Source organism: Thermobia domestica, chromosome 8 (assembly GCF_964235325.1).
Source record: "Thermobia domestica chromosome 8, izTheDome1.hap1.1, whole genome shotgun sequence".
Lineage (NCBI taxonomy): Eukaryota > Metazoa > Arthropoda > Insecta > Zygentoma > Lepismatidae > Thermobia > Thermobia domestica.
The window spans coordinates 54,756,455-54,900,633 of NC_137461.1; the positions used below are offsets into that span (position 1 = coordinate 54,756,455).

Below are 144,179 nucleotides of genomic sequence, written 5' to 3' on the forward strand. Positions count from 1 at the left end.
AGTTCACCACCAACGGAAAACTATGGTTGTTATCAGTCAAGAATAGTTGAAGTAAAAGAAAGAACGGAACATACTTCCGGTGTTAAAAAAAAATCTCTAGCTCAACCATAGCTTTGTTGTGGTTAACTTTTGTGGTGTGGTTAACTAATCTTATAAAACAACAGGAACCACCAACATGATGGAACATGATGTAACCACAAAGAAATCCCTCTCGATTTCGTTTGTATTAAAAAAAAAGATAAAATACGAATGCTAATACCAATACATTTTTTTAGTAATAATAAGAATAGGAATACTAACAATACTAACCTATAAACCCCCCTAACATTCCCCCCTAATTATAAAGAAACGTTATGTAGTCCCCTGCAAAAACATGTACTCTGGTATAGCAAATGTAACTGCATCCCTGATTATTAGAATTTGTATCTGTTATTACCATAGGCCATTAGGGCATAAACTAACACACTAACCATAGGGTCAGTTTTTCAACCACTCAGTCTCCCCCCTTGCTAACAGAACCTCCCATGGAAATGAAATCTAGAGTGATTGTATGTAATCCCTAGGTGCGCTAAAATGCGCTAATCAGTTGGTAATGTCTGTATATTGCCAGTATACGTAAAATGTCAATGTGTCTAGCGTAATGCATACCACACAGGATGTGAAAAACCAAATGGAGGTCGCAATAGCAAACAGACTGAGTAGAAGTGTATAAAAACACATATACATACTATGATCACTTGTATAGGACAGAGCTATACAGTAAGTTTGTAATATATTACACTTAGAGCAACCAATGTAAAGAGCAATAGCTAATAATGTGAGATTTATTCTTCAATACATTAGGATGAGTTTTAGTATAAAATGTGTATAGACGCACTTGAAACATTTATCAAGCATTGTATTTTAATCGCTAGTGTCTCATTATTCAAGTTATGTTACATACGCGATTTAAGCATTCAGGATGCAATCGCTTCTATATTACAATAAATATATTACAGGATATGTAATGTTGTACTCAAATACTTTCCAAGTTATATTTTCCTTACATGCCATAAATATTCAATATTCATTTGATTCTGGAAAGTAGAGTATAGCCTATGCTTTATGAAGTATAAATGGTATATTGAAACAACATAAGGAATTTTGTTCACAAACTGTAAGGCACAACCCCGCAATAATTTAAGAATTAAGGCAACACAATCGAGTGTACTATTCTATATCATTGCATGTTTTCCCATTTGGCTCATACTATAACCAATGAAAACTGCTATTGTAATTTTATCGTCTATCTCAGTCAAACTTTAAAGCACTTCACGCTAATTTTTTTTGAGTGTATTTAATGTTAACGTCCTTCATGTTTAGTTAAATCATATTAGTAACCTGAGACAATCACATATATAATTGTACTCAGTACAGTAAATATAATTATACTTAGCAAATCAGTAAACTCACAACCTCTTAATTTTCTTTATGATACCCGAAGTTGTACAAATAATCGGTTCAAAGTCATGCTTAATACTATGGTTAGGAATTGGTTTAAAAAAATCTACTATTGTGAGTTCACACGAAACCTCCTGATAATTATAAGCTAGAAGGACACCATGATTGTAAGGTTTCATCCTACAAATGTTAAATCATAAAGCTTCGTACTAAACATGGTAAGACTAAACATGGTTCTTTTATCTACTATTTTTTTAGTAGAACTATTGTAGCATTTAAATGTAGTATAGTCAAAACACATGAAATCTTACAATCCCGCTCTCTTGCAATCTATTCGTTCATAATCTCCAAAATTCTCAAGAAAGTTTGTTTTTAGTTCCTTAGCGCCTTACGTAAGGCCAGTTCTATATTAACCCTTTAAATCCCAGCAACTTGCCTTGGACAACCGTTTCTGTATTTGGTTATAAATATCAGGAAAATAACTTTCAACATTTTATTTTTATTTTTTTTTTTACCGAGGTCGGCGGATAACTGTTACACAGTTATGCCTCGAAGTCCTAAGCCGGACTCAAATTATGGGGCGAGACGCCCGCGCTTTTCAAATTGTGTGTGCAGCAAGGAAAAGAGAGAAAGGGAGAACGGAGTCAGGTGAGGTTCTGATTGTATTAGCAACCTGATGCCTCATTGACACCAACCCACACGCATGTAATAGTGGTATGACCCTGGCTTTGATTTACTCAGATCACAGCGCCGGGTCCCGGATGCAAATTTAGGTAATACCACGCAAGCGATAAGTACATGAAAAACATTATGTATTTGGAGCTATGCGTGAATTAAATGTAAAAGTAAATGTAAAATAGAAATTTCCACCCCGGCGTGATAGGGAAAGATCATAGAAGAACTAGATGTCTTAGCCACTATTGAGCATGCGCGTGAAGAAACTTCTCCAAGCTCGTCGAGGCTCGTGACGTAGCGTTCGAGCGACGTCAGAACTGGCAGAAATGCGTGGGACGAAGCGCCTATAAAGCGAGGCCTGTTCTCCGGCTCGGGTGATTCTGCAGCCTACCGTCTACGAGAGTGTGTCTCCCCTTGTTACGGCCGCTCTGCATAAAATCAGGTATGTGATTATTTTTCCCCCTCAAGTTCCCCCCTCAACTCGAGATGAGCACCTTGAGAATGTTTAGAGACCAATATGAGTTTTATTTTCAAGTCGAGACCAAATTCCCTCTTCGAGAATTAACACTTTGCCTCATGGGCCAATGGAAGTTGCGAGGTACGAAGTTTCAATTTCACTATTCTCAATAATTCGCGGTTTAGCATAAAAACCTTCTAGCACCCATTGGGTTACGAAGGGGTTGTGCCCTTATTACGTGATGTAGTAAGAATTTCAAGTTCTAATTCCAAGTAACCGATTTGTGAAATTCATCTGTATTCTCATTTTTATTTTTTTTATTTTTATAAATAAAATGTAAAATGGAATGGTCTCTTTAATTTAGTGAAGCTATCCCTCCCTATCTAGATTCAGCTCACAGTCTTCATATGTTACCTGGGTTTCGATTTCCAGTACAAGCTCTACCACTGAAATACGAGTCTCCCCCCATTATTGAGACTTCTAGTGCACTTTCTCATCATCTTCGAACCAGTAGGCCAAAGACGTTTTCAAGACCGAGGCTTAAAGGGAGTTGGACTCAGAACCAACTTTGTAATACTGGGTGGAGAGTAGAGGAGTGATCTCAAATACGATTTCACAAAGAAAGTGTATACAATTATAAATGTCAACCTCAGAACAACACAATAACATATAACAATAGCTAACCTCGAATCGAAATCCTCTTTACTACAGAAAAACTTTTAGTTCCTGTAATAACATTTCTGTCAAATAAAAAGAAGCTAAATGTATCAACAACTTAATATAGCACGCCTATGGAAGCAAGAGGCTAATTGTCGCGTTTACAAAAGCTCCCCATTGATTTCTGTCCGTACAAAACTGAACCCAGTTTCTATTTTATATTTCAATCTCTACGAGAACCATTTTAATATTGTCCTCCCATCTGCGCCTCGGTCTTCCTAACGGTCATTTTCCTATTTCGATTTCCAGTTACAACTTCGAAAGCGTTTCTAATTTCTTCCATTCTGGCTACATAACCTGACCATTTGAGCCTCCTAGACTTGATGGCCCTAACAATGTTTAGTAAACGGTTTAAAATTATGTAGTTCCTCCTTATGAAGTTTCCGCCTTTCCCATTCCCGTTCTTTTTGGAGTTCGAATATTGGTTTAAGAATCTTGTTTTCAAATACTTTCAGTCTGCGATTTTCCCTCAGAGTCAGTGACCATGTTTCGCAACCATACAGTACTAGGGATGCGCACGAGACAAGATTTGAGAATGTGTCGTCTCGAAAATGTGCTGTAAAAGTGATGTCTCGACTCGAAAAATATATATTTTTCTATTAGAAGTGCTGTGTCTCGACTCGAATTTTGTCAGGAAAATTCTGTCTCGACTCGACTCGAGCGCATCCCCATACAGCACAACAGGGATGATTATCGTTTTATATTTTGAGCTACAAATTCCTCAACAGAATTAGCGACAACAAAAGATTTTTAACTGAATAATAGCACGAAATTTCTGCATTCAGTTGACATCAAATCTTTTAGTGATTATGATTTTGGTCTGTTAATAATGATCCTAGATATTTGAAAGTATCCACTTTGTCAAAAGAAAATATTATTTGGTATTTTAACGCACCTATAAAGTGCAGTATTACGATCCCGGCAAACTTCCACTTATTTAGTTTTCTCTGCATTTACTGTTAAGCCTATATCCCTGCAAGCGTTAATTAAGATTTCTGCATTCCTTTCTATTATTCTATCATTACCTATTAAATTTACATCATCAGCATACGCCATAACCTGGCAAATACAATTCAGCTCTAGGACCTGATTGCTGTCTTTGATTTTCCTTATCGTGTTCTCCAGAACAATGTTAAATAATAATGACAATGCATCTCCTTGTTTCAGGTCATTCTCAACGTGACAGCTCTTGAAAAAGAATTTATATACTCAAACCTTACTTTGGGATTCGTTTAAACATATCTTAATTAATCTACCTTTTCGGTATTGCAAATTATGTAAGCATGTTGTAGAATGTTTCTCTCCTACCAGAGTCTAAAATCAATAATTGATGTTGTATTCTCTCATTTCTTTTCAATTATTAGTCGAATAGTAAATATTTGGTCGACAGTTGAACGATTTTACCTGAATCCGTTCTGATAATCTCCAATAATTTCATCTGCGTATGGAGTCAATCTTGATAATACAATGTTTAAGAGGATTTATTGGATGTTGACAGAAGAGAAATGCCTCGATAATTATTAAATCTGTTTTGTTGCTTTTCTTCTGAACTGGAACAATGATTGATTCTCTTCACTCTTGTGGTAATTCCTCCTTGTTTCAGATAATGAGAATGAGTTTGTGTATCTTGCTCTACAATTTTTCCCCTCCACCTAAAATTAAGTCAACCAGAATTTCTTCTACACCCGGAGATGTGTGTTTAAGTTTTTTAAAATAGCGATTTCTATTTCTGTCTGGTTAGGTTCTGAAATATACGATTATGTTACATGCATCTCACTTTCTCCACGCGCATTAGTTTTTGGCTATGTGTTAAGCAAATCGTCAAAGAAATATTTCCACCTATTTAAGATGCTATCCTTTAGGTTTCTTTAATACGTATATAAGCACGAAGTTGATAGCCTTTCTTAAGTTCGGTGATGCATTTATACATGTCCCGAATGTTTTTGTTTTCACCATTATCTTCAAGTTAATTAATTTTAACTTTCAAAAGTCGCGTTTCTTTGTTCTAAACGTTTTAGAAGTTTTCTGCCAGATGACAATGAACTTTATGTAGTTATTTCGTTCGGATTTTGTAGCCAACGCAATTTCTTCTGTTTTCTCTTCTCTGCTACTTTAGTATATTCCTGGTTGAACCATGGTTTGTTCCTACGTATTTCTGCCTGTCCCAATATTTCTTTTGCTGAAATCTCAATGTTTTCTCTAATTTCAACCAAGTATCCTGAACACTAGTGCACTCCGAACCTTCTAAACCCGAGAATCTATTCGACACTTCAATCTGGCTTCCCCCTCACCTGACTCTCCTTTACTAAACCGCTCCGTTTTCAGATACTGAATATTTCCTTTATTCCACGATAGTCTCTCTCTTACAATCGCAATCAACTCCTCTGAACCACCGAATATTAGTTGTGCTAGACTGTTCTTTTCTGTCTACTAAAACATGATCAGTTTGAATATGTGTTTTTCCATCTGATGAAGTCCAAGTATATTTATGAATGTCGCGATGTTGGAATTTTGTAATCTTCACGGCAAGATTTCTGGATATTGCACAGTTCACGAGTAATCCGCCGTTGTAACAACCTTCCTTATGCAAGCATTTATTCCCTATAATCAATTTGAAAATACCCTCTGGTCTTACCTTCGCATTGAAACAGCCCAACAAAATTTTCATATGGTATTGAAGGAGATGATCAAATACCCATTCTATTCTTTCGTAAAAACTAAATTTTTTAAATCGCCGTCCTTATTTTCTGGTGGTGCATGTGCATTTAAAACAATAATATTACACCCCCGACCCTTAAGAGAAGTAAAAGAAAATCTATCATTAACAAATTTAACCTATGTAATTGTTGATATTACGTATTCGTTTGTGAACGGAAAGCCTTGTTTCTAGTTGGTAATTTTTAATTTGTTCCCCATAAAAGAACGTAAAATTTCCCGACTTGACTCCTCCATTTCCTTCTCATCTGTACAATCTTTTTTTATTTTTTATTTTATTTTATTTTTATTTATTTATTTATTTTTATTTTTATTATTATTATTATTATTATTATTATTATTATCATTATTATTATTATTATTATTATATTTTTTTTACAGGATGAGGTTGTTAGCCTTACACCAAATTCTCAAACTGGATTATCACCCCTTGTCTGTCCGCGACTGCTTACTCAGTATATTCGCAGCTAACCTCTATATCCCAGAGGCCTTCTCCTCGATCCACAACCTGAGGACGCGCCGTGCCGTGGTGACAGGAAGACCACATTTTACTTAAATTAATATAGCTATATTTTAGAATTACAATAGATACTGATTATCCGAACACTGATTTAAAACACACAGGAACAATCAATATGCTCGGATATATGGATGCATATTAAGACTGTGAAAACTTCGATGCTGAAAAAATCGTAAATTAGAGACTAGTGTCAGTGTAGTATTACACAAATGCATAGCACATTTGACTATCCGAACTATTCTTGATGTATGACATTGTTTCGTTTTATAGCTATGTAACTTTATAATATTTTTGTAAGTGATTAGACTCTTTACCTGTTCTCTGTCAATAGCAATTGTATGAATTTATAATACAAAACTGAAATACAGATGAATAAAATAAAAAATAATGTGATATTTCGCAGGGCATCTTATGTAAAGGGCGCCTTGTATTCTTCACAGGTTCTGTACTACCAGTCAGGATTTGAATTTATTAAACAAAGCTGGTATACAGGATAACTAAAACCACTTATCTATAATGTGATGTTTCGTAGGGCGCCTTATGTAAAGGGCGCACTGTACCTTTCACGGGTTCTTCGCCAAAAGTAACTGTGTGTATTTATTGTACAGAACTGTGCTATACAGAAGAGTAAATAAAATAGTTCATCTTTGATGTGGTCTCGGAAGGGCGCCTAATGTAAAGGACGCACTGCACCTTTCACGGGTTATTTACCACTAAGACTGTAAGAATTTATTACTAAAAACTTGTACCTTTATTTATACTGTGATATTTCGGAGGGCGCACCGGGCCTGGCCTGACGGAAAAATTACCACTTAATGGTGACTGCGTTGAAAGCAAGTGCAAAATATGAGCATTAAATTTGTCATATCTGTAGTTTCGTGTGTAGAAGAAACAAACTTGTGAACCATAGGTTTAAGAAAACTCAAGTTATTAATATAAACTTTGCCGAAGATTATTCACTTACATCATCATAAAATAAATACGAAGGCGTTCTGAAACGAAGAAATGCAACATACAACTTTGCAAGCGGAGACAAAGAAACCTACCGTAACAAGACTAAAGACGATTTATTTACGGCGTGGTGATCGTGGTTGAGTGGTCAGGAGTCGTGTTGTAGCAGCGGTGGCGAGCAGACCTGCGGAATGCGCTGTTGCTTGTTTATACGGCATACCTTCATACTTCAAGCTAGAATTCTGATCGTCTAAATGTTAGTGAAACGAGTTAATACTTTGCGTGTAAACTTTAGTAATGTGCCTACTCGCCCAATTACTTATGGAATACATGAATTCATATTTGACAATTTCAAGTTAAGCAATGACCAAGTTATGAGTATTGAATTATACAATTACCGACGTTGTGTGTTCGTTAAGTTAATATCCAAGCTTTTGTGTGAACAAATAATTCGAGATAATAGTGCTAGATTACGATATATTGGTGAAGATGGAGTGTATGATGTGAGTGTTGAAGTTGCAGATAAGCCTTTACCGCAGATAAGTTGCAGATACTTTAGTAAAATTATCTTTAGTGTCAAGTGAATTAGACGATGAAGAAATACTAAAAGTGTTGACACCATATGGTAGTGTTAAAAATATCAAGGACGAGTTTTATGATAGTAGTCATCGATACCGAGTGCGTACTGGGCGGAAATTAGTGTACATACAGTTAGATAAGGCGATTCTTTCGTCTATTGAAATCCAAGGTCAACGATACTTAGTATCTTATTTTGGTCAGGAACATACCTGTTTTGCTTCTAATAGCCCTAATCATCGATATGACCTATATGATAGACGTAATGTAAAGCTCTAGTGCAACCTTCAACCGAAGTTAACCTAGTCCGGACACTTAATTCGGTTACGAGTGTACAACCTGTTGTTTCATTACCGTCGTCTTTTAGTGACAAGGATTTTCCCCATTAACTAGTGACAGTGATAAAGCTGTGTTACCTTCTTGTGCGGAGATAGTGAATGCTGACACTGCTACTGTTCCATCGGTAGCTTCGGCTACTTCTGAATGCAGATCTAATCCAGTGCTTGAGCATACTCCGGATATTCAGCCACCTGTCGAGATTTCTTTACCTGCCGCAACAGGTTATGTTTCATCTCCAGTTATAATTAGTGTATCCGACTCGATACCTCCAGCGGTTTCTATTGCTGACGCTCCTGACTGTGTGCCTGACGATATAAGTAATGTGGCAGATGTTCCTATTACTATTGACAGTGGTCCATCTGAGAGTGAGAGTGCCATTTCATCTTATAATCATACTTTCCTTTTAGCCTCAGTTCCCTCGCAAATTAGTTCTAAAGAGCGCTCCTCTCAAGATAAGAAGAGACGGAAAACGGTGAAAGACTGTAAAGTTTCTTTATCTGCTCGAAAACCTGATAAACAAGCTAGTGATGCTATGTACAGGATAACTAGTGCTAATGTTTCCAAACAATTGCAGCTTGCTGTAACAACTTCGGTAGAAGACAGTGCTTCTGGATCTGTAGTGTCTCCACTTTCTGCTGTCACTGTCACCTAGTGATTCTTGTGTGTGTGCCATAATATGTTTTCTAGTGTGGTTCCGAGTCTAGTGTCCTTCGTATCTACGTCATCTCATCATGTTCTATCAAGTCTGTCATCTTCCCTACCTTTTCATGGCAATTGTTCTTACCATTGCTAGTATTAATCCTAATGGAATATATTTACCCACACAGTATCACGCTCTGTCTGATTTTTTCTTAAAATCTGAAATTGAGGTGGCTTTTTTGCAAAAGGTAGGTCCGGAAGTGGTGAATGTACATGATTCATATCACGTTTATAACAATTCAACGTATAATCTTCTTGGTACTGGAATTTTGGTTAAAGATGAATTACCGTTTACGAATGTACAATGTCACCCCAGTGGTAGAATTATACGAGGTGATTTGTTTGGTATGACTATGGTCAATGTGTATTCGCCATCTGGAAGTCATAATCGTTGTGCGCGCAACAAATTTATTGCGAGTGATGTTTCGACATCGTTTAGTTGTGCCTCAGACAATATCATTTCGGGGGGTGATATGAATTGCGTATTGAATAGAGCAGATATGGGCCCAGGGTTTAATTATTGTGCTTCTCTTGATGAACTCATCTCTGACTATCCCTTGTATGATGCCTGGCAACTAAGGAACAGTGATCTGTTGGGGTACACCCTGATTCGCCAGAATAGTGCCTCGAGAACCGATAGATTCTTTTTAACGGAATCTCTTAAATCTCAGCTTTTTGATATATACCGTTATCCTGTTTGTTTTAATGATCATCTGTCTTTAGTGATGAAAGTTAAGGTTCCATATGGTTACTATCATATGAATGAAACACTATTAACAGATGAGGGTTTTCTTACATTGTTTCAGAGTAAATGGGACTATTGGAGACAGCAAGCAAAACGATATCCAAATATCCTCATATGGTGGACTACCTATTGTAAACCTAACCTAATACGCTTCTGTAAATGGTATTCTGGTGAACGCTCTCGTGATCGCCTGAAATTGTATAATTTTTATTACGGATGTCTATTAGAGGATCAACGAGATGCTCTTTCCGACAGAACTTTGTTGCCCCTTGTTAAATATATAAAGCAAAACTCTTAGATTTTCATAGGACTCAAGTTCAAGGTGTAAAAATTAGGACTAAGGCTCTTATGTTTGTTGTAACTGAACAGTGTTCTCTTACTCACGTTTTGCAAGAAAACCGGCGTGGCAAGCGCCGCCTGATCAAGACGTTTCTTACTCCAGATGGAGATCCCTGCAAGAATGTTTTTGCAATTCAAAAGGTATTTTGTGATCATTATTTAAAACTTTTTGGTGAATCACGAGGACTGGATCTTGAGAATTTTATTTTGGAAGTTATTCCTAACGTCATAACAGATGATGATAATATGTCTTTGACGACGCCTTTTACACTTGAAGAAACAAAGTTGGCAATATTTGCAGCAAATCCAGGAAAATCACCCGGACAAGATGGAATATCAGGTATATTGTATCAGAAACTTTGGCACGTCATCGGTCAGACACTTACTGATGTGGTCAATACTTGGTTTCTTGCTTCCGAACATATCTGTCGACCCAATCCTGCTTTCACTATTATTATACCCAAAGTGCCTCAACCAAGAATGGTTGAACATTTCAGACCTATTTCCCTTTTAAATACTAATGTTAAAATTAATAGTCGTTGTTTGGCTTCTAGATTAGCTCCACATATGAATAAGTTGCTGGGTGATTTGCAATATGCTGCAGTTAAGGGTAAGACTATATATCAGATTTTAATGAATGTAAGAGATTGTATTGCCATACGTCAAGATTGTGAGATTACCGCAGCTATTGTTAATTTAGATTTTCAGAATGCCTTTGATAACATTGAGCATTCCTATTTGTGGAGAGTTTTGACTGGTTTGGTTTTAATACTCGCATTATACAATGGTTTAAATTCTTATATAAAGACGCTGCGACTAAATTAAATATTAATGGTCATCTTACCCTTCCCATCAAAGTAGTTCGTAGCATTCGACAAGTAGATCCTATAAGTTTACAATTATTTACCTTGGCTATTGCACCCTTTTTGTATGATGTAAACCGCAAGATTCAGGGTTTTGATGTTATTGCACGTCCTCTACATGTGTGTGGATATGCTGATGATGTCAACGTTTTCCTGCATTCTGTTCATGACTATAACCGTTTGATGCAAAGTGTTGCAAATTATCAACAAGTGTCTGGAGCTCTATTGAATATAACAAAAATCAACCGGTCTTATATAATTCTGAGGAATTTAGAAAATTAAGGACATTGCATTTCAATCTAGGATTAAAATACTAGGAATAGCATTTATGAGTAATCTTGTTGAAACAGTAATAATTATGACCTTGTCATTAATAAAATTAGGCATTGAAGTTTCTTGAATAAATGTAGGTCACTATGTTTGTTCTCTCGTGCTCGACTTCTCAACGTTTATATTTTGAGTAAACTGTGGTATGTTGCTAACGTCTTTGCCCTGCCTTCTACAGCAGGCAAAAAGCTACAAAGTGTTTGTGGTTGGTTATTGTGGAACAATTGTGTGTTTCGTGTTCGTTATAATGACATCTGTTTATCGGTAGCGAAGAGGGCATTAACATGACTCACGTGCAGTTCAAGGCTGAGAGTTTGTTTATACGACGTAACTTGACTGCCTTAGTTGAAGATGTACCTTCTCCCACTAGACACTTGCTGCAATATTTATTGGATACGATCGATCCAACACTGCCGTTGGCGATCACTTCCCTCCCCTCAAGTTGCTCTTACTTAACTAATGTCTTGTGTGCCTATGTCTATCAGTGTCATCGCACTCCCTATATTTTGACTTTAACAAGTAAACAATGATACATGCACCACCTACAACTGTTATCACCATCCAAATTAATAGAAAGAGAACCAGAATACAATTGGCATATAATATTTCGTAATATACACTCAAAATATTTAACAGCAGAAAATAAATCCTTTTGGTACATAGTAGTGAATAACATTGTTGATACGAAAGTAAAACGAAATAAATGTGGGTTTAGTGCCGATATAATATGTTCCTTCTGTGGTGTCGCTGGCTCCTTGAGTCATAGACTAACAACTTGTGAGAACAGCAAACAAATCTGGTACCAATTGCAGCGATTTTTGGGTCTTATTATGCGCCAACTTAGTCGCTCAATCGAGGTCAATCTCTTGTTGGGACCGGAATATTCTCTGTATCCCAAAACGAAACACAATTCCGTTACCTGGCTTATAGCGCCAACAATTACGTATGTACTCTCAGTGGAAACTGCAGGTAATTCTTCGTTTTATATTGAATATCGTAAAACTAATTATGACAAAATGAGCTCCCTTATAAAAACTTGTACTTTAGCTCGTTTTCTCGACAATACAATATATGCGTAATTAACTTGTACTCCTTTGTTATTCCAATGAGTTTTTAGTAATTTGTAAAACTTGTGTATATGCTACATAAGTTCTTAAAAAAAAGACACACAAAATGTACAACTTGTATATATGCTCCATAAGCAGTTCTTTTCTTTTCTTTTTTTCTCTTCCCTTGACTTATATTGTGAATTATTAGCTGTATATATTTATATTGTTCTGCAGTTGTTTAATGATCGTATCCAGCTCTATTAGTTAATAAAAATGTTGTTACAAAAGTGGTCAAAGCACTCGATTACTAATTTTGAGGTTGGTGGTTCGAATCCGCATCGGGCACTTGTTTTACTTAAAGATTTTTGATGGCGATTGATCGACGATGACACACGTTTATATATATATATATATATATATATATATATATATATATATATATATATATATATATATATTCAGTTATTTGAATACTCGGATGTTTCAACACTTGAACTATCAAATCTTCAGGGCGTAGAAGATTAAAAGCTAGGAGCTAATTATCGCTCCGGTCATACCGTTATAAGCAGAAACGTGACATTTGGCAAAAATATTTGTGTTTTGTTTAACGTTGCCCACGAGAAGAGAAATTTCTCATCTTGTTTCTAAAACAAACAAAAAATAACATGAGAAATAACAGTTTACATTCGAAACGGAATAAGGGTAACTCAAATTATCAAGTCGCTTTAGAGGTGAAAATCGAGACGAGATGAAAAGTATAGTAAACATTTTTCGTCTTGTTGCGATTCTCGAAATAGTACATGTCCATTGTTTAAGTAACAATTGCCCTGTAGACGGAACGTTATAAGCTTTTTGTTACTTTGAATCTTACAGCTCATTGAATTATGATCTGTGTAGGTGTTTTCTTTAGCAAAGCTTTTATACTTACCTCTGCATATCTTAAAAATTATTATATTATATGCCTTACTGTTGAGTGATATTCAATTATTTCTATTACAGTTATTTTTCTTAAAATGTACAGTAGAACACTTTCTACATGAAAAGTGGAAAGTTTTTGTTTAAAATGTGGGTAGTTGCAGAAGTGTATCTTGAAGGTACGGAAACCCTTCTCCGATATTCCTACGTTTAAGTAAGTTTTTCCAAATTTTAGACCTACTGTAAAACATTTAATACCATTATTATTATTATTATTATTATTATTATTATTATTATTATTATTATTATTATTATTATTATTATTATTATTATTACTGTTACTGAATAATCGAGACCTAAATATTACATCTTATTCCAATGTAAATAAGCATACCGAAGTTAAGAAAAATCAAAAGAAATTTGTTGTACCCTCTATAAGGATGAGTTGCCTTATAAGTGATATTTTGGAAGGAAAAGAGGGGAGGGAAAGAAGCTCTCAGCTACTGAACAATATGAAAATCGAACTTCGGATACCTTAACAGAACCTAAGTAGGATTTATGTCCATCACGATACATAGTAACCGCCCTTTCTTTGGGTAAAATACATTGGATTATGTTTGCGTTATATTGATATTTTAACAAAATATATATACAAAAAATAGTTCGTATTTACGAATTTTGGTTGAACGAATATATGGAACGTGTTTGAAAGTGACGAACGGAAAGGTTATTATTATTGTTATTAGTAAGAGTGGAAGAACGTAAAACAATTTCACAATGTCGTTTCAGACAAATTTATGACTCATACTAGACCTTAAGGATGACGGTTTTATATTCAGGAATTGGTTGCGAAACATGCCGTTTTCAGACAGTAGGAATCGAGAGTGTAGACTGTGACGTCATGTTAGTTTCCCTTCTGTGAAGGAAGTCGTTCCAACTCTAACTTGTAAGAAACAGAGAAATTGACTATGTTTTATGTTATTTTACATCAGAAATATCAACTTTGTAAATTATAAAATACTTAATAATTTCGTCGGGACTCGAACCGCGGACACCTGAATCACGAAACGACTGCTCATCCACTACCCTAAGACTGCTCTTCTAACAAGGGACATCACCCAATTGTTCGGCTCCGATTTCAATGAAATTTTTCTAGCTGATAGAGGACATATATGTATTATTTGTGATGACAGAAATTTTTGCCATGGTGCATATTTTCTATTTTTTAATAATTTTTAAGAGTTGTGATATGAATATTAGAGAGTAGTGCACAAGTCCCTTACTAACCTTTGTAAATGGAGCATTAATGAAAGAACAACCTTGTAGATGCATATAAGGCCTAGGGGGAAGGTGTATGGCAGGTAAGACCTTGACGGCAGCCATTTTGAAATCCGCCATTTTGAATTAAGGTCAAGTTTTGTAAATGGGAATAGGGTAATATGATACATAATTTCGGGCTAGAATTTAATCAGGAAGACAATGGTGAGGCTAGTTTTGAGATACACCTATTTGGAGAAAAGTTACAGGCATTTAATTGTTCGCTTACTACGTGCGAAAATCCCTTACCTCTGCTTCTAACCCGCGTATTAATGATAATAACTGGATAAAAGCATTGGTAATACATATTATGGCTAGAGGCCTTGACGGCAGCCATCTTGAAATCCGCCATTTTAATTAAAGTGAAGTTTGAAAAATGAAAACCATAGCGTGTAACACCTCATTTTAATAGCAAATTTTCCCAAATAGCCAATGGTATGCTTCTTTTTGTTCTATAGTTAACCAGCATGAATTTAGAACTGCTTCTAATGTGCACCAAACGTCCATTATTTGATCTTTCAAATTGGCAACACTTTTAATTTTCACTGCATTTTTTAAGATTCCAACTGGCACTTTGCAATTGTTCCCATCATGGCTCATGTTTTCTAAATTTATCACATTTCTTTAAGAGTTGAAATTTGTCAGTTCATGAGTGTAAGAAGAATTCAACTCTTAAAAAATGTAAGGGACTTTCGCACGTAGTAAGCGAACAATTAAATGCCTGTAACTTTTCCCCAAATAGATGTATCTCAAAACTAGCTTCACCATTGTCTTCCTGATTAAATTCTTGCCCGAAATTATGTATCATATTACCCTATTTCCATTTACAAAACTTGACCTTAATTCAAAATGGCGGATTTGAAGATGGCTGCCGTCAAGGTCATACCTACTATACAACTTCCCCCTAGGCTTTATATGCATCTACATGGTTGTTCTTTCATTAACGGTCCGTTTACAAAGGTTAGTAAGGGAATTCTCCAGTAATCTCTAATAACAACATCACAACTCTTAAAAGTTATTAAAAAATAGAAAACATGCACCATGGCAAAAATTTGTGTCATCACAAATAATACATATATGTCCTCTATCAGCTAGAAAAATTTCATTAAAATCGGAGACGGACAATTGGGTGATGTCCCTTGTAAGTAAGAGTCAAGAAACACTCGTGTATATAACAAATTGCAAACGTTTACAATTGCAATATTTTATTAACGATGAAACACTGATTTTGGTCATGATAAAATATTATAGTCCAGAGAATTGAAGTTTAATTTTTTTTTAAAAAAAAAGAAGGCCGAATGTATTTCCGTAACTTATTTCTATTATATTCGGTTATTCTCCTTTTACATTTATTGGAAGTAATGTTGAACGACAGGGACACGAACACAAATACATCGAGGACATCCAATATTTCAAAGTTTCTCCCATCGGCAATCGAAACTGAGACCCCGCTAACTGTACTATCTGATGGGTAGGGTGCCTGGTTTTTTCCCAACGCAAGTAAGCTTGAGACGGACAACATCGTGCTCGTGGGTCTTCTCGGGACACTCTTACTTTCTCATTCTACCAATTTGTCCATCATAGTTCACTTGCTTTAATCATAGTCTTCCTCAGCCTAGCATGCATCATAATCGTGGGACATTAAACGTAAGGATTACATTTTTTAGCTATTAATCCAAACCAATCCGAATCAAAAAGCAGTTGCATATTATTGCTCATTAAAATGTTTTCACAAAAAATATGTAGAAAAAACGGGGAATCGTAATCGTATTTTGTTTTAGGTGAAGGTATTATGAGTCTGCTGTTTCACTTTTGAATGGAATTACGACTCCCGGTTTCTTTTCTACATACTTTTTATGAAAACACGTTAATGAGCAATAATATGCAATTGTTTCTCGATTCGGATTGGTTTTGGTTAACACCATGAAAATATAATCTTTACGTTTAATGTCCCACGATTATGCCTGTTAGGTTGAGGAAGACTATGATTAAAGCAAGTGAATTATGATGGACGAATTAATGAAATGAAAAAGTGGGAGTGTCCCGAGAAAACCCACGAGCACAATGTTGCCCGTCTCAATCTTACTAGTCTTGGGAACGAAGTAGGGACTTCACCCATCAGATAGTTCGGAAGGGGGGTCTCAGTTACGATTACCGATGGGAGAGCCTTTGATATATTAAATGTCCTATATGCATCAGTGTTTGTGTCCCTCTCGTTCAAGGTTACTGGAAATAAATGTAAAACGTGAATAACCGAATATAATAAAGATAAGTTACGGTGATTCTTTGGGTCTTTTCTTAAAATTTAAACTTGAATTCTCTGGACTATAATATTTTATCATGACGGAAATCAGTGTTTCATCGTTAATAAAATATTACAATCGTAAACGTTTGCAATGTGTTATATACACGAGTGTTTCTTGACTTACTTAAAAGAGCAGTCTTACGATAGTGGTTTGAGCAGACGTCTCGTGAGTCAGGGGTGCGCAGTTCGGGTCCTTCCGACGTAATTCAGAAATATTTTATAATTTACAAAGTTGATATTTCTGATGTATAATAACATAAAACATAATCAATTTCTCTCGTTCTTACACGTTAGAATTGAAACGACTTCCTTCACAGGGGGAAAACTAACATGACGCCACAGTCTACACTTTCGATTCCTACTGTCTGAAAACTTGGCGTTTCGCAAACAATTCATGAATACAAAACGGTCATCCTTAAGGTCTAGTATGAGTCATAAATTTGTTTGAAACGACTTTGTGGACTTGTTTCTACGTTCTTCCACTCTTTCTGAAAGTAATAATAATATTTCCGTTCGTCATTTTCAACACGTTCCATATATACGTTCAACCAAAATTCGTAAATACGAACTATTTTTTGTATATATATGTATATTGTTAAAATATCAATATAACGCAAACATAATCCAATTTCTTTTACCCAAAGAAAGGGCGTTACTATGTATCGTGATGAAGACAAATCCTACTTAGTTTCTGTTAAGGCAATTGAAGGTTCGATTTTCGTGTTAGATTTGCTTCAAGGCTGAAGACCTGGAATGCACAAACTCAGTGTAGCTAGAAGAAAAAACGCAACAAGAATGGACGAGATTCGAACGTAAGACTACCAGCAGAAATCCCGTTTACTAAGGCCTCATCTTTCATGCCAACAGGTTTTATAAGTTATAAAAATGCATGCAAAAGATACCATTATACGTTTGTGCAATCAATGTTTAGCTCTTTTTCTCTTCAAAAACGTAACATGTATACGACGATTCGTTTCGTTTTCCATTAGAGCTTTAAAAGACATGATTTGTGCTTGAGTATGGGATCTTACTTAAAAAGAGGCAATACGGTTATATCGAAAAAGTAGTTAACGAATTTCTCTCCCACAAAGATCACCTGTACACTTATTTTTCAAATGGTAATTTATAATTATACTTACGTTGGTTGAAATTTTTCCATAGTTATGGGGGCGACACACTGAAACCACCCCTACCAAGAGGTGAAGATGACGTAAAAAATGTCTAATACGAGCGATATTAGTGCCGAATTCATGTGCAAAGATGAATAGTGACACTTTGGATGCTGCGTAAGTCCCAATTAAGCCTTGGTTGGCATGAAGTTGACAATGGGAGAGGCAAAAAGAATCGAAAATATCCTATATTTGTGTCGAATTGATAGTTTTCGTGATCTCTGACATAAAAGGTGATATTTTAGATGTGGATATGTCCAAGGTTGACGCTATTGGCATGAGGTCATAGGGGGAACCAGTGAAGAATTCAGAACAGTTTCTTTTTAGTACGTCTCAATACACTGCGGGTGAAAAGTGCTAATGCACAAATATTGACATCACACTCGGAAAAATCGGAGATATAACTTCCGGGGAAACATTACTAACGGCTCACTTTTAAAACTTTCACTGCTTTGCAGGGGCGTAGACAAGGCTTTTTGAGGGCAAGATTACTAAAATGTCAATCATCATCTCTAAAATTACATATAATTTACAGAAAAGTAGTGATTTCGAGTAATGAATGCAAGAGCTCTGAATTGCCAAGGCCTGCATTCTCTGTATGTCCCTGCTGCTCTGAATTGTCATAAGCTCCTCTTCAACTGTAAGGCGTAAAATGTAATTAAGAAACATATAACATAGAATACAGCATATATAGAAGAGATGTTATTATAAATAAGAAATACAGTAGAAAATAATTATAAAACATAATGTTGAAGGAGAAGCTTCAACAATATACTTTCAAAACAATTTTCCATTTATGCAAGGCTACAAACAAGTGAGGAGTGCCATCTGGTAGCCACTATTAATCTCTTCGAACCAGAAAACTATAAATTTGATACCAATATTTTTTGTATTCTATTACTTCTTTTTTTACTTATAACCCTTTTCCCTCACTGGAATGGTTTCAGTGTCTTAGCCCCTACAGTAGATTGTTGAGATGATAAAATTATTCGTATAACAAATTCGTTTGAAATTCCTTCTAGAGTCAATGTTGCACTGTACGTTTTTTCTGAGGCAAACGTTCTAAATATATATGCATACTTTCCAGTAAGAACTGAATTTTGTATTAACGTCTGCCTGTCGTCGTTGTGCAAACATTCATGATGATATGCCGTAGGGAAATGAGTTACATTAAGGTTGTAAGATTTAATTTCAAGTTTGAAACATCGCAAGTTAAAGAAACGCATGTAATTACAAATATCATATTTGAAAATAATTTCGAATTAAACTAGCTGACTACATTACTTCAAAATTGAATTTGTGGAATGCACAGTGTGAGCGAAGCTCAAAGAAAATAATCAATAAGAATGATCTTGATTCGAAGCTCGGACCATACACGAAGGAGAAACTTACACTAACCATTCACATAACAGGCGATAACGCACAGGCTTTGGCACTACTTTATCAGATGGTTCTATCAAATGTAACCTAACTAACACAATAGTAACAAATTTTACTGCCCAAAAAGTGTTCTGAACAAGGAGAAGTTCATTATGCACATTGTAACTAAGTTACAAGAGGTTTATATCCTATCCGAACGGCGCATCCACGAAGTCAACTATTGGAATATTCCATTAAGTTAGCTTTCAACATAGCTAAAGGAAACGTATGTGCATGCGTACAAGAGTTCTCCGTAGCAGAGTGGATAAAGTCATAGTTCGATAACTACAAGCTTCGCAGTTCGAAACCCATCTCGAAAGCTGCAGGTTTTTTAAATTCTTAATTCCTCAGTTCTCAAGATCTTTCTCTCCATTCGTAATCCTCTGATGGTTTCAAAAGTGTTCACCTTCCTTCGAGAACTGCCTAATGTGATCCTCGCAGTTCGAAAACTTCCGTTCTTCTGTATCACAAAATCACAATTTTCATCATAATACGAATGCTGTCCGATGATTTTCCCCAGTTCTAAATCTGTGTATATAAATCACTCCTCTCTGTCCCCATATTTCAATCTCTCACTCACTCTCTCTCTCTCTCTCTCTCTCTCTCTCTCTCTCTCTCTGTCTGTCTGTCTGTCTCTTTGAATGTCGCCCAAGAACTCATATGACTTGAGATCAAACCTTTGACTCTTGAAACCAAATGTAAGCTCTCTAGCAATGTGCTATCGTAACTCTATAGGTTTGTTGCTAAAAGCAGTGTTATTTTAGATTTTATTCGGGGGGAGAGCCTCCGCCGACAATTTTTTTTACTTTTTTTAATGTATTTCCTCCTGTCCTGCCCAAATGACGCTCTTGAAACATTTGCTTGCAATTACTGGAAAGAAATGAAATGAATCATTGAATAACACTCATTTCTGTCAGTAGATATTCTCGAGCTCTGTGTGTGCATTACAGACTTTAGGAAGCACAAAATTTACTGCCGTTATTGGCAATTTCCATAGATGTCTTAGGAAGCATCTTACTAGCTTGCAGTCTTTAAAGAAGGGAAGGAACGAAACTAAAGGTATTAATGAAGCTATGGGAAGATTGTGTGACTTTTTTTTTAATGGGCTTTTAAAATATATTTCAGAAAAAACGTATTTAAACTTGATTCCTGTTTTTTTTCGTCTGAGTAGGAAGACCGTATTACGTCGCACACGCTGCTTTAGACAAGAAGAGGTGTAGGAGGGAGGGAATTGGATTGAAAAGAAGAAATAACTAATCGATTGAGACATGTATTTCTGGATTACATAAGAAAACGGATCAAGAGTTTATTAATTTGGACTTAGAATTTTTGTAACAATTTCTAAGTCGCGGACTGTACATAAAATTGGCGATTTGAGTTGGCTGTGAACACCTACATCTTGTGTCTGTCCCTGCTGCTGTGAATTGTTCTAAGCTTCTCTTCAAATATAAGACATAGTATGTAAATACTAGAAACATAAATTCTCTAAAATCGTAACTGCTTTGCAGGAATGTATGGAGGAATTTATTTTAAGGATCGAAACCTTTTAAGGGATTCACATTCAATATGAGGCACAGTGTACTAAAATGACTAATGTTATCTCTAAAATTTACAGAAAAGTAGTGATTTCAGCGGCTCTGGACCACCAAGTCCTACATATTGTGTATGTTTCTGCTTCTCACAATTGTTGTAAGCTTATCTTCAAATGTATATGACGTAAAATGTATATAATAAATATATAACATAGAATAACATATAAGTAAAAATTATATGTAATTATAACTAATAAGTTTAAAGTAACTGAAGAGAAAGTTTTTTTTAACAAGTCATACTTGAAAGGAAAACCTTAACATTAAAAGAATTCAATTTATACAGAGCAAAAAACAAGTGAGGAGCGCTCGTCTAGAGTACCACTATTCATCTGTTCGAACCCAAACACTACGAATTCAATACCAATATCTCTAGTATTCTTTACTTTTACATATCACCCTTTCCCCTCTTAGGAATAATTTCAATGTCTTATGCCTCACCAACAGTATATATTTCAGATGGTATTTTATACGTATACTATCGTCGGCAATTCAAAACCTGCTATGTGCATTTTGCAGGAGAAGCGAAAACAGTATCCTGGTTAGATTTTTCGCTTTATAAAAGTGATGTTATAAGTAATATTTGATGCTGCACGTAACTTGATATCTTCTCAAGTTACTTGAGAAGGTATCAAGTTACGTGCAGCATCAAAAATATTACTTATAACATCACTTTTATAAAGCGAAAAATCTAACCAGGATACTGTTTTCGCTTCTCCTGCAAAATGCACATAGCAGGTTTTGAATTGCCGACGACGAAATCCGTTTCAAATTCTACCAGGAGTCTATGTTGAATCACACGGTTCACCATGCGTTGCTTTCTGAATCTAAAATATCTATAGATAGCAGATATATAAATATATTACAGTAACAATGGAGTAGTGTATTACCACTTGACTGTCGTTATTGTACGAAACCTCACGATATGATGTAGGGAAATGTGTTAAACTTAGGTTGTAAATGCAATATGGAAGTTGAAATATCGCTTGTTAAAGGAAAGCGTGTAATAATAACAAATCTCATATGTAAAAATAGGTTCGACGTAAAATCACTACGACTTCTGAAATGCCCAGCATGAGCATAGCTACAAGAGAAGAAATCAATACGAACGGTCTGGACACTAATCTAGGACCCCACACAGATTCATACCGGTCACTAAAAACATTCATTAACAGACAATGACGTAAACAAGCTATTCAGAAAGTTACGTTTTCGCATCCAAGTGATACTCTTATACGGATTTCAATGACCTTTTTAAAAAAGATATGTTTTTATTTTCTGTTTATCCAAACAACGTTTTTTATGTTTTAACATACATAAAAACACTGTAAAAACGTGTGTTGATAATTATTTAATATTAACACATAGTAAGAAGTATACAACTAATGGGCTGTATTTAGTACACAAAGCTTGATAGTTACTACAGTTCAAAACGAACGAAATTTGGTACTCCAAGCACGATATCGGTAGCGCGTTACACACAAAAAATGCTCACTCCCATACTGACAAAAAGATGCTTGGACGCTGCCGAACTGTAAGTTAGGGGGAGGAAAGGAACGAGTATGCGAAACTTTAGAGTAGAGAAAAAGCCACCCCAAAAGCAATCTGTACACAAAAATTGGCACTCCATAATGAATGTCACTGTCAAAAAGTGAATATAAGGCTGTCAGACAAAATTAATAATAATTAATTGACAGAGGACAGAATGGCCCAAACATGGCCCCCACCTTGAAACGCTCAAGTTTCAAAGAAAAAAGTAACTTCACAAGCCTTGAATCACACAAATCACATACACCGAATAAGAATAATGAATATTAATAAACTGAAACATGAGAACACTATTTACAAATTATAGTACAGAAGATACTGGACTTATAACGTCACCACTGCCAAGACTTATTTATTCTCGGAATTGAACGCGATCAAAGACAGTTTCACAATAGGACGTTTCAGTTCACCCTGGACTGTTTTAATTGTAACGACCGCACTGCTCCATCGCGGCCTGAGTGAATTTCCTTGACTCACCCAAGCTTCCATTGTAGTGGGAGAATGTTGGACTACTTTAGTATCATCATGTCGCCCACCTTCAGGTTATCGTGTAGCATAAACCACTTTGCCGTTTGGTGCAGGCAGAAAACATACTCTAATGCCCAACTACACCAGAAATGCCTTACAAGCTGTTGTACAAACTGCCATCTTTTAAGGTGAGAGATGTTAGAGGACGAGCAGTCTTTCTCTGGGAGGGCCAAGAGAGATTCCCCAACTAAAAAGTGAGCAGGGGTAAGACAGGAGAGATCATTAGGATGCTCTGACAACGGTGTGAGAGATCGCAAGTTCAGAATTTCTTCTATTTGGGCCAGCACGATGCACATCTCTTCGTAGCACAATGTTACATTTCCTATTATTACTTTTAAATGGTGCTTCACACTCTTCACGCCAGCCTCCCATAAACCACCAAAGTGAGGAGAAGAAGGGGTATTAAAATGCCAAGTTATATCTCTTTCGGAGAGGAATGTTGTGGTCAGGTTATTTTCCTTGGGATGCGGACTGGTCTTCAACAGCTGATTTAATTCTTTACTAGCGCCCACAACATTTCGACCACAGTCACTATACAAATGACTTGAAACACCCGTGCGGGTATAAATCGCTTCAAAGTGGCTAGAAATGAATTGTTGCTGGCTTCAGATACCAATTCAAGGTATACTGCCTTGGTAGTGAGACATACAAATAGAACAATATAGCCCTTAGAACAATAGAACAATAGAACAATATACGACTTCTTCAATAGCTTTTTTTTTTAAAACATATGGCCAAGCGTAATCGACACCACTTTTGGAAAAGCACTTGCCGGGATTAACCCGGGATACTGGCAGTGAAATCATATTTTGAGTTTGAGTTCTTGTATTGAAACGCTAACACCTTACACATTTGTGAATAATATCACGCACTAAACCTTTGGCCCCCAGCACCCAAAACTTTTTTCGCAGGGTAGCCAGCACTAATTGAGGCCCATCATGAAAGGTATTTGCATGCTCACATTCCACCAATAGACGAGTAAGTTTATGTCTTTTGGGCATCAAAATAGGATGTTTCCTATCCACGGACAATTCGACATTTTGCAACCTTCCACCAACACGCAAAATTCCATCACTGTCAATAAGGGTAGTCAAATGTGACAACCTGCTTTTACGGGGGAGAGACTGTTCATTCTTCAGACACTTCAGCTCTGTAGAAAAAACAACGTATAGCACTTCTTTGACCAGGCACAAAATACTTTCTTCTAATTCTGTCGCGGTCACTGAACCACGAAGCTTGTGTTTTGTGCTTCTGCAATTGTAAATAAACAACCGACACCAGCTCACAACTCTTTTCAACTCTGACAGGGAGGAGTAACGGTTCACAAGGTCATGACTGTGGCACATTTTCTTCTTTCTTCCTCAACTACACTTGAGGCAGCCAGAGTTCAAAATGACGCTGGCAACACTGCTTTGCGCAACCACGAAGGACCCTCCCACTACAGAGAGTGACTTAAGAGCTCCTGAGACATGACCTCCCGCGTTGCAAAGTCCGCTGGATTGTCTTTGCTCTCCACATGCCACCACTGGGCAGGCAGAATATTCTGTATTTTTGCTACGCTGTTAGCAACGAAGGTTCACCATTTGTCCGGTGACTGAGATAACCACGGTAGCACGACCATAGAATCCGTAAAGGCTCTACCTTCTTTCACATTGAGATTAATTGCATTAGCAATTGTTTTTAGTAGCTTAGGCATCAATAATGCCGCACACAGCTCCAACCAGGGGAGGGACACAGCTTTGATGGACGCAACCTTAGTCTTAGCCGCAATGAGGCTTACGCCCACACCCCCGCCTGCACGTTCTGATCGTAAGTAAGCCCCTACACCGTAAGCTCGTTCACTAGCATCACAATGGCATATTAGCTGACAGCTGACAGCGTCAGATGGCATGATACATCGCGCTACCTTCACCTCACGTAACAAAAATAGTGAGTCACAGTATGCTTGCCACACTGCACTGGTTTCAAGAGAAAGGGGTTCATCCCAACCTAAGTTTTCCTTCCATAAGGATTGTAATAATGTCTTAGCCTTGATAGTCACTGGGAAAAGAAGACCAAGAGGACCGAAGATTTTGGCTACTTCCGACAGGGTCTTCCGTTTTGCCTAAACAGCGGGAGGAGGGATGATGGATACACTGAAACCAAAAGTACTAACAAACTTTTACTGTCTTAAAAAGTGTTCCAGTTCAATGGAAACTTCAGACAAAAGTAAGAAACTTATGCTGTCTTAAAAGGTGTTCCTGAACAATCGACAATTCATTATGCACCCTGTGAACTACAATAGCTGTAAATCTAAAGTGCAAAATTTTTGGAGTATTCCCTTTTATTATTTTATCAACGTAGCTAAAGGAAAAGTATAATCATAACTCTGTAGAGTTATGAATCAATAAAATCATGGTCCGATAGGCAAGAGGCTCGTAGTTCGAAACTAGTCTCTGAAGCTGAAGATATTTTTAATCCTTAGTTGGCCAAATTAAGAGATCCTGCTCTCTCTTCGTAATCATCTGATGGTTAAAAGCTCTCCCTACCTTAATTCGACAATTACGTGATGTGATGTTCGCAGTTTGGGAACTATACAACTTCTGCTTCAGAAACCACAATTTTCGTCGTAATATGTATGCTGTACAAAATCACTTTGTCTTCCGATTCTACACTTGCATATGTAGGTCATCCCTCTCTATCCCTCTCTCTCTCTATGAAAGCACATGACTTGGGATCAAAACTTCTACTCTTGGAACAAAGTGTAAAGCTCTACCTATGTGCTACCGTAACTCCATACGTTCTTTGTTTAAAGTAGCAATTTTAAATTTTGTTCGGGGAGGTGGAGATTTTTCTTCTTTTTTATTGCTGTATTATTATTAATTTTATTAAAGGTATGTATTTATCAAGCCCAAGGGGGGAGAATTCCACCTTACTGTACTGCCCAACTTTCGCTTGGAACATGAGCTTGCAATTATTGACAAGAAATGAAAATAATAATTGAATAACAATCATTTGTGTCAGAAGATGTTACAGCTCTGCTTCCGCATTACAGACTTTGGGAAGCACAAAACCTACCTCCGTCCTTGACAATTCCCATAGATTTCACAAGCAGCATCTTCAGAGCTTTGCAGTCTTTGAAGATGGGAAAGAGTGCAAATATGAGAGTTTATGAAGCTTAGTGAATATTTTGTCATATTTTTTTTCAGACTCTAGAAAACAATTTAAGAACAAACCAGCGAAAACGACTCTTGAACTTGGTTTTTTTTCTACGCCTAATTGGAAATAGTATATTACGTCTGACACTGGTTTATACAAACATAATCAGTGAAGGGATATAGAGAATGATACGAGTTCGATTGAATAAAATAAGTAGTTAGTCGATCGAGAATTGCTTTTCGGAATGTATAAGCACACACCACAGGGATTTTTCCTCATTTAGACTTTAACTGTTTATAATATATTCTATATCGTGCATTGTGTAACCTAATATTGGATTTTCTCAGAAAATGATATTTTGCTCACATGTAGAAAATATATTCGAAAGAAACCCATTAGGTGTAATTTAATATTTTAATAAGAAGCTGCACAAATGTATTTTTATACTTTTGAAATATTTTTTTGGAAAAAACTTATAGTTTTAGAAATTCATATTCTATATTCAATAATTATTTGAATTATTTCAGGCTGTGAATTAAAGTCTTGTCTATCATCTTTATCTTATAATTATAATTATATTACTAAGGTATTTTCTTTGCTCACCATATTGCTCTGAACTATATTGTTTAAAAATATGTTCTTAATTACCATTTGCAATATAACTAGTAACTACTCTAAAAGTGTAACAAAATCATCATTAAAATTGTTCCTGGAACAAAATATAATATCATAAATTTTCTATAATCATACGCAAAATTGTATATAAGTATATTGTTAAATGATTGTAATAAAACGAAAATTAACAGTTTCAAAAAATAATTTTATTACTTCGTGTTAGTTCCAATTTTCACCGCAACCCATTAGGGTACACATATGTAAATCAAACACAGGGCCGCATGAACAAGTATTACATTTGTTTCTGCAGCGTCCATTGAGACATCCTTCTCCACAACGAGGGACTAGAAGAAAAAGAGGTTTAGGTACTTAATACAGCTGGAAATTAAAACTTTCAATATAGTTCATAGTTTTACTGTCATAGCATTAAGTCTTAGCACGATAATTCCTTAGGTACAGTATGTCGTAAGGAAAGTTTTATAGTATTTCGCATGCACTGCATCACTCAGTTCAATAAGAATGAAAGGAGGCCGAAATGTGAGCCAAATTAGTCTACAAAACTGACCACAAAAATATTTAATTCGGCCTTCTGGATTTGGCAAACAGTTGGAGGTTTTCATAGGTTCTCAATTTAATTTCGATTTTTCTCAAAAGCCCTTGAAACACCTATAGTTATGTTGTTGTGCTAATTATTGTTTGATATAGAGCATACTATCGAAACAACACATTCAATTTTCTTCTAGCTTGCGTCATAATAACGGAACATTACGCAATCGCAATAAACATAATCTACTGAAAACCAGAACATTGCAACTCATACCTTCTAATTTATACTACCTTAAACTGTTCTTTCTTATAACTCTTACTTACCACGGACAACTTCCTAACACATCAGCAACTTTAAAACCAGGATCTTGATGTATTAAAAATTCCTTGTCTTTTCCTGAAATTATTATCTTCTTTTCTTTAACACTATTAATTTTTAAGGTTTCACAAACAACAGGCAATGCAAGATGCTCGGGCTCAAAATATTTAATCCTTTATTGACAATTGCATGAAGATAATGCTCATAATTACATCCAATTGTTTCGAGTATATTACGATGGCATTGATGTATGTATATACTACAATTCATTTGCCGAGACCTAATGGAATTTCGCCGCTAATTTTACACGTTCGTACATTTTTTGTTGGTTTGTTATAAGAACTTGCGTAATCACATTCATTCTATTTGAATTTTTATTCAAAAAAGTAGTATTATCAGTAGCAGCGTTATTACATATTTTGCTTTAAAATTCAGTACATTTTATCTTAATATCTGTTGCAGAATTCCCAAGACCTACGAATGTTTAATCAAATTTATATTACTTTAACAAATGTATGGAAAATCGAACCTTCTTGCATTGAAAGTACATTAGGCAATTGATAAAGTCGTTATTCAAAGTTATCAGTGTTTCTTTAATTTGACTCTCCGAATGTAATCACACTCATATTTATTTCATGTATGGGACATTCGGTACAGATTTCATTCGGTTACCTTGTTAAACTCCAGGGTGTGAATCAGGATGGCTCTCACCAGAGAGAAACTCCAACCACATTTTCATTATGTATTAACTTAAGTAAATCGTAAGAGGTTAAAGGTTTGGTTTTGAACCAAACAAAAGAAAAATAGCTCACACTCAACTTTTAATATTATTGATTTTCAGTTATAATCTAGAATTAGATTAGAATAATTTATGTTAAAAAGTTTTGCTTACGGAAGGTCATGGCTATGAAGTGCTAAAATCATTTGCTTTTCCTTTGTTTCGTTCGTCTTTTGCGTTTTTATTGCTCTGCAGACTTACATTACAAATTGAGTTATTTTAGATGTAATAATGCATTTTAAGTTACAACCACAGTGGTGCTTTCAAATTTAAATATTTTCTCACTCAGAATTGAGCCAGGACAGGAGAGCCTCGGGTGAACACGCGCCCGTCACTAGTTCAGCGTGATTGGCTACTTGATAAAATTTATTGTTCCTAAAACTATCTTAACTAATTAAAATTCGTTTGTAACAGCAGAGGTTCAGCGAATGCATTCAGTAATTATTACCTTCCCAAACGTTACTAATTTAATGGAAATATAAATATTGTTTTACTGAATGGTAATGTACAACTTAACATAATAATGGTGTTAACACAATTCATCAATAATAATTGATCAATTCTAGGTCACAGACTAACATTTCAAAGAAACTGAAGTATTTGCCAAGGTATTCAACGGAAGAATTGTACAAAAGAAGGTAACTATTGTCTATTAACTTGAAACATTCTTTAAATGCAAGTTAAAACACCATACCTAAATTTCATAGATTACAATTTCTTTTAATATCGAAGGATACATTAAAAACCAACATGTTAATATTTTGATTTCTTATGTGTTCTATGTGTATAGGAAATTCTGTCATTTTATGAAACATTTTTTAAAACTATTGAATAATTTCTGAACATTGTCAGTAATTCTTCTGACTGAAACGTATATTATAATTTTTACACAATTGAAGAAATATTTTCGAAAATTTATCTTTTCACTATGACACCATTACTCTTGTTGATTTTTTTATATATTAATCTTATTGGATAGTACTGAGTTTTTAAATTTGAAATTTCTAAATATGAGGTACATAAAAAGCATGAAATAGAAATTCATATATAAACAGAAAATTGAAATATGCAAATAGTTTGTGTTAGTGAGTATTGTGCTATTCAACTGCTAAAGATAAATATAATTACTTACTTTGAATGAGTGTTAATTACGTGAGCACTTACTTATCATCCTACGTTGATTTGGAACGTTGATTAGTTCTTACATATTCAGTAGATGAAAATAGGACATACTTTCTAACTTTTAAACATTATCTCCAGTCGGTACGTTTTCTATTCTAATTTCCCATACATCAAAAGATGAATCTATAACTGGGTAAAATATGTTCTGAGCGAAGGGTAAGTGATATAAAGAAAAGTATTATCTTTTCCAATATGTGGCATCACTTCCTGTTATTGCGTAATGCGTTTATTTTTACTTATGCTTACCTGCTTTGCAATAAGAAAAGGAAAATTATCGGAACAAAAATTTAAAAAAGTGTGAAAAAATACTTACGATTGCCAATGCTGTGCACATTGGCAAGCGAGACGCCTGCTAGATAGAGGATGAACGTAATCCAAAGTAATTTCATATTGTATTACCACTCCTAGTAGTAAAATCCGATATATATACGTACGTTAGAAGAAAGTAAATGACAAATAAGTCGCTGAAATTGATAAATACTGCATCAGGTTCTCGCTCATAGTAATTACCATATCGCTTTCTAATTCTTAACGTTCATCACTTAAGCAAAAATAATCTTCATGTATTTTAGATCTACATGTGATTAAAAATAAGAATCAAACTATAAGATTAATGGATTTATAATAAAGCATTAAAAACTCATTATTCATGTGCATAAAGTTGCATCATTTTTCCTATAGCCACATTAATTTTTCATTGTCTTCTAATTTTCTTCTAAGAAAATCTGCTTATGAAATGACTTCTACATTCATATGTACATAGAACCAAACAAGGTTTATTATTGGTATTCTATAAAACAGATATGCTAAGTAAGTCTCCGTGAGTCTTTATGTCAGTACAGATTCGCAAAACAATTTCGTTTCTTTCTAGATACGTGTTAAAACACATTAGATTTACTTACATATTATAGTATTGAACGTATTCGCTGTAGTTATGCAATGTGCTTAAATAATAACTGTTTTACATTACGTGTTGTGGGCTGCTATCCCACAATGATAGAGCAATCACCTCCTGTAAGTGGGGTTTTTAGTTCGATCCCATCTTGCGCCAAGTGGTCTCTGTAGTAGACGAACACGGTGTGGTGGGTTTTTCCGTTTCCTCTCACCCTTTTGATTCCATCATTTCATTATTTTCATCATCACTGTCTCTCTTAGCCTACTCGGCATAATCCTGGGACGTAAACCTGCAAGATTTCATTTTACATTAAGTATTATGTGATTCAAGGTCTGTGTATTCGCAACTTAGGTTACGCCACGTTTCTCAAAAAAGCACTTTCAGTGACCGTACTTCCTAATTCACGTCTCCGTTGAATTTCATGAGAGAAAACTGTGAATCACAGTAAAACCAAGTGAAACATCACCACTCAATGCGAAAAGGATAAAATAATAGAAACTCGAAAGTGGGACTGCTGCGTGGAAAGCAAGGAGTTTTCCAATATGCCATTACGACACTCCGCGACACATTTAATTTATAATCGTTATAATTTGTTAAAAATATCGTACTACTTTCCCACAAATATAATCACATTACTTGTTGCCTCCAAATTGCAATTCCCGTGGAAACGTATAATGTCAGGAACATGAACAACGTCAGGAACAATTAAGAAAAGGAGAAAGGCCCACATCCAGAATCGAACCTAGCGCCTTCGGAGCTTAAGACAGCCACTCTAACCACACGCCTACGAAACAGCGTCCTTATTCAATTATTACGACACAGTAATAAAAAAAGAGAATGATCATCAATCACACTATTCAAAACACGGAGAAAAAGCTTCGTAAGTTCATAATATAGCAACGAAGCTTCTCGCAACATAACACAACATGTATGTAGTGTAGTGTTAAACCACAAGACTCCTGTTCGGCGCACTCGGCTTCGAATCCATAGTAGTGTAGCTTGATTTTTTTCCTCAACAAAACGACATCATTCTTGAAAATAGTTGCAACGCAACGTAATGTAGAAATCCGTCAGTCCCATACAGAAAAATAACAATGCAGGATTCAGAAATGTTCTATTTAAGAACGTTAGTGTGCAAGCCGAGTTCAATTAACAGGCATTTCAAACATTTTTCCAAGGTATCTGAGTGGACTATCACTGGCCTCCGGTCCAGTCATGTCACCAATAAAGTGAAAATGACATTACAGTACTTTCACAATATTTATTTGCCCATCTTTTCTTTGTAGAGAAACTATTGGACAGTTGGCTGAAAACAATATTAGCCACATAGTTTCAAATAATTTGATCAGTCCATGATTGTAGTATAGGGCCTAGGGGAATGAGCATGTGAAAACTTCCTCCCAGCATATCTAAACCACATCTACAGTATCGATTAACATTTATCAGAAACTCAGTTTCCAAAATTTTCAGCCACCCAAGTGCTTTTGGAGGGGGGAAAGAACATTGAAAATATTTTTTTCTCCTGAACAGCTCAATCGATTTTCATGAAAAAAATATGTTAGGTGTTCTCAACAAGAGAAAAGTCGGAAAATATTTTTTTGAAATTTTTCGGGGTGAAAATTGGTCAGTTTTTTTGAAATTTAAAAAAAAAATATTAAAGACTAACTGGGACGGCGGCAATTTTTTTTTGCTGGTTTTGTTTTGATACGGTCTGTAATAACATATATTGTATTCATTTTGTTTGCAAGTGTACCTCATAGTGAAAAAGGCAAATGTATCGTGGTGGATATTAGTCTTTGACCATGTAATGGCCACTGCTTTGAAACAAACGCAGCGTATGAGAATTAAATCTGTCATATCTGCAGTCTCGTCTGGAGAAGAAACTAACTTGTGAACCAAAGGGTTAAGAACAACCCATGTTATTAATATAAACTTTGCCGAAGGTTATTAACTTATATCATCATAAAAGAAATAGGAGACTTTTTGAAAGGAATGAAATAAAATACAACTTTGCAAGGCGTTCGTTGTTGGGTCTTACACTCGCGGGTTCAATTCCCGTTAATGGTCCGTTAAAATTTTACTTGAACTAGAATTTATTTGCATGAATCACCCGTCTTCTTTAGCCTAAAGGACTTAAACGTTTAGAAAAGTATATGGTAAAAATGAAATAAATAATAAGACAGTAACAATGCTATTAATTTGTATCTATCTACATAGGATATAAATGAAAAAGACGTCGTTTATCTTAACAAAAAATGCCTTAACCGTTTTAAATGATATTTATTAGTTAACACTTTCACCTACTTCTGACTCATGGGCACCCGAAGGGGGCAGGGTGGACCGCCCTCTAACTCACGAAATGTATGCAAACAGAAATACCAAACATAATATATAGCAGCCATGAAGATAGCCCCTCCTAGAATATTTTAGGGTGACATGCGCGGACTGACTTGTTGTCACACCATTTTTAATAAAACAGAGGAGAGGAGTTAAAATTTATGCAAAAAATAGAATATCTCACATATGTGAGATTAAACTGGACCCCATGCCGTTAACGTCGCCACTATCTAGTGGCACACTTGCCGGTAAAGTCGATCGTCGATAATGCGACGCATCGAAAGATTGCCGCTAGTGTGTCCCTGGCGGCAGGTTTTCGTCGAGTCGAAACAGACATCTAGAGTATTGGTGTTCCAGTTACCACCACGTATCGGCGATGACTTCTTTTCGAGCCGTCTTTCGATTCGTCCGGGGAATCGTCGAAGGGACCGAAACGATTTATCGCCAGTCTTGTGCGTGAGTTTACTATTATATATTTGTTTTTTCCTAACGAATCTTCCTATAGTGAGGTCCGGGGTCAAGAGTAACCCATGCTTCTACAGCAGAAGGTTGACGTTTCGCGCAATTCCGGGAGAACTTTGTATATAATTTGTAAAAGAATCAATGTAAATGAAACATGCATATAGACTATTTAACATATTTTGGTGCAGTAATTTGTAATTCATTGCATTTCGTCGAGTCTCTGCCAAGGGTGGCCAACTGGTGGTATAATTTTCGAAACGGAAGTGGAGCCACCGCGGATCGTTGGAGTAATGCAATCAATTTATGGCGAGAAGTCGCTTTTTACCCATCGATGGTCCACCGACGCTTACGGCACGGGATAACTCTAAATTAAATAAAATTAGGTAATCACTATAGTTGTTATAAGAACTAGTTTTTGAACTTGGACTGCGTAATATTGGTTTTTTGAGGCAAACATTACCTAAGTTCAACTTCGACAATCTTTGGAAATCAGCAAATATGCAAAGTCCATTTTTCAATTTTGTCAGGAAACGAAGAATATGTTTCAGAATTGTTGAACTTTTGGGCGAATATAGATTTCACTAATCTGCTATAAGTAGTCACTACTGCTGTTAACCATTGCTTTCTTTTATTTTTCATTTACACATCCTATCCTATTTCAAGTTCGGTTCCACATGCCATTCCATTTAGTTTCATATATTCTGTTCGATTAAATACACATTCCTCAATCTCTTAGAATATGTCCAAATTAACAAAACGGTTCTCTTGCTTTCTTTAATAATGCTGATTTAGATATCAAGACAGTTAATTTTAAATAAATATACAATTAATTTGTTAATTACTACGAGCATTGAGTTCTTCCTCATTGTGTGTTAAATATTTATTCTTCAGTGTTTACATTCTAATAATAATAAATATTTATGCCAAACTTAGAAATAATTGAAGTGTACGAAGCTTAAGTGGGTAATAAAGCAGTTCAAGGCAATATCTTACTTCAATCTATATCGTAAATGCGTTAATGGAAGTAGCCCCCATTCTGGATTTGCAAAATAATTTCGGTTCTTTCTAGATACTTGTGAAAACACATTAGATTTACTTACATACTATAGTATTGAACGTATTCACTGTAGTTATGCAATGTGCTTAAATAAGAACTGTTTTACATGAAGTATGGCGGGCCGCTATGGCACAATGATAGAGCTAGGGATGCACGCGAGACGAGACGAGACGAGAAATTGAAAAGTCTCGTCTCGTCTCGCAGCCTCAAATGTTAGTCTCGTCTCGCGTCTCGTCTCGTCTCGCAAACGTGAAGTCTCGTCTCGCGTCTCGCATAAAACTTTGAGTCTCGTCTCGCGTCTCGCGCGAGACTTTCTCGCATGGTCTCGCAGTCTCGCATATACTCTGGTCAATATTTTGCAATGTGTTATTCTATGGCTGTTAATGAATGATGATGTGATATTCTGTCCGAAGGCAGGTATTTGACCTAAAAGTCCATTGGCAAACTGAATCCTTGGTGGTTTGCCATTGCTTTCCATGGGATGAATGTTCATAACATCCTAAGGAGACGGAACCTAGAATTCAACATAGTCTGCGAACTTGTGTCCTCTCCGCTCCAAATTAAAAGAAAAGTTGTGCTGGAATTTGATTCCTGAACCATTAATTTTCGTCAAATTAACCCTTTCCGGTACCCGGCTTTTTGGGTTATTTTTTAGACTTTCAGTCAAGCAACTACTGCATCGTCACTATTTATCTTAGGATCATGGTTCATACCTCATTCTCTTCAGAATGAATCTGGCTGTCAAATGGTACCACTTGCATGCTCATACCATATACCAGGAGCGGGAAAGATGATGTCAAAGGGAAAATTACAGAGAGAATTTTTTCTCGCATTTTGCGCCCCTCTGGTGCGGCCCTGTCTGAACGTAGCCATCTAAACAAAATCTGATAAATAGTACTTGGTATACTAAATGTGTGTGCCAAATTTCAAGTTTCTATCTCGATTAGTAAGGGCGGGAGAAATTTTATCAGGAATTCCCATCATGCCCCAAATTACCGTAAAACTCCATGATCTCAGGTAAAAAATTTCCTGAGACATCCCTAATTACCCTAGGGTCATGTTTCGCCCATGATTCTCTTCAGCTTAGAACTGCCTTTCAGGCGGTATGACTCACGTGTCTCCATCATGTATCTAAGGCGGGAAAATCCCGAAAAAAGGGATTTTTGGGTCTAAATATCCTTTTTTTCAACTTTTAGCCCCTTTGGACCCTCCTGTTTTAACGCAGAGATCTGAAAAAATCTGATAAATACTACTAGGTGGGCTGAATGTTTATGTAGAATTCCAATTTTCCAGGTGCAAAAGTAAGCCCGCCAAAAATATATATATACCGACAATGTCACATATTCCGTATAGAGAGGAAAATTTTTAAACATTCCCTCAGACTTTCCTAATTACCCTAGGATCATTCAGAATAGAACTGCCTTTCAGACGGTATGACTCACGTGTCTCCATCATGTATCTAAGGCGAGAAAATCTCGTGAAAGGGATTTTTTGGTAAAAATATCCCTTTTTCAACGTTTAGCTCCTTTGTACCCCCATGTTTTAACACAGAAGTACGAAAAAAATCTCGTAAATATTCCTCGGTGGACTGAATGCTTGTGCACAACTTCAATCTTCTAGGTGCTAAAATAAGCCCGCAAAAAATAATACCGAAAATGTCGAAAATTCCCCTATACACAAGTATATTTTCATAAAAATTCCCTGACACTTCCCTCATTACCCTAGGGTCATGTGTCGCACATCATTCCCTTCAGAATAGAACTGTCTTTCAGGCGGTACCAATCACATGTCTCCATCATGTATTTAAGGCGGGAAAATCGCGAAGAAAGGGATTTTTTGGTAAAATATTCCTTTTTTCAACGTTTTGCCCCTCTGGATCCCCCCTGTTTTAACGCAGAAATCTGAAAAAATCTGGTAAATACTACTCGGTGGACTGAATGTTTGTGCAAAATTTCAATCTTCTACGTGTAAAAATAAGCCCGCCAAAAAATAATGAACATAGACCGGCCCCGCAATATTAAAAGAAAATATATATTTTAGAATTATGATGTCATCACCTCCTATGTTTCGACGCAGAAAGGTGTGAAACCATACGTAAGGTCTTCTACAATGCTTTTGGACTTGAAAAACAAAACAAAAAAAACGGACAAAAAAGCTCAAATAGGAGAGTTATAACGCAATGTACCATGAAACACCCCGTATGGTACAGATTGTACCATGGGATCCCCAAAGGGTTAATAGCATAATTTACAGCAAAACCAGCATAAATTGTTGTTGGATCCAACATTGTTTTCCAGCTTAGAGGTCTCCAGCAATATTTGCCTCTTCTAAAATATCGTCGCCACTATCAACATTTACACGTTTTGGTCGTTTCCTTGAAGGATGATTTTCCATTATAAAGATGTTTTTATACCACCAAAAGCGCTTGTACAAAACAAAAGAACTCCTCACAACACAATACGATCCAATTCTTTTGGTTCGTTCGCGCTTGTAACAATGTTGCATTATCGCATTTTATCAACTTTCGCTTTCAACTTATATAGTGTTGCCAGATCTAGAAAATAAAATTACTGACAAATATAGGGTCATTCCTACCATCTCGCATCAAACCTATAGGACCATCCTACCAAACCAGTGTTTGAATTAAACTTCCGAACTAGAGGGGGATGTTTTTGATAAATATATAGAAAGAAAATACTTATTCCATGTAAAAATATAATGTTATTTCTGCGAGCCGGACCTGGGATAAACTTTGACGAGAAGGGATTTCCCCGCCATCCGCCAACATAAATCGCTAGTAGTAATGTGAAAAAGACAGAAACAACAGAAATATCACATTTGAAGCAATAGGCAGTCTTATTCGCTTTTCAGAGCAAAAACAGAAATTCATGTATTCGTGCGCGCCCGCGTGTATGTGTTCGTGTCGCAAAATAAAGTCCTAAATCGATGTTGTAATAAATTTCCAATTTACAAAGCTTTTCTTTTTTAATGATGTTTACAAACTAAGGAAGGCTTTAATTCTGAAAATCAACCTTGAATAATAATAAATTTCATAAAATGTCTATTGCCCCAATCACTTTTTTGTTCCTGGAGGCATTAACGCTCAACTTAGAAAATTCATTAAATGTAAAATCACTAAATATATAATTACATATAATTTATAAATGGTGCGAGACTGCGAGAAGTATCGCGAGACTTCTCGTGCGAGACTTAACTGAGTCTTGTCTCGCGTCTCGTCTCGCATGGTTTAGTCTCGTCTCGCGTTTCGCATAAAATTTTCAGTCTCGTCTCGTGTCTCGTCTCGCAAATGCGAGACGAGACGAGACTTCTCGCGTCTCGCGTGCATCCCTAGATAGAGCAATCAGCTCTTGTAAGTGGGGTTTTTAGTTCGATCCCATATCGCGCCAAGTGGTCTCTGTAGTAGACACAAAGGGTGTGGTGGGTTTTGTCCCGTTTCCTCTCACCCCTTTGATTCCATCATTTCATTATTTTCATCATCACTGTCTCTCTTATCCTACTCGGCATAATCCTGGGACGTAAACCTGCAAGATTTCATTTTACATTAAGTATTATGTGATTCAAGGTCTGTGTATTCGCAACTTAGGTTACGTCACGTTTCTCAAAAATGCACTTCCAGTAACCGTACTTCCTAATTCATGCCTCCATTGAATTTCATGAGAGAGATATGTGAATCACAGTAAAACCAAGGGAAATATCACCCCTCAATTGCAAAAAGGATAAAATAATAGAAAATCGAAAGTGGGACTGCTGCGTGGAAAGCAAGGAGTTTTCCAATATGCCATTACGACACTCCGCGACGCATTTAATTTATAATCATTATAATTTGTTAAAAAAAATATCGTACTATTTTTCTACAAACAGAATCACATTACTTGTTGCCTCCAAATTGCAACTCGCGTGGAAACGTATAATATTTTTTTCTCACGAACCACGTTCCACTTTTCCCCCTTTGTTTATGTTAATTCTGTAGGCATGCCTAAGCTATTCAAGTGTTGTTGCTTCACAGATTCTTATTATTGATTATCATTTCAACACCAATTTGGGGCACTTTGAGGTATTTGTTATAAACGTGCTCCCTCGGAACTTACGGACTTTTAATCCATTTGTCTCGGAACTATTCTCAAGACAGAAAGTGCAACAAAACCTTACCTCAATTCTTATAAATATTTTTACAAAATTTGAGGTCCGTACACCATGAACCCTTCCCCTGGTTATCCCCTGCCCCCCAGAGAATCTTTTAGTGTCTTACGACTTCAGAAAATTTCTGTGGTGTATCGTACGAGCTAACAAACTTGTTTTTCTTTCTTACGTTTTGCACTATAATTAAACGTATGACAGTAGAAATCAAATATTATAGTACCACCCGACTGCCGTCGCTATGCAAAATTTCCTTCTAATCTGATGTAGGAAAATGAATGGAATTAACCTTGTAAGATTTAAAATCAAATTTGCAATATTGCAACTAAAAGTAAAACATATAATAAGTAGGGCTTAGTCTCATAATTGAAAATAGATTCGGCTCCAACTGCCTGAGATTACATATAAGTCTTAACAGAACTTGTTGAATGCTCAGAATAAATGTCCTAAAAAGAAAACAATGTCCTTTGCATGGACCCGAACTCGTAACTCTCTATATAGAACTCCAGTACGCTAACCACTCATCTAAGAAACATAACGGAAAGTGTTCCTTTGTTTAACATTATAACCGAAGGGCACTATTATGTCCAGGACTAATTCCCTTTCTCTCTTTCTTATGTTTCACAAAAATCACATGTTTCGGACATTTTTGAATATTAGCTATGCTTTATGTCCGATTATTTGGAAGTAGTTTTTAGCAGACGGTTCTCCCAAATAAATCTTAACCAGCATTGTAGTAACCAATGTTTTATCTACTGATTTTCTGGAGGGGAAAGAACTTAGATTCTTGGCTAGCTCTTCGAAATTTAAAAATTTCCGTTCCCCTCCTGGGCCAGGGGTGGCTATTCCTCCAGGTGCTCAAAAAAAAACAAATATGTCTTCAGCTTTCGTTTTGGAGGCGGTATTAACTGTGGAAAATAAAGTTTCGTCACTGCAATTCCATTACCCGACATTTTCTCCCTATGGATATGTTCCTGTCTTTACAGGCGTTTCTTTATCTTATATCAGTAACGAATTTACAAGAAATCCATTTTTATTAATTTGGGAAATGGTGGAGACGAGTGGCGTTTTTAAGCATATATATAATTAACAGTAGCTTCTTTTTTCCTAATAAGTACAGTATAATTCTCAAATAAATATGAATAACTTACAAGGCTTTCACATTTAATTTGCTATTTTCTTCTAGTGTCTATTTAAAACGTTTCTATTATCATGTTTTTGTGTTTCGTATCCCATATTGCTGGATCATTTCTCATTAGTTCTATTAATATATCTTTCATAATTAATTTAACAGTGCAGCAAAACCTCTCGAGTATAGAAAGGAAGAAATTTCTGCAGACGAAATTTTAAACAAATGAAGACCTTATTCTTTGCAGTATTTTAAGGGGAACCAAAGAGAACATGAGCCACAGCGATGCTTCCGCTGAACATCGATGCAAAATCAAACTCGGTTTTTTATCATCGCGACCACTGATTCACCCTCGCGTTCGATCTCTAGGTCGAGATGTAGCGTACATTTTCCGCACGAGCATACCAATTTGAATACATGCGTTTGTGCCAGTATCGAGAGTAACACCTCGAACTCGATAGAGTGGTTTCTTTGGTATGTTTCTACCCTTGGACCTTATTTTAACAACTTGTTCAAATGTCCGGAGGTTCCAGACCACCCGGCTATGCCACTGCTTGCTAGCATGCATTCTTCTTAAACATAATCAGTCTCTGTTCGCTTCCACTTTAAGCCATAATTTTATTCTTTAAAGCCCAAGAGTATACATTCGTTCTCCTTCGCATTTGGCGTTCATAAAAAAAATAAGTTATAATTAAACGTGCGATTTTGCCTTTCCAATGTAAATTTCTGTCCACTCCTCTGCAAAACAAATCTCATGGGCGCAATGGTCCCCTCTGTTCCAAACAGAAAAGTTGAATTTCGATATTTTCTGCGAGACTATTGGCGAGATATAGAATTCAATATCTAGTATTTCTTTTTACTTGGTACTGGAATTAATAGAATTGGAAGTAATTGTTTTTTGTAAATATAATTGGGCAGAACAGCCATGGATAAATGTTTTGTGCCGTTATATATAAATGTATTAAGATTGTTAGGAAAGTTTATGGGGGGTGGAAAATATTGTTCCCAGGCTGGAACAGTAATTAAGTTAGTGCCAGGGAAAGAAAAACTAGAGACGGGGAATTTCCTTAGCTTTCGCACTTACAGAAACCTTTGTAAGTAACAAACGTTCTGTGTCTGACGTATGACTGCCTATCGCGCTGTGTGGCTCCGTGGATGAGTGAGTAGTGTCATTGCTTGGTAACAGTGAGTTTCATGGATCTAGTCCTTTTCAGTGCAGTCCATTTTTTTCATTCTTTGTTTCCCATATCTGAAGATGTTTCTCCCCATTCGTAATCACATGATGCTCTTAACTGGGTTCTTCACTCAAATTCAACAATTGGTAGAAGGATGCTCTAAATTGCGGGTGAGCTTTTACATGTCTACTTACCAAATCAAACTTTTAGACAAAATATGGATGCTATCCGATCGTTTTGTCCCAAATTCTAAATTTGCGCATGTGACTGTATCTCCCTTTCATCATATTTGCAACTCTCGTACTCCAATATCATCAGCTATGGCATGAGATGGCTTAGGTTCAAAACTTGAAATCATAAAAGTGCTATACAAATAGGCTCACTTTCTCTAAGCATTTGATTAAGTTTATGTGTTTTCACACTGAAGGAGGGGAGTATCCGCTCTTTCTACCCTCCTGAAATGACAGAATATTTATTCAGACTCTGCAAAGTCATTTCAGATCAAACGACAGAAACATTGTTCGTTCCAACAGCAACAAGATGGGACTTTAATAATTTGTTGCAATGTATCTCTAAAAAAAAGGACAAATGTCAAGTAGTATGCTTGCCGTAAGAACTACACGTCTAAGATTCATTTCATTTGGAGAAATGACGCTGTAGACGGTAGCGGGAATTTCGCCCAAGTGTACGGGAATTTTCAGTGCCTGGCGATTATGCCAACGGCTTTCCTTTATAGCTAATTTGGTTGCAAACTTACCCGGTAAATGCTTCGGACTCAACTGGTGGAGCACCTCAGCTGTAAATCTTCATATGGCTGTACCATCCTGAAGTGTCCCTTACTGTACACTCCGCATCAAAAAAAATGTGACAGCTACCGCCATGCAGCTAAGCCACAAATATACACCTTCTTATCACATAATTGTGTCTGGTAAATAGACCTCCTCTCTCTCTCCTCCTTTCTTCTCCCCCATACTAAAATTAGCTAACAACATGAACTCAATTCCATTGCCAAACTACACATGTGTTAGTATGGATAAAATGAAATAACAAAACCGAGACGAAATAAGATTCATAAGTTTATTTAGGGACAAACTAAAACACACACAATGAAAAAATGAAACCAATGGATGTCTATTACACAGAGGCTCAGAAATGTGGCAGAGAGAGAGAGAGAGAGAGGCGAAAGAAGAAGAAAAAGAAGAGGAAGAACAGATAAAAATGTGGAATTATAAAGTTAGTAAGAAAAGAACCTTACATTATAAAGTTCCGTTACCAGAAATCCAACAGTAATATAGAAAGAAGGTTTGTTTTTATATATTTTTCAGGACTGTTCGAATATATAGAGGATGCTTGAAACATTCATTAAGTATCTTTCATAAAGGATAGCATACTCAATTTTCAGTAGAACCGTAGATCTCAAAGACACATGTAAAATAATGTGAACAGTTTAACACTCATGCTTTGTTTCTGCGTGGTTCGGTGTGTAATGTCGGTAGCGTTCATTGGACGTACTGATGCAAATTACATTCTAATAAACCCAGTAGGTAGCGTAGGTCATATCTTTCATTCCAGACTACTAATGCAAAGTGAACAAAAAAGAAAAAGAAAGAAACGGAAAGAAAAAAAGAAAAAAAGAAAGATAAAATTGAATGAGTGCTATTTTACTGGTAAATTTTTATCAGAAATATCCTATATTGAAGGTCTAAGGCGTATCATAATGAAAAGTTACAAGCGTTCAAATGAGAAATTGGATGTCCCTTATAGATGAAGCACACCTTGCATGTTTCAAATTTCAACGTGAATAAATCACATTGAATTATAGAATGGAAACAAATTTCTGTCGAACAAGTATAAATAAATTTTGTTTTCAAATAACCAAAGAGGTTGCCATTTCCTAGTCTTTTCCGGACATTTATCTGTTCCGAACATCCAGCATCACTTTCATCTCTTGCGGATATAACGTTGTACTTTGCACATATAGAACGAACACGCTAGCGCTCAAACGGATCATAGTATCAGTCGGATGATGTTGGTTAGCTTATTGATCACCGCTTGGTCGAGGATTCAAACCCGTAGTGACACGGCAATTCGACTGAGACTCGGTACCCAGATGTTAAAGAAGATATTTTGCTTATTCTATTGCGTTTAAACAGTATTTCTATCATAGATGACCAGGACTGGAGATGTTATGCCCAGAGCACGAAAAACTCAAAGCTGAAGTTGCCAGTTTTTTTGCATTCTCCATACCAGGTCTATCGGTCCCTTGCTCCGTTTTAACTATGGAATGTGTTAGAAAGTGCGTGTGTATGTGAGAGAGAGCGGGGAGAACGGAAGGATGCAACGACAGGATAGGAAAACGTGAAGAAATACAGAGAGAGAGAGAGAGAGACGAATATAAATATGAAACATACTTATCATTACAGTGTATGATGAAGAACGTACACACTGTTTATTCGAATTCTCGCCAGTGATGCTTTGTAAGTTCTCCAACAGAAGATAAAGTTATATTACCTGAAGGGGAATCGAACCGAAATTTTCCGCTTGCAAGTCTGGCACTGTGCCACTACACCACTGATTGCTTTACCCAAACTTTGTTCTACTAATGCTGTTGTATTTCTTTCTAGAACGATAACACGAAAAGTGTTTAGTGCATATCAATGAAATGTTTCGAATGTCCTGGTAAATCCCTTGCCCTTTCCCAACCAACATTCGTAAATTGTCTGTGTCATCATAAAGGTGCTTGCTTCCACATTCTTAAGCATTGCATGTCGAATATGAGAAATCGACTCTTCACTATTACTTTGTAAAAACTTCAATTTTAGCGTGAACATTACTTGAACCTACGATAGACCTTATTATTATTATTATTATTATTATTATTATTATTATTATTATTAGCGTCAATTGGCCGCTTTGCTGGGCTAAATTCAGAAAAAATAGTAATATGCTCCGTTTAGTATTACTTCAGTCTCTGTTTAGTATTACTAAAGCGCTCTTTGATATCAGTCATTTTCGCTGAGTTTTATATATTTCCTTCCCTTCCCATGTTCCGGAGAACGGCAACTTCAGTGTCATTGTTCATCTCAGCCAGCAGGAAAACTTTGAATTCCACAGTGATACTGGCTATTTTTGTCATTTTTATATGTCTCCCCCTCCTCCATGATGCGGGCTGGATTTGAACTGCATCAGATATGTCACTGTTCATCTCAACGACTCCAAAAATTATAGATTCGATACTAATATCGGTCATTTTTCGTTCCCTTTTAAATGTTTCTATCATTCCCCTTTCTTTAGTTACACCATCAAAACGATATGAGAAAAAAACATCTTGGGATCGAACTTCATCTAGTTTCAAAATTATTTGGAAATTGGTGCGGTGGTTCAAGACTTATTAAATTTTATTTATGTTTATATATATCCCTTGCCCATTCCCCATCTCTAAGTTCCAGCGTCAAAGTGAAATAAGAAAAACCATATCAGGCCCCAACCTCATCTATGTTAAAAATTTGATCGGGATGGTTTGCGTGATTCAAGAGTTATTAAGTTTTATTTATTTTTATATATCTTTCGCCTCCGCTCCACTCCCCGAAGTTTTACCGTCAAAGTGATATAAAGAAAATCACTCCAGGCTCGAACTTCATCCATGTTGAAAATTTGATGGAGATCTGGCCGGTGTTTCAAAACTTATTAACTCATTAACATGGTCACATTTATTTTTATTTACATTCATTTCTGTATATCTCCCCGTCCTTCCCCTTCCCTACATTCCACCATCAAAGTGAAATGATTAAAAGCATTCCATGCACAAACGTAATCTATGTGGAAAATTTGATCGAGATCCGTCGGGTGGTTCAAGAAACTATAAGTAACAGTCACTTTCAATTTTATAATATAGGTTATTATTATTATTGTTATTTTTCGCGTACTTTTGAATCTGCGCAGCGAAATTACTGCATAATATGTTTTTATTTCTTTATTTTTTCTGGATTGAATGTGCTTTCCTTTTTAGTGGGCACTAATTTCTCTCCAATTCCTCGAATAAATGAATTTCGTTGTACACTTATCTTCAAAGATCAAGGCTAAAGTAAGTAATATTTGGCTTTTAGCTCCATGTTGCATGATAGTGTAGTGGCAACGTAATCGTGTTACGATTAATACACCTGTCTAGCGTAAGTTCGAATCCTGTTCACGCTAAAGTTGCATTTTTACAAAGTGAAAGTGAAGAATCGGTTTCTCATAGTAGACATGTAATGCTTAAAAATGTGGAAGCAAACACTTTTATCGTGATAGAGACGACCTACGAATGTTGGTTGGGAAAGGTCAAGGTATTTACCAGGTCATTCGAAACTCTTAATTGATATGCAGTAAACACTTTTCGTATTATCGTTCCCAGAAAGAAATATTACAGCATTTGTTGAAGAAAATTTGATAAAGCAATTGATGGTTTGATGGTGTAGTGGTATAGTACCAGAATTCCAAGCATAACATCTCGGTTCGATTCCCCTTCAGGTAATAAAACTTTTTCGCATAAAATAATGGCTGCAAACAGAGATTTATCTTCTGTTGCAGAACTTACAAAGCATCACTGGCGAGAATTCGAATAAACAGTGTGTGCGTTCTTCATCTTACACTGTAATGATAAGTATGTTTCATATTTATATTCGTCTCTCTCTCTCTCTCTCCCCCTCTCTCTCTCTCTCTCTCTCTCTCTCTCTCTCTATATATATATATATATATATATATATATATATATATATATATATTGACGTTTCTCTATCCTGTCGTTGCATCCTACCGTTCTCCCCGCTCTCTCTCACGTACACACGCACTTCATGTGCGAGTGCATGTTCCAAAGTTAAAACGGAGCATAGGACCGATAGACCTGGTATGGAGAATGTAATTAACTGGCAACTTCAGCTTCCAGTTTCTCGTGCTCTGGGCATAACATCTTCAGTCCTGGTCATCTTTTATAGAAATACTGTTTAAACGCAATGGAATAAGAAAATATCATTTTATCATCTCGATTACCGAGTCTCAGTAGAATTACCGGGTCACTACGGGCTTGAATCCTCGACCAAGTGGTGATCCATAAGCTAACCATCATCCGACTAATACTATGATCCGTTTCAGCCTTAGCGTGATCATTCCATCTGTGCAAATTACAACATTATATTCGCAAGAGATGAAACTGATGCTGGATGTTCGGAAAGACTGGAAAATGGCAACCTCTTTGGTTATTTGAAAACAAAATTTTATTTATGCTAGTTGGGCATAAATTTGTTTCCATCCTATAATTCAATGCGATTTAATTACGTTGAAATTTGAAACATCTATAAGGAACATCCAATTTTTCATTTGAACACTTGTAATGTTTCATTATGATACGGTTTGACTTTTAATATAGGTTATTTCCGATAAACAATTACCAGTAAAATAGCACTCATTCAATTTTATCTTTCCTTTTTTCTTTCTTTTTTTCCGTTTCTTTCTTTTTCTTTTTTGTTCACTTTGCATTAGTAGTCTGGAATGAAAGATATGACCTACGCTATCTACTGGGTTTATTAGAATGTAGTTTGCATCAGTACGTCCAATAAACACTACCGAATTTACAACCGAACCACGCAGAAACAAGGCGTGTGTTAAACTGTTCACATTATTTTAGATGTGCCTGTGAAATCTACAGTTCTACTGGAAATTGAGTATGCTATCCTTTTTGAAAGAGATTTAATGAATGTTTCAAGCATTCTCTATATATTCGAATAGTCCTGAAAGAATATATAAAAACAAACTTTATTTCTATATTGTTGTTGGATTTCTGGTAACGGAACTTCATAATGTTAGGTTGTTTTATTACTAAGTTTAAAGTTCCACATTTTTATCTGTTCTCCCTTTCCTTTTTCTTCTTATCTCGCCTTACCCCCCTTTCTCTCTCTCTCTCTCTCTCTCTCTCTGCCACATTTTAATTTTGTGTGTTTCAGTTTGAACCTAAATAAACTTATGAATCTTGTTTCGCCTCGGTTTTGTTATTTCATTTTATCCATACTAATACATGTGTAGTTTGGCAATGGAATTGCGTTCCTGTTGTTAGCTAATTTTAGTATGGGAGAGAAGAAAGAAGCAGAGATTGGGTCTGTAAACCATACACGATTATGGGATAAGAATGTGTATATTGGGTGGCCTAGCTGCACAGCTTTAGCTGGCACAATTTGTTTGATGCCGACTGTACAATATGTCAAACATAATTTCAAATTGTTGTGTAGTAGGAAATACTTTATCTTTTTAAATAAGATTTTTTTTTATTACTCAACAGCATCCATTATTTAGACAGCGTGCAGCTGCAGTCAGAGGAGAAAAGAGCATTTTCATATGGTGTCAACAGTTTAACAACAGTAACTGCCTGTCTAAAGATATAAACAATGAACTTTAAGACTTAGTGATGAACAGTGGAGCAAGCTAGGGCGTGTTTTGTGCTTAGCTTACAAACATCAACACGACGCGCTTGCCGAGTACTGGATATTCCTGAAGCAACTATGTATAAGATTTTGGCAAGTGGGAAAATTCGCATGGCAAATGAAATCGTACGGCATATAATCATTACATATATTACAACTCAATGACATTGTCAAACCAGTTGGATTTTTAGATTTTTTGACATTCTCGGGTTGACGTTAAGATGGCATCCATTTTGAAGGATAAGGTAAATCGCCATGACGTTCTTATCTGGAATACTGATCAAGCATAAGCTAAAGTGTAAAATAAACCACAATTTCGAAAAGTGAGTTTTTTTGTATCTGTGTCTAGTTTAAAGTGTAATCACCTATTATCTTTACTGTCATCGATATCTTTGAAATGCGAAAGAACATTCCAATGACTTCATATTCCTGCTTGATGAAGCACTTACTAATTGTTATATTATAGTGTTTTGTTACACTGACAAAAATATCTCACGCCGTTGAATATGTGAATATACTGAAGAAAAATTATCTCTTTTCCCATGGGCTCTTAGATCTCCCACTGATGTTTCTGATTTTGTGAAACAACACAGTGCATATATCTCTAGTAATAATAACTTGGGAGAAGCTTATTGCATTAGAGCTGTATTTACGACAGTTAGAATTGAGTTGAGTTGATCTGGAGTTTAAAATCTCTTTTAGTAACTAGACTATATAAAACGTGCACTACTGATAAGAATCACATGCGCTTCTGCCGGTAGTTGAATCTGGATTCCACACGCCAAAGACACATACGGTAACCCCAAAGGAGCCTACGACAATTAGTGTATATATGGTATAGTACATGTGGCTTCCAACTAATGTACCTAATAGATGTGGATTGTGTTACAAAGCCACGTTGACTTTTAGTCTTATAGTATGAAACTTGAATATTCGTTATTAGATATTTTATAATTATTCATAACAATTGTTTCTTTTATACACAATCGCTGTACATCTTTAATATAAGTTTCGCCCCAATTGTACACATAATAACCAGAATGGAGAAACCTCTTGACATTAATAATGTGACAATTATAACATCATTAAATTGAATATGAAACCACAACACAGCTTCCAATTTTCGCAAGAAGAAACAGCAGGTTGTAATATACTTTAAAACTCCTTGGTACTTTATCATATATAAACCCCTTCTTTTGCTCGAAAAAAGGTAACGGTTAACATTTCGGATACCAAACTTTCCTTGTTTTCCAAGTGTTATATTCTTCCCCAGCACCTCTTTCGCGATGTTGCGTTCATATTAGGACCGCTATTTTACAAATTAAGTCCGACCACTAGCCGTTTTAAGGAGCGTATTTGGTTGTAATTTTAGAGATATATTCTGTTATTATTTAGGATATTGGCTAAGTTCGACAGTTCGTTTTCCTAATCGCAATCTGCGTTCACGTTAAAAATTACTATTCTCTAATTATATCTTATAAGATGCTCTAAGCTGTCATTAACCATTGTTAATCTTGATATGTTCTTCTTTTCCACCCTATATTATAAACAGTTTGATAAATTTTCTCGTCAAAAACCACTATTCTTCCCTCGACTACGCCAGCTCAATGCAGATCTTATTTTTACGGAGTGCATACTAGATTACTGTTAGTTCTGTCCTTAAACAATACGGTGTATTATGCGGCTACTAAGCAATTTTATCTGTTTTACAATGTGCATAAGCCTCACAGTTATATGTAAAATAATTATAGTTTGGTTCCTGATAAGAGTTTAATGACGGAAATCAAGGATAAGCAGTTGTTGAAAATATGATACACGTACGTCAATAAACTAAACTTAACTGAAGCTGCTAGCGCAAACAGTTAGAGTGCTAAGTGCCTCACTTCGGTACAATTATAGAAATTGTTGTCACAAACCGAAAGCTAATAGCAAAACACTTAATTCGAAGTAGCTGATATTTGAAGAAATAATAGGTGGGGGTCGAAAAAATCGAAAGTTTGAGGACCTCCTTCCGGTAATGCGAAAAAGTTGTACCTATATGTAGGCATTACCTTTGCAAAAATTGATATCTTATGTTGTGGCATTGGGTGCAGAAGTTTGAAAATTCTTTCAAAAATTTAAATTATTTATCATTTTTATTTTTAATACTATACGTTTATCATAGCATCTTTCATGGTCGTAACAAAGGTTGGGTTTACATATATTTAACTACTATAAAAAGTTTCAGAACCCAGTTTTCCCTTCTGGCAGTCGACCTGAACTTATATACTTCTTGTTACAAGTTAATGAACCATATTCCTTCAATCACAAAAGCTCGTTTGTTTCAAGTATAGCAGCAACATTTTATAACTACACAGTTATTAGGCTTCAAATGTTTCATTCATACTAATGTTAATCAAAAGTTTATAAACTTCCTCCTAGTATTTCCTTGCCTGAATTAGTTGCTAGCCAAGTGAACCCTAGAGACTTGATTCGAAGAAAATTAATTCATTATTTTGGTTTCTAACTGTATGTTCTATATTGAAAATTTTATTTACCCGAGCTGGAATGGTGTCATAAAGAATCGAAGGAGGATTTTTAGCTTGGAAAAGAAGAAAGAAAAGGAAACAAGGAAAACAACAGAAAGATGAAAGAAAGAGAAAAGAGAAAGAAAAAGGAAGCAGGGGTATTAGAATTAAGAGACGAGGAATTTGTGGTTGAATTATATAGATAAGAAGGACAGAAGTTGAGAATAGAATAGTAAATACAACAGGGATAGAGAATTATAAGATCCAGAAAAAGAAAACATATTTTACTTCCAGTTGAAATATTAAGATTGATCATTAAATTATTTCTAAAATTCAACTGTTAGTCTTATGATGAGTTATTCTATTCTTATTGATTATACCTTGGTGAGAACAGTAGCGACCTATTGTCTGAATTGTAGTTCTATTTTTTATTTGAATATCAGTTGAAACAGAAAGTTTACACATTAAGAAATTTCATATTACCCCAATGGCTACAAGGAAAACGGATATAATCTTGAACTTATATTTAAAATCATACTCAACAAAAATTTATAGCACTATATATGCTCATTACGAAATGCTAAGAGTAAAGAAAAGCAACACAAAATAAAACTTGAAAATTTCAGGTAATATATCAAATGCTTACATAGCGTCATGTGGATATATTAATATATAAATGTTTTCCTTTATACGCGTACAAAAGAATCGATATTGATAAAGTTACAAAGGCTATTCCCAACCTCCTCTCCGGATGTGGAGAGAATCGTGAGTGGAGAGGGGAAGCTGAAGAAAAAACAATTGGTTATTTAGGTCCATAGGTTCAATTAAGTGTGTCTATACTGTTGACTTATACATTACAGGAAGTTATATTAAATTTCCATTGGTAATTATTTCTCATACTAGTAACAATATCCACTTTCTTACAACGTTTATAGAATACATGAAATAACGACAGAGTATTTTTTTTTAAAAAAGAAGATAAGATATTCTCCAAGTTTATGAATCTTTACTAGTCTTTCAAAATCATGTTCCGGTCGGTTCATATCCTAACCAAAGAAGTCCATGAAAAAAGTCACACATAACTTCTAAGTAAGAATTCATTAAAAAATACAAAGTCTCACTGAGAGTGTTGAGTCTATATTTTTATATATTATGCATGTTATAAACAAAATATTTAATAACGCACTTTAGAAAAAGGTGTATGCAATATTGTGTTTCGCAGTAAACTGGAATTGTTTTGTTAGGTTTACTCGATGAACTAGAAATGTTTTGTCATGTCCGACATAATAAGCATTGCCAATTTCACGTATATTATTATGTCTGGCATGTTAAATATATTCTGATTTGATCGGTATGTTCTGTTACCCGAAGCAATAATAATATCAGTAAAAATTGTTGCATTTAGCTGCAACTACTTTCCGAGAATGACGAACAGTACTACCAAGATGCTCGGCACTACGTTTGCTCCAAAAATAGTGACATAAGCAGTAACAAACTGTAGGATGGAAAATGAAAAATGGAACTAAAAAATGGAAACACCTGAACGAAATTGCAACTTACCAGATTAATATGGTGTCGGGTCACCCTTCGCCTTCGGAACAGCCTTGATGCGACGTGGGATGGAGACATAGAGGTCGTGAATGGCAGCAAGTGGAATTTTACACCATTCCTCGTTCAGGGCATCGGTCAGTTCTGTGAGAGAGGATGGAGGTGGAAATCGTCTCCCGAGTCGTGTTCCACTGATGTTCAATTATGTTGAGATCTGGGAATTGGGCGGACCAGGAGACGTGTTGAACTTCACCCCGATGTTCGTCAAACCACGGGGCTGCAACAACGCCAGCTGTGTGAACTGGTGCATTATCATCCTGGAAGATGGCGCCATTGTCCGGGAACAACATGCGGACCATAGGATGCAAGTGGTCTCCTAAAATTCCGACATAATCTTTGGCAGTGATTCGTCCAAGTGTGACCACAGGACCGAATGTAAACCATGATATGGCGGCCCACAGCATCACCGAGCCGCCGCCATGTTTCACAGTTGGGCGGAGACACTGCAGATTATAAGATTCTTTGGGCGTTCTCCACACATAAACACGGCCCGTGGTTGGGAATAGGGTGAAGGATGACTCATCCGACCATATCACACGTTTCCAGTCCTCAGCGGTCCAAGTTGCATGGTCGCGGCACCATTTGCGGCGTGCGAAAGCGTTATGGTCCCTGATTAGCCGTTTGGCCCGTGCAACACGACCCCGTAAGTTCATGTCATGTAATTCGCGGCGGACTATGATTGTCGAAACAGGGTGGGGGATTTGCTGATTGAGTTCCTTCGTCACTTGCTCCGCAGTGGCACGACGGTTCTGCGTGACAATGCGCTATACTACCCGGCGTGACGTGTCACTCATGATTTTATTCCGCCCACTGTTCCGCTTCCCCGATGTGCTTTTCCCATGTGTTGTGTAGGCCGTCATCACCTTCGACACTGTCCAACGCGACACACCTAACAGAGTAGCCACTGCCGTCACACTCACTCCACATAACCAACAATTTGCCCTTTTTGAAAATCTGAGAGGTCTCCCATTTTACACTACCTCCGTCTGCTGCAGCCACTGGACACAGCTGTTCCAATACGTCTGACGTAGTATGGAGACCGACCTAACACACCACCGCCAGCGGTCCGCCTCTGCGGGCGCCACGACGCCACTGCCAACCCATACATCTGACGTGTTGCCAACTACAGGTGTTTCCATTTTACTGATCACCATCTGTATCTATCTATCTATCTATCTATCTATCTATCTATCTATATATATATATATATATATATATATATATATATATATATATATATATATATATTATATAATGGTCCATAAAATACCGCATCATGGTGTATGAGTCTATTCATAACATTTCACAATAAAAATGAAAATAAGACATTTTACTAATCTGCTGTGGTGACATGGGACATTGCCCTTCCAAAGCCCGAACACTGCACAACCTGTGTTAAAACTAAATCGAAAAAACTTGATTTTTAAAAGCATAACGCGTCTACTTCTTGTCCTCAAAATACGTTCAAGCAAGGAAGTACGTTTAATCTTTAATGAAAATAAAATATAATTAAATATGATTTATTTAAATATAAAATAGCAAGATGGAGGTTAAAAGCTAAAGAAAAGAGATAGAATGATAGAGAAACCATATTTTAAAAAATAATGAAAAAGAGTAGTTTGAAGGGACAAACCGAAAAGTGAGTTATCTGCCCGAGGTCTCAGATCAGAAAATAGTATACAATCACCGTGTTGATTTACAGTCAAAACTATTTCTCTCCCGTAAGATGTACGCCCTTTGACATCAAGAAATTTTATCCGCTTGGAGATCGCAAAAAATCTGTGCCATCTTGTATATTACAAAGACGAAAGTTATTAAAAATTCCCTCTTGCTAACATGCACTCTCATCGCAATAATCCGGTTGGCGCCCTCCTTGGTTCCCGAATATCAGGGTGAGGTTCGTTTTCCTTAATTTAGAAATGTTAAATATAATATACACTGTTACCACAGGAGGCAGATGAATAAAAGTACAATAAGAAAGATAGAAAAGAAAAGTGGAAAGTTTTGACCAGAAAGGACTAAGACAAATTGAAAAAAGCTAAATATTGTTGTCTCTTTCAATTCTTCGTGTTACTCTATTATTCTTGATTTGCTTATACTGCATTATTCGTGAAATGCCCATTTTGGTATGCACCAAGGTAAGTCAATCGAAAACAATCGTTCATTGATATATTCGTTCAGAATCTAAATGTAAACACGAGCGCGTACACCGTCAATGTTCCCGATTTCGAACCTATGGAGAGAAGGAAAACGGAGAGTAATATCTGATGGCTTCGTCTACATGAAGTTAACTGAATATTTTTTTCTTATACATTGAAACTTAAAACGTCAAATTAAGAAAAAGAAAACAAAACAAGCTTCTAATATCTTCGTAAAGAAACTTTTATAACCCAATGTATTATTGACTCTCTGTAAAAACTTTAGCAATTGTAATGAAAGACCAGATATAAAGCATGAACCGATGACTTGCAAATTTTCATTGTCCTAATGCACTGAATGTAGTGTTTGCCTCTGTTGTTTAAGCAATCTTGATAACTCTGTATATATATTTTATTTATGGATGGTCTCATCTGCTCTTTTACTTATATATAGTAAATTATTTGAGCTAAGTCATCATATAGATGATCTATGGCCAAAAGAAAATCTATACTTAGAGAATATTATACCCCTGCTTACACACTCACATTCGTACATCACCTCTATGTTATATGAGAGAGGAAGGACAAAATAAATTTTGTATAAAACAACTTAGTGCGATTTCTCCAATACATATGAAATACTAAGGGCTAAAGATGGAAATGGAGTGCAGTTTTCATTAAATCGAGAATTTGTAACATATTTTCAATAAAAGCAAATCAATAAAAGAAATAGGAAGGGATGAAAAAATAAAAAAGAAAGAATGTAACAAAGTGTTTGTTACAAATGTCTTTATGTATGAAAATAATCATAGAAGTGAGATTTTCGAAGATACATGCTGTCCTATTTTAAATCTTTACTTTCATAACCGGCTTCATAACACATTGTCAAGAGAAGAACTTGGCGAGAAGTGGTTTCAGAGAAAATTAATAGAACAACATTATTTTCTTGTGAAGGAACCTCTTTCTTCCAGGGTTGATATGTTTAAAACAAGTGTTTAAAACATGTTAAAAACTAGGGCTGCTGTTTTATTCAGTTTGTTTTAAACGTTTTAAGTAAATTGTTTTAAACGTGTTTTTTCGATGCTCGTTGGACATAGTTAAAACAACTAAAGTATCATATTGAAGAAGCAAATTTAATTTTCTAGCAAACAACTCGACCTCCGCAGGATTTGTGCATGGAGTAAATTACAAGCAGAGTTATATTCTTATTATAACAACAATTACTGAACGAAATTCTGCACATCAGTATGCATATAACTAAACCAACAGAAATTCAAGTGAAGTATTTGAACATTTCTTAATTTCCATGAATAACGGAGGTTAAACACACTATACACTATTCTAAGATCCAAAGTCACAAATTCAGAACTTGGACATTTTTTGATCACTATCATTTCCATAGAAATGAACAGTTCTCACATCATAAGCTAGAAGAAATGCACTGACAAATACAACTCGTAGAAAAGAGCAGTGACTAACCTACAAGGAGCAAATGATATTTTAATTAAACAGTTTTCAAGATACATCTCTATCTGCAACATGGGTAGCTAATAATGATTAGTGTCTACGGCATAACAACACAATTAATTCTAGACACCAGCCAGGGATTTTAACAACATGGTAGACTCTCACGTTCGGGGCTCTAGTGTCCCCCCTAATTATCACAGAGTCATGAGTTATACACCATTGGAAAGCTTATGGACCACAAATTCCAACGAAGTAACATTCGTGAAATTCCCGCCGTATTCGTAGAAAAAGAACAGACATAAAGTTCATTAAAAATATGAAAATATTGAATTTGCGGTGCCATGGCAACCCTTGCAGTCACCATACGCTGACAAAATGATGCTAATGTGTAGGCCACATACTTGCGACAATAATATAATAAATGGTAGCCATTGGTACCATTGCGTAATGAATTCTTTTTATGTAGGAAATATTCTCCAGTCGATATTTTTGATAATCATGCACCGCCAAAACGAAAAGTTATCTAAGAACACGTTTCCCTTTATTTCAGGTAACACAAAACCTTTTATTAAGTTACCCGACCATGCTTACAGAAAATATAAAATAACGAAGAATCGGTTGCATTGGAAGGATTACAGACGCTTGCGTAACTTCAGAACAACTGTTGTTCGACAACAAACGAGTGCGTATTTTTCTGATCACATGAGATGTACTAATGATGCACGTAACATATTGAAAACTTTGCGTTATCTTGGTGTAGGTAAAAGGGATTCATGCCTGATTCTTCCCGATGATGTAAATGACATTGAAGCTATAAATTCACATTTAACAAGTGTCTATAAAGTGTCTGAGACAAGCACTGAAGCACTGGATCAACAAGCGCATTGGCTTGCATCGCGTTAATTAAATAGCAATATTGAAACGTTTAAGTTTCACACTGCAAACGAAACAGAAGTTAAAATGCAATACACAGTATTAAATGAAACGCATGTTCGTTTGATGGAATAACAGCAAAAATGCTTCGACTCTCTGTTCTGTTTCTTTTAACATACTCACATAGTAAATGTCCACTTACTCACATAGTAAATTACTCATTAACTAAAGGTTGTTTTCCAGAACTATTGAAGCGAGCGAAAGTGCTTCCGTTGCCCAAGAAGACAGTGGTATAGTCTCGTGATGAACTTCGTCCAAACAGTTACTCCTAATTGTTTCCAAAGTACTAGAAAAGATAGTATTTCAGCAATTAACAACTTATATAAAAAAATTAAATATTCCTGTCAGACAATCCGGCTTCCGTAAAGAACATAACGCAACCACAGCCGTTTTAGAAATTACAGATTGAATTTTAAATTCATTAAAATATTCAATATGAAAGGTTTTGATCCTGTTGGATCTTTCGAAGGCTTTCGATCTGTTAAATAATAAACTCCTATTGGCCAAAATGAAATATTACAACTTATCGGAATAAGTTATTAAATGGTTCTACAGATATCCTTCTTTTGGACAGGAACAAGTAATCCTAAGTAGAGCAAAAACTCCGGTATCTACCCCATTACAGACAAAAGCAGGAGTTCCGCAACGTTTCGTATTAGGCCCCCTATTATTTTCACTCTTTTCTTCAGGTCTTTCCACAGTCATAAAGCATTCATCATTTCACTTCTATGCAGATGGTAAACAAATCTTTATCAGTAGTACACCTGAAAATATTATTTAAACCAAGCAACTGGTGCCTTAAGAATGGTCTTTTACTTAATCCATTAAAATGTGTTTTCATTGTATTGGGAACATTACATCAGTTGAGCAAAGACAACCCTGATGACCTAAATGTAATTGTAGTAGATTCCAGTATTTCATTTTCTCCCTTTGTAAAAGACCCAGGATTAATAATAGATTAAGAGCTTAGCAGAAATGACACATTTCTGAACAGCGTATTAAATCTAAGCGCATCTTGCGACAGCTTTATAAACTAAAAGGCTATTTGTCCCAAGAAACAAGACTATATCTTGTTAACACTTTCATTTGCCTCTGTTCGATTACTGTGATTCAATATATGGTAGCTGTGTCTCCACTTAAAATACTAGAGTAATTCATAAGTACAGAACTCCTCTATATGATTTTCTCCCAATTACAGAGAGTTTGGGCATATATTGCCGGGACTTAATGAAAAAAGTATCATAACTATGTCTCGAAGACGATATCTCCGGTACTGTTCTTTACTATATAAGGTACATTCACATAAAACATCACCTTATTTGCATCATAAATTAACATGTAGATTGGAGATTCGACGTTACAATGCTCGAGGAAGTAATAAACTGAATATGCAGCGACATTCTTTAAAAATAATAGAGAAGGCATTTTCAATTTCGGGAGCAAGAATCTGGAGCTCCCTACCAAAGTCAATCACTGACCAATCGTAGAAATCATTTAAATCATCACTCCTAACGTTATTATTTGAAGATCAGGCACACAGCACTGCCACGCATGAAAGGTTAACTACAGTATGAAACTGAACTGAAATTGGTATGAGTATATATATATTTCCGTCCTTAGTACTATTAAATGTGCCATGTTATTTTGTTTTTTGTATCTTTCTTTCTTCTTTCTTCTTCATTTCATTGTAATGATGACAAGGGGTAGGTGGCAGGGCAGCCTCCGGCTGAACCTCGCCCTCTAAAATCAAGAGCAATTCAATTCAAGTTGATATCACCAATTGTGCTTATGGTGACGAATATAACTGTATTTCAGTTCCATATTTACTGTGCACTGTATTTTGAGCCAGTCCTAGGGAAAACTATGTAAAAGTGGCTATAATCTTAGAAAACAATTTGAAATCTCACATGTTATAACATGATGAAAAAGAGAGAAAATGTAAATAAAACCTGCTTACTAATGAATAATAGTTTCTGTAATTTGTAAAATGATTAAAACACAATACTGAACTAAATCACTGGACGAAAACCTGCAACGCCCGAACTACTTAACTGTGATTTCCCATACGTTTATTCTCAAGTTTTGAAAAATCTTCCTTATATACTACTTTGAGGACAAAGATGAATAATAATGGTGACAACGAATCTCCTTGTTTCAGGCCATTCTCGAAGGGAAAACTCGTGGCCAAAGTTCTGCAACCCGGAGATTACATTGTGATTACTTTAAATATATCTTAATTAATCTAATCAGTTTCTCCGGCATCCAAATTCTGTAAGAATGTTGTACGACGTTTCTGTTCTAAACGAGTCGGGATCGAAGCAGGGATACCAAGCATAAGCGTTTATAAAATCAATAAATAATTGGTGTCCTGGGGTATTGTATTAACACTGTATTTAGAATATTTGTTGAATTGTAAATATTTGGTCGATAGTTGCTAAATTTCGTCTAAATCAGCACTGATAATCTCCAATAAATTCATCTACGTTTGGGGTCAACCTTTTATAGAATATTTCACATGCTTTTATAGGATGGTGATAGAAGAGAAATGCCTCCATAATCATTACTATCACTTTTGTCACATTTCTTTTGAATTGGAGCAAGTATAGATTATTTCCAGTCTTCTCACAATTCTCCCTTGTTCCAGATAAGGAGAACATGTTTGTGAATTTTGTTCAAAAATTTTCATCTCGAGCTCAGGTTGAATTTCGCGTACAACCGGAGATCTGTTTTTATTTAATTTCATTATATTGATTTCAACTTCTATTCGGTTAGGTTCTGAAATCTCTGGTTCTTTACTATGCATTTCTCCTTCTCTACGTACAGTTTAGTTTTTGACTGCGTGTTAGGCATATCGTTTTAGGCGTTTTAGGCATATCGGTTTTTTTTTTTTTTTTTTTTTTTGCTGACGTGTAAGAAATTGTGTGTAGTTATTTCATTCGGAGTTTGTAGCCAACGTTATATTGAAGGGTATCTCTTCTCTGCTAATTTAATGCATTCCTGGTCGAACCAAGGTTTGTTCCTGTGTATTTCCATGTGTCGCGAGTTACCTTTAGCTAAAATTTTAATACCAACTAAGATTTCAATCCAAGTATCCTCAACACCAGTACACTCCGAATCTTCTGAAACCGAGAATCTATTCAAAATTTGAATCCGATATTTCTCATTTACCGGCTCCACTCTAATTTCTTTAAATTATATCTCCCCGTTTTCAGGCATTAAATATTTCCTTTTGTCATCGAGAATCTGTATCTTATTGTCGCTGCTAACAGTTTGTGATCAACGTTTCTGTCAATCTCTCTAAACGATCGAACGTCAGGTATGCTAGATTGTCTTCTTCTATCTATTAAAACGTGATCAATTTGATTATGTGCTTTTCCGTCTGGTGACGCCAAAGTATATTTATGAACGTCGCGATGTCGGAACTTTGTACTCTTAAAGATAAGGCTTTTAAATTTTGCAATGTTCACTAGGTGAACACCGTTGTAATTACTTTCCTTATGCAAACTTTCGTATCCTATAATCTGTTTGAAAATATCGTCTCGTAGTACCTCATTGCATTGAAATTCCCTAATAGAATGTTCGTATTGTATTGCAAAGTTGGTCAAATATCCGTTTCATATCTTCGTATAAACTGTCTTTTGATATTCTCATACTTATTTTCTGTTGGGGCATGCACATTTAAAAGAATATATAAAAGAATATATATCATAACCAAATTCAACCAACTTAATTCCTGATATTATTCGTTAGTGAACGAAAAATCTTGTTTCTTATTGGTGATTTCTATTTTCTTCCCCGTAAAAGAACGTAAAACTTCTTTATAAACTCTTCCTAGATGCATTCTGTATTTTTGTAACTTACTCTTTGCAGATTTTATTGCGCCTGCCCTATAAAGACTACTAATATCTCATGTTCCAAATCTCATGTCTCTTTTCTTTTGCTGAGATCGTGCCAAATTATCAGTCCTGGTGTGCATCTTCAGTGAATATTTCTCAGCAAGTGATTTTTTCTGCAGAATGAGATAACTCACACCAAATCTCAAAGCTGTAGTACACTCCCTGTCGTCTGTAAGTAAGTGCTTTATTCAGTATATTCGCAGCTAAGCTCTACATCTAGAAGCTTTCTCCTTGATCTGCAACCTGAGGATGCGCCATGCTCTGGTGACAACAACGCCCATTGGGCGGGCCATGTCATAAACGTTGTTATTATATACTCAACTTTCAACGTAAAGAAGAGAAATATTAAAAATAAAATTTTATAATAAACAAATTATAACTCATACCTTCTACTATGCACTGTGTTTATCATCGAACTAACCAGAAAATGGTGTACTATAAACATTTAATTGTGAAGTTGCATACATTGCATGTCAAAAGAAACAAAAAGAACATTCTCGAATCACTCATTGAAATGCATTAGTGAGCAAACACAATATATAGGGGCAAACAGGACAAAATACACTGTTTATCCCGTTAGGGTGTAAGTGTCGCACGTTGCACAAAATAAGATAATTAAACTAACGCAGTTGGAAAAACTAAATTCACAGAAAACGGACCATCAAATACAGTGAATTTAGTTCCTATAAAGAATCCATTCTGAAGTGTCTCTTTGGACATGACTTACTATTATTCTGGACTTTCAACATATTTAAATAGTCGCGCCACCGGTTGCTCATAGCGGCCAATGTTCATTACGTCATAAGCGCGGTCCAACATGTGTCACCACTGGCGCACAATAATTTTGTCAAAACTTTCCGATTTGAATATTAAGTAATTTGATTAATATCTGCATGATCACATTACTTGTATGAGTCAGATGAGCAGTCTTGTGGTGCTTATCTGTACATTTAGATACATATTTTATAACCACACTTCATGTACAGCACCCACAAAATAATTCCCTCCCTACTTGGGGTCCAGGTAATTTGCAGTTGTGAGAACGCCTACACAGATGTACCCAACTTACACGTAACTTTTATCGGCACTGGCAGTAGTTGGTAGCCCTGATCCAGGTGTTTATGCGAGTAAAATTGTAAAGAAGCTGACTAACGAAACAGTTCTCCATTCTAAGATCAATCTCTCTGGTTCATAGCGTATTGCCCAATGAACATCATATGTTAATCTCAATATTGATGTATATGTAATGTATTTTTTCATCATATACTGTATAATCAAAGAAATAAAAACACTGATCACATATGAATCAGAAAATGCGTGAACGTAACTGAAAAAATCAAATCTAGAATAACTGCTAGAAATAACTTTGTAAATGATTGTCTCATTGAGAGACCTTCTCCAATTCAACTCATTCCAACACTTTTTTTCTTTCTGGAGGAGAGAAGATCTTGCTTATCACATTGAGTATGCATTGAAATTGAAATTGAAATAAGAAAACTTGAAAAAGCTTTGGCCGGGACTCGAATCCGGGTCCACCAAACAGAAGTTCAATACGCTAACCACTCACAAACTGCTACATTTAAATTTCCACCAAAACTAACACTTAGATAAAATCGTTTAATGGGAAAATATAAACAAAATACTCAAATATAAACAAAATATAAATAAAAGTATCAATAAGAAAATATAAGCAACTTGTGTGAGTGTCATAATGACACTCGAGACTTCCTTGTTCAACTCAAAAACAAGTTATATACATGTTGCTCATTGAAGAAAGTATCACGAAATGTTCTTCAGTTGGCCCAACGTCATAGGCAGAGCCGTAACTTGTGGGAGAGCAACTGCCCCCAGAGAAGCTCCCCGCCGTTAGAGGGCGCCCATTTTCAGACAAAATTTTCTTACTCCATATATGATAGGAACATGAAATTAGAAATGAAACATCAAGTCGGGTCGCTACGTTACATAAACAAAACAGCACACGAAAGGTAAATAGAACAAAAATGAGTCGTGGACCCATTTGAGTAATATTTAATCGTGTCGGTTTGAGATTTATCACTATTCTCTCCTTAATAATTTTGCCATGTATGTAATGGGCCCAGGGAGTAACTAACGGAACCGCAGACCTTGTCGTGCTGGATGGCCCACAGGCTCCCGTGGGCCCATAAAGATTAACAGAAACTTGGAGAGAGGAAACCCAATTATTAGAAATCAACTTTTTTTTAGGGGACGAAATAAGTTTATTAATGCTTGTCCTCCCCAGAAAAGAGTTGAGTTTATTTTGAGTTTAACGTCCCGTTCAGGCTATATGATACGAGGATCTACTGATTAACGTGAAATCCTAACTACATGAGCTCCCGCCGGGAAATGAACCCGAGTCTCCCACACCGAAGCCCCCCCAGAAAAGAATCTATTTTACGGCGCTGGTCATCAATTGCAGGGATGGTCCCGACTTACATTACATTTCGTCTTTTACATAACTTCTAATTTCCAACGAAGAAAAGACGACAGAAATCACAATCATTAAATTGCATCAACACGTGTAGAAATAGACAGTTCTATGTTTATGATCCATAATTACTAGTTTATTTTCTTATGTTCATATGAAGAATTTGTGGCAAATTGAGGCCAAATGATCATGAGGCTGCTGATCATAGGCCGCAATCCACTAGGGGTTCGAATTCCTCTCAAGAGCAAGGTCGGAATTTTAATTGTCCCCAGTATTTCGGTGTTCGTGTTCCTGTAGTGTTTGGAATACGTCGAAAGGAGATGAGGTGCCAGTGGCGAACAATACTCCGGTTTAAAAGAAATTGTTAAAGCAGGAAACTCCCATTGCAGCTACTTGAGTTCAAATCCCGTCGTGGTAATTACTAATTTTTCTGAATAGGAAGATAATGTTTATGAAATTGGTATTGTAATTATGTTATTCCTTGATTATTATTATTATTATTATTATTATTATTATTATTATTATTATTATTATTATTATTATTATTATTATTATTATTATTATTATTATTATTACCAGAGAAGGAAAAAAAGGTAACATAGTCGAAGGCATTCATAGGAACAGAAAAGATATAGAGTATGTCAGATGTTTCTTAGGTTTATATATGAACGCACTAATATTAATACGTTTACAGATATACAGATAGAATTATCATTTTATGACAAGAAATGGAATATAAAGATTTGTTGGCCGATGACAGTAATGCATTTTGTTTCGCCTTTCTTCTAATTAGAAAGGAGAGATGACATCTGAAATAGGATCACTCTCGTGACTAGCGATCCCTATTATAAGTTCGATCACTATTAGCAATTTGCGCACGGATACGAACAATTCCTTGGAATTCAGTTTTGGCCATACTACAGTGTTTAGGCCTTATGTGTTTATCAATTCTTGTCCAAACATGTTACTTGCAAGACAGTTACGAAGGTTGATACAGATGACGCAATTTTGTGTTATTGGCGTTTCTGGGAGAAGGACACCAACACTGTTCGGGCCCTGATTTTTGACGGCACAGCATTGGACAGATACTTATACTTGGGGTAGGTCCATTTTCATATAGCCTCGCTGCTGAAAGGGACGTTAAACTCAAAATCAACTCAACAAAAAATACAGTGGTTCGCATCATATATCCATATATGATTACCATGCGCTTTATAATAATTGCTAAAAGCTTGTTTATTATATGGAGCGTTTAGAGCACAGGGCAATAAACTCATGAATTTGCGAGAAAAATATACATAATTTTTTTTAAATGTAAGCTTCTATATGCTGGTCTACGTACCTTGATTTGGGAGTTTCAAATTTCATCCCCTTTAAAACTGAGAAATATCGATAATTCAACAAGGAAATAATTAGACCATGATAATTTAATTGAAATTCATCGTAAGTTTGCCCATCACAAACACTTTACCATTTTATATCGTAAAAGTGAGATCCATCATTATTGTAACAGAGCGGTGCTTGAGGGATTGACCGTAGAAATTCAAACTCCGATTAGTTAGAATTTGACAACCTGGTTTTACGACGAGTATAAACTCTTTAGTCGGCAGAAAAGAGGACGTGGATCATGTGTCAGAGTTGATGAAGATGTGTTTTAGTGGGTCAGTGGTTCCTTGTGGGTGGTAGGTCGGTGTGGGTCATGGTGGGTAGTGGGTCAGAGAGGGCCAAGTTGCGTGGTGGATCATGGGTCAAGTGGGTCGCGGTGAGTGGTGGGTCAAGTTTTCATTGACCCACGCCATCTCTGATCAAATCTGTAAAACCAAACCAAACAAAGAGCAATACTACTACAAAAAATGCTCAACATTTTAGCTATTCATGACAAATACGGAACATTACTATCAATGAGAGTTATATAAGATTAGATCTTTAGCTATTTCATTCTAAGGTAAACTTTCAATCAATCTTGTTCTTCATTACTCTTCGAAAACGTAAAGTTGTTGCTGCAAGGACGTGATGAATCTTTTCAGTAGACTTCACAGTCTATAGCTCCTTCACAACTTCTTTTTCATCTACGGCTAAAGTAGTTGCATTTTAGACATTGAGAAACTCAAACACAAATCATATCTTTTAAAGCTATAATGAAAAACGAAACGAATCGTCGTATACATGTTACGTTTGTTAAGAAAAAAAGAGCTAAACATGATTGCACAAACGTATAATGGTATCATTTGCATGCAAATTTATAACTTATAAAACCTGTTGACTTGTTAGATGAGGAGATAGTAAACGATATTCCTCTGCTGGCAGTCCTACCTTCGAATCTCGTCCATTCTTGTTGCGTTTTGTTTAGCTACACTGTGTTTGTGCATTCCAGATCTTCAACCTTGAACCAAATCTAATACCAGTTAGTAAATTAAACGTAGCTGACATTATTTTCAAATACGAGACGTTATTACATGCTTTTCATTAGCTTACAGTACTTAGCGTTGATATCAACTCTTCCACCCTTCATTTAACTCATTTCTTCACGTCTTTTGTCTCAAAATTCATGAATTCTGAATTCATGAAAAATTGCTTTACCACTTAATGTTGACTGCTTTGAAAGCAAGTGCAAAATATGAGAAATAATGCCATATCTGTGGAGAAGAAACAAACTTGTGAACAAAAAGGTTTAAGTACAACTCAAGTTATTAATATAAACTTTGCCGAAGATTATTCACTTATATCATCATAAAAGAAATATGAAAGACGTTCTGAAACGAAGAAATACAACATACAACTTTCAAACCGAAGGCAAAGAAACCTACCGTAACCAGACTAAAGACGATTTATTTACGGTGTAGTGATCGTGGCTGAGTAGTCAAGGCACTCGATTTCTAACTTTGAGGTTCGTGGTTCGAATCCGCATCGGGCACTTTTTTTACTTTAGGATTTTTGGTAGCGATTGATCGACGATGACACACGTTTTATTATATTCAGATATTTGAATACTTGGATGTTTCAATACTTGAACTATCAAATCTTCAGGGATAATAATAGTAATAATAATACTTATTATTATCTAGTACAAGATTAAAAGCTAGGATCTAATTATCGCTCCAGTCATACCGTCACATAAAGTGTTTTCACAAAAAAATATGTAGAAAATAACGGGGAATCGTAATCGTGTTTCGTTTTATGAAAACACGTTAATGAGCAATAATATGCAACTGTTTCTCGATTCGGATTGGTTTTGGTTAACACTTTGAAAATATAATCTTTACGTTTAATGTCCCACGATTATGCCTGTCAGGTTGAGGAAGACTGTGATTAAAGCAAGTGAATTATGATGGACGAATTGGTGGAATGAAAAAGTGGGAGTGTCCCGAGAAAACCCCCGAGCACAATGTTGTCCGTCTCAATCTTACTTGTCTTGGGAACGAACTAGGGACCTCACCCATCAGATGGTTCGGAAGGGGGGTCTCAGTTACAATTCCCGATGGGAGAGCCTTTGGAATAATAAATGTCTTCGATGCATCTGTGTTCGTGTCTTGTGTTGTAAAAAAACGTTTTTTTTTCTGTGAAGTTTTTTTTCAATAAAAAACATTGTTCTTTTTCATGTTTTTTTCAAATGTCTGTTTTTTTTCTGGCAACTATTATTTATTGATTTATGTTGCAGATTATTGAAATAATCAACAGAACTTGAGTCGAAGCCCTCGTAACTTACAAATCGTTTGTTTCTTTGTACCTATACTGGCAAAATTGTATTATTATTCCTTTCGGTCCAAGGTCATTTTTGGCGTTTTCCTACATTTCCAGTTAGTGAGTTATTGCTCAAAAACTGTTCATTCGATTGATATAGTTAAGGTCTTGTTTTTTAAGAAAATATATGTGGCTATTTTTTTTATGTAAATTGCATTGCAGTGCTGCCAACGGGTGGGAAATTATTGAGGGAAATGCAGGGGTGAAAATTTACAAAAGATTCCCTAACCGAATTTCAATTTTTTTTATATCTAGCACCACTGCTGCTATATGGGTTCAAGTCACCTAAACAAATCTTTGATGTCTTGACAAGGGACAGTGAAATCCTAAAGTCGCTGGCTTCCATTCAAAGAGGGGAAAGAAAAAATTCTGTCATACACATGAAATTTTGACACTTTTTACGCCTCAGAAGCAAAAGTCAAATATGCCGGAACTACAGCTTCTCTAATTATCCTATTGAAACTTTTTATGGTGAGTTCTGTAGGGCAAAAAGGAAGCTTTCAGGTAGTGGTACGTTTGTTTCAATGTAGCCAGTAAGAGGGTAATTATAGAGAGGAAAAGGGAAATTTTCCGAATTTTTCACCTAATAGCGGGAATTAATTGTTTTGGCTCGAAACGCTGCCATCAGAAAGACGAAAGCTATCTGAAAATAAACCGTGGTACGCCAAGACTATATCCTACAAGTATCATGGCGATATATAACAAAGTAAGCATGAAATTTAAAAAAATATCATTCTACCAGTATTTATGGGGAAACTGCACATTCGGGGAAAATGCGCAGTACTATGTTTAATCCTTAATTGGCAATATTGACTAACATGGTGAGTGTTGTGTTGAAGGGAGAGGTATAAAGGAGTTGTTGCAGGCAACAGGATAAATTTCGATGGTAAGTAGACTTTCAAATGTTATTGGTGTATTTCAGTAGTGTTCAGTATAACATTAGGAAGTGGTATAAACGATTACTAGAAGAAATCTGTGTGTAGTTTTGATAATCAAGAGGCATGCGCGTCAAGTACAATGACCGGCTTGTGCAACGCTGGCGTGCACATGGATGTGACAGGACCAGTGTGTCAGTGTTGCAAACCACAAATTTTATTTATAGTTTGGGGGAAAATGCACAGATGATGTACGGGTAAAATTCGCATATGCGCAAATTGCCCCAACAGTGTGATGTGAACAAAATTACGAAGTATTAAAATATAGATCGAACGTAGCCTGGGTACGTGGTAGGTTAATATATAAGTTGAATCACACATAAGAAAAAGGCTTGTGTGAAAAAAAAATCAAACAGTAGATAACTTTGAATTTGTAAAGCAGAGAGAAACATCCGTTTACATAATATGAAAAGATATAAGCCAATTAAGTAATTTATATCAATAAAATGGAAATGAGAGAGTGCGGAACGGAAGTCAGTGTGGTAAGTGAATTGTTGTGAGTTAGATGAAAAAAATCACCAGGCTTAGACGCCAGGGGGGGGGAGATGAGGTACATCACAGTAAATATATGCATATCTTATTTCACGCAAAAGTGCAGAAGAAACCTCGAGCTATTTTTTTCGCTACTGTAACAACAACGAAAAGACAGATTTGGAAAGGAAGTCGATCATAGCTGATTTACAAGATGTCATCCCGGCATTTACCTAGTGTAAGAAGAACCCCGGAAAACCAGACAGTATGATATGCCGATGGGTTCAGATCAGGCCCGTATCCACGGGGGGCAAGAGGGGGCCGGCCCCCCTAAATTTTGGCTGGCCCCCATAAAATTTCACGGTAGGCTTGCAAATGAACTATAATATGGTGATGAAGTATAACATGATTGGGTCGGGCCCCCCTAACTTCTACCGCCCCCCCCTAAATGTTTGGGCTGGCTACGGGCCTGGTTCAGATCCGTGGCCTATGAGTACTGAAATTACTGTGAATGTGTAAAATGTGAATGTGTCGTGAATCATAGTTTTAGTTAATTGGCTTAACATGCTTCTTCTTCTTTGTGTCGTTTCAGAAAAATGGTTAGAAATAACAAGAGACGTACGGAAAGAGGTGCGTATGGAGAGGAGCAAAAAAATTCAAGAAGCGTTGACCGCCATACGGGAAGGTATGAAAATTTACACAGCTAGCATCGCATACGGTGTACCACGTAGAACTTTACAGCATAGATTAAAGAAGAATCAAGATTATAAACCAAAATTAGGGCGTCCAGTTGCCCTTGGTGCTGCGGAGCAGGAGTTGGTGGACCATTTATTAAGATTGTAGATTAAGGGGTTTCCGCTTTCTATGGCAGATGTGAAACGAATAGCATATCAATATTGCGAAATAAATGGACTGAAACATCCGTTTAATTCCTCAAAGAAAAGTGCTGGTTATGACTGGTTATATGCATTATTACAACGACACAGAAACGTCAGTGTTCGCAAAGCTCGACCACTCTCATATGCTCGATCTGATGCTTTACGCAAGGAAGAATGTAATCTGTTCTACAGCCTTCTGGATAAAGAAATGGAGACTGAGGACGGAAGTCGACTACTAGCATCGCAAGTGTTCAACTGCGACGAAACAGGGATCCAGCTGATTCACAAACTGGGAAAAGTCTTGTCTGCGAAAGGGACACGGGCAATACGCAGTGACAACTGGAGAGAAGGGAGAGACGATGACAGTGATGGTATGTGTTAGTGCTAGTGGATCGTTTATATTGCCATTTGTTATTTTTAAAGGTGTCAGAATGCGCGAAGAATTCCAAGATGGGCTGCCCCCTGGGTCAGTTGTAGTGATGTCTGAGTCGGGCTATATGACAGATGCAACCTTTCTACTTTGGCTGAAACATTTTCGTGAGCACAAACCTTCCGGTCGGGTGCTGTTAGTGTTAGACGGACACACTACTCATTATAACAACATCAAAGCTATTCAATTTTGCATGGACAATCAGATTTCGTTGTTATGTTTGCCGAGTCACACAACTCATTGGTTACAGCCGCTGGACAGAGCAATATTTAAGCCTCTCAAAGTATACTGGAACGACCAATGTGCTTCTTTCATTCGCCAGAACAGAGGACGAAAAATCACTAAATATGGGTTTGGGAATCTGTTTGCTGAAGCTTGGGGAAAGGCTGCTAATGTTGGCGCTGCAGTAAATGGATTCCGAGCCTGTGGAATATTTCCAGTGAACCCAGACGCTCTGCCAGCTAGCGCATTTGATACTGCAACTGAAGCTGGAGATGTATCTACTGGTGGTGAGTACTCTATGACAATAATTAATGGTAGCATAAAACGTTATTCTCTAGGCTCTATTTGCATTTTTGACTTGTATCTAAATCACCACTAGAGTGATCGCCTTTGGTGTTCGTGATTGGGGGTTCAAACCCCGCTGGGACCTTAAAGCCTCGGATGCTATCCTGAGAAGTTTCTGAGATGCCACTTTAAGCAGTAGCCCTCGTCTCATTTAGTCACGGTGCTGACAAGGGACGTCAAATTGTAATCAACCAACGAACATCCACTACGTTACGGTATGGCACTCTTGATTGCCTATCCAATATGCATGAAACAATATTTTACACTTCCACCTTTTCGATATCTAGTTTCATATGTTTCACCAATATCGACATTTAGTAAAATCTTGATGTTAGACATAGATTTTAAGTTATGATATTTATTTCATTCATTGTAATTTGGTTGCAAAAGTTTTTGTTGTGTTAATCTTCGTATTGTCCTTAATATTTACAGACCCAACAAAGTTTTCAATGTAAGATATTGCTTACGTAGAAATGGAGGTTTCTTCTGTTAGCGTGAAGAATTTTATTCACTGCTTTCAATTAACAACGCAAATATTTATTAAGTAAAGTATCATGTCCAGTCCAATATAACATTATGCTGCCGGCTCTTCATGTGCTTAGTCGGTGGTTCAGGTATTAACTCTTTTGTATTCTTTAATTCTACAGGCTTAGCACAGGTTGAACATGAACCAAGACTCACTCAACCTCCAACAGCAAAAAGTTTCGTTACTTCACCAGAGTCCACCTCTTCTGCTTCATCTGAACATGAGATGAGACGTTTTGCTGACATATGTCCAGTTCCATCCAGAGACGGTGCACGTCGAATATCTCCACGAAATGCACAAGCGCTGACATCTTCAGGTCATCTTGCTTCACTCGTCACGAAGAAGCACAAGACACCTGAACGGCTTCAAGTAAAGAAAGGTTCAAAGTTGGGAGTGCAGACGACACATCAAACTAAATGCTCTGCAGACGGCTCATGTGCAGCCCATTCCAGTAGTGCCACGACTGATCCAAACAACTACTGTGGTGTTTGCCGTCGTTATTACTTCGCTCCAGATTCTGTTCGTTTAGGTGACTGGGTTCGGTGTGCGCAATGTCTCCAATGGTGCCATGAAAAATTTGCTACACGATCTCCCGACAACAGTATGTTGTTTACTTGTGGTACGTGTTAAGAATGATGTGCTGTACGCCAATCTTCTGACCGTGCACTACGAACAATTTGTCTACTCTTGTTGTGAACACATGGTTCAACAATACATGTAAATCATTTTCACGATAAACATTTCTATATCCCTGTCACAGAACATAATCTGTGTGCTCATGTGAGACATGTGAACATAATCTGTGTGCTCATGTGAACATAATCTGTGTGTATATTCAACAAAACGAAGAAAGTCAAGCATTTCTAGATAACAAATAATACGAGTAACATTATCAAAGCTTTTTGTTTTTATCCTTAATGGTATGCAATTTTGCCAAATTTTACTTTTGAGAGTGTCCATTTACTTTTTTGTTTAGTATACATATTCCTTCTCTTATGTACTTATTATACAATTGAACAGATATTTCTCTTTGCTCGAATTTCTTAATGTACGTTCTTATTCATACTCTGAGCCGTACATGTGTGCTTATTCCCCGTATATATGCATCTTTCCCCAATGTTCTGGTAAAATGCACACTTTATATACTTGTCTATGAGTCACTATTACTTACTCTATGATACATGTATGTATCAATGGTGCATATATTATAATGAAGGAAGGATCAAAGTTTGTTCTCCGTAATTTTTACCTGGCTTGTCCTTTTCTCTTTGGAGCAGTACTAATAAATACCTTAATATGCGCATTTTCCCCCGAATTACTCTAGCGGGAATTAATTGTTTTGGCTCGAAACGCTGCCATCAGACAGACGAAAACTATCTGAAAATAAACCGTGGTACGCAAAGAATATATCCTACAAGTATCATGGCGATATATAACAAAGTAAGCATGAAATTTTAAAAAATCTCATTCTACCTCAAAAATTAACCATTTTCTTATCATTTCCAGAACATGGTTTAATATAAACCTCAGTTGTACTTCCCCTAAATATTCTAGTGAAACTTTCTATGGTGCGCTGTGCAAGCTAGGGATGTGGCTGTTAGACACTGGTACGTTTGTTCGAATGTAGCCAACAAGAAGGAAATAATAGAAATAGAAAGGGAATTTTTTCCAAAATTTGCCCCTAAAATCTGGAATTAAAATTTTCTGTAGCTGGCAACACTACTATCAAACACACACAAACTATCTTAAAATAAGCTTTGATATCCCTCTAATATATCCTACAAGTATTGTGACGATATCTAATAAAGTAAGCACGTCAATAAAAAATATCTCATTCTACCTTTAAACAAATCACAGTTATCTTTCCAATTAGAGAACAAGGTCTACTGTAAACCTCAACTGTACTTCCCCTAATTATCCTATTGAAACTTTCTATAGTGAGTGTGTAGAGCAATGACGAGACTTCCAGATACTGGTATGTTTGTTCCGATATAGCCAATAAGAGGGAAACAATAGAGATAAAACATATAATTTTTCCAAAATTTCCCCCTAAAATCTGGAATTAAAATTTTCTGTAGCTTGCTACACTGCTACCAGACAGACGCAAACTATCTTAAATTAAACATTGGTACACCACTAATATATCCTACAAGTATTATGGCGATATTTAAGGAACAAAGCTTCTAATTACCAAACATATATTACGGTAAACAGAAAAGTAAGGAAAAACTAGAAAAATCAAGGGTTTGAACCTAAATACGAATTATATGGGCGCCCCCTAATTACCCCATTGTAACGATCTGCACTTGCGTTTGTTAAGTAAGGACAAATGTTTGATTGGCGTAAGTTCACTTGCACTCGGACGCATAGCTACAGATTTATAAACAAAAATTTATAATTTTTTGCCCAAATATAGGAGAATTTTAATTTCCCTAATTGGCAACACTGCGTACACGCCCGTCCAATTGATGTCAACAGTTAGGTATCCATCCGAGGTATCTACCAGGCAAGTCTTAAGGATGTCTCTACAACGAGGGAAGCTACAGGGAAAAAAAGAAGTAAAGGAAATTCCAAATTAGAAAATTCTCGAATTTTTGACTGGGGTGAAATTTGAGAAGGAAATTCGACACCAGAAAAAAAAAGAAATTAATATGATAAACTATAGTCCAATCATATTTTGCAAGAATAATATCCCGATATCTTAATTAGTGTCCACACAGGAGCGGATTTGGGGTTTTAAGTCTTCGTAGTACTTATTACATTTTACCTACAATTATAAGCAATGCATCAAGTAAAAGAGCACTTCAAACAGTCTTTGCTACAAGTGTTCAATGTGAGATTCATTCGTCACACGGCACACATCTAGTCGATAGGCGAGAAACGTCCATAAACTTTCCGTCATATGACACAAAACACATTCAATTTAGGGGAATCTCGTTTCAACTGTACCATCTCCTCAGGATTTGCTGACGGCCAGATGTAAACATTGTGAGTGTTCACATTAGCTCTTAGGTGAAAGGTCGATTTATCACTGAAGACGACACGGTCCAGAAATTCTTCATTGTTACGCAGGAATATTTCACTTGCGAAATTGGCACGTAAACCGTAGCCTGTGGGCTTTAGACCTGTAGCAACTGCAAACGATAAAGACGTAGTTGCAAGCGTCTCCTTCATTTTCTTCACACAGATGGTTACACTGTACAGATTCAGTCTTTATTAAAACACAAAAAGCTTTCTGCTCTCTAGTCTCCATCTTTGCTACTTGCTCTTTCTAACGGCAGACAGAAGAAGCAATGCATGCACATGCGTGCGTACAAAACTGTTTGAGTTGGTCTTTCATTTGATATAATATTTATAATTGTAATAGATACTACAAAGTTTCAAAACCCTAATATTAATTTTGAAACACCCTGCATTACTTCAAATTGAGTCATTCTATATTCATGTCTTGTATATACATATCATCAGGGCCGGTTCTAGTCAATTTGTCGCCTCCTGCAATGGCGTAATTTGCCGCCTCCCTCTTTCTGCAGAAACAACAAATCTTAAAAGTCATAATATTAAGTATGCTACTCCAGCATGAACAGCAAAGGTGAGGGTAAGTTCAGTTGCACTCAGAAAGGCATTTTCTTTAAATATTAATCTATTATGTTAGTGAAAGATAAAGCAAACACACCTGCAGAGGAAAGATGGTAAACCTTTTTATAGAATTCACTATCGGGCTTCAATCTTAATGTATCAGTTTGCAATTCCAGTGCAACTAGCTCTTTTATCTTTACTTCTTGATTTTTCTTCTACATCTTCTAACATTAAAAAAACTTGTTTCTATCTCCAATGATAAGGAACTTGTTTCTCACAAAAACAAGATTAGTTTCATATCAAAACTGTGATAACTTACTAAATGGGACAGATATTCACTACTATCCGAGAATTGAATTCTTGCATTTGACACCAATCAAGCAATTTGTGCTTGGATTTATTCGACCATTTGCTTTAGCATTGTCCATGTGGCCTAAAACTAATGCAACCTAAACATAATTTATGAATGTAGTATTCAAATAGGTCAGCTTAGTAAATGTAACTAGCATCATCATGAAGTCTGTTTCCAACAAGAAATATTTAATTTAGATAATATACTTATGACAGATTTTGCCGGACCATCCAAGCTTGCCGCTCCACGCAAATGCACGTGTTGCATTATTGCCGGCTCTGCATATCATATACATCTAGTCGACAAATTATTTATATATGATATTTAGAAAAATACTATTAGGCAAATTAGTATTAGTTTTTACCTTCAGACAAGTTATTGGAATTTTATACTGTTCGTGACATTATTTTCGTATTTATTAAAGGCCTGCTTTCACGAAAAAAACAAAATTTCATTTCTACTTTTATTTCTTAGTTGATATTGATGAAAACTGCTGAAACCCGAATTGTTAATAGGTATGGTATGTATGTAAATTGTAAAATATTTGTAGCATATCAGTATCTAGCGTTTAATTAATGTTGCATTTTACGGTGATTACACCTACATAAAAATATTTTATACTTAAATAGACGTAAGATGCATTACAAATGACTATTTGAAAAAAACGAAATTTAGAAAAAAAACGAGAGGCAATGTTTTTTTTTAAAAAAACGTACATTTCTGAAAAATACGAACCGTTTTTTTTTTATTTACAACACTATTCGTGTCCCTCTCGTTCAAGGTTACTGGAAATAAATGTAAAACGTGAATAACCGAATATAATAAAGATAAGTTACGGCGATACTTTGGGTCTTTTTTAAAAAATTAAACTTGAATTCTCTGGACTATAATATTTTATCATGACGGAAATCAGTGCTTCATCGTTAATAAAATATTACAATCGTAACCGTTTGCAATGTGTTATATACAGGAGTGGTTCTTGACTCTTACTTAAAAAAGCAGTCTCACGATAGTGGCTTGAGCAGACGTTTCGTGAGTCAGGGGTGCGCAGTTCGGGTCCTTCCGACGAAATTCGGAAATATTTTATAATTTAGAAAGTTGATATTTCTGATGTATAATAACATAAAACATAATCACTTTCTCTCGTTCTTAGACGTTAGAATTGAAACGACTTCCTTCACAGGGGGAAAACTAACATGACGTCTCAGTCTACACTTTCGATTCCTACTGTCTGAAAACTTAGTGTTTCGCAAACAATTCATGAATACAAAACGGTCATCCTTAAGGTCTAGTATGAGTCATAAATTTGTTTGAAACGACTTTGTTTGTTTCTACGTTCTTCCACTCTTTCCAAAAGTAATAATAATATTTCCGTTCGTCATTTTCAACACGTTCCATATATACGTTCAACCAAAATTGGTAAATACGAACTATTTTTTGTATATATATATATTGTTAAAATATCAATATAACGCAAACATAATCCAATTTCTTTTACCCAAAGAAAGGGCGTTATTATGTATCGTGATGAAGACAAATCCTACTTAGTTTCTGTTAAGGCAATTGAAGGTTCGATTTTCGTGTTAGATTTGGTTCAAGGTTGAAGACCTGGAATGCACAAACTCAGTGTAGCTAGAAGAAAAACGCAACAAGAATGGACGAGATTCGAACGTAAGACTACCAGCAGAAATCCCGTTTACTAAGGCCTCATCTTTCAAGCCAACAGTTTTTATAAGTTATAAATTTGCATGCAAAAGATACCATTATACGTATGTGCAATCAATGTTTAGCTCTTTTTCTCTTCAAAAACGTAACATGTATACGACGATTCGTTTCTTTTTCCATTAGACCTTTATAAGACATGATTTGTGCTTGAGTATGGGATCTTACTTAAAAAGTGGCAATACGGTTATATTGAAAAAGTAGTTAACGAATTTCTCTCCCACAAAGGCACCCGTACACTTATTTTTCAAATGGTAATTTATAATTATTCTTACGTTGGTTGAAATTTCTCCATAGTTATGGGGCGACACACTGAAACCACCCATACCAAGAGGTGAAGATGACAAGTAAAACACGTCTAATGCGAGCGATATTAGTGCCGAATTCATGTGCAAAGATGAATAGTGACACTTTGGATGCTGCGTAAGTCCCAATTAAGCCTTGATCGGCATGAAGTTGAGAATGGGAGAGTGACAGGCAAAAAGAATCGAAAATATCCTATATTTGTGTCGAATTGATAGTTTTCGTGATCTCTGACATAAAAGGTGATATTTTAGATGTGGATATGTCCACGGTTGACGCTATTGGCATGAGGTCATAGGGGGAACCAGTGAAGAATTCAGAACAGTTTCTTTTTAGTACGTTTCAATACACTGCGGGTGAAAAGTGCTAATGCACAAATATTGATATCACACTCGGAAAAATCGGAGATATAACTTCCGGGGAAACATTACTAACGGCTCGCTTTTAAAATTTTCACTGCTTAGCAGGGGCGTAGAAAAGGCTTTTTGAAGGCATGATTACTAACATGTCTATCATCATCTCTAAAATTAGATATAATTTACAGAAAAGTTGTGGTTTAGAGTATTGAATGCAGGAGCTCTGGATTGCCAAGGCCTGCATTCTGTGTATGTCCCTGCTGCTCTGAATTGTCATAAGCTCCTCTTCAACTGTAAGACGTAAAATGTATTTAAGAAACGTATAACATAGAATACAACATATATAGAAGAGATGTTTTTATAAATAAGAAATACAGTAGAAAATAATTATAAAACATAATGTTGAAGGAGAAGCATTTTTAAAACAATAATATACTTTTGTTGTAAAATATACTTTTAAATCAACTTTCCATTTATGCAAGGCTACAAACAAGTGAGGAGTGCCATCTGGTAGCCACTATTAATCTCTTCGAACCAGAAAACTATGAATTTGACCCAAATATTTTTTTCTATTACTTCCTTTTTCACTTATAACCCTTTTTCCTCCCTGGAATGGTTTCAGTGTCTTAGCCCCTACAGTAGATTGTTGAGATGATAAAATTTTTGGTATAGCAAATTCGTTTGAAATTCCTTCAAGAGTCAATGTTGCACTGTGTGTTTTTTTCTGAGGCAAACGTTCTAAATATATATGCATACTTTCCAGTAAGAGCTGAATTTTGTATTAACGTCTGCCTGTCGTCGATATGCAAACATTCATGATGATATGCCGTAGCGAAATGAGTTACATTAAGGTTGTAAGATTTAATATCAAGTTTGAAACATCGCAAGTTAAAGAAACGCATGTAATTACCAATATCATATTTGAAAATAATTTCGAATTAAACTAGCTGACTACATTACTTCAAAATTGAATTTGTGGAATGCACAGTGTGAGCGAAGCTCAAAGAAAATAATCAATATGAATGATCTTGATTCGAAGCTCGGACCATACACGAAGGAGTAACTTACATTAACCATTCACATAACAGACAATGACGCACAGGGTTTGGCACTACTTTATCAGATGGTTCTATCAAATGTAACCTAACTAACAAAATAGTAACAAATTTTACTGCCCAAAAAAGTGTTCTGAACAAGGAGAAGTTTATTATGCACATTGTAACTAAGTTACAAGAGGTTTATATCCTATCCGAATGGCGCATCCACGAACTCAACTTTTGGAATATTCCATTAAGTTAGCTTTGAACATAGCTAAAGGAAACGTATGTGCATGAGTACAAGAGTTCTCCGTACCAGAGTGGATAAAGTCTAGTTCGATAACTACAATCTTCGCAGTTCGAAACCCATCTCGAAAGTGGCAGATTTCTTTAAATTCTTAATTCCTCAGTTCTCATGATCTTTCTCTCCATTCGTAATCCTCTGATTGTCTCAAAAGTGTTCACCTTATTTCGACAACTGCCTAATGTGATCCTCGCAGTTCGAAAACTTCCCTTCTTCTGTATCACAAAATCACAATTTTCATCATAATACGAATGCTGTCCGATGATTTTCCCCAGTTCTAAATCTGTGTATATAAATCATTCCTCTCTGTCCCCATATTTCAATCTCTCTCTCTCTCTCTCTCTCTGTCTTTCTGAATGTCGGCCAGGAACTCATATGGCTTGAGATCAAACCTTCGACTCTTGAAACCAAATGTAAGCTCTCTAGCAATGTGCTATCGTAACTCTATAGGTTTGTTGCTAAAAGCAGTGTTATTTTAGATTTTATTCGGGGGGAGAGCCTCCGCCGACAAAATTTTTTCACTTTTTTAGTGTATTTCTATACATTTGCTCAAACAATATGTATTTATGAAGCTCAAGAGAGGGGAAAGTACACCCTCCTGTCCTGCCCAAATGACGCTCTTGGAACATTTGCTTGCAATTACTGAAAAGAAATGAAGTGAATCATTGAATAACACTCAGTTCTGTCAGTAGATATTCTCGAGCTCTGTGTGTGCATTAAGGACTTTAGGAAGCACAAAATTTACTGCCGTTATTGGCAATTTCCATAGATGTCTTAGGAAGCATCTTACTAGCTTGCAGTCTTTAAAGAAATGAAGGAACGAAACTAAAGGCATTAATGAAGCTATGGAAAGGTTGTGTGACTTTTTTTAAAATTGGCTCTTAAAATATATTTCAGAACAATCGTATGTAAAGTTGATTCCTGTTTTTTTTTTTTTCGTCTGAGTAGAAAGACCGTATTATGTCGCACACGGTGCTTTAGACAAGGTGAGGATGAGGAGGGAGGGAATTGGATTGAAAAGAAGAAATAACTAATCGATCGAGACATGTGTTTCTGGATTGCATAAAAAACGGATCAAGAGTTTGTTATTAATTTGGAATTTTTGTAACACTTTCTACTGACCACAGCCGCTCTGGACCACCAAGTCCTACATATTGTGTATGTTTCTGCTTCTCACAATTGTTGTAAGCTTCTCTTCAAATGTATAAGACATATATAAAATATATATAATAAATATATAACATAGAATAACATATAAGTAAAACTTATATGTAATTATAACTAATAAGTTTAAAGTAACTGAAGAGGAAGTTTTTTTAACAAGTCATACTTGAAAGGAAAACCTTAACATTAAAAGAATTCCATTTATACAGAGCAAAAAACAGGTGAGGATCGCTCGTCTAGAGTACCACTATTCATCTGTTCGAACCCGAACACTACGAATTCAATACCAATATCTCTAGTATTCTTTACATTTACATATCACCCTTTCCCCTCTTAGGAATAATTTCAGTGTCTTATGCCTCACCAACAGTATATATTTCAGATGGTATTTTATACGTATACTAAATTCGTTTCAAATTCTACCAGGAGTCTATGTTGAAACATACGGTTCACCATGCGTTGTTTTCTGAATCTAAAATGTCTATAGATATCAGGTATATAAATATATTACAGTAACAATGGAGTAGTGTATTACCACTTGACTGTCGTTATTGTACGAAACTTCATTATATGATGTAGGGAAATGTGTTAAACTTAGGTTGTAAATGCAATATGGAAGTTGAAATATCGCTTGTTAAAGGAAAGCGTGTAATAATAACAAATCTCATATGTAAAAATAGATTTGACGTAAACTCACTATGACTTCTGAAATGCCCAGCATGAGCATAACTACAAGAGAAGAAATCAATACGAACGGTCTGAACACTAGTCTAGGACCCCACACAGATTCATACCGGTCACTAAAAACATTAATCTAACAGACAATGACGTAAACAAGCTATTAAGAAAGTTACGTTTAAGCATCCAAGTGATACGCTTATACGGATTTCAATTACCTTTTTTTAAAAAATTATGTTTTTCTTTTCAGTTTATCCAAACAACGGTTTGTTGTTTTAATATACATAAAAACACTGTAAAAACGTGTGTTGATAATCATTTAATACTAACCCATAGTAAGAAATATACAACTAATGGACTGTATTTAGTACACGAAGCTTGATAGTTATTACAATTGAAAAGCAATGTAATTTGGTCCTCCAAGCACGATACCGGTAGCGCGTTACACACAAAAAGCTCTCTATCCCACACTGATAAGAAGATGCTTGTACGCGACCTAACTGTAAATTTTAAACAAGGGGAGGAAAGGAACCAGTATGCGAAACTTTGGGGTAGAGAAAAAGTCACCCCAAGAGCCATCTGTACACAAAAATTGGCACTCCATAATGAATGACACTGTCAGAAATTGAATATAAGGCTGTGAGGCAAAATTAATAATAATTAATTGACACAGGACAGAATGGCCCAAACATTTTCGAAAGTCCAACACGTTTACGACAATTTGCTTCATTTTCTAGTGCAGCTTAGCAAAAGGAGGTTTACGTCAAAGTGTTTGGTGCTACTTTAGCGGATGGTTCTATCAAATATATCTTAATTTAAAAGTACTTAAAAACTTTTACTGTCTTAAAAATTGATCCAGATCAACGTTCAGACAAAAGTTAGAAACTTTTACTGTATTAAAAAGTGTTCCTGAAAAATCCACAATTCATTATGCACCCTGTGAGCTACAATAGCTGTAAACCTAAAGTGCAAAATTTTGGAGTATTCCATTTTATTAATTTATCAACGTAGTTAAGGTAAAGCATAATCATAACTCTGTAGAGTTCTGAATGAATAAAGTCTTGGTCCGATAGATGAGAGGTTCGTAGTTCGAAACTAGTCTCTGAGGCCGAAGATGTTTTAAATCCTTAGTTGACCAAATTTAAAGATCCTGCTCTCTCTTCGTAATCATCTGTTGCGTTAAAAGCTCTCCCTACCTTAATTCGACAATTGCGTAATGTGATGTTCGCAGTTCGGGGAGTATACAACTTCTGCTTCAGAAACCAGAATTTTCGTCGTAATATGTATGCTGTACAAAATCACTTTTTCCTCCGACTCTAATCTTGGATATGTAGGTCGTCTCTCTCTATCCCTGTCTCTCTCTCCCTGAATGATGTCAACTATGAAAGCACATGAATTGGGATCAGACCTTCTACTCTTGGAACAAAGTGTAACGCTATACCTATGTGCTACCGTAACTCCATACGTTCGTTGTTAAAAGTAGCGCAATTTTATATTTTGTTCGGGGGAGGTGGACATTTTTTTATTTTTTATTGCTGTATTATTATTAGTTTTATTAACACACGAACTACCAAAGGGGTCATTTTGACCCCTCACCGTCATTTACCATCCTATAATTTGAACATTAATTAAAATATGCAAAACATATGGCACCACTTTTCTTCTCTCTAACCAGTGTGATTATATCCTAAATACCATATTTCAATTATTTTTGGTTTTCTTTAAAAATGGCGATTTACCTAGAACTACCACGGGGGTCATTTTGACACCTAACTATTTCCTCTTAAAATGGAAATGAAATCTTTGAGTTTTACGTCCCACGTTTATGCCGGCTAGGCTAAAAGAGACTGTGATGCTGAGAAATTAATGGAATGGTGCAATGAACAAAGTGGGAGGAAACGCGTGAACCTCGAGAAAACCCACGCAGACGGTGTTTGTCCACCACAAGGTTCGCTTTCTATTTATTTTACCGTGGATAAAAATGCCTTTTTTGATTCTTGTATATATTTTTTATGCCTTTTTTTATTATCGATGCCTCGAAAAAATTGTGAACAACCATTGATTTGTGGTGATTGTTTTGAAGAATGTGTTTCACTCTTTGCGAATGATGGAGTCTCCAGGTAATAAACGACATGCAGCAGCAGAGTTCTAACTCAGTTACAGGATATTGACGACAGTGCTTCTGGTGATGAGAACAGTAACAGCTGGATTGAAAAGGAAGATGTTGCAGACCTTGAAAAAATAAGATTTTTCCAGTAGTTACGATAAAGATATCAAATATATTGATTCTAATTCTAGTAATAATGATTCAAGTGAAGAATCTGAGCAAGAGAATTCTATTGAAATTACTAGTAGGCCTAGTAAACTCCGGATCAGACTGTGTGGACGATAGTCGATGTAAGCAACAAAACATGCGAAAGATTACAAAAACATAATATAGTTCGTATCAAACCAGAACCCACATCACTTGTTACTCGTAATATGGATTATGCTTGTGTAAGTGCATTCAGATTGATTGTCTCTGGCAAAGTGTAAAGTGTTTCTGGTCTGGAAAGCTTGGGCTGCAGCTTCTTTCGGAATGTCATGCCCAGAAACAGGTTTGAAGAAATAATAGGATTTACAAGGTTTATCTCAAATCTAAGAGGGGCGAAAGATGTAAAACTAACAGGTTTTGCTTATTTTCTGATATCTGGTATCAGTTGATTGAAAATTCCCTAAGGTGCTACAATCCCCACTCATTGCACTATTGGTGAACGGCTCTTACCAATGAATTCTCTCGGTCCATTGTTCAGTTCATGGGTAGCAAGGCGGATAAATATTTCGACAAATTTTGGATGCTTGTTGAAGTGAAGAACAAATATATAGTAAATAGTTTTCCATATCTAGGAAAAGATGAAAAGAGGCTAACGAACATCTCTCTTGCTGAACATGTAGTTTTACATCTTTTGAAAATCGGGATTGCACGTAACCTGAGACAACATTTTTACGTCTCTACATCTTGCAAGGGAACTAAAAATTTACGGAAAAAATTTGCTTGGTACTATCCGAAGCAACAGCAGAGAAGTTCCAGCTTCCGTTCGTTTCCATAATAAAGATTTGTATACCACTGACTACTCAAAACCGTTGATGATATCACACTCACCAGATATCAATGCAAGAAAAACAAAAGAGAACTAATAATGTAATGACTGGTCAAGAAAATAAGAAAACTGAAAGTTTTACAATCAGCAGAAAATTGATGTAGACATTGTAGACCAGATGGATAGTAAATATCCTGTGAAGGCTGTTAGAAGAAAATGGTCGGCGTAGCTGTTTTATAACCTATTTGGCTTGACCGCCATAAAATCTCATATCTTATACAAGTGTATTACAAAATAGGCATATTAGTAGACAAAAAATTGGAGAAGGTTTGTCTTTTCAAGTTGACAAAGGAACATTCTGAGAAAATGGGACAAAAGCGTGTTTTGAAAGATTTGCCAGCAGCATCAACAACTTCTACCTGAAAGAGGAACAAGTACCAAATGGGGACATGTAGCGGACTGGGTGTATTGAAATTATACTTATATGCTTCAATATAATAGTATTATCAAACTTTTGATTTACTCTTGAAACTTGTACTCGTTTATATCCTCACATCTTATATTTGTAAATAAATACGCAACCTATTGGTATAACAAATGTCCCTGAGTTTATCTTTAAAAAGATTTCAAGTGTACATTTATTCACATATTGTCTAACATTTTAGGCGTAGACCATGGTTTGATACCTGGTTAAAGCTAGTGTGGATTTTAACGCATATTAATTTTTATATCAAGTCACATCAAGTCTTGGTTGCCAAACGAACGCTAAATTTCAACCTAAAAACCTCTAAGACACAAGGGGTCAAAATGACCCCTTCGGTAGTTCTTATATAATTATTTTCCTGGTAGTTCTAGTGTTAAATAGTATATATTAATCAAGCTCAAGGGAGGGGAAATTACACCTTCCTATACTGCCCAAATTTCGCTCATGGAACATGTGCTTGCAATTATTGATAAGAAACGAAAATAGTAATTGAGTAACACTCATTTGTATCAGGAGATGTTACAGCTCTACTTCCGCATTACAGACTTTGGGAAGCACAAAAATTACCTCCGTCCTTCACAATTCCCATAAATTTCACAAGCAGAATTTTCGTAGCATTGCAGTCTTTGAAGATGGGAAAGAATGCAGATATAAGAGTTTATGAAGCTTAGGGAATATTTTGTCATATTTTTTTCAGACTCTAGAAAACAATTTAAGAACAAACAAGCGAAATACACTCTTGTGAACCTGGTTCCTTTTCTTCGCGTAATTGGAAATAGTATATTACGTCTGACACTAATTGATACAAAGAGAATCAGTGAAGAGACGTAGAAAAGGATACGAGTTCGATTGAATAAAATTAACAGATATTCAATCGGGTATGGTGTTTCGGAATGTATAAGCACACACAGCAAGGACTTTTCCTCATTTGGACTTAAACTGTTTGTAATATTTTTTATGTCGCGAACTGTATGACCACCTAATATTAGATTAACATAGGAAATGATATTTTGCTGACATATCAAAAGATATTTGAGAGCAAACCACTCGGTGTAATTTAATATTTTAATAAGAAGTTGTATAAATGTATTTTGGATATTTTTGAAATATTCTTCTGGAGAAAACTTATAGTTTTAGAAATACATCTTCTATATACAATTATTATTTGAGTTATTTCAGTATAAAACGGCTGTGAATAAAAGTCTTGTCTATCATCGTTATCTTATAATTATCATTATATAACTAAACAATTTCTTTGCTCACAATATTGCCCTGAGCGATATTGTTTGAAAATATGTTCTTAATTACTATTTCCAATATAACAAGTAACTATTCTAAAAGTATAACATAATCATATTAAAATTGTTCCTGGATATTTTCGGAACGAAATATAATATCATAAATTTTCTCTGATTATACGCAAAATTGTATACAAGTATATTGTTAAATGTATGTAATAAAACAAAAATTAACAGTTTCAAGAAATCATTTTATTACTTGATATTAGTCCCAATTTCCAGTGCAAAACGCCATGGTACACCCAGGTGAACCAGAACCAGGGCCGCATGAACAAGTATTACATTGGTCTCTGCAGTGTCCATTTAGACATCCTTCTCCACAACGAGGGACTAGAAGGAAAAGAAGTTTAGGTACTTAATACAGCTGTAAAATAAAACTATCAAAATACGTTCTATGATTCATTGTTTTACTGTCATAGCATCAAGTCTTAGCACGATAATTCCTTAGGTAGTAAGTCGTAAGGGAAGTTTTATGGTATTACACATGCAATGCATCACTCAGTTCAATAAGAATGAAAGCAGGCAGAAATGTGAGCCAAACTAGTCTACAAAACTGATCACAAAAATATTTAATTCGGCCTTCTGGATTTGGCAAACAGTTGGAGGTTTTCAATTCAACTTCAATGTTTCTCAAGAAACCTTGAAACTCCTATAGTTGTGTTGTTGTGCTAATTATTATTTGAGATAGGGCATACTATCGAAACAACATATTCAATTGTCTTCTAACTTGCGCCGTAATAACTGAACATTACGCGATCGCAAACAACAAAATCTACTGAAAACCAGAACATTGCAACTCATACCTTCTAATTTATACTATCTAAAATTGTTCTTTCTTATAACTCTTACATACCACGGAGAACGTTTCTAACACATCAGCAACTTCAAAACCAGTCTCTTGATGTATTCAAAATTCCTTCTCTTTTCCTGAAATTATTATCTTCATTTCTTTAACACTATTAATTTTTAAGTTTCAAAATCAAAAAGCAATGTAAGATGTTCGGGCTCAAAATATTCAATCCTTTATTGACAATTTCATGGAGATAATGCTCATAATTACACCCAACTGTTTCGAGTATATTACAATGGCATTGATGTATGAGTATAGTGCAATTCATTTTCGGAAACCTAGTAGAATATCGCCGCTAATTTTACACGTTCGTACGTTTGTTGTTATTTGTTTTGTTATAAGAACTTGCGTAATCACTTTCATTGTATATGAATTTTTATTCAAAAAAAAGTATTATCAGTAGCAGCGTTATTACATATTTTGCTTTAAAATTCAGTACAGTTTTGCAAAATTCCCAAGACCTACGAATGTTTAATCAACTTTATATTATTTTAACAAATGTATGGAAAATCGAACCTTCTTGCATTGAAAGTACATTAGGCAATTTATAAAGTCGTTATTCAAAGTTATCATTGTTTCTTTAATTTGACTCTCCGAATGTAATCACTCTCATATTTATTTTATGTATGGGACATTCGGTGCAGCTTTCCGGTGGAAGTTCATATCATTCGGTTTTCGTGTTAAACTCCAGGGTGTGAATCAGGCAGCCTCTCACCAGAGAGAAACTCCAACCCCTTGTAAATCAATAACGATACGTTGTACATTTTCATTATGTATTAACTTAAGTAAATCCTAAGAAGTTAAAGGTTTGGTTTTCAACCAAACGAAACAAAAATAGCTCACACTCAACTTTTAATATTATTAATTTTCAGTTATAATCCAGAATTAAATTAGAATAATTTATGTGAACACGTTTTGCTTACGGAAGGTCATGGCTATGAAGTGCTAAAATCATTTGCTTTTCCTTTGTTAGGTTCGCCTTTTGCATATTTTATTGCTCTGCACTCTTACATTACAAATTGAGTTATTTTAGATGTAATGCTCCATTTTACTACCACAGTGGTGCTTTCAAATTTAAATATTTCCTCATTCAGAATTGAACCAGGACAGGAGAGCGTCGGGTGAACACGCGCCCGTCACTTGTTCAGCATGAAGGGCTATTTGATAAAATTTATTGTTCCTAAAACTATCTTAACTTATTAGGATTCGTTTGTAACAGCAGAGGTTCAGCGAATGCATTCAGTAATGATTACCTTCCCAAACGTTACTAATTTAATGGAAATATAAATATTGTTTTACTGAATGGTAATGTACAACTTAACATAATAATGGTATTAACACAATTCATCAATAATATTTGATCAATTCTAGGTCACAGAAAAAAATTTAAATGAAACTGAAGTATTTGTCAAGCTATTCAAAGGAAGAATTGTACAAAAGAAAGTAACTATTGTCTATTAACTTGAAAGATTCTTTAAATGCAAGATAAAACACGATACCTAACTTCCACAGATTACAATTTCTTTTAATTTCGAAGGATACATTAATAACCAACATGTTAACATTTAGATTTCTTATGTGTTCATACTGTATAGGAAAAGGTGTCATTTTATGAAACATTTTCTAAAACTATTGAATCATTTCTGAACATTGTGAATAAATAATTCTTCTGACTGAAACGTATATTATAATTTTTACACAATTGAAGAAATATTTTCGAAAATTTATCTTTTCACTATGACACCATTTCTCTTGTTGATTTTTTTGTTATATATTAATCTGATTGGATAGTATTGAGTTTTTAAATTTTAAATTTCTAAATATGAGGTACATAAAAAGCATGAAATAGAAATTCATATATAAACAGAAAATTGAAATATATAAATAGTTTGTGTTAGTGAGTATTATGCTATTGAACTGGTAAAGATAAATATAATTACTTACTTTGAATGAGTGTTAATGACGTGAGCAATTACTTATCATCTTACGTTGATTTGGAACGTTCATTAGATCTTTCTATTCAGTAGATGAAAATAGAAGATACTTTCTAACTTTTAAACATTCTCTCTACTCGGTACGTTTTCTACCCGATTTCCCATACATCAAAAGATGACTCTATAACTGGGTAAAATATGTTCTGAACGAAGGGTAAGTGATATAAAGAAAAGTATTATCTTTTCCAATATGTGTCATTACTTCCTGTTATTGCGTAATGCGTTTATTTTTACTTATGCTTACCTGATTTGCAATAAGAAAAGGAAAATTATCGGAACGAAAATTTAAAAAAGTGTAAAAAAATACTTACGATTGCCTCTGCTGTGCGCATTGACAAGCGAGACGCCTGCTAGATAGAGGATGAGAGCAATCCAAAGTAATTTCATATTGTATTACCACTCCTAGTAGTAAAATCCGATATATATATATATATATATATATATATATATATATATATATATATATATATATATATATATATACGTACGTTAAAAGAACGTAAATGATCAATAAGTCACTGAAATTGATAAATACTGCATCAGTTTCTCGCTCATAGTAATTACCATATCTGTTTCTAATTCTTAACGTTCATCAATTAAGCAAACACAATCTTCATGTATTTTAGATCTACATGTGATTAAAAATAAGAGTGAAACTGTAAAATTAATGGATTTATAATAAAGCATTAAAAACTGATTATTCATGTGCATAAAATTGCATCATTTTTCCTATAGCCACATTAATTTTTCATTCTCTTCTTATTTTCTTCTAAGAAAATATTGCTTATGAAATTAATTGTACATTCATAAGTATATAGAACCAAACAAGGTTTATTATCGGTATTCTATAAAACAGATACGCTAAGTAAGTCTCCGTAAGTCTGTATGTCAGTACGGGTTTAAAAAACAATTTCGTTTCTTTCTATATACGTGTGAAAACACATTAGACTTACTTGCATACTATAGCATTAATCGTATTCACTTTAGTTATGCAATGTGCTTAAATGATAGTTGTTTTACAATACGTTATGCGGGCCGCTATGGCACAATGATAGAACGATCACTTCTTGTATGTAGAGTTTTTAGTTTAATACCATCTCGCGCCAAGTGGTAACTGTAGTAGACCAACACGGTGTGGTGGGTTTTCTTACAGTTCTCCCATTTGCTCTCACCCCTTTGATTCCGTCATATCATTATTTTCATCACCACTGTCTTTCTTAGCCTACTCGGCATAAACGTGGGACGTAAATCTGCAAGATTTCATTTTACATTAAGTATTATGTGATTCAAGGTCTGTGTATTCGCAACTAAGGTTACGTCACGTTTCTCAAAAAAGCAGTTTCAATGACCGTATTTCCTAATTCATGTCTCCATTGAATTTCATGAGAGAGAAATGTACATCACAGTAAAACCAAGTGAAATATCACCACTAAATTGCAAAAAGGATAAAATAATAGAAACTCGAATGTGGGACTGCTGCGTGGAAAGCATGGAGTTTTTCAATACGTCATTACGACACTCCGCAACACATTTAATTTATAATCGTTATAATTTATTAAAAATATCGTACTACTTTCCCACAAACATAATCACATTACTTGTTGCATCCAAATTGTAATTCACGTGGAAACGTATAATATTTTTTCTCACGAACATGAACATTGTGAGGAAAAATTATAAAAAGCAGAAAGGCCCACACCCAGAATCGAACCAAGCACCTTCGGAACTTAAGGCAGCCACTCTAGCCACACGCCTAGGCAGCAACTAGTTCGTAGCGTCCTTATTCAATTATTACGACTCAGTAATAAAGAAACAGAACTATCATCAATCACACTATGCAAAACACGGAGAAAAAGGTTCGTAAGTTCACAATATACCAACGAAGCTTCTTGCAACATAAAACAACACGTATGTAGTATAGTGGTTAAACCACGTGACTCCTGTTCGGCGCACTCGGCTACGAATCCATAGTAGTTTAGCTTGAATTTTATCCTAAAAAAGAACATCATTCTTGAAAATAGCTGCAGCGCAACGTAATATACAAATCCGTCAGTCCCATGCAGGATTCAGAAATGTTCTATTCAACAATGATAGTGTGCAAGCCCAGTTAAATTACCAGCCATTCCAAGCATCTTTCCAACGTATTTGAATGGACTATTACTGGCCTCCTGTCCAATTATCTCACCAGACAAAGTGAAAATGACATAAAAGTTCTTTCACGTCATTTATTTGCCCATGTTTTCTTTCTAGAAAAGTTATTGGACAGTTGGCTGTAAACAATATTACCCACATAGTTTCAAATAATTTGATCAGTCCGTGATTGTAGTAGAGGGTCTAGTGGAATAAGCATGTGAAAATTGCCTCCCAGCATATCTGCACCAAATTTACAGTATCGACTAACATTTATGAGAAACTCAGTTTGCAAAATTTTCAGCCCCCCTAGCGCTGACGGAAGACGGAAAGAATATTGAAGTTATTTTTTCTCCTGAACGGCTCAATCGATTTTCATGAAAACAATATGTTAGGTGTTCTCAACCAGAGAAAAGTCGGAAAATATTTATTTGAAATCTTTTGGGGTTGAAAATAAGTCAATTTTTATTTTGAAATTTTCAAAAAAATTGGAACACTAACTGGAATATCCACAATTTTTTGCTGGTTTTGTTTTGACAGGGTCCCTAACAACATATATTGTTTTCATTTTGTTTGCGAGTGTACCTCATAGTGAGAAAAGGCAAATGTATCGAGAAAAGACATAAGTCTTTGACCAGGTAATGGCCACTGCTTTGAAACAAATGCAGAGTATGAAAAATAAATCTGTCATATCTGTAATTTCGTGTGGAGAATAAACGAACTTGTGAACCATAGGTTTAAGAACAACTCATGTTATTAATATAAAGTTTGAAGAAGAGTATTAACTTATATCATCATACAATAAATAGGCGAGACTTTTTGAAAGGAAGAAAAAGTAACATACCACTTTGGAAGGCGTTCGTTGTTGAGTCTTACAGTCCCGGCTTCAATTCTTGTTAAGGGTCCATTAAAATTTTATTTGAACTAGAATTTATTTGCATGAACCACCCGTCTTCTTTAGCCTAAAGGACTTAAACGTTTAGAAAAGTATATGGTAAAATGAAATAAATAATAGGACATTAATAATGATATTAATCTGTATCTATGTACATAGGGTATAAATGAAAAATACGTCGTCTATCTTAACAAAATATGGTTTAACCGTTTAAAATGATTTTTATGAGTTAACACTTTCACCTATTTCTGACTCATGGGCACCCGAAGGGGGGCAGGGTTGGCAGCCCTCTGATTCACGAAATGTATACAAACAGAAGTACCAAACATAATATATAGCAACCATGGAGATAGAACTTCTTAGAATATTTTAGGGTGCCATGCGCGGACTGGCTTATTGTCACGTCATTTTTATTAAAATGCGAATCCTAACAGAAGAGAGGAGTTAAATTTTATGCAAAAAATAGAATATCTCACATTTGTGAGATGGAATTGACCCCATGCCGTAAACGTCGCCAATATCTAGTGGTCCACTTGCCGGTAAATGTCGATCATCGATATAGCGACGCAATGAAAGATTGCCACTAGTGTGTCCCTGGCGGCAGGGTTTCGTCGAGTCGAAAGAAACATCTAGAGTAAGGGTGTTGCAGTTACCACCACGTAGCGACGATGACTTCTTTTCGGTCTGCCTTTCGATTCGTCCGGAGATTCAGCGAAGAGACCGAAACGACTTATCGCCAGTCATATGCATGCGTTTATTATTATGTACAGTGTAGTCTCGTTAATTCGAACTGGATAATTCGAAATATTGGATAATTCGAACAGAAGTCCATTCCCCTTGAAAACTGTATTGAAAACAATAGTAAAAAATCGTGGATAAATCGAACTTTTGAATCTATGTTTGGATAATTCGAAGTAAATACAGTTGAAATTTTTTAATGTTGGACAGATGTAAACAGAGAAATACAGTTTTAACGTGTTTTCAGTTATCCAGATGCAGCCATAGGGAAGAGTACTACAAAAGATAAATAGAAAATCTATGTTGATAAAGATGAAGGTGAGTTGGGGAAGACGTAAAGATAGAGAACGTGTACCAATCTCATCTTGTTTTAGAATTTTTTGAAAATTTAAGATGAATTACGCAACCAAATGTTATTAATATCGTATTTCACGCAATACATGAAATTCAATATTTATTGACCGTACAAAAAACAACCAAATTTATGCAAATGAGGTTTACGACTTCTTAAAAGTGAGAACAGAATATTCAAATTGTTACTGGTGTTTAATTGTTTGCGCTATTCAATGTATGTTGTAGTGTTGTACGTAAATATATTTTCCATTGTACACGTAGTTCGAATTATGTGGAGTCAATGTCGTTTTTCAGTTTGTGGTATTTGATCACGCAAATAATAAGCTGCTTTAAAGGTAAAGTCTACACCATATGAATATGTTTCTGATGCACAGTACTTTGGTTTGTTTGTTGTTATATATGTGAAAATGAATGTTGTTGGATAATTCGAATTTTGGATAATTCGAAGTTCTTTCGTGTCCCCTTTGACTTCGAATTAAAAAGAGTCCACTGTATTTGTTTTTCCTGACGAATGTTCCTAAAGTGAGCTCTGGGGTCAAGAGTAACTCATGCTTCTACATAACACAAGGTTGCTGTTTCGCGAAATTCCGAGAGAATTTTATGTATAGTTTGTAAGTGCTCTCAATGGAGATGAATCATGCATATAGGCTATTTAACATATTTTGGTGCGGTAATTTGCAATTCATTGGCCTTTCGTCGCATCTCTGCACACCGGTGACTTACTGGTTGTATAATTTTCGAAACGGGAAGTTGAGCCAACGCGATCTTTGCAGTGAGACCATCAATTTTTGGCGAGAGGTCGGTTGTTACACATTGATGGTCCACCGACGCTTAAGGCACGGGATAACTGTAAATTAAATTTAATTAGGAAGTCATTATAGTTGCTATAAGAGTTAGTTTTTAAACTTGGACTGTGTAATATTGGTCTCTTTAGGCAAACATTTCCTAAGTTCAACTGCGAATATCTTTGGGAAACAGTAAACCAAACATGATAGGTTCGAACCCACAATCCAACGTTCACAATCGAAAATATTCTGTAAATATGTATTTTCCTCTTTTAAGTGTAGTATGTTGATCCGTTTGTAAGTGTACGGTAGAAACAATTCCTCATTGTAATACTTAAGGATAAAGTATTTCGAAATTATGTATACATGGGAGCACAGGGTAGTTGCTTCAATCCAGCTACAATCAATGCCCTCAATTTTCTTCGTGCAGTTAAAACCGATTTTCCTGCAAGCTCTTACACAACGGCAATTAGTCTAGATGTCTATGTGCCGAACTGCTTACGAAGCTTCTTCATCGTGTTTGTATATTGTGATTAATGATAATTCTGTTTCTTTACTACTGCTTCGTATTTTCCTCGCGTAGCAGATTTCAGAGTAATCTAACAGTTCGCGTCTATAGTATGATAAAATAGCTAACAAGGTGATTGTAAAATGATCCCTCGCTGTTTGTTATGTGTAATAGATAATTTTAAGGTTTAAAATGATTGAATAAGGACGCTACGAAGTAGTTGTTTCGTAGGCGTGTGGTTAGACTGGTTGCATTAAGTTTCGAAGGTGCTAGGTTCGATTCTGGATCTGGGCCTTTCTGCTTTTTTAATTGTTCCTTACATTGTTCATGTTCGTGAGAAAAAATATGATACGTTTCCACGAAAGTATAGACGAAAAATATGCAAAATCCGTTTCCCAATTTTGGCAGGAAACTAAGAAAATGTGACACCCTCTGCAGAATTTTACTTTTTTGGGGAGGATAGATTTCACTCATTTTCTGTAAGTAATGACTACTGCTGTTAACCATTGCTTTCTTTCATTTTTCATTTACACATCCTATCCTCTTTCAGGTTCGGCTCCACATGCCATTCTATTTACTTTCATATATTCTGTTCGAATAAATACACATTCCTCAATCTATTATAATATGTCCAAATTAACAAAACGGTTCGCTTGCTTTCTTTCTAATAATGTTGATTTAGATTTCAAGAGAGTTAATTTTAAATAAACGTGCAACCAATTTGTTACTTACTACGAGCATGGAGTCCTTCTTCATTGTGTGTTAATATATATTCTTCTGAATTTACATTCTAATAATAATAAATATTTATGCCAAACTTAGATATAATTGCAGTATACGAAGGTTAAGTGGTTAGTAAAGCAGTTCAAGGCAATATCTTACTTCAATCTGTAACGTAGATTACAATTATTGTTACAAGAAGTTGTATATTCGCATCCAAAATTGATTTTATCTAGGTAGGATGGATAGGAATGCGCACGACACAAGATTTGAGGCCGTTTTGTCTCGACGATATGCTGTAAAAGTTATGTATCGACTCGAAAAATGTGTAATTTTCTATTGGAAGAGTTGTGTCTCAACTCGAATTTTGTCACGAATATTCTGTCTCGAATGGACTCTGCTCATCCCTAAGGATGGACAGTTTGAAGAGCCCAGTATTCCAAAGCTGGCAGGGTAACCAATTACACCATTACGCAAAATCTACTTCACATACAACCATTATTATACACTTCATTTTCACAAGCTTCTTCTTATAATAAGTATATTGATTTCCCACAAATTCAATTATAGGTACTTGTTTCTTATGTAGCAGCTAATATTCATGCTATACAGTATAAAACAATTACACATTCAATGTAAATAAATAAAAATGTAAGCTATTACAGATTACTGTCATTGCAACTTAATCCCATTTTAAGCAGTATATATTTTCTAAATAATTGTTCAAATTGCTTTATAAGAATCCAGATTATGAAGTACCCTAAGTTTTTGTAATGCAAAAAATCCAAGCAGATATATATATTCTTTAGGGGACTTCTGGGTTTGATTCGCCCCGAAATTTTATGTTTTTTCAAATAAAATATTGTAAAGTGAATAAAATATCTTGTAGAATGTTTATTTTTCCAAGAATAAAGGTACCAAAGCCCCCGAAATATATATATGAATAGTTTTCATTTTAGACGTGTGGTTTTAGGTATTCAACTGTGTTCACATTTCTCATGTTAGCGTTTTCGTATATGAATTATGGGCATAGCGGGCTAGTAAATGTGACAGGGATTTGAAAAGTGACAGTTTGTCGGATAATGTGTTTCCAATCATTTCGCAGTAGAAATTTATATTTATAAAAAAGTTCTCATATATTTTTTTTTAAAAAAGAAAGAAACACTATGATTTTCCGCACGGAGGCTCGAACCGTCGCCCTTCATTTCAGAAATGTCAGTAGCAGTACTAAACCCGTTTGACCACAGACGCAACTTACAAGAGGTTGTAGAATAATATTCATAATAGTATCACTCCAGCACAGGTTCCTACTTGGAGGTTTAAATATCCATTTTCTGTCATTTTCAGCAATTTCCGCTTAAGATAATAGTTGATTTTGCATATTGGAACTGTGTATGATGTGTGTAATCAATAATAATGTTAAAAATAAGTAATTTGATTTTGTTTTTATATTTTCACATCGCTCGGATGACAGTACGGTTTGAAACTAGAGTCTATATAAAGAACGGTGGGAACATGCAATTCCCTGTGTATGGATCTGCGGGAATTGTGACGCATCTAGGCTCACTTTTTCGGACTTAGTTTCTGAACGAGTTTCCAGCTTTTTGTGAACAGGTGTGTACAGTTATTTCCAGTAACCTCGAACGACAAGGACACAAACTCAGATACATCGAGAACATTTAATATTTCAAAGGCTCTCCCACCGGGAATCGAATCTGATACCCCTCCTGCTGAAATATTTGATGGGTGGATTACCTTTTCGTTCCCAAGGCAAGTAGTCTTTTTCAAACAAACAGGCATTATCGTAGTACATTAAACGTAAAGATTTCTTTTCAAGCTTTTAACACAAACCAATACCAATCGAAAAGCAGTTGTATTTTCTATTGATCATTAACATATAGAGAGAAAAACAAGGGGAAACGTAATTCTATTCAAAAGGGAAAAAGCATACTCAGAATACCTTAACCTAAAACGATCATATATCGTTAATTAATATATCGTTAATTATATTAATCTTTTACGAGATAATTATTATTATTATTACTATTACTATTTCTGAAGGTTTGATTTTTCAAATATTGAAACATTCGAGTATTCAAATATCTGAATATAATAAAACGTGTGTCACCGCTGATCAATCAGCATCAACATTCAATAAGTAAATATAAAAATGCCCGAAGTGGATTCGATGCAAAGCCTTTAAATTACTGGTCAAGCGCCTTGACCACTAAACCACAATCGTTATAGTGTAAATGATTTGTCTTTAGTCTGGTTAGCTTAGGTTTCTTTCTCTCCGCTTGTAAAGCTGTATGTTATTTTTCTTAGTTTCAAAAAGTTTTTCGTATTTCTTTTATGATGATATAAGTTCATAATCTTCGGCAAAGTTTATATTAATAGCATTAGTTGTTCTTAAACCTTTGGTTCACAAGTTTGTTTCCTCTCCACACGAAACTACACATGCGACAGATTTAATTCTCATACTCTGCATTTGTTTCAAAGCAGTGGCCACTACCTGGTCCAAGACTTATGTCTTTTCTCGATACATTTGCCTTTTCTCACTATGAGGTACACTTGCAAACAAAACGAAAACAATATATGTTGTATGCGACTCTCTCAAGACAAAACTGGCAAAAAAATGTGGGTTTCCGAGTTAGTCTTCCAATATTTTCTTTTGAAAATTTCAAGAAAAAACTTTGACTTCAAATTTCAACCCCAAAAAATTTCAAAAAAGTATATTCTTGAGTTTTCTTTTGTTGAGAACATCTAACATTTTTCTTTCATGAAAATCGGTTGAGCCATTCAAGAGGAAAAAATAATTTGAATTTTCCTTCCCCCCTCCGAAAAACGCTTGGAGGAGTAAAAATTTTGCAAACTGAGTTTCTCATAAATGTTAATCCATACTGTAAATTTGGTGGAGATATACTTGGGGGCAGTTTTCACATGTTTATTCAGCTAGGCCTTTTCCTATAACGAAGGACTGATTAAACTATTTGAAACTATGTGGGTAATATTGTTTACAGCCTACTGTCCAACAATTTTTCTAGAAAGAAAACATTGAGAAATAAATGACGTGAAAGTACTGTTTGCCTCTGGTCATTTTATGTCATTTTCATTATCGTTGTTAAATAGAACCAATCTGAATCCTGCATGTTTCTGCATGGAAAGGACGGATTTCTACATTACGTTGCGTTACAGCTACTTTCAAGAATGATGTCTTTTTGTTGAGGAAAAACTTCAAGCTAAACTACTTTAGATTTGATCAAGGTGCTCCGAACAGGAGTCACGTGGTTAACCAATACACTACATACATGTTGTGATATATTGCGAGAAACTTCGTTGCTATATTGTGAACTTACGAAGCTTCTTCATCGTGTTCGTATATTGTGAATAATGATAATTCTGTTTCTTTACTACTGCTTCGTATTTTCCTCGCGTAGCAGATTTAGAGTAATCTAACAGTTCGCGTCTATAGTATGATAAAATAGCTAACAAGGTGATTGTAGAATGATCACTCGCTGTTTGTTATGTGTAATAGATAATTTTAAAGTTTAAAATGATTGAATAAGGACGCTACGAAGTAGTTGTTTCGTAGGCGTGTGGTTAGACAGGTTGCCTTAAGTTTCGAAGGTGCTAGGTTCGATTCTGGATCTGGGCCTTTCTGCTTTTTTTAATTGTTCCTTACATTGTTCATGTTCGTGAGAAAAAAATATGGTACGTTTCCACGGGAGTTGCAATTTGGAGGCAACAAGTAATGTGATTATCTTTGTGGGAAAGTAGTACGATATTTTTAAGACATTATAACGATAATAATTAAATGTGTCACGCAGTGTCGTAATGGCGTATTGGAAAACGCCTTGCTTTCCACGCAGCAGTCCCACATTCGAGATTCTATTATTTTTTTCCTGTTTGCAATTGAGTGGTGATATTTCACTTGGTTTTACAGTGATGTACATTTCTCTGTCATGAAATTGAATGGAGACATGAATTAGGAAGTACGGTCACTAAAAGTGCTTTTTTTGAGAAACGTAACGTAACCTAAGTTGCGAATACAAACACCTTGAATCACATAATACTTAATGCAAAATGAAATCTTGCAGGTTTACGTCCCACGTTTATGCCAAGTAGGCTAAGAAAGACAGTGATGATGAAAATAATGAAACGATGGAATCAAAGGTGTGAGAGGAAACTGGAGAATCCCGACAAAACCCACCACACTGTGTTTGTCTACTTCAGTTACCACTTGGCGCGAGATGGGATCGGACTAAAAACTCTACTTACAAGAGGTGATCGCTCAATCATTGTGCCATAGCGGCCCGCTATACTTAATGTAAAACTGCTGTTATTTAAGCACATAGTAAAACTACAGTGAATACGTTCAATAATATAGTATGTAAGTAAATCAAATGTGTTTTCACACATATCTAGAAAGAACCGAAATTAGTTTGCAAATCCAGAGTGGGGGCAACTTCCACCCTCGCAGTTTGAACCCATGGTTCCACTTTTCCCCCTTTATTTATGTTAATTCCGTAGGCATGGCTAAGCTATTCAAGTGTTGTTGCTTCACAGATTCTTATTATTGATTATCATTTTAACTCACCACCAATTTGGGACATTTTGTGGTATTTGTTATAAACGTTCTCTCTCGGAACTTATGGATTTTTAATCAATTTGTCTCGGAACTACTCTCAAGACAGAAAGTGCAACAAAACCTTACCTCAATTCTTATAAATATTTTTACAAATTTTGAGGTCCACACACCCCGAACTCTTCCCCTGGTTATCCCCTGCTCCCAAAGATCGTTTTAGTGTCTTACCACCATTACATTTCACCTTGGTAATATATACGTATGATAAGTTTGTATGAAATTTCTCCAGGGGTCTCTGGTGTATCGTACGAGCTAACAAACTTGTTTTTCTTAGTTACGTTTCCTCACTATAACTAAACGTATGACAGTAGGAATCAAATACTATAGTACCACCCGACTGCCGTCGTTGTGCAAAATTTTATCAAATTTTTGACGTAGGACAATGAGTGGAATTAACGTTGTAAGATTTGAAATCAAATTTGCATTATTGGAAGTAAAGGAAAACATATATATCATATTTGAAAATAGATTCGGCTCAAACTGCCTAAAATTAGATATGTCTTAACAGAACATGTAGAATATTCAGAATAAATGTCCTAAAAAAGAAAATGCCCATGCGTGGACTCAAATTCGTGACCCTCTATGTAGAAGTCCAATACGCTAACCACTCATTAAGAAACCTAACGGAAAGTTTTTTTTTTAAATTTATAACCGAAGGGCACTATTATGTCCAGGACTATTTCTCTCTCTTTCTCTCTCTCTCTCTCTCTCTCTCTCTCTTATGTTTCACAAATAGCACATGTTTCGGACGTTTTTGAATATTAGCTATGATTATTTGTTAGTGGTTTTTAGCAGACGGTTCCTCCAAATAAATCTTAACTAACACTGTAGTAACCAATGTTTTGTTTACTGATTTTCTGGAGGGGAAATGAATTAGATTCTTGGCTAGCTCTTGAGAACTTAAAAATTGCGGTTTCCCTCCTGGGCCAGGGGTCGACAACCCTCCAAATGCTCGAAAATAATCGGTATGTCTTCAGGTTTCGGTTTGGAGGCGGTATTAACTGTAGAAAATGAAGTTTCGTCACTGCAATTCCATTATCCAATTCCATTATCCGACATTTTCTCCCTATGGATATGGGCCTATCTTTAGAGGCATTTCTTTATCTTTTATCAACAACGAATTTACTAGAAACTTTTTTATTAATCTCGGAATTGGTGGAGAGGAGTGGAGCTTCTAAGCATATATATAATTAACAGTAGCTTCTTTTTTTCTAATAAGTTACAGTATAATTCTCAAATAAATATGAATAACTTACACGACATTCGCATTCAAGTTGCTATTTTCTTCCACTCTATTTAAAACGTGTCTGTTAGGATGTTTTTGTGTTTCCTACCCCATATTGCTGGAACATACCTCATTAGTTCTATTAATGTCTTTAATAATCAAATTTAACAGTACAGCAAAGCCTCTCGAGTATAGACATACAGAATGCTATTTAAACAAATGAAATTTTAAACAATAAAGACTATTCTTTACAGCACTTCACGGAGAACCAAAGAGAACATGAGCCGCAGCGATGCTTTCGCTGAACATCGATGTAAAAACAAACTCGGTCGTTTATCATCGCGACCACTGATTCACCCTCGCGGTCGATCTCTAGGTCGCGATGTAGCGTACATATTCCGCATGAACATACACATTTGAATCCATGTGTTTGTGCCAGTATCGAGAGTGACACCTCGACCTCGATCGCGAGCTTTCTTCGGTATGTCTCTACCCTTGGGCCTTATTTTAACAACTTTTGCAAATGTCCGGAGGTTACGGACGTCCTGGCTATACCACTGCTTGGTAGCATGCATTCTTCCTAATCATCATCAGTCTCTGTTCAATTCCACGTTCAGCTATAATTTTATTCTTTTAAGCCAAATAATAAATTCGTTCTCCTTCGAATTTGGCGTTCTTAAAACAAAATTATGTTATAATTAAACGTGCGATTTTCCCATTTCCAATGTAAATTTCTGTCCACTTCTCCGCAACTTGCGTGTATGGCCTCTTCTGTTCCAAATAGAAAAATTGAATTTGGATATTTTCTGCGAGACTATTGGCGAGATATAGAATTTCATATCCAATATTTCTGTTTACTTGGTACTGGAATTAATAGAATTGGAAGTAATTGTTTTGTATAAGTATAATTGTGCAGAACAGCCATGGATAAATGTTTGTGCTGCTATACATAAATGTATGAAAATTGTTAGGAAAGTTTATGGAGGGGTGGAAAATATGGTTCGCAGGCTGGTTAGTGCCAGGGAAAGAAAAACTGGAGACGCGGAATTTATTTATCTTTCCCCCTTACAAAAACATGGATGAGGGAGTAGAGTCGTTGCTTGGTAATCGTGAGTTTCATGGTTCGAATTCTGTTCAGGGAAATCGATTTTTTCATTCCTTGTTTCCCATATTTGAGATGTTTCTCCCCCTCCGTAATCATCTGATGCTCTCAACTGAGTTATCCACTTGAATTCAACATTTGGTAGGGGAGTGCTCTCAAGTTCGGGTGAGCTTTTACATGTCTATTCACCAAATCAGACTTTTCGACTAAATATGTATGCTATCCGATAATTTTGTCTCAAATTCCAAATTTGGGCATGTGATTGTATCTCTCTTTCATCATATTTGCATCTCTCGTTCTCCAATGTCATCAGCTATGGCATGAGATGGCTTGGGTTCAAAACTTGAAATCATAAAAGTGCTATCCCAATTGGCTCACTCTCACTAAGCATTTGATTAAATTTATGTGTTTTCACACTGAAGGAAGGGGGTATCCGCTCTTCCTATCCTTCTGAAGTGACAGAATATTTATTCAGACTCTGTAAATTTATTTCAGATCTAACAACAGAAACAGTGTTCATTCCAACAGCAACAGGATTGGACTTCAATTTTTTGTTTCAATTTGTCTCTACAAATAGGACAAATGTCAAGTATGAGGATTGCCATAAAAACTACACGTTTCAGATTCATTTCATTTGGAGAAATGTTGCTGTAGACGGTAGTGGGAATTTCACCCAAGTGTGCGGGAATTTTCAGTGCCTGGCGATTATACTACCAGCCTTCGTTTACAGCAAATTTGGTTGCATACTTCCCGGCAAATCCTTCGGACTCAGCTGGTGGAGGACTTCAGCTGTAAATCTCCATATGGCTGTACCATCTAGAGGTGACCCTTAACGTATACTCCGCATCCAAAAAATTGTGACAGCCAACGCCGTGCAGCTAGGCCCCCCAATATACACCTTCTTATCACATAATTGAGTCTGGTAAATAGACCCCCTCTCTCTCTCCTCCTTTCTTCTCCCCCATATTAAAATTAGCTAACAACATGAACGCAATTCTAATGTCAAACTACACATGTATTAGTTTCAATAAAATGAAATAACAAACCCGAGAGGAAACAAGATGCGTAAGTTGATTTAGGGAGATACTGAAACATACAAAATGAAACATTGAAACCAATGGATGTCTATTACACAGAGGTTCAGAAATAAGGCAGAGAGAGAGGGAGAAGGCGAGAAAAGAAGAAAAGAAAAGGGAGAACAGATAAAAATGTGGAATATTAAACTTAGTAAAAAAAGGCCCTAACATTATAAAGTTCCGTTACCAGAAATCTATCAGTAATATAGAAATAATGTTTGTTTTTTTATATTTTTTTCAGGACTTTTCGAATATATAGAGGATGCTTGAAACATTCATTAAGTCTCTTTCATAAAATATAGCATACTAAATTTTCAGTAGAACTGTAGATCTCACGGACACATCTAAAATAAAGTCAACAGTTTAACACACATGCTTTGTTTCCGCGTGGTTCGGTTGTAAATTCGGTAGTGTTCATTGGACGTACTGATGCAAATTACATTCTGATAAACCCAGTAGGTTGCGTAGGTCATATCTTCCACTCCAGACTACTAATGCAAAGTGAACAAAAAAGAAAAAGAAAAGAAAACGGAAAGAAAAAGGAAGAAAGAAAAAAATAAAATTGAATGAGTGCTATTTTACTGGTAAATTTTTTATCAGAAATATCCTATATTAAAGGTCCAAGGCGTATCATGATGAAAAGTTACAAGTGTACAAATGGAAAATTAGATGTTACTTATAGAGCAGCAGACCTTGCATATTTCAAATTTCATCGTGAATAAATCACTTTGAATTATAGGATGGAAACAAATTTTTGTCGAACTAGTATAAATAAAATTTTGTTTTCAAATAACCACAGAAGTTGCCATTTTCTAGTCATTCCCAAACATCCAGCATAACTTTCATCTCTTGCGGATATAACATTGTAATTTGCACAGATAGAATGAACATCAAATGGAGAGCTCAAATGGATCATAGTGTTTGTCGGATGATGTTGGTTACCTTATGGGCCACCACCATTTGGTCGAGGATTCAAACCCGTAGTGAGCCGGTAATTCGACTGAGACTTTGTAACCGAGATGTTAAAAAATACATTTTGCTTATTCCGTTGCGTTTAAACAGCATTTCTTTCAGAGATGACCAGGACTTGAGATGTTATGCCCAGAGCACGAAAAACTCGAATCTGAAGTTGCCAGTTAATTACATTCTCCATACCAGATCTATCAGTCTCTTGCTCCGTTTTAACTTTGGAACGTCCACTCGCACATGGAGTGCGTGTATTATGTGTGTGAGAGAGAGAGCGGGGAGAACCGAAGGGTGCAACGACAGGATAGGGAAACGTCAAGAAATAGAGAGAGAGAGAGAGAGAGAGAGAGAGACGAATATAAATAAGAAACATACTTATCACTACAGTGTATGATGAAGAACGCACACACAGTTTATTCGAATTCTTGCCAGTGATACTTCGTAAGTTCTCCAAGAGAAGATAAATCTCTGTTTGCAGCCATTATTTTATGCGAAAATTTATATTACCTGACGAGGAATCGAACCGATATTTTCCGCTTGCAAGTCTGGTACTTTACCACTACACCAGAGATTGCTTAACCCAAACTTTGTTCAACAAATGCTGTAATATTTCTTTCTGAGAACGGTAACACGAAAAGTGTTTACTGCAGATCAATGAAGTGTTTCGAATGTCCTGGTAAATCCTTTTGTCCTTTCCGAACCAGCATTCGTAAATTGTTTCGTTAACCCGTAACATTGTTCCTCTCGATATGTTCTTCTTTTCCACCCTATATTATAAAAAGTTTGATGCAGCTCAATGCAGATCATATTTTGACGGAGTGCATACTAGATTCTTGTTAGTTCTATCCTTAAACAATACGGTTTATTATGCTACTACTAAGCAATCTTATCTTAGCAAACGGTTTTACAGTGTTCTTAAGCCTCACATTTATATGTTAAATAATTATAGTTTGGTTCCTGCTAAGAGTTTAATGACGGAATGACGGCGACGCCTTGTATTGAAGTTAGGCAAAAGTGTTCAATGGGCTGTTTGTATCCTTTATTTTCATGAATTAAAACTACGTCACTTGTTCCTAGATGAAATCACTCTGGACCTTCGTATTACTAGAAAACAATCTGATTGCGATGATAATATTGTCGAAAGAGCTCACATTCGCAACAGTTCGAAGCAGTTCGAAAAGTTATAAAGGCCAGAGTCAGAGAGTTGAAGCAGCAGGTAAAATGTGCGGTCATGAAAACCGTGAGGGCTTCATTCTGGGTATCTTGAAATCCAGAAAGAGTATACCATCATTCAGGTTCAAAAGTCCTTATAAAATGTGAATTGTGAAGCCTTCGCGAATAAGTTTTACAAACCCGTAATTGACAGCCCATATGTTTTATAATGTATAAGTTAATTTTTGTGTTTGTTAAAACATAAACATTTAAAAATTCTAATTTGTCCGGTATTTGAATGAATTAAACAATTGAATCCTAAAACTTGTGGAATTATAAAATGTTGCTGTTCTACTTGAAACAAATGAGCAATTGTGATTGAACGAATATGGTTCATGAACTAATGAGAAAATATATATACATAGTTCAGGTCAACCGACAGAAGAGAAAATATTATCCCAGGGTTCTGAAACTTTTTATATGAAAACCCAACTTTTCGTTATTACCATGAAAGATACTATGAGAAATGAAAAGTATTTAAAATAGAAAAAATGATAAATGTTTTTAATTTTTCAACGAATATTCAAAATTTTTGCAACCCGTGTCAAAACATTTCCGTGCCCATGCAATATTGTCGTAACGAAAGTTCAGGAAGCAACTGCTTATCTTGTAACCATTGAATGTTCTTAATTTCGAAACTACTGTCAATTTTTTATGTTAGATGGACAGAATACCTGGTTTATGGTTATTAAGCAAACAACATTCACATTCTTAACCGCACAGAGTTATCTTCGAAAACATGCTTCCTGGAGGCGCGGTGGCTCAGTGATAGTGTTCACTTCCGGTGCTCGGGGTCCCTGGTTTGATCCCAGCTCGCGCCGTTTGGAGTTTGTGGTGGACAAACACCGTGTTCGTAGGTTTTCTCGGGGTTCTCCCGTTTCCTCCCACTTTCTTCATTCCACCATTTCATTCATTTCTCATCATCACCGTCTCCTTTAGCCTAACCGGCATAACCGTGGGACGTAAAACTATAGATTTCATTTCATTCAACATGCTGCCTTTCGACTGACTAATTTGCCGGTGTGTATTCCGAACTGGTAAGAACTTTGTACGACTATCCCATCTGTTTGTCGCGTGGCGAAGCGTGTGTGCATACTAGGCGTAAATCGAATATTTCAGTTCAGTCTACCTCATAAATGAAAGATAAACAATAGCTGTTTCCTAGATACTGAGAAGACAATATTTTATTAAATCGAACAACATAGTACACTCATTTCCCTGTAAAGTTATAAATCACTCATGAGCTGCACTACTTGTTTATATGCTGAGGTTTATTAGAAAACATCATTAATTATCCATTTCGAATTATATAAAAGCATTTTTTCAAATGAGAGTTTATTCCATACTTAGCTCTATGTAATCATTGATTTTTACAAGGCTTTCATATCCAAAGTGAAGGAAAATTTTGCTACAATAAAACAACAATTATAGTGGATAATATTCAGGTGTTAAAATTCCAATCAAGGTACAGTCATGGCCATCAACAAACCTTAATTTAAAAGGTAAAACTTAATATATATATATATATATATATATATATATATATATATATATATCAGTGTTGGGCAAAATCAATTGAAATCAATTGCAATTGCAATTGAATTCAATCATAAAATTTGCAATTAAATTTTCGTCAATTGTTAATTGTTAATTGGTCACCAGGCAATTGAAACGTTTAATTGTTAATTGTCAATTGCAAAACGTGCAATTGAAACATTTAATTGTTAATTGCAATTGACAATTGAAACTTGTAATTGTTAATTGTAATTGTTAATTGCAATTGAAATCAGCCATTAAAACTGAAGGTAAGAAGATGTGTGTATATTGTGCTGTCCACTTGTTACTGCTTTATATATTTCAAATAAGGTACTTATGAGAAATGCTTTATAACTACCATCCCTTCGCCCCCCTTGGGAAGAAAGTCGTGAAACTCAGTATTTTTTAAATATATTATGTTTATGGTTCTATCCCCCTCGAAAGAACTGTATATGCCCATCATGCATACAATTTGCGGACAAAACATTGACTGCTAAAATAACGGCCTAGAAAAACAACAACTGCCGACAAAATCAGCGTTTAGGAAAACAGATCCTATCATTAGAAAAGTCTCAAAATTAGGGGGTAATTGGGAATAATACAGTTTCCAGGGGTGGAATATTTCCAATCATTACAAACATGAAACATATATATCAATCAACTTGGCTTGACGAAAGAAAGCAATCGGTACCGGAATTGGTCACTTGCGGTCAACCACTACCGGTACACGGTACCTAATGCAGTTTCCAGGGATTGGGGTGTTTTTAGCTTTCGCACACGCGCAACGTATATGTTTATATCAATTAACCCGTGCTGACGAAGAAAAGCGGTCGGTACCTGAGCTGCTCACTTTCAGGTAACTACTTCCGGTACACAGTACCTAACACATTCTCTGGAGATGAGGTATTTTCAACGAATGCACACTTGCAACATAATTATTAATCAATTTACGTTGACGGAAGAAAGTGATCGGTATCGAAATTAGCTACTTCTGGTCGGCCACTTCCGACACATGGCACCTAATACAGTTTCCATATTTTAGTATTTCTAGCTTTTGCACACATGAAACGTATTTATCAATCAGCTCGTGTTCACGAACACAAACGGTCAGTACCTGTATTACTCACTTCCGGCCAACTACTTCCGGTACATAGTACCTAATACATTTTCCGGGGGTGAGGTATTTCAAACGAGGCCCGTATCCAGGGTGTGTAGGGGACTGGGAACCCTAAACTTTTGTTGCCCCTCTAAAATTTCCACGGTAGGCTTGCAAATGAACTATATATAATATGGTGATGAACTATAATATGGTTGGATAGAGCCCCCCTAACTTCAGCCGTCCCCCTTCATTTTTGGGCCGGCTACCGGCCTGTTTCAAATGACTGTGCACATGCAACATATATTATATCAATCACTTTGCCTTGATGAAAGAAAACAGTCAATATTGAAATTGGTCAATTCCGGTCAGCCAGTTCCGGTACATGCTACCTAATACAGATTTCAGGGGTGGGGTGTTTCAAGCCTTTGTACACATACAGTATATATATATATATATATATATATATATATATATATATATATATATATATATATATATATATATATATCAACTCGTCTTGAGGAACGAAAGCGGTCGGTACCAGAAAGGGTCTATTCCAGTCAACTACTTCCCAATAGGGATGGGCACGAGCGAGTTCGAGTGAGTTTTCTTTAAAACTCGACTCGACTCGAAGTAGACATCTTTAAGCTTGACTCGAGAACTCGGCTCGAAAAATTTCCCCAACTCGGCACGAATTCGGATCGAGTTTCGAGTGGAGTCGAGCCAAAACGAGCTAAATCCTTTGTGTAGTGCCAAATACTACTCTCTTTAATTGAGTTAATTTTGAGTTCAACATTCCGTTCAGCAGCGAGGCTATATGAGACGTGGACCTACTGATTAACGTGGAATCCGAACTACATGAGCTCCCGCCGGGAATACTCTCTTCAAGTATCCTACATAGACAATATAATTATCAAAGATAGTACTACTACTACTATAACTAATTATTATTATTATTATAACACCGTGTATAAATATGGAATATAGGTTGTTTGTATGTGAATACTAAAAATTAGTTGACTGTCGCTCTCGGTCGTCAAGAAATCTTCAGGAGGCAAGGACATCAAAAACGAGGTTCTAGGTTTGAGTTCAGGAGGGGCAAGTATTCGGGCTCGAACCAAAAATTGTTAAAAGTTTTAGGATTCCTGCCAAACATGTTCAAAACTGCTCGACCCGGGTTTAGGGTTGTCAACGATTCAAGCGGGTCACTTACAGCTCATTCACTATCGAGCCGAACCGAGAAGTAAGCCGAGCCAATAGCTCACCCAACCGAGCCAGCTCGAGCCGATGGCTTACCCGAACCGAACTGAACCGAGCTGATTGCTCACCCCAACCGAGCCGGTTCGAGCCATCGGCTCAGTTGAACTGACTCGAACCCAGCAGATGGACTCGTTTCAGCGGAGCTGGTTCGAGCCGTTGGCTCCAATCGAGCCGAATCGATGACTCGTCCCTACCGAGCCTGCTTAAGCCATTGGCTCAACTGAGCCCAGTCGATGGGACATCTCATCAAGCCAGCTCAAGCTGTTCGCTCAGTTGAGCCGAGCCGGGCCGGTTGACATCACTATCTCGGTTGGGCTTCTGCTTTGGCTAAAAACTTGGACCGAGCAGTTCTCAGCCTTGATGGTAAGAACTACAGTATATACTTATATTTGTGCTCACGGCGTGATTAACTTGTTCTACCACCAACGAATTTCGAGATGCTTTGTTTTGCATCTTTTTATGTGTTTCGTATCGCTTTGTGCGCCTATTCCCACTTTTTGTGCGTCAAAGTGGGTCAAAATGGGCTACGAATGTGGAGGAACAAGTTATTGCTGTTCCACCACCAACGAATTTCGAGGTCGTTTCCTTCACATCGTTTTGTACCGTTTTGTGCGTCTACTTCCACATTTTGTGCACCATGGGAGGTGGGTTAAAATGAGTCTCCAAGGTGGGACGAAAATGAGCCACTGTTCCGCCACCAACGAATTTCGAAGTGGCTTCTTTCGCATCGTTTAGTGCCAGTTTCTTACTGTTTTAGCGCGTATTTTCATGTTTTGAAAGTGGGTCAAAATGAGCTTCCAAGATGGGACGATAATAACCATGAGTTCCGCCACTATCGAATTTCGAGGTCGTTAATTTCACATCGCGTACCCTTTTGTGCTCCTATTTCGACGTTTTGTGCGTCACTGAAAGAGGTTCAAAATGGGCCTCGAAGGTGGGACGAAAATTACCCACTGCTCCGCCAGTACCGAATTGCGAGATCCTTCCTTTCGCATCGAGTAGTGCCTGTTTTGTGCCGTTTTGTGCCCCTATTTCCACGTTTTGTACGTCCCCAGAAGTGTGTCGAAATGGGCCTCCAATGTGTGACGAAGATGACCCACTGTTCCGCCACTATCGAATTTCTAGGTCCTTTCTTTCGCATCATTTAGTGCCTTTTTTAAAAAAGTTTTCTGCGGCTATTTTTTTTGTCTTGTGCGTTACCGGAAGCTAGTTAAACTGTCTTTCAAAGTGGGAGTTAAATGACTCACTGTTCGGCCACTAACGAATTTTGAGGTCGTTTCTTTCGCATCGTTCGGGGCGCGGTAACTCAATGGTAAAGCGTTCACCTGCGGTGTTTGGGGTCCCTGGTTCGATCCTAGCTTGCGCCGTGTGGACTTTGTGGTGGATAAACACCGTGCCTCGGGGTTCTCCCGTTTCCTCCCACTTTCTTTATTCCACCTTTTCACTCATTTCTCATTATCACCGTCACCTTTAGCCTAACCGGCATAAATATGGGACGTTAAACTTAAAGATTTCATTTCATTTTTCTTTCGCATCATTTGCTGGCTGTTTTGTACGTTTTGTGCGTCACCGGAAGTGGGTCAAAATGGACCTACGAATATAACGAAACAAGTTAATGCTGTTCCGCCACCAACGAATTTGGAGGACGTTTCCTTCCCATCGTTTGTGTGTGTTTTGTACCGTTCTGTTCGCCTACTTCCACGTTTTGAGCATCACCTGAAATGCGTCAAAATGGTCCATCAAGGTGTAAGTGAAAAGAGCCATTGTTCCGTCACTATCGAATTTGGATGTTGTTTCTTTCGCATTGTATAATGCCTGTTTTGTACCGTATTGTGCGGCCATTTCCACTTTAGTGCGACAATGAAAATGGGTCAAAATGGCCTACAAGTATAGAAGAATACGTTAATGCTGTACCGTCACCATCAAATGTCGAGGTCGTTTCCTTCACAGTTTTTTGTGCATGAGTTGTGTCGCTTTGTGCGTCAGTGGTGTGGAAGTGGGCCAAAATGGGCCTTGAAAGTGGGATGAATATGTCTTTTCCTGCCATATTTGTACGTCCTCTTTGACCCACTTTCGGTGGCGCACAAAACGTGAAAATATGCGCAGAAACGGTACAAACCAGGCACTAAAATATGGGAAAGAAGCGACCTCAAAATTCGATACTAGTGGGACAGCGGGTCATTTTTCTTCCGACATTGAATGCCTATTTTGACCCACTACCATTTATTCACAAAATGTAGAAATAGGCTTACAAAACGGCAGAAAACACACACAAGACGATTTGAAGGAAACGACCTCGAAATCGTTCCTGACGGAACAGCATTAACTTGTTCCGCCATATATGTAGGATAACATCGACCCATTTCCGGTGACGCACAAAACGTGGAAATAGGCGCACAAAACGACACAAAAATTTTGCAACAAACCGTTGCGAAATTCGACAGTGGTCATTTTCGTCCCACCTTGGAGGCTCATTTTGACCCTCTTCCAGTGACTCACAAAACGTCGAAATAAGTGCACAAAACGGCAAAAACAAGCATTAAAGAATGTGAAATTAACGACCTCGAAATTTGATAATGGCGGAACTCTTGGCAATTTTCGTCCCATCTTGGAAGCCCATTTTGACCCACTTCTGGTGACGCACAAAACGTGGAAATAGGCGCACAAAATCGCACAAAACAGGCACTAGGCGATTTGATGGAAGCGACCTCGAAATCCGTTGTGACGGAACAGCATTAACTTGTTCCGAATTATTTGTAGGCCCATTTTGACTCATTTGCGGTGACGAACAAAACGTGGGAATAGGCGCACAAAAAAACACGCACAAAACGATGCGAAAGAATGCACTTTGAAATTCGTTGGTGGCGGAACAGTGGGTCATTATTGTTCCACCATAGTGGTCCATTTTGATCCACTTCCGATGACACACAAAACGTGGAAATAGGTGCACAAAACATACAAAAGCAAATTGAAGGAAACGACCTCGAAATTTGATAGTGGCGGAACTCTTGGGCATTTCCGTCCCATCTTGAAAGCCCATTTTGACCCACTTCCGGTGACGTACGAAACATCAAAATACGCGCTAAAAACGGCAAGAAACTGGTACAAAACGATGCAAAAGAAACCTTCTCGAAATTCGTTGGTGGCAGAACAAGTTAATGACGCCGGTGCTCACGGCATTTGACGCTGTCTAATTATAGAAATCTATGGTCGTTTCGCTATCGAGACGAGACGAGATGCACTAACAGTACCCCTCGAGATGTACTAAAAGTACGAGACAAAATGCAACCCTGTCGTGAGCACCACTAAATGTATTCCCCATTTCTGCTTACATTTCTCATGGCTTTCGCTTTCCAGTATAATCAGACCATGGTTTCAAAACGAGTTAAAACGAGCTCAACGAGGGAGCTATAGCAGATATCCCCGCGTATAGATGGCCGAGTCAGCGAAATTTGGTCTTGTCTCCTAGAAATCGGTATAATTTCCTGGAATTGGGAGGCAAGTTTCGACAAGCCTTTAGTTGCTATGTTCATAGCCTTTTACGGCTACCACAGGAGCTCGTGGGAAAATGTTTGTTTATGAGAACAGCCTGTTGCTATGGTGATAGTCTTGGATGCCTTCATAGTCTTGAATGCTCATACTCTTGGACGGATCAGAGTCCTATCAGTTATCATGATCGAAGATTCCCAATTGATTGATTGACTTTTGCTTTTCGTTATGTATTGAATAGCTAGATGCTCTTGGCCTTCATAGTCTTGGATGCTCATACTGTTGGATGGATCAGAGTCATATCAGTTATCATAATCGAAGCTTCCCAATTGATTGATTGATTTTTGCTTTTCGTTATGTATTGAATAGCTAAATGCTCTTGGACGAATGAGAGTCCTATCAGTTATCATGATCGAAGCTTCCGAATTGATTGATTGATTTTTGTCTTCTCGTTATGGATTTGAACCCCCAACCCCCTCCACTCCCTCCTGCGAAGAACGTAAGCGAACGTTGTTACTATGCTCATACTCTTGGACGGCTATCGGATCTTGATGAGAGTTCTTTCAGTTATCACGTTCGAAGCTTCCCAACTGATTGAATATCAAGATCGAAGCTTCCCAATTGATTGATTGATTTTCGTCTTTTCGTTATGTATTGAATAGCTATTTTGCATAGCATAGGGTAGACCTTTACGCCCAATCCTTTGATATTCAGTGATCGAAGCACTCCAATTTGATTGGTCTTCGTCTTTCCCCGATTCGTTTCTCCTGGGAAACCGAAGAGCATACTTAATGTCTTAAAATATTCAATGTTTTCTCATCGAAAATCGAACCTGAACACTAAATATGTTTTCATTTTGAAAGCCCTCTCATCGGAATCGAACACAAGACCAGTACTTCATGATTTAAAGTTGAATTAATCCTTCCATGAAAAAAAAGAATTTTACGTATTGATTTTAGCGTAGCATATGATATACATTGCTCGAAGCTCTTCATTTCGAAGCACTATAATGCTTTCAAGTGTTCAATGCTCCCTTTCTCTCTCTCTATTAGCGAGAATGGAACCCGGACCAAAGTGGTATTAAAACATAAATAACAAACATAAAAATAAATTTAAAAAATACATCATCACATTATTATTATTATTATTATTATTATTATTATTATTATTATTATTATTATTTTGGGAGTGAAAGTGAAGCAGACACCTAACCTTGATTGTAGCTTCGCTAACTTATGAAATAAACACTGTACACAAAAATCTACTTTGGTAGGGAGCTGGGATCGTATTTGGTACTTCATGATTTTAAAGTTGAACTAGTCCTTGCATAAAAAAATTTCACGTATATAGCACTTCGTTTTCACGACAGAAAGGATCGAATTAACTTAATGTCTTAAAATATTTAATGTATTCTCACCAAGAATCGAACCCGGACCCCCAAACGACAGCAAGAATCGAATTAACTTAATGTCTTAAAATATTTATTGTATTCTCGCCAAGAATCGAACCCGGAGAGAAATCAAAGATCAAATTATGCCAAATGAATTTGCGCTTATGCCCGTGATGAGATTTGCGTTATAACATATTCCCATAGCACAAACGATTACGCCCCACGAAATGCCTGTAGGTTATGAACTGAAGGCGTGAACTATTTGCTTTATCTAATTTGGTCTCGGGATTCTCACGAATTCACTTGTAAGTGTTTATGGGAATAGAATTTGTTTGCAGACTGTTCTTTGATCGAATAGACCTTAGTTGCTCAGGGGAATATCGCATTGCATGATTCGTGAATATCGTATTTTCAAACGTATACAGCATTTGAGATTACATGTATGTTTGTTGTCGTCTTCACATACGAACATACTCACGTGCGACTGAATATAGTGTAATCTGAATGCGAAAACACTGAGTTATGTGTAATGAAAAATAAGTTTGTTAATAGATAAGATTTACTAAAGATGCTATCTTAACACACCTATCAAATAATGTATGTGAATAATTAAATGAAACTTTGTTTTAGATGTGGAACTGAATAAGGATATTAAATGTAGCATGGGAGAGGTGAGGAGATTTTATTTCCTTGGAAAAGCTCATATGTTTCTTGAAAACATTTATCATAATAAGCTTGCTTTATTTTTGACTTCCAATGCTCTCCCATCCGTAAATCGAACTCAGGACCAAGTTCACCACATGTCCGTGTTAGCTATTAGATCAGCTGGGGTGCTGAAAAGATGAGCAGACGTCACAGCGGCAAAGCGCTTACATTTGGTATATGGGGGTCCCTAGTTCGACTACTGAATATATTAGCTCATGGTGCCTTAGCATAATGGGCATAATCGTAGGACATTAAATAAATTTGTGATGGACAACATCGTGTTCGTTGATTCTCATGTGGTATTTCCGCTTCATCTCATAATATTATTTCATTTACCTTAATCATCCTTTCATCTTAGCCTAAAAGATATATTCGTTGGGCGTTAAACTGAAAGATTTCATCATTATCGTTGCACACAATTGTTTACCCGATCAACATGTGTAACATTCTACATTTAGTCGTGTTTCTGTTCTTATGACTAGGTTTGGAAATTTACATTTTAATGAAAAAATATTAAGTAGAAATCCTTAAGTAGAATTACTTTGAACAAGAAATCTTAATTCTGTGGCGAGGGTAGGTCCCTCATGATATAGTTCATTCTCGAGACGAGATAGAATACATCAAGAAGCAAGATCGACGATACTTTTTACAAAAATTTACGATGAGATCCAATGTCGAACAGAACTCCTTATAAAAGTCATAGAAAAAGGATTCATTCTGTTTTCACTGTTGTAAATTAAGGCTTTAATCGGAAGATATCCGTTAAATCATGTAATATGGCAACTCGACTTGGAAGTACAAGACATCACATACAAATTTTGCCTTCATGTATTACTAGTCTAGATGCTCAGTATAATAATAAGGGCGTCAACGCCTCTCTCTCTGTTTCAGACCAATCTCATAGTTCGTGAAGAAAAATTTATTACTTTTAGATTCATTTAAATATATGTTAATTAGTTTAAATAACTTTTTTGGGTATTTCAAATTTTGTTTCCCACATAATCGAGTCGTAGGCCTTTCTCAAGATAATAAATAATTGATATGCATGGATATAGCATTAGCACTTTTTTAGCTGTAAAATTAGTGTAATAAATCTTTTGTACCCATGATAAGCAAATTCTCTCATTACACTATTCGTTAACTTACTTAGTTGCAAATTTCATTATTTATGCAATTCAGCTTATTTCGTTTACGATTTACTTCCTATGTGATCAAAGAAATGATCTTTGTTCGTGGGATTTCTTAAGACATCATGTTCTCACACAATGTTAAGGAAAATCGATGAGCTTGAAAATTTTCAATCCTGTGTGAATGTGTTAAGTTTTGTGTCTCACGCAGGAGAGTCCTTTATTATTATTTCCGCCGAGAGATAAGAAAGGTATTCTGCGAATTCTTAAGACAATGAGGACAAGGTGATTTAATGGTCATACATATAGAATACGTCTTTGAGAGTGAACACATAATCCATTAGTTAAAGATGGCATCGTCAATGAATTTATTAACCAAACTTAATGCAGCGTCGTTAGTATCTTTTACAAAATTACAAGACTTAGAAATTAATAAAACCTATCGTATTGTAGATTGCAAATTTATTACAACCGTATATGGAAAGAAGGTTTGTATGACTTTTGAAGCAGGACAAAAAGTGATTCTACCAGGACGATTTACTGAAAAAGTAGAAGCAAATAATGGCGCTTTATTAACATATTTGCAAAGTGGAAACGTTTGTTTAATATACAAAGGAAAAAAAGATTAATTTAACGGGACATAGCATGCACGATATTGAATTCACAGAGTTGAGCGCATCATAAGTGTATGGACATGTACATGATTATCGACTTCTTCTTCATTCTCATCCTTTTTCCCTTTCACGTGTGCTCAGACAAACATGTGTGTGTATGTGTGTATATAGTGACATTATTCTGTACTGTTCAGCTATTGGAGTAACATGTCCATGACTATTTGTTCAACGATAATGGTGTCTAAGAAAGAGTGTTTGCTGTTAAGTGTCCAATATGGACTTAGTTCAATGAAAACAAAATTAATTTGTATTGGTTTGGATAGTGATACATTCGAGCCAGTGATCCGTATTGGTAAAGGAATTATTTTTGGAGTCGAGTTAAATTTGTCGGAGTGGGAAAAACTTGTACATTTGATCCCATTTGTTTCGGATTATTTAAATTCGCAAGTTGAAATTACATCTATAAATTCTCTTGGACGAAATAATGAACTGCTGATGCGAAACTTGATGGGTGAGAAAATAGTTATAATAGAGAAAAAGGTACACTTCATTGCCTCGAAACAGTGTTTACTTAAATTCAAGCGAATGGTTTCATTTTTTGGAAATATTACCGTGTATTGAGCATGCTGTAAAAAACTAAACTTTGCATTGAGGTGGTACGTGAATATTTTCAATTGCGTACAGTGACTATTCGCAATCATGTAGAATCGCAATGTCTTGCATGTACTGGACTTGAGGCAATTCATACGTGTGTAAATGAACAAAATATTATTAGTGAAATGAACAATAGTTTTCCGAATGTATCTCCGGCTTTGAAGAAGGACGGCAAAATAAACATAGATGATGAAAGATTAAAATTGGAAATGAAAGTATTATGTAAACAAAAAATTATAGAAGCAATCAGGGATGAATTATTTCACAGAATTCAAACACAATCATGGTAGGGGGGAACTGATACTCAACCTGTGGATGACATCGATGAGATGGATATGTATTGATAAAAAAAGAAGAAGAAAAATATTTTTCAGTGTAGTGATTTTAGTGAAAGTGATATATATTTTTATGACGTAAATTGAGTGACAAGAGGATATCTAACTGTCTGAAAATAATATGCATTATGAAGTTTACTATACCAATAGTGAAATGAAACACGTAAAGAAAGAAAACATATGTTTCAGTCTAGTGATTTTATTAAAGTGATATATTTTATACATTTCTGAAAATGTATCATTCATTAGTGAGTAATATTTTACGTTGTATGCAAAAATTGTATTTGAATTCGTTATTATGAAAAGAAAAAATTTTTTTTCAGTGTAGTGATTTTAGTGAAAGTGATATATTTTATACATTTCCGATTATGTATCATTCATTGGTTCACTAATATTTTACGTTGTATTAAAAATCGTATTTGAATTCATTCACCAATAAAAAAAATAATTGAAGAGAATAAAGAGAAAGAGAGAGAGCTATTAGGTTTAGATTTAATCTTGTACATTTGTTTGGAAGTTTTACATTTTAATAAAAGTAAAAGAAACGAAGAATCATCTCAGACGTTCCTTAGGTAGAATCACTTCGAGCAGCAAATCTTAATTTTGTGAAAAGTTATGTACCAAATTCACCGTTTGAATATTATTATTATTATTATTATTATTATTATTATTATTATTATTATTATTATTATTATTATTATTATTATTATTATTATTATTATTATTATTATTAATAATAATAATAATAATAATAATAATAATAATAATAATAATAATAATTTGGGGGAGTAGATTCGTTTCATATAAAGATTGTGTACACAAAAATCTACTTTGTTTATGGAGCTGAGACCGAATTTGGTACTTTACGATTTAGGGTTGAACTAATCCTTGCATAAAAAAAAAGAATTTTACGTATATAGTACTAGGATGACAACTAAGTCCCTTCCGTTTTGATAATAGTATGTCTACATGTCTAAAGCACAAGTATTTTTAAATTATCACTTACATAAGCGACATGCTTCATAATTGATAAAAATAATTGTACGAACACGTTGAATAACATTTATCAAGGTGATGAATCCTCAAAATACTATTTCTTGGGTAAACTAGTATTGTCAACGAATCGATAAACTTTTTGGTACGAAAAGAGATAAGTCGCAAATCGACAAGTACATTTTTCAAATTCGAAATGAAACAGAAACATCCGAGACTCATAGACAATACTAGTTCACTCAAGTTTTAGTCCTCAGACACTGTTTTAATGTTACATGTGACATATATTAATACTTTAAATTGATATAGTAATTGCACGAACACGGTGTATTTTCAAACTCAAGACAATACAGAAACATCCGAGATTTATGAGCAATACTAATTCACACCCATCCGAGACTTATCAGCAATACTAGTTCGCCCAAGTTTTTGATGAGCAAGATGACCACATTAGACAAAATTTACAGAAAAGTCGGAATATTAAGGAATGGTGGTGATCTGACCTAGAACACACCTTTTCATTACAGTAAACAAAGAACAGGAATGAACATGAATTGCACCTCAAATGATGTGTACGGGTTCGGTTTTAATCACAGTTCCCATGAAGTGAACTTTGTGGTGTACAAACATCGTGTGTGCGTGAGTAGCGTTTATGTTTCTAACTTCTTATTCAAAGATTCACAAGATAGGTTTTTTCTTATTTAAATGCTTCTTTCAACATTCCTACTCTATCTTTGTTTTTAAATCAGGTTCACATTTTATGTTTTATCTAATAACTACAGAGATATAAAAGTAGAAACAAAATGTACAAATGAATGGGGATTGAAAGATTTATTATGAAGATCTAAAGCTGAAACCTCAAAATACTATTACTAGGGTAACTAGTATTGCCAACAAAACGAGAGAAACTTCTCGATACAAAAAGAGGCAAGTCTCAATTCGATAAGTACATTTTCAAATTCGAGATGATACAAACACATAGGTACGTTCAAAAAAAGTTTGTGATAACTTGATCCAAGATCCAATATATTTTGAATCAAAAAGTTTCTTGTACGTCTTATATCTGGACAACTACATAAAGTATAGCCAGATCCAGATTGAAAAAAAAAACATAATTACTGCAGACGTCACGTAAATAATAACGTTAGAACACAAGTTGCAGCTCTGAGAAAAACTATTACAAAATGAAGGTTTGATACATTTACCAATTTGTGTTAAGTATGGAACAAGTACAAGGTACTACTTTTCAAATAATATTCCCATCAATTTCTTCTCTTCTTTCTATCTGTCTCCAGGGAACAGGAGTTTGAACCTGGGACCCTCACGTACACGATGTTTGTCCACCACAAAGTTCACTTGGTGGGAACAGGATTTTGAACGCTCTGCCACTGGCTGTTATTATTATTATATGTAGGAATTTATAGCACATTGAATTCCGTCTTAAAAAGTGTTTAGTTTCAAGAGCAACATTATATTTAGAAAAAACGATATCGAAATTAGAAATTTGTACATGCAAGCCCGTTATCAGCGATGATTTTTGATTTATATTACCCCTGTTAGCAGTGACTTTGGGGAATTGCTACAGTTAGGAGGATATAGATATTTTTTTATCCGTAGTGTCAACACTTATCAAAACTTTATGACCATTACGTGATGCAACTTTTTTTCGCATTAAAGGTTCATCTGAAAATTTCAGATTTGTGCAATTTTTCGAAGTGTGAGTGGTCAGTTACAGTTACAGATTCGATTAACCGAATATAAGTCTAGGTACATCTTTAATAGTGTAATTCAAATTGTGGACCTGTTGTCAACAACTGCAAAGCTATGTAAAAATGTATCATGTATTATATCACAGAATACTACATCGCTAGATCTAACCGCTTTCTCAGATTTGTTCAAAAAACGTAACACAAGACTATTGTAATTCGTCATCTGAATTACCTTTTCTTGTTTGTCTTTAAAAGCAATACATCTTCGCGGATAATCATTTAGCGCCCATACAGCCAGTTGAGAAAATTCTTTAGTTGAGAAAATTTCTTTTCCTATTACAGTACCGACTTGACAAGTTATCAAATTATAACTATTCCAAAGATAACATGAAAAAAGATTAATTCATTTGTTCACGAATTAATGCGAAAAGGGAAATTTGTCAACTGTAGAATACTTTCTTTTTCGTGTGTACAGGAAGATTATATGACTATATGTAATAATGATTCTACTGTATCTCCAACAAATATAGATCAAAACTTATTGGCCATTACGTGATGCAACTTTTTTTCAGTAGTGTTATTCAAATTGCGGACCTGATGTCGTCATGTGCAGAGTTATATAAAAATGCATCATGTATTATATCGCAGAATATTACATTGCTACTCCTTCTGTATATAGGATAGGTCAGTGTTTCTTTCTTTAGATATATGCTATCTTTTGTTGTTCAGCATTACGTCAGAACGTCAAGTTAACACTTCTCACTTTTGTTGATGAATGTCTTGGTTTAATATTTATGTTCACACGTATGTAGTTCATTCATTAAAAAAAAAAGTAAATTTAAAGATGATGATGGTGAACGTGTACAATAGATTTCAATCTTTTAATGAAGTCATTCGATTCATTTTTAATGTTAGACTTTCGTTTTGAAAGTAATTAATTTTCTAAGAAACGGTTACATGTTACTCTTGTGCACATCACATCTTTGCAAATACTATCTAATGTAACCCACTAACGTTTTGAATCAGGTCCAGTTGGAACAAAATTTTCTAAAAGGGAGCATGGACATGCCAATTTTTGGTTGCTAATCAGGGGCCCATGTTCGCCAAATATTAGTAATTTTAAGCATTACCTCATTAGCCTCCTGTCTCCTTGGTATTATCACAATGGAAAGTTCGCTGACAGTATTCGTAACTTTTGTAAAAGAGTGATGAGTAATCACAATTTAATTTTTTAACGGTCATGATGGGTCAATGGTTGAGTCCCAATGGTAGATTGGCAACAACCAGTCCAAAATGTAGGGAGATGGGCAGTAGAATTTAGGAGAGACCCAATTCAATCATATTACAGTTCATCACCATATTTTAGTTCATTTGCAAACCTACCGTGATAATTTTAGGGACGCTCGTCATCCCTATGGATAAGGTCTGGGTAGAGTGATTACTTCTGGTGCTTGTGGTTCCTGCCACAATCCGAGTTCATGTTAATAGGTAATTGTGGTAAACAAAAAAAAACTTTGAGCATTAGTTCTCCTGTTTACTTCTACATTGTTCATTCCTGTATTTTTTATTTTTATGTTTGTTATTTTTCTAAAGTAATTATGTCAGGTTAGAAGAACATGTATCTTTTCTTTCTAGTACATGTATTGTTCTTCTACTCATAAATTCAATGGATTTCAGAATGCATGATGACTCAGTGATATAACGTTTATTCACATTGTCATTCTATCAACTATTATTTTTCCGTCATTCATTTGTCTTAATCATATGTCCTTTTACCGAAAAATGTCATATTTGTGGGGACGTATCTTTATTTCTCCAGGGGGTCTTTACATGATGTACAAACCTATTACATTTTAGGTTTGAGGAGTGTGGTGACTCAGTGGTAAAGGATTTACAATCAGTACTTCGTTTTTCAAATGCTGAAGCTTCTTGGTATGCATCCTGTACAAAGCAAGTGCTGGGACTTAATGGCGATCCGTGCCTCAGATTTGTCAATCAACACACCTTCAGTTAATTACTCTAAAAAAAAGAAAGATAACGAGTTCGGAATTTGATAGATTCATGTTTCTCCAAGGCTGATGATGATGATGATGGTAATGTTAGGTGTTCAGTATAATAATAATAAGGGCATAAACACATCTCTCTTTGTTTCAGACAATTCTCATAGTTCGTGAAGAAAAAATTATTACTTTTAGATTCATTTGCCAACGAATCGAGAAACTTTTCGGTACGAAAAGACATAAGTCGCAAATCGACAAGTGCATTTTTTCAAATTCGAAATGAAACAGAAACATCCGAGACGCGTAGTATTGTCACTAATGTACCTGCAAACATGTTATGCTAAAAGAAAATGGTAACGTTGATTTTCACTGAAGAGTGGAAATACGAAGAAATTCTGTTAGGTGGAAGGTTAAACTAAAAATATTTCATCTTTCTCTCTCTTTCGAAGGGCATGATGTCTCAATGATTGCGAAAACTATTACTTAACACAATATGATGTTCTTATTCCGTAGCAAATACGAAAACTCAATTTGGAGGTACGTTCAAATCAGTTTAACGTACCACGGCTATGCCCATAATGCTGAGGGAGACGGGTGATTAAGACAAATGAATGAATGAATGTTTAGTAGAATGAGAATGTATGAGTAGATCATGAAAACTCACGGACACGATGTTCGGAAATGGAACTAGGAACTGCATGTACTTTGCCACAGTGCACGACAATTAGTAATAAAAAATTATAAGCTTACTTGATCGGAGATCGAACTAGGGACCGCATGCACTGGGTTGCGGAACAATGCTCTACTACACTAAGTATTCATCTGAAAGAATAAGTCGTTGCTTTATCACTGAGCCACACACAAACTTTCACATATTTCTTACGTTCGAAACGTAAGAAAATATTTAAGTTTAACGTACTACGGTTATGCCCATTATGTTGAGGGAGACGGATGATTAAGACAAATGAATGAATGAATACTTAGTAGAATGAGAATGTATGAGTAGACCATGAAAACTCATGGTGCGTTTGATTCCCGTGTTCTGGTTCGATCCTCGATGAGAAAGCATTACACATTTTAAGGCATGAAGTTAATTCGATCCTTTCTGTCGTGAAAACGAAGTGCTATATACGTGAAATTCTTTTTTTCATGCAAGGATTAATTCAACTCTAAATCGTGAAGTACTGGTCTTCCGTTCGATTGCGGTGAGAGAACTTTCAAAATAAAAGCGTATTTAGAGCTCACACATATTTCTTACGTTCGAAGTGTAAGAAAATATTTCAGTTTAACGTACCACGATCATGCTCATTATGCTGAGGGTGACGGGTGATTAAGACAAATGAATGAATGAATACTTAGTAGAATGAGAATGTATAAGTAGACCATGAAAACTCACGGACCAATGTTCGGAAGTCGACCACAGTGCACGATAAGACGGGTGATTAAGACAAATGAATGAATGAATACTTAGTAGAATGAGAATGTATGAGTAGATCATGAAAACTCACGTACACTATGTTCGGAAGTCGACCACAGTGCACGACAATTAGTAATAAAAATTATAAGCTTACTTGATCGGAGATCGAACTAGGGACCGCTTGCACTGGGTTGCGGAACAATGCTCTACTACACTAAGTATTCATCTGAAAGAATAAGTCGTTGCTTTATCACTGAGCCACACACAAACTTTCACATATTTCTTACGTTCGAAACGTAAGAAAATATTTCAGTTTAACGTACTACGATTATGCTCATTATGTTGAGGGAGACGGATGATTAAGCCAATGAATGAATGAATACTTAGTAGAATGAGAATGTATGAGTAGACCATGAAAACTCACGGTGCGTTTGATTCCCGTGTCCTGGTTCGATCCTCAATGAGAAAGCATTATACATTTTAAAGCATGAAGTTAATTCGATCCTTTCTGTCGTGAAAACGAAGTGCTATATACGTGAAATTCTTTTTTTTCATGCAAGGATTAATTCAACTCTAAATCGTGAAGTGCTGGTCTTGCGTTCGATTGCGGTGAGAGAACTTTCAAAATAAAAGCGTATTTAGGACTCACACATATTTCTTACGTTCGAAGTGTAAGAAAATATTTTAGTTTAACGTACTACGATTATGCTCATTATGCTGAGGATGACGGGTGATTAAGACAAATGAATGAATGAATACTTAGTAGAATGAGAATGTATGAATAGACCATGAAAACTCACGGACACGATGTTCGGAAGTCTACCACAGTGCACGACAATTAGTAATAAAAACTATAAGCTTACTTGATCGGAGATCGAACTAGGGACCACATGCACTGGATTACGGAACAATGATCTACTACACTAAGTATTCATCTGAAAGGGTAAGTCGTTGCTTTACCACTGATCTTTACCACGATTATGCTCATCATACAGATAGACAGACAGAAAGATATACACTTAGATATATTTACATTTATATTTCACAAGTATAGGGACAAATGTTTATCGGGTGTCAAACAATCATTGCATGAGTAATATAGTTTAATCTTTCATTCCAGTGGGTAAAACTCAAAGATTTCCCATTAACCCTGTTGACTTTATTGTGGGACGTAAAACTCAAAGATTTCATTTCATTGTTCAAATATTTCATTTACAGACAGAAAGACAGAGAGACCTTGTTGGCTTTATTGTGAGACGTAAAACTCTTCATTGTTCAAAGATTTCATTTACAGACAGAAAGACAGACAGGTATGCATCATATTATCAAAATTAAAACACCAAGTATTCCGTCAGCTGATATGTAATTGCAATGCGAGCCAGAAAACATTCAAGAATTCCATTTTATCATTTTCTTAGAAACCAACGTACAGCGAACAGAAGCATCATACAAACTCGCTTATATGTATGTGTTTTTAACGTTAGAATTTCATCTCTATCAAACACGGAAAACACAAAGCAAATACATTGTCTGGAGTGCATCTTAGCTCGGTGGACGTGTTTCTTATCATATTTTTATACTTTTTTTTCATCAGGGACCTCGGTGGCTCACTGATAAAGCGTTCACTTCTGGTGCATGGGGGAGGGGTCCCAGGTTCAATATTCTGTTCCCGCCAGATGAACTTTATGGTGCATGGGGGAGGGGTCCCAGGTTCAATATTCTGTTCCCGCCAGATGAACTTTATAATGAACAAACACCGTGTACGTGGATTTCCTCTGGGTTCTCCCGGAGCGTTCACCTGTAATGCATGAAGCACCGTGTTCAAATTCTGCTCCAGACAAAGTGAACTTTGTGGTGGACAAACACCGTATGAATGGATTTCCTTGGGAGTTCTCCCGTTTCCTCCCACTTTCTTCACTTCATCATTTCTCATCATCACTTTCCCCTCCACTAGTCTAGTAGTCATAACTATAGGACTAAAACTCATAGATTTCATTTCTTTTTTTCTCTCGTTCCACATTTTTTATTCTATCATTATTACTTAAAGGTGAAGTGAATCGATGTTCCAGGAAGGCTTCCCCAAGCACATACTACAGACACATATAACATTTTAAGACATAATATGATTTAACATACAATTAAATGTACTGTACATTTTATCATTCGTTTAGCAGGGCTATAGGTCAGTCTGTTAACTAGTTGCAATACGAATCATCAAAATGATTTGATAATGTTATCTTATCTGTTGCTCTTGAAACTAAACCATTTTAAGATGGAGTTCAATGTGCTAGCAAACAGAGAAAGAAAGAGACTAGCAAAACAGACATTCACATATATGTATGTATGTGTCTGTTTTTTTTTTTTTTTTTTTTTTTGGTTTGACGAGTATGATGGCTCAGTGATAGAGGATTTGAATCCAGTATTTTGGGGTCCCTGATTCGATCGCGGTTCACACCGTATGGACTTTCTGATAAATTCAAAAATCTACAAACACAACGTTTTTCACCGTAAACATAAATTGTGCTGTGGTCGAAAAAAAGACGTCCGCATGGTTTCTTTTCAGATCAACCATTCTAAATGAAGTTTCTTAACTCCTAAAAGAGAAGTATCGGAATAACAACAACATTAGTATACTAATTTAAAAATCCTACCGTATTGATCGATCACAAAATACAAATTTTATGTGAAAATAATAAAAGATTTCAATTTCAGTATATTATTATTATTATTATTAAATGCATAGAAATAGTACTACACTGTTCAGTATAAATGAAAAATATTTTCTGCTTCTTTATGAACAGAAGTCCACTTCATTGACACCCATCAACTTTAAAGTTCGTTTTCCGTCAAACTTGACTGTGTTTGTACACTATCAAATAAATCGGTCATAATTGAATCTATGAGTTTTTTGTTTATAGTCTGAAAACAAGCGGAATCAAATGTACAAGTTTTCTTTCCCATTCTGTTAAAATTTCACTTAAATCCAAATACAAGCCCTTTAGCAACACGATTCACTTATTCAAATGTTCCACTTTTCAGTACAATACACATTAATTTGGCTTTCATTAAATTAAGACCATATGCACCATTTAATATGACAGGGAGGAGAAACAACCATGTTTCGTCTTGTTTATATATGTCCTATACACTTACGATTATGATATCAGTTCAGTAAATTCAAGATCGTGCATGTTACGTCCAAATAAATTAATCTTCATTTTTTTATATATTAAACATATATTTCCATTTTCCAACTACGATGCTAATGCATCTGGAGGTTATACATAATAGCACATACGTAAATTATTTGTATAAATACATATTGTTTTGATAACTTTAGAATATGTACATGTACGTTTTACAGTTATATACGAAGAAAAAGTATGTAATGGAACTTTATTCAAGTTTCACTTCAAATTGTACCATATTGAAAATTAAGTTCCTTATTGCAACTTTTACTGGCATTTTTATGTATATCATCATTCGGAGCACTACGAAATACTTGTATATCAGGGCACTTTTCCTGTATTTGTTTAATAAAAGCATATCCCTTCTTAAGGTAAAGAAATAGACAATTAGGAAACCGTTTCGCATGTTCTATCCATTGAACATCGTTATCAGTCCAATCTTTTAATCCACCAGCACAATAGAAGCATATAGTTTGGTCTCTTGTCTTCGTGTAAAACAATCCAGCATCACTTAACTGATCCGGACATTGTTTTGATGAAATAGGCCTGTGTTCGAATGTTCTTAAACGTAATTCCTTTGTACAATACTGATTATATTGAGGGGCAAAACATTTATATGCACCACTATATGGTAATTCTGGCATTTGTTGGAATGGTATCCTTTCCGATACAGAATTTGGTCGCAGTTCCATTCTTAATCTTCCACTATTCGTATTTTTCTAATCGTCTACTTAAATGAAATCTTGCTTACGTTTCTATGTTCAATTATGTTCGAAATCTATGGAAGTCAATATTATAAAGTAACTTATGATTTACACAGCCATGTTATTTCAGCAGATGATCAATAGAGACTAATGACACTATGCATACAAATATCTGTGCACACATGCATGATGGAGGAAGGGATGACGAAGAGGAAATCATGTTTCATCTTGTTTATACATGTACCATACACTTACGAAAGACCACGATCGTTTGGGATCCGGGTTCGATTCTCGATGAGAAAGCATTAATTCAACTGTAAATCGTAAAGTACAGGTATTGTGTTCGATTCCAGTGGAAAAGACCTTTCAAAATGAAAACATATTTAGAGTCCGAGTTCGATTCTCGATGAGCAACCTTTCTGTCGTGAAAACGAAGTGCTATATACGTGAAATTCTTTTTTTTTTCATGCGAGGACTAGTTCAACTTTAAAATCATGAAGTACCAAATTCGATCCCAGCTCCCCACCAAAGTAGATTTTTGTGTACAGTCTTTATTTCATAAGTTAGCGAAGCTACAATCAAGGTTAGTTGTCTGCTTCACTTTCACTCCCAAAATAATAATAATAATAATAATAATAATAATAATAATAATAATAATAATAATAATAATAATAATGTGATGATGTATTTTTTAAATTTATTTTTATGTTTGTTATTTATGTTTTAATACCACTTTGGTCCGGGTTCGATTCTCGCTAATAGAGAGAGAGAAAGGGAGCATTGAACACTTGAAAGCATTATAGTGTTTCCAAATGATGAGCTTCGAACAATGTATATCATATGCTACGCTAAAATCAATACATGAAATTCTTTTTTTCATGGAAGGATTAATTCAACTCTAAATCGTGAAGTACTGGTCTTGCGTTCGATTCCGATGAGAGGGCTTTCAAAATGAAAACATATTTAGTGTTCAGGTTCGATTCTCGATGAGAAAGCATTGAATATTTTAAGACATTAAGTATGCTCTTCGGTTTCCCAGGAGAAACGAATCGGGGAAAGACGAAGACCAATCAAATTGGAGTGCTTCGATCGCTGAATATCAAAGGATTGGGGGTAAAGGTCTACCCTATGCTATGCAAAATAGCTATTCAATACATAACGAAAAGACGAAAATCAATCAATCAATTGGGAAGCTTCGATCTTGATATTCAATCAGTTGAGAACCTTCGAACGTGACAACTGAAAGGACTCTCATCAACATCCGATAGCCGTCCAAGAGTATGAACATAGTAACAACGTTCGCTTACTTTCTTCGCAGGAGGGAGTGGAGGGGGTTGGGGGTTCAAATCCATAATGAAAAGACAAAAATCAATCAATCAATTGGGTAGCTTCGATCATGATAACTGATAGGATTCTCATCCGTCCAAGAGCATTTAGCTATTCAATATATAACGAAAAGCAAAAATCAATCAATCAATTGGAAAGCTTCGATCATGATAACTGATAGGACTCTGATCCGTCCAACAGTGTGAGCATCCAAGACTATGAAGGCCAAGAGCATCTAGCTATTCAATACATAACGAAAAGCAAAAATCAATGAATCAATTGGGAAGCTTCGATCATGATAACTGATATGACTGTGATCCGTCCAAGAGTATGAGCATCCAAGACTATGAAGACATCCAAGACTATCACCATAGCAACAGGCTGTTCTCATAAACAAACATTTTCCCACGAGCTCCTGTGGTAGCCGTAAAAGGCTATGAACATAGCAACTAAAGGCTTGTCGAAACTTGCCTCCCAATTCCAGGAATTGATATCGATTTCTAGGAAAACAAGATCAAATTTCGCTGACTCGGCCATGTATACGCGGGGACATCTATTGCTATTTGTCAAACTCGGCTCGACACGAAACTCGACATTAATTTATGGAGCTAAAAATAAACAGAACGTGTCCTAGCATTAAAAAAAATCTCTTTTGTGGGGGGGAGACTTTCTACGTATGGGAAATTGATAGTGGTTTGATTTGTAAAAAAATAATCGAAAACGATCGATAATAATTGACAAACAAATTGAGAAACACAAAATACAATGCTTCGCATTATATATCCACTGCTTTCTATTATAATAATTGCTGAAGCTTGTGTTTAGCATTCACAGACAAGGAAATCAAGTTGTGAAAAAGAGACAAAGTTTGTACAGTAAGCTTAATTACATGGAAATTTTAAGTTTGTACGGTACGATTTATTATATATAAAATTTTATACTTTTTCCCCTTTACGTTGGTCTAATTTACCTTGGTTTGGGACTTTCAAATTTCATTCTTTTCTCCCCTGAAAAGTATCTATAATTCAACAAGGAAATAATTATCAATGATGATTATAATAATTATCTATAAATTGAATTATTTGTAATTTGGTCCATGCCAAACACTTTACCATTTCGTACTAGCTGTTATGCACATTCTTCGCACGGACCAAATAAAATAACAATGTAAACAAACTGAACAACGGAAGAACAATTAAGAAATATTTCTAAAATTTGATATATTTTGTGTGAATATGTATCCAGCAACGTGTGAACATGTGTTTCCTTTGGGAAGGCCGATGGGGGCTGAATTTGAACGTAAACACTATCGGATGTGTCACTATACATCTGAGCAACCCATATAAATATGGATTCGATACAACTATTGGTCATTTTCTACTACTTTTGCATGTCCCGGTAAACACCCCCTGAGACCCTCTTGGTTCGCATTGTGAAAAAATCGGCTCTGGCCTCCAGCTGATACCGCAAAAACTATGAATGCGACACTAACATCTGTCATTTTCTACTACTTTTACATATACCGGTAAACAACGCCTACGGTCCCCAGCCGATGGGGACTTTATTTTGAAGTCAACGCCTGTAGGAGTGTCACCCTTCATCTCAGCGACCCCGAAAACTTTATTTTTACATGGGTCGGAATTCACACAATTATCGGTAATTTTGGATTACTTTTATGTTTCGGTATCCTTCCCCCTTCCCGATGACCCCCGGCCCGCAGCCAAATAGGGTGAATTTGGAAGTTAATGCGATCGGAGTTTCACCATTGATTTCAGCTACCGCGAAAACTATGGATTTGACACTAATATCGGTCATTTTGGATTACTTTTATGTTTCGGTATCCTTCCCCCTTCCCGATGACCCCCGGCCCACAGCCAAATAGGGTGAATTTGGAAGTTAATGCAATCGGAGTTTCACCATTGATCTCAGAGACCGCTAAAACTATGAAATCGACACTAATATCGGTCATTTTCTACTACATTTACATGTCCGGTTAAACGCCCCCCTGAGACCCCTCTGGTTCGAATTTTGTCAAAAACGCTTCGCTTTGGTCTGGGGCCTGGACCAAGGTATCTGCGACCTAAATTTAGTAATTCTCGGTCAACTTGTCTGGTCCCCAGGTCGGTCCTGGTAAACGTCCCCCTGAGACCCCTAGTTTGAAATTTGAAAAAAAAACTCTTCGTCTTGATCTGGGGCCTAGACCAAGGTACCCGTAACTAAATTTTGGAAACTTTTGGTCCACTCGTCTGGTCCACAGTCCGCACTCAGACAGACAGGCACACAAATACTTTATTTTATTTATATTAGAAAGGTCAGATCCACCATTATTGTAATAGAGCAGTGCTTGAGCGATTGATCGGAGTGATAACTCCGATGAGTGATAATTTCATTGCCTTGTATTATTACAAGTTTAAACTCTTTAGTCAGTAGAAAAGAGAGCGTGAATCATGGGTCAGAGTTGATGGCAATGGGTTTTGGTGGGTCTGTGTGTCACAGTGGTTCATTGTGGTTCAGAGTGGTTCATTGTGGGAGGTGGGTGAGAGTGGGTCATGGTGGGTCGTGGGTCATTATGGGTTGTGGGTCAGTTTTTCGTGGCTAAAGTTTTCATTGGCCCACGCACTCTCTGAGCTACAGTGTTGAAAATTAATCAGTGAAAATCAATTGCAATTGATCAATCAATTGAAAGTAATTGCTGTGGAAATCAATTGCAATTGAATTAATTGCCAATTAATTTCAATTGCAATTGAAAGGCTGAATTCAATTGCAATTACTTTCCACTGCAATTACTTTCAATCAATTGATTAATTACAATTGATTCTCCCTTTTTAATGGCCAACTGCAATTAACAATTGACCATTACTTATTTCAATTGTTAATTGCAATTAACCATTAAATTTACAGATTGATTGTTAATTGTTAATTCAATTGAAATTTGCCCAACACTGATATATATATATATATATAGTAGTCATTGTGTTTAACAAAGAAGGACAAAACAGTTATACAGTTGTTACTAGCATCTATTTTAAGAACTCTACACCAGAAATCATAACAAGAAAGGCCACTGGTAGTTAAAAATGTAACAAAATTCACTCCACTCATTCTTCGTTTTTCTGATCATTGTTCGCCATCAAACTACAATGTAGACTAAACAATGGACCTCTATCATGAACAGCTTTTCGTCATCATACCCCAGTCTCATACTGCCTTTACAGCAGGAATCCGAAGTTATTTATGGTAATAGGTGAAGGAAGTTAGTCTAATTCACTACCCTATTTTCTAAGGTACTTAGAGCTTTTTCTCACATCATTATGGACAATTTTGTAAGTATGAACAATAAATAAACAAATAACTAAAGATGACAAATGACTAAAGAAACTATATTGATTCATGATGTAGCGCCATTTTGGATTTTTTCAAATAGAAACTAGCTTGTAGGTTCTAGCAGATAGCTCTTTCGGATTCCTAGAGTTAATGTTACAAAACCGTTATCAAAGAGCTTGTAAGGCACATTTTTACATACTTTTGCTTTATTTAGATTTTTCGGTTTGTATCTTATTCTCTTCAATGAAACTACGTAATATGATAACGATTCTCTTCTAACTTTGTTACATTGTCTAATTTACTATTCGCTGATATTCCATAAAACAAGTAGAGGAGAATTTGAAGACATCATATTTAAGAATATATTACGGATTACTTTCTGCTTTATCTTCGTTGCAAATAAATATGAAATATGACTTACGCCATAAACGAAATTTTTTTACTGATATATAATAAAGAAATACCCTTTACATTTTATTGCTAATGCTTAATTCATTACTATTAATTTGTTAATTACCCTTTCATCAAATGTGTTGTTGGGCTATGAAAAATATTATTCTTTGCGTTTTCATTTATCGGTTTAAACTAATGAAGCTGTGGTTGCACACTAACAAGGGACTGTGCGAACCATGACAGCTACATACTTATGAAAATTTGTACTCTGACTTGTTATGGATCCATAATCATAGTAGTAATAGGCACTTGGTGTAAAAATGGCTTGTTTACCCGCTACATATGATACATTTACCAAGCAGTGATCGTGTGAGGGTGTGTGGAATTATATCTAAAACACGCCGGAAAAAGTGAAAATGTTTGTAGGTAACCTGATATCTACAGCAAGGGGAAACGTCACCAAGAACATGGCAGCAGTGTCACACAAGCAGTGTTGCCATCCCGAGACAAACTTATAATTTTTTAAAACTAGAAGTTATACTATTTTATGTCTTTAAATCAATTGGAATCAACATGAAAGAAAATAAGCAAAACGTGCCTTATCAGGGTTGAAAAATACATTTCCTAAAGCTGAGAAATCATGAGGTCAGTGCAAAGAAACTCACGAATATGGAATAACAACAAGAGTGCAGAAGTAACAAATGTACAAATGTACACCATGCAAAGCATCTAGTGTCTAACTAGCTTGATACAACTTTCGCCCCAAAATGACACATGTTGGAGTAACTGTAGAAAGAAGAAATATCATGTGGCATAATGCGGAAATTCGAACAGGAAGTCTTCCTATAGCGCAGCAGTTTATATGACGTTTGTGTGCAATCGAAATCTCCAACCGTTACGGAGATCTAAAATGCCAGCTCTTTTGAGTCTGCAACACTGCACAAAAGCATCCTGAATGCCTTCCAAGGCACAGAAGCGACGGCGCAGAGCATGAAAATAGTACAGAAAAGCTGTGGCACGAAAGGTAACAAATCTGTGAGAAGAAAGTAAAAACAATTCGCAAAGATTAACTTATTATGATAGGTGTCAGTCGAGAGTATAGGAAACATTAGCATGAGAGACACCGTTGAAGACAAAACACAATGCATTCAGATTCCAAGTAATAAACATGTGCAAAATATATTAAACTAGTACAGCAATACATACGACAGAGAAGCCATAGATGGTATAGAAAAAAATACGTACATTTCTACGTACTAGCCGCACACTGGATTCGACTCGATAAAGTCTGTTAGTCACTGGATGGTGTACATACTGTGATTTATTCTCTACTGTACATTTGTTCCTTCTTCAGTCATGTTGTTGCTGCACATTTGTTCGTTTCTCTATACGGACCAAATACTTTCTCAACATTAGAGCCTCATATCTCTCATATTTGGTAACATTGATAACCATTGTTTTAATGCTATACAATGGTGTACGTTCTACTTGAAAATCTAAAATTTTGTGTTGGGATTGCAACAGTGGTTGTGTGACACTAGTGTCGTGTTGTTGATCACGTGTCCCCCTCCCGTAGGTATACGGTTACTTGCAAACATTTTCCATTTCCTGTCTTTTTCGGCGTTTTGGGGGTATAATTCAGCACAGCTTCACCCGATTACGGACTAGAGCGATCTACTCCAAAAGCTATGGTTGCTCGTTTCTCACAACTTGTCCCTTTCCGTAACATTTACCCATGAAAACTACTAGTTGTAGGTCAGCAAGCAAATTGACACTAGTAGCGCTAAGGACGACTCAACGATGGCCGTACCAAGAAAATCTTCAACTCAATGTGATATGGGGCACGAAACAATTCGCAACCACTACAAGTTGAAGTATTTGCGGAGGGTTCGTGTGCACCACATGCAATCGTGTCACATTGATGAACTAAAGACGAACTGCCAGAAACTATATGCAATGTACATTGCGAGTTTCAAATTGAAGAAAGTTTTCATAATCGATGAATCCAATGTACATCTTACTGCTTGTAGTCATATTCGGTTGATCACATACAGTGACATTGATGGTAAGCAATTTCGTTCAACAGCGCACGGACAATTACCCTAATGGCTGATTGTTACGGGATTCGGAAAAGAGGGTAAGTTGATGACACGCAAGTTTTACTTAAACGTGAAAGTGAAAGCAAAATAGTTGCAAGAATCTGTTTTGACCCTTATCCATTGAGGAGGCATTCTACAATTGTACGGAATGGGCGAGTGCCAGATGATGATCTGTACGAACATAATTTCGATTCATACCATCAGAAGATCACTCCGATTTGTCAGGAAATGGCAGATGAATTAGAAGTTTGCGTCAGTCCGTACCACATCATTCCAGCGAGGAGCTCAGCTTTCACTCCAACTAATTCTAGAGTATTTGGACTGTTGAAACAACGTCTTCAACATCACTTTCCGCGTACCTTGAGTGGTCTACGAAAAATCTTTAGGGAGGAATGAGACGGACTGCACCGCACCTGCACCGGAGCTTGCTACCATTGAAACTGCGATGCTGTATGACTGTTCACAATGCCAGAGAGTCCAACAGAGTATGATAAGTGGTGGCGGTGCGGCTTCTCTTAAGGCGAGTACCTGACAAATGATCTGACATTAAGCTTCACTATAGAGCTATGCTTACTATTCAATATTGAGCAACGAGAACTTGAAGATGTAGATCTGAGACTTGTATATTACGAAAATTAAAGAGGAAATAATTAGAGAGCTACGAAATGCGGTGTTCGAGAATAATGGAGACGTTAAAATTGCAAGAAATATTAACAAACGAAAATGTAAAACGGGTAGGACTGAGGAAGCTATTAGAGAGCAACTTTTGCGGAAATGCTAATTCGATTGAACAAATTATGTGAATAAATTTTCTCCTTTGTAGTGCCATAGAGGAAAAGATGAAAGAAAAGCAAAGAATAGAAAGAACAACATCACTGATCGATGGTATGTAAAAAAACGAAAGAAATATTTGAAGTTCAAAGGGAAAGCAGCAAATTGAGAAACGTGAACGAAACATTTCCCTGCATCATTGATTCTACGTATTGGCAAAAGCCAGAAGTCACTAGCAACTTCATAGTGCTAGTGATAAAATGTTCCAATGTTTTTATCGATTTTTGTGAATTGAAGAAAAGTAGTTCGTGGTTCCCATTCGCATACTTATCAACTGTAGAATATGTGTTTGCACTTAGTTGGGTCAGGATGTTTTTATCCTTCTGCCCTCGTTGTCATGTTTCTAAAAGCACCGTTAGTCGTATGTAAATATCTTTACCTGAAGAGAAAACGCCTTGTCAATAATCATCATAAATAGACCTCTTGAATGTGCCGTAGTCTACAGGTTTGAAATTATCACTCCAACCCGGAATTGCATATTCTATTGTATTTTCCGAATACGAACGTTGCTTTATATATAACTGGATTTAAGAAATTCATTTCAGGTCTTGCTTAACCACGTATTTTGTACTCGAAAAAGGTGTTTTTATTTGTAAGTTGTACTAAATATGTTTAGCTATTCAATCTGACTATTACTTTCTGCGAATTGAAGACATACTGTATAGAATGAGCGCAGTAATCTATGTTAGAAAATATCGAATAATTCCCACTGGGATATAATGTCTTAATCTGTATATGTGATGCTCCAACGGAACATTGTAATTTGTAATATATTGTGTAAACTTTGATCACAGAAAGAAAGAATTGCAAATTATAAAGATACCAGGAAAAAAGTATAATACAGCAGTCCACACGACGCTACGCTAATAGAAATGAACAATCAAAAACAAATTAAATTTCTTGCATCCTCAATGCAATAAACATATATATGAAGTTCATTTTAAATCAATTTCTATTTGTGTTACTTGAATTACTGCTCTTGACTATATAGTATACAAACCAATATATTTCAAATCAATGAAAACATACCGATTTGCGTGATAATTTTGGTAGTTTCGAAACATTGTTACCCTCTGTTATTTCAAATGAATGCTTGACTGTCTTGGAGATTATTTATGATTCCCTTTTAATTTAATAGGTTTTCCTCAATATTAATGATATGATAACTATAGAAGCTGTAGCCTACATTAATATCATATTCGTATGAAATCTGATTTCATAACAAAAATATTTATTTTACTATAGAAGATCTTAAAGTATGCTAATTTTCTGCGAGAAAGTTCCTCCATTAAATACAATCATTCTACTAAGCATGAAATTTCCTATTGCATACGTGTGCTATTAAAGTAATGTGGTTTACAAAAAGCTTTTTTTATTTCAAAAGAATTAGAAGATTCTTTTATAATTTAATACAAATCAACCGGATATCATAAAACCACGAATAAGTTGCTAATTCATAAAATGTAATGTTGAGCATTAGAATAGGATTATGAGAATATAATGCTGCATATTTCATTTTGTTACGCAGCTAATTTGAAAATAGGTGTTATTGCTTCCTTGTTTGTCCACCAAACCAAATGGGTGAAAGATGCCTTGTTTGAGTCATGCTTCTAATTTAATTTTCCTAAGTCAAGTAGATGCTTTGTTTAAGAGTGAATATTAATTTTATTCCAGGTATTCTAGGTATATTTACGAGAACAACTTTGTCTACGATGTTGTGAATATAAATAATACTTCGTTCAATTCGTTTTTCTAAAACAATTGCCCCAATTATATTTTGAACGTAACGATTTGTTTCGAGAATACCTCAGAAGGTGCTTCACATTATTAGAAGTGGTCGTCTGTTACAGTTGTTTTCTTATGAAATCATTCTTATTTTTGATACATTAATACTTTTAGTTTCACAAATGTGTTAACAACATGGGTGATTAGATGAAAATGTATGTTGGTTGGCCTCAATTACATACTTCCGCCCTATTAAAAGTTATATTTAATTAAACACTAATACATTCAATCAACAATACACATAGTTCAATTCTTTACTGCTGTAACACCATAGATCTCGTTCAGTGCTTTGGTGTTATCAAAAACGTCTTAACAGCTGGAACTCTACTTACGTAAATTTTCTAGCAATTAATAAGCCTGTGTAGCACTGAAATTGATTTTCACTGTGCAATTAATGGCCGAAAAGATCTTTACTTTAAAGTTAATTTGGAGAGTGCTGTCCAATGAATGCCATATATCAAAACCAGTTTTACTCGATGTGTGGATAATGTGTTATTTCACTACATACTGTATATAGGAACAATGTAAACACTGATCATACAGGAGTTAGAATCAAATCTAGGAATGTAAACTGCTCTACCCAAAACCCAATAGCTTGATAAAATCATTTCATGCAAGTCTAAGGGAATCAAAAATGATGTATTGTGGGATGATCATTAGTCAAGTTGATTTATTATTATCATCAAGTAGTATTCTTTACGGAATTTACGAATTTTTTCTGGTTTAATTATTATTAACGGCCATAGTAAGCCCTATAATATCATACATGCAATCTGCTATTGTCTCCATGAGTTTACATACGTTCTTGTGATGTAAAGAAAATATGACTGGTACAGAAAGTACGTTTGCGCATTGTAGCAGCTGTAATTTCCAATTTTTCGGCACACGCTCACTCCTATCTGATTGACACTAAATGTAATGTGAGAAGGAAACAACCTTATAAAAAAATGTGAAATATATTACGAAAAAAGTATTGTAGTTCGAGTGTATAATTTGTTAATCATACATGTATATTCGAGTATTTAAATGTTGGAGTCGGTCATTTCTTTTATTCGCTCAGTACCTACGTAAAGACTCAGAATATTTCTTTGAAAAAAACTTTTATCAACTCATTTATTTTCATATTCATTTAGAGAATATTTTTTCAAGAATTGCAAATGTAAAATATTGTACTGAAAATAACCTTTAATCAATTGTCCTTATTCTATTAACCTCCAAGGTTACGAGAGACTGAACTTTGTGTTTTGATGGCAACTCGTAGGATTCAACTTTGAGTATGTACACCTTGTCTCAAAAAGGTTGAGCGCATTCTTTATTGGTATTTTGAGGCAAATATTTTCAAAGTCCAACTTCGGGTATCTTCGGGAAATAGTAAACCAGGTTCGAACCTCCAAGCCAGCCTTTGCAATCGGGAAAAAGTTTGCAGATGTGTTTTTCTTCTTTTAAATATAATAAGACTTGTTATCAAGTGTACAAAAAAAGCAACGTTGATTGAAATACTTAATGACACAGTATTTCGAAACTTTGTATTAATGTCAGCTCATGTTTGTTTCTCATTTAGCTCTCCATACGTGATGGAACATTTAGATACGTAAACGAATCTTTCCATATGTAAAATAATGCTCAAAGTTAAGACATAGAATATAATTATCACCTGAGTACTAAAATAAAAGTCAAAGTAGAACAAAAACAGCGTTTCTAGTGGGTATGAATGTCATAATTTTCTTGAGAACCGTTATACATCGCTAAAAGTACCTTAGCAGAAGTCCTTGTGTTAGCTCACTGGTAAGCTGACGGGTTTCAAATTATAAAGTTGTGAGTTCGAATCCCATCTGGGTCAATGCTCTTTTAAAAATTATATTTTCCGCAATGCATGAAAAATTATATAAAATAATGACATTAAATACATCAGTTGTATATATATATAACATAATCATTGCAGAATGTAGTAATTATTATGCTTAAAATATAACATCTGAAATAGGTAGGTGTTCACAGTAGGTCTGTATTATATATATGAGAATGTTAAACACAAGTTAAGAAACTCGTTCACTAGCAATAAATAAATCATGTAGTGTATTTATTTGCAGCTATTTGTCATACAGATGTAAATTCTCAATATTCTCAATACAGCATGTCATTTATATTCGTGAAATAAAGTATATTCCTACGGATATAGAAAGTGTGTAAACAGAGTATCCAAAGTCGGATCCTGCTTCAAGACACATAACTTTTCCCGATCCCCTTAACGTCACGGGAAGAAACATAAATTCTCTTTAGAACGAAATATCGTTACTTAGAGTCTCATTCGAATACGTTGAATATGCTTTTGTATATTAATTTCTCTCTCTATCTCTCTCTCTCTCTCTCTCTCTCTCTCTCTCTCTCTCTCTTCGCTTTGTTTATGTGTTGCGGAATATCCCAAGTTGAATACAACATTTGCAAAGTATATGACCATCAGTGTCATGGAATACCGGAAATTGAAAGTCGTGTTTCTTCAGGTTGGAATTGCGTGTTCATGTTAGCTCACTGGTAGAGTACGGGCTTGTTAATGAGGTCGTCTTCAGTTCAAAGCCTGCAAAGAATTATCTTCTTTTTTGTTAGTAGAATTGCACAAAAATCGGATTCAATGAGTGGTTTACTTCTAGAAATATTTTCAGAAGCGCTTAGGTAGCACTGAAAAGGACTGTTTTCGGGAGTTAAGGCGGGGACATTAATATTGTGTCCAATACCATTCTGAATTTATTACACGCCCCATTCTTCTGGGCATGGAATCTATTAAATGGGTGACAAATTTATCTCCTTCCCCTACCTCCAGCTATGCTTCGGAAACAAGATGCCACAGGTCATCCTGGGTTCTTGGTGGATCTGCCTCAGGCCAACTATCCCTTAGAGTACGCTTCACTTCTGCCCACATATTTTCCATGAGATGAGGTCTGCTCCACGAGGCGGCCAGTCAATTAAATCAATCTCAGGCTGTCCTGCGAACCATTCCTGAACCACACGGGAAGTATGTATTGGCGACTGGTCTTGCTGGAACTTAATTACACCATCAGGCGGAAATACTCGTACAGATGGCACCATGATATTACTCATAATATCTAAGTACTGAGCACTGTCCAGGTGTCCTTCAATTCTGTGAAGCTGTTCTGCTCCGCGCCTGAAAATCCAACCCCAACATGAAATAGATACATGGCCACTGCGATTTCAAGCAGCAACACATCCAGGGTCATATCGGGTGCCTCTCGGACGATACACAAAACGGCGTCCCTCATTTGATGTTGTGAATATGGATTCATCTGAGAAAACTACGTTTTCCCAATTGCGACCGACATTCGCCTGTGCAAACGCGAGACGGTAAATTTTGCAGTCGTCTGAGAGTTTTTCCTTCACGGCAGCAACACAGCCACGTAACCCAGCATGACGAAGCCTTCGCAGAGCTGTATGCTTACTACCAGGAAAGAGAGAAGCTTCCCTTAGCTGTCTAGACGTCCGTAGTGGTTCTAACCGGGCTTCGTTTACTAATCTCGCATCTTCGGCTTCGGTTGACACATGCGGACAACCAGAAGATCGTAAATTATCAGTTTTACGTGTAGGACCATATTTCCGAATCCATCACCTTCCTGTAGAGGCCGGGACACCGCGTGCGTAGTCCTGCCCCCCCACCATCACGCAATTCTTCGAAATCATTTTCAATCCTTTGTACTTCGTTTGCTCCCATTTGCTCCGCAGTAGCTCCGTTTGCTCCCTTACCGTTCCCGAGAAAATGGAACCTTAAAGTGGGGGGGGGCAGAACAACGTCGTTCCAGCCCCCCCACCCAACTAAAAATAATAGCTGAGGGGAACGGATGGTGGCATTCGTTTGTACTTCGTTTGCTCCTATTTGCTCCACAGTTTCTGCGTTTTGCTCCCGTATCGTTCCCGAAAAAACTGGAAATTTAAAGTGGGGGGCCAGAACAACATGGTCCCAGCCCCCCCACCCAATAGCAGAGAGGGACGGATGGTGACATTCGTTTGTACTTCGTTTTCTCCCATTTGCTCCGCACTAGCTCCGTTTGCTCCCTTACCATTCCCGAGAAAATGGAACAGTAAAGTGGGGGGGCCAGAAACCGTCGTTCCAGACCCCCCACCCAACTAAAAATAATAGCTGAGGGGAACGGATGGTGGCATTCGTTTGTACTTCGTTTGCTCCCATTTGCTCCACAGTAGCTCCGTTTGCTCCCTTACCGTTCCCGAGAAAATAAAAATTTAAACTGAGAGGCCAAAAAAAGGTGGTCCCAGACCCTCGAATTAAAAACAGTCACAGAGAGGAACAGATGGTCGCATTCGTTTGTACTTCGTTTGCTCCCATTTGCTCCGCAGTAGCTCCGTTTGCTCCGTTACCGTTCCCGAGAAAATTGAAATTTAAAGTGGGGGCCAGAACAACATGGTCCCAGCCCCCCCCCCCAATAGCAGAGAGGAACGGATGATGACATTCGTTAGTACTTCGTTTGCTCCCATTTGCTCCGCAGTAGCTTCGTTTGCTCCCTTACCGTTCTCGAGAAAATGGAACCTTAATGTAGGGGAGCCAGAACTACGTCGTTCCAGATCCCCACCCAACTAAAAATAAGAGCAGAGAGGAACGGATGGTGGCATTCGTTTGTACTTCGTTTGCTCCCATTTGCTCCGCAGTTTCTGCGTTTGCTCCCCTACCGTTCCCGAAAAAATGGAAATTTAAAGTGGGGGGCCAGAACAACATGGTCCCAGCCCCCCCACCCAATAGCAGAGAGGAACGGATGGTGACATTCGTTTGTACTTCGTTTGCTCTCATTTGCTCCACAGTAGCTCCGTTTGCTCCCTTACCGTTCCCGAGAAAATAAAAATTTAAACTGAGAGGCCAAAAAAAGGTGGTCCCAGACCCTCGAATTAAAAACAGTCACAGAGAGGAACAGATGGTCGCATTCGTTTGTACTTCGTTTGCTCCCATTTGCTCCGCAGTAGCTCCGTTTGCTCCGTTACCGTTCCCGAGAAAATTGAAATTTAAAGTGGGGGCCAGAACAACATGGTCCCAGCCCCCCCCCAATAGCAGAGAGGAACGGATGATGACATTCGTTAGTACTTCGTTTGCTCCCATTTGCTCCGCAGTAGCTTCGTTTGCTCCCTTACCGTTCTCGAGAAAATGGAACCTTAATGTAGGGGAGCCAGAACTACGTCGTTCCAGATCCCCACCCAACTAAAAATAAGAGCAGAGAGGAACGGATGGTGGCATTCGTTTGTACTTCGTTTGCTCCCATTTGCTCCGCAGTTTCTGCGTTTGCTCCCCTACCGTTCCCGAAAAAATGGAAATTTAAAGTGGGGGGCCAGAACAACATGGTCCCAGCCCCCCCACCCAATAGCAGAGAGGAACGGATGGTGACATTCGTTTGTACTTCGTTGCTCTCATTTGCTCAGCAGTAGCTCCGTTTGCTCTCTTACCGTTCCCGAGAAAATAGAAATTTAAACTGAGAGGCAAGAAAAAGGTGGTCCCAGACCCTCGAATTGAAAACAGTCACAGAGAGGAACAGATGGTCGCATTCGTTTGTACTTCGTTTGCTCCCATTTGCTCCGCAGTAGCTCCGTTTGCTCCCTTACCGTTCCCGAGAAAATAGAAATTTAAAGTAGGGCCAAAATAACATGGTCCCTGGCCCCCAATCAGTAGCAGATAGGAATGGATTGTGGCATTCGCTTGTAGTTCATTTGCTCCCATTTGCTCCGCAGTTCCTAAGTTTGCATCCTTACCGTTCCCAAGAAAATGGAGCTTTAAACTGTGAGGGGCCAGAAAAAAGGAACCCAGGAACTTCGAGATGCCAGAAAAAAGTGATCCCAGTTCCTCGAATTAAGAAGAAAATCACGGAGAGGAACACATGGTCGCAATCGTTCATACTTCCTTTGCTCTCATTTGCTCCGCAATTTGTCCCGTTGCACCCCTGGCGTTCGCGAAAAAATAGAATTTTAGACTGGGAAAGTCAGAACAACATGGTCCTAGCCCCCCACGCAATGATAGAGAGGAACGGATGGTGGCATTCGCTTCTACTTCATTTGCTTCAATTTTCTCCGCAGTTTCTCAATTTGCTCCCCAGCCGTTCCCGAGAAAATGGAACATTAAACTGGTGGTCCAGGAAAGCGTAGTCCCAGCACTTCGAATTGAAAATAATTTCAATGAGAAACGGATGGCGGCATTCGTTTGTACTTGGTTTGCTTCGCGGTAGCTACGTTTACTCACCATTCCCGAGGAAATGGAACTTTAAAGTGGAGACTAGAACAAAACTCTCCCAGCATCCCACTCAAATAAACATAATAACATAGGGGAGCGGATTGTGGCATTATTTTGTATTTTCCCTAACGTTCTTGAGTAAGCAGAACTTAAACACGTGATCTCAGCCACCGTCCCGACGTATATAATCGCAGAGGGAAGTTCATGTTGGCTATATATTATTATTCATATTTGCTCCACAATTGCTCTGAGTACTCATCTACTCCGATTGTTGTTAAGAAAGAGGCATTTTGAAGCGGTTGATGTGGAAATGTGATCCCAGTCCTCAACCCCCTAAAAAATGTAGTAAAAAATAATTTTTTGCGTGATTTGCCGCGAATTGCTCTGGAATTGTTTCACTTTCTTCCCTACTGTTCCCCAATTTTTAGGGAGGTGAGGACTGGAATCACATTTCTACACCAGCCGCTTCAAAATTCCTCTATCTTAACATCAATCGGAGTAGACGAGTACTCAGAGCAATTGTGCAGCAAAGATTAACAAAGGAGATATAGCCAACATCCACTCCCCTCTGCGATTATATAAGTTGGGAGGGTGGCAGAAATCAAGTGTAAAAGTTCTGTTTACTCGAGAACGTTAGGAGAGCAACCCAAGAAACTGCGAAGCAAATCGAAGTTAACGAAGTACAAAATATTCCACCATCCGCTCCCCTATGTTACTATGTTTATTTGAGTGGGATGCTGAGACAATTTTGTTCTAGTTTCCACTTTAAAGTTTCATTTCCTCAGGAATGGTAAGGGCGTAAACGTAGCTACTGCAAAGCAAACCAAGAACAAACGTATGCCGCCATCCGTTCCTCATTGAAATTATTTGCAATTCGACGTGCTGGGACTATGTTTTCCTGGACCACCAGTTTAATGTTCCATTTTCTCGGGAACGGCAGGAGAGCAAATTGTGAAACTGCGGAGCAAATGGGAGCAAAAGAAGTAGAAGCGAATGTCACCATCCGTTCCCCTCTACCATTGAGTGGGGGACAAAAACCATGTTGTTCTGGAACCCCCAGTTTAAAATTCTACTTTCTCGCGAACGGTAGGGGAGCAAACGGACAAACTGCGAAGCAAATGAGAGCAAAGGAAATACAAACGAATGCAACCATCTGTTCCTCTCTGTGATTTTTTTTTATTTCGAGGGGCTGGGATCACTTTTTTCTGGCCCCTCGAAGTTCCTGGGTTCCTTTTTTTCTGGCCCCTCACAGTTTAAAGCTCCATTTTCTTGCGAATGGTAAGGATGCAAACTTAGGAACAGCGGAACAAATGGGAGCAAATAAAGTACAAGCGAATGCCACAATCCGTTCCTATCTGCTATTGCTTTGGGGCCAGGGACCATGTTGTTCTGGCCTCCCACATAAAATTTCTATTTTATCGGGAATGGTAGGGGAGCAAATGTAGAAGCTGCGGAGCAAATGGGAGCAAACGAAGTACAATCGAATGCCACCATCCGTTCCCCTCAGCGATTATTTTTAGTTGAGGGAATGGCTGGAACGACGTTGTTCCGGCCCCCCAATTTAATGTTCCATTTTCTCGAGAACGTAAGGGGAGCAAACGGAGCTACTGCAAAGCAAAGGGGAGCAAACAAAATAGAAACGAATGCGACCATCTGTTCCTCTCTATGACTGTTTATAATTCGAGGGTCTGGGACCACCTTTTTCTGGCCCCTCAGTTTAAATTTTTATTTTCTCGGGAACGGTAAGGGAGCAAACGGAGCTACTGCGGATAAAATGGTAGCAAACGAAGTACAAACGAATGTCACCATCCGTTCCTCTCTGCTATTGGGTGGGGGGCTGGGACCATGTTGTTCTGGCCTGCCCACTTTTAATTTCATTTTTTTCGGGAACGGTAAGGGAGCAAACGCAAAAAACTGCGTAGCGAATGGGAGCAAACGAAGTACAAACCAATGCCACCATCCGTTCCCTTCAGCGATTATTTTTAGTTGGGTGGGGAGTCTGGGACCACCTTTTTCTGGTCCCTCAGATTAAATTTCTATTTTCTCGGGAACGGTAAGGGAGCAAACGGAGCTACTGCGGAGCAAATGGGAGCAAACAAAGTTCAAACCAATGCCACCATCCGTTCCCCTCAGCGATTATTTTTAGTTGAGTTAGGGGGCTGGGATGACGTTGTTCTGGCCCCCCACTTTAAGGTTCCATTTTTTCGGGAACGGTAAGGGAGCAAACGGAGCTACTGGGGAGCAAATGGGAGCAAACGAAGTACAAACGAATGTCACCATCCGTTCCTCTCCGCTATGGGGTGGGGGGGCTGGGACCATGCTGTTCTGGCCCCCCACTTTAAATTTCCATTTTTTCGGGAACGGCAAGGGAGCAAACGAAGCTACTGCGGAGCAAATGGGAGCAAACGAAGTACAAACGAATGC

General features: G+C 36.2%; 1 long non-coding RNA gene across 1 annotated transcript; it reads right to left on the reverse strand.

The window, feature by feature from the left end:
• Positions 1-27,166: 27,166 nt before the first annotated feature.
• Positions 27,167-87,577, reverse strand: LOC145691744 (uncharacterized). Its single transcript, XR_014132522.1, has 3 exons — positions 87,501-87,577; positions 84,545-84,675; positions 27,167-27,299 (listed from the first exon to the last, which is right to left on the reverse strand). It is a non-coding gene; the product is annotated as an uncharacterized LOC145691744 (long non-coding RNA).
• Between the last annotated feature and the right edge of the window lie 56,602 nt (positions 87,578-144,179).